The sequence below is a fragment of the Sesamum indicum genome, linkage group LG12, assembly GCF_026168435.1.
Source record: "Sesamum indicum cultivar Baizhima isolate 11 linkage group LG12, ASM2616843v1, whole genome shotgun sequence".
Classification (NCBI taxonomy): Eukaryota; Viridiplantae; Streptophyta; class Magnoliopsida; order Lamiales; family Pedaliaceae; genus Sesamum; species Sesamum indicum.
Genome location: NC_142668.1, coordinates 10053031 through 10170634, shown reverse-complemented (window position 1 = coordinate 10170634; position 117604 = coordinate 10053031). Strand labels below are relative to the sequence as shown.

Sequence of the window (117604 nt, the reverse complement as noted above, 5' to 3'; positions counted from 1 at the left end):
CACAATAAAAAAATTTAATTTTTTTCATGATAATGAATTTTATAATTATAATAATGATTATGTTCTTTTTTTTAATTTTTTATTAATAAGAATCAACGACAAAAGATTGCGTATAAAGTTGTCAATAAAAATAATTTGCTGACACATTATAGCGACGATCTAGTGATAACAACTAATTATTATCATTATATTTTATTGTCACAATATATGTGTGACAATTTTATGCTATATTTTGTCACTAATAATTATATAGTAACAAGATAAAAGTGATTAATTACTATGACCAAAAGTAAAATAGTATTGCAAATACTAATTAAGTATGATTGCATGCGCAATGACTATTAGCTAGCCATTTTTTTTACAAGCGAGATTAAAATATTAATCAAAATTAAATATAAACTCCTAAATCATATTAATTATAAGATGTAGGGGAATACGTTAGCTATTATTTTGAAAAGTTGGAATTAACAAAAATTAATAATAAGAAGTCATGCATAAAATTGTCACTAAGACAATTAGTGACACATATATACTGATAATTTCATGAATAATTTTTTGGTATTAATAATTATATAGTGATAAGATTAAACTTGTTGTCAATCAATACGTACTTTTTGGTAACAATTAATTTTAAAATTGTAACTAATATGATATTTTTAGGTTATGATAAAATATTATATAATCATGAGTGTGGACACGTGATATTTTTGCAGTTATATTTTTTTAAATAAGATTCGCGTCATTGTTATATCACCTAATACGTATAAATTTAAATATTAATTTAATATATTGATATTTTAAAATTAATAAATATATTGGAAGCAAACAAACATGGCATTACTTGATTAATAATTGAGTATTATTTTTAGAAAAACATAAATAAATAGTGGGTTAGCAATGATAACTATATATTGATTAAAAACTTGAGTTGATATACATATACAAATAAGTCAACTTCACTCATAAAATTGGCCTTCACACTGTGAGTGGATCCACCTCAATAATTGCACCAACTACAATTGAAGATGCAGTTAGGGCTTCTTTACTTAGAATGCCCCTCTAAATAGTTAGGGCTAATTGGGAATGATGTACTTTGCTCATATGTCATTTTCTCATAATTATTTCAATGTGATAAAGTTGTATGAATTTTCTTCATTTTTTTCTCCCCTTTTCTACATGGTGGGTGCCATCTTCAAACAGTTTGAAATGACCAAAATGCTCTCTAATATCATTTAAACGTCAAAATATTTCAAAAACTAACAAAATTGCACTCCAGTCGGTTAGTTCGAAATGCTACAATTGATGATGTCACTAGAAGATATATATAACATCTGATCATGGCTAATTGCTATAATTAAGATGAAATAGTGGTAGTAAATAGTTTTTTACTATGATCATACAATATTTATTGATTGTGATTTTTGTAAGGGTAGCTAAAATATTTTAAATAGTTAAACAGACTAATATTTTTTATCATGAGTAAAAAAAAAAAAAAAAGAGGGCGACGGTGATGGCGACGACCACTGCCCCCGCACAGGAGGGAGACAGTAACACCATTGCCCTCTTTTTTCTCTCTGGGGCGACGGCTGAATGCCGGCCGGTTGTCACCCTCTTTCTTTGCTGTCGCCCTCTCTCTTTCTACTGGCCGACGTTGCCGGATCGAGGATGGCCGATGCAAGGGGTGGGGATGGGGGTAGGCGGCGGGGGAAACAGTGAGGGTGGGATGGGGGTGGGAGCAGGCTTTATTTTTTTAATTTTATTTTTAATAATATATATTTAAAATTAATAAATCTAAATTCTTAATTTGTTTTATAAGTTTAAGATCTAGTGATACATATTAATTAATTAGATTGGTGACTCTCATTTAATCAATAATGATCCTAAAAACAAGAACAATATGTAATATATAAGGGTATAACAGTCAATTTATAGTAAAATTTAACGGCGTTAAGCTTTCGATCAAAATAGAGAGTGTGTGCTGAATAAAGAAAACACAAGGGATATTTTATCTATTTTCAAAATAGGGGAGATTTTTTGCTAAGTTTTTAAATCAGAATTTTTTTTTTATTTTTTTACAATTTTGCCTATATTAAATATAATAAGAGATAGCAAGTGTATTTAAATTGTAGTCCCATTCTTGAATATTTGAAACTTTTAACTCTTAACCAAAATTAGGCCCACATCTCCCACATTATGTGGCTTATGTTCAGACACTGACAAAGTGCCAATCAAAGCAACAAGAAAGAAAGAAAATTCAAAGCCTGCAGAGTAAAATATTACCATTACCATCGCAACAGGAAAAACACGTAGACTGCTAAGCAAAAAGATAACCGTGTGCACTAATCTTCATAATCTTCCACGTAATTATTCCAATATAGAAGTGCATTGTGAGGGTCAATAATGTAATGCCCCACCCCACCCCACCCCCCACAACCACCCCGCCAACCCCCACCACACTTCATATATTCATAAAAGTATATAATCTACTACACCTCACAATCACATGCTAAACAAATCTTGAACATTGCAACATTTCTCTCGTAGTCTCAGAACCAGTAACCACTGTGTGCAGTGTGAGACTTCTTGATCAGTTGCCGACAGAAGATGTCAGCTGAGGAAACAGTACTCCTAAACCTGTTTGATTCCTACTGGTTCGAATATGGAGTTTTCACAGCCAAACCCTCTTCGTCTAAGCTAAAAAACGCTCCAGTTCTTGGACAAAACCTGAATCGGGTCATAACCCTGATGAGAAAATCCCACAGCGACCAGTTCTTGAGCTCCAAAGACTGCAGCTCCGACTCTTCCCCGACATCAGTGTTGGGGCCTCAGCTTCAGACCATACTCTCAGGCAAAGAAGTTCGGAGTTCCCAAGATTCGTCATCACCACCACCACCAAGAAAGCAAGAACTCATGAGTAGCGATACTGCCAGCGTCGACAGCTCCCGCTCTCACACAGTACGACGTGTCTCCCGCACGAAACACGCGGGGTGTAGAAAGATCAGGAGAAGTGGTAGCAGAAGTCTGTCGGAGCTCGAATTTGAGGAATTAAAAGGGTTTATGGATCTAGGGTTTGTGTTCTCGGACGAAGACAGGGATTCAAGATTGGTGTCGATAATTCCAGGGCTGCAGAGACTGGGGAAGAACGTGCAGGAGGAATCGGGTAAGGAACGCGGGGAGGCGCCGTCGACGGCCGTCTCCAGGCCGTATCTGTCTGAGGCGTGGGAGTGTTTGGAAGACGAGAAGATAGTGAAGAATAATCCATTGATTGATTGGAGAATTCCAGCTTTTGGGAATGAAACGGAACTGAAAGATCATCTCAGGTTCTGGGCTCACACTGTTGCTTCCGCTGTCAGATGACAATTACAACAAGACTTGCAACATGATTTCTTGCTCATGATTTCTTCCTAATTTTGATTCTTTGCTTAGTAGATTAAAACTGATGCAATGTGTGGTGGAAATAACCAAAAATATTGTAAATGTGAAAGAAGAGTCAGAATTAATAATGTGGCAAACACTGGATATATATTAAATTATTAGTAGGGTTAATTGCGTTTTACATCGCATGAAAAAATATTGGACAAAAGTTTCTTTAAAAAAAAAAAAAAAAGACAATATATGTGACCCCTCAAATTTTAAAGTAGAGGGGTTCCCTGCTCCTGCATTAGGAGATTCCAAAAACTGTATTTTGCTTTTCATAAGTTAGCGTTTCTGTAGTTTTGGTTATATTTTTCCTTAACATATCGTATCCATAACTCCAAAAAAGATTATAACTTGGTCCCAAGCGTAAAATTTCTTACAAAAACATCATATACATGACATGAGTTCCATTACAAATGTTGAGGAGCGTTGTCTAATGTTTTCTGCATGAGGAGATTAAAAAAATTGCATTTTACTTCCCATAATAAATTAGTCTTTTTGTTATTTTGGTAATATTTGTTCTTTACTCATCACATTATATACGTACATTCTATAACTTCGTAACAGTTACAATTTGGTCCCAAGCCTTATTCCATAAAACTTCTGACAAAAATATTACGTGCATATTATGAACTCCATTAAGTACATATCAATATTAAGAACATCAAACACATTGCCAATGGATTATTACTTTATTCATTTAATTCAATTATGTATAAAAGAAATTGCTAAATTGATTACAAGAACGCCAAATTATTTGTCATTTTGGTCACCTGTTCTAACACCGATATATGTCCTACCTTCCAAGAATAACCCACCGTGGAGTGATACTTATTCAAACACGTACAATCCCGGATGAAGGGATCATCCCAACCGTAGTTATACGGTTTCTAGTCTCAACCCTTACAAAATTTTCAAAATAGACCATCGAAGTCGTCATCTCAACCCAACTCCAATTTAGGTACGTCTTTTGAAAATATGAAGAAAACACTTATTGATAGCACAAACAATTTTAACAGAAGACTCGCGTAAGCATTCAAATTTAGAGTCCCACGTGAGTCAATTGGCATTATTCGTTAGTCAGTTAGAAACCCAAAATAGGTTGCCCTCCAAAACTATTGTTAATTCTAAACAAAATATTAGTGTTATTGTCATGTGCAGTGAAAAAGAATTACAATCCAAGCACGAGATAAAACAAGAGATGGGCATGCTAAGGTGTTGGTGAAAACTATGATAAAATATTTTGACCATAACTAAAATCATGCCAAATATTAAATATCAATTGATCGAGGTCAAAATTTAAGTTTCTTATTAATTTTATTTGACCACGATAAATAGTAATGATTTACCATAATTTTTAGGTTGCAGGCATTTTTATAAGGGGTCTTTGCAACCAATAATAGTATATGGTGTATCACAAGCTTAGTTGTAAAATTACCTATCATAAGCATTAATCTATTTTCCAAAACACTCAAATTTCGACTTTTTTCCACGTTTTATTTTTATTTTCAAACGCTCTCAAATTTTTTATTATTTTTAACTTACAATTTATTTTTTTCACAAAAATTAAAAGAAATATTACAAAAGTATCAGGATAATACTTAAATCTGGACGGAGGCGAGTATCAAATGAATTCATTTCCAAGATGTAATGAGAATATATTAATAGAAACAACAATGTCGTACTAAAGTATGTAATAAATAACACTTTTCATCGACTGAAGTAAACAATAAAGTAAAATAATTATTATTCCACACATATTTGACAAGGAATAAAGTAGAAAAAGAAATGTTTGAAATCACATTATTCTTATCTTCGTAATTTCGTAAGCACTAAATTGAGCAATACATCGATTCAATCAATACATTAATATAATTAATAGTATTAAAAGATATAAATTACAATAAATTTATATAAAGTGAGATAAATACCCACACACATCTACTAGGACTAAGCCCGAAAAATAAATCAAACTACTCGATACTCGATTGATAAAAACTTATTTGAATTCGATTTGTTAAATTTAACAAACTAAATTTTATTATGACAATTATTAATATAAATTGGGAAAAAAATATCTACAAATTCAATAAAACTCGAGTCATAACCTCACACTTTATTGTGGAATTTTAATTTTAATCTCAACTATTAAACTAAGACATTGTTAGTGTTGTGACTTATGAGTAGTTGATCTGCAGTTTCCCACGTACGTGAGCTTCGGTCTCCCTCTTTCATACTCCGGAAGGTTATTGCCATTTGTACGTATTACTAAATTATAACAGGTGAAAAGGCAAATTAGTCCCTTGTGATATTGCAAATGTACAAATTATCTTTTTATAAGAAAAAAAATTAGTAATTTATCCTCTATATTTTAAAAAAAAATTAGCAATTTGCCCCATTGTATTTTTTAAAATTAAGCAATTTACCTCCCTAAATAGGAGGTAAATTGGTCCATTTTAAAAAATATAGGAGGACAAATTACTATTTTTTTTATAGAGAATAATTTGCTTAGTTATAATATCACAGGGATAAATTGCATTAAATCCAATTATAACATGCACGTGAGTCACGAGTATTCAAATTCTTTGAAATTTGACCATATTTCTATCTATTACAAAATATGAACATGACTTCTCATTTTTATAAATATTTTAACCGATATATATATATATATATGATTAAAAATAATCAATTGAGTTTTTACGCGCTAATTTAGTTCCGACGCTTTGTACTTAACAGTATCACGTGCATTTCATGCAGTTTTAACAGTATTAAGATATGAGTATATTAAATCGATACCCGTTTAAATTAAATTTAATTATATAAATATTTTTCATATTAATATAAAATTACAAAAATAAGGGATTATTTTTTTACAACAATTGGATGATATATGCGTATATCTCAATTAATTAACATCTTAAAAATAATTAACAAGAAACATTTCAGAAGATTTTCTATAATTACAAATAATTATAATGTATCATGGATCAATATAATACTATCTATTACGATCAGATCTATAGCGACGGTTAATCAATATTCGTCGTGATTTTATCTGTAGCCAAAATATTTGCCACAATTTTTAGCTGTAGTAAATATTTTACTGTCACTTACAGAAACAACGACTAAAATAGCTATTGTGCAGTTGTGGTTGATTAGTATCAGTTACGATTTTTTGTCTTTAACTATTGTAAGTAAGGTTTAAATACATTTTTGGTTCTGTAATTTTTGTACTTTGGCATTTTTATCTTTTATCTTTCTAGAGTTACAAAATAGTCCTCTAATTTTTTGACATTTCGCGATTTTGATCCTTTCAATATCGGGTTTTGCAAAAGTTTTCAAAAATAATCATGTGTCTCTCGTGATTTTGACATTTTTATCTTTTATCTTTTTGGAGGTTGCAAAATAGTTCTATAACTTTTTGACATTTACAATTTTGATCCTTTTGGAGCTAAATTTTGCAAAACTTTTTGGAATAAAATATGTGCCATGTCGTTTTTTTTAAAAAAAAAATCATCCATGTTGGAAAAAGTGAACCAATCAAAACAAAAGCACTAATTTTAAAGAAACCACGCGAGGCGCAAAAAATTTATTCCGACGATTTTTGTAAAATTCCAGCATTGGAAAGACCAAATAGCAAAATACCAAAAAGTTACACGACTCTTTTGCAATCCTAAAAAAGAAAAGGATAAAACTACTAAAGTGCCAAAATTACAGGACCAAAAATATATTTAAACTTATAAGTGACTAAAGGTAAAATGGCATATTTCTTCTAGCAACGATTCTTCTTACTAATAATTATACGATTACAAAATAAAACTTGTTATCGCTTAATAAATATTTGTAGCGACAATTAATTTTAAAGTTATCACTAATAATATTTTTCTTTTGAAATTATAAAATATTACCTAATTTAATTGTGTGTCATGTGACATTTTTCCTACTATGGTTGAGATATTATAAAATTCTTTAGCTTTCTTTTGTTCTTGATTAATAATTAAGTATTATTTTTTTTTTAAAAATATAATAATTAGTGGGTCATTATTTATTATATATTGATTAATTTGAGTTGATAGACATGCATGTCCAAATAAGTCAACTTCACTTATAAATTAAATTGGCCTCCACACTATGACTGGACCCATCTCAATTATTGCACCAACAATGTTGAAATTATATTTTTAGTTTCATATAATAAAAGGTTCAATTTTTTTTAGTCTTCTGGTTTACGAAAATTTTAAATTAGTCCTAAAATTAAAAAACAATTGATACATTTAGTCTATACTTTATGAAATTTTTAAAATTATCATAAAATTGGGAAAGTTCGACATATTTAATTCTATAAATCTCGTAAAGCAAATAACTAAATGCGCTGAATTTTCTTAATTATAAAACTATTTTTAAAAACTCTATAAAGCGGAGGACTAAATGTGTTGAATCCTATTTTATAAGACTAAAAATGTTAAACTCCCTGTTTTATGGGACTAAAACTATAATTTTCTCCCACCAAAAAAATAAATGTAGTGCTACATTACCAGAATGCCCCTCTAAATAGTTAGGCTTGGGAATGTACTTTGCGCATATGATTTCTCATAATTATTTCAATGTGATAAAGTTGTATGGATTTTCTTCATTTTTTTTTCTCTCCTTTTTGACATGGTGGGTCCTGCCTTCAAACAGTCTAGAATGACTAAAATGTCCCCGAACATCATTTAAACGTACATCAAAATATTTCAAAAACCCATAAAATTTTACTTGATATTTTCATAACGATTTGATTATGCCCGAATCAACAGTACACGTAAAAAAACACAGTCCCTAAATATTAAACATTTTACTGCATGTATTTAATATTTTCCAATTTTATCATGTATCAAATTCACTGATCAATATTTATTCAATATTGTTGTTAGCGACCATTATGAGCACACGTATACTTGAATTAGCCAGAATTTGAGATCGAGTAGTGGACTTTGAGGCGAAATTTGGACCTCAAAGAAGCATTTTTAATTTATAATCAATATTGCATAGTTTGAGAAATATTAAAAACTTAGAAAATTGCATGCTATCTTCATGCATATATATATATATATATATATATATATGCCTTCACTTTCCACACAGGCCTACAATATTTTTAAATTGCATTGAGGAAATCAAGCTTTTGTTCAAACTCTTACACATTTGTGTTTCTGCATTAATCTTTAATTTCAATTCTCACCTAACTAAATATTATTATAATCCTCTACTTGAAAATAGCCCTTCACCTGCTCCAAAGTATGGCAAACTTACATTTTTATTCCTATAAAATAGGGGTTTTAATATTTTTGTTTTTTGTTTTATGAAATTTTTAAAATGATCTCAAAATTTATGAACTTGACACGTTTAGTCATCTATTTTATTAAATTTTCAAACAATGATCCCAAAATTAAGAAAATCCAACACATTTAGTCCTCTTTTTTACGAAATTTCTGAAACTAGTTTGTGGAGTTTTTTACATTTTGAAAAATTCAGTAAAACAAGACTAAATATTCCGAGTTTCAAAATTTGAAATTATTTTTAAAAATCCCATAAAGTAAAGAACTAAATATGTTGAACCTCTTATTCTATAAGGCTAAAAGATAGAATCATCTTAAAAATTGATATTTTAAATATATTACATCTTTTATAGTATTTAACATATACACGTCACATATATTTATAAACTTCTTTTCTAAGAAAAATATACTACGCAATTTTTATATATATTAACATTTATGTTTACATGCAATAAAAAAAGTTCAAACTGTATTAAATTGTAGTCCCAATTCTTGAATATTTAAAACTTTTAACTCTTAACCAAAATAGCCCCACATCTCCCACATTATGTGGCTTATGTTCAAACACAAACAAAGTCCCAATCAAAACAAGAGAAAGAAAGAAAATTCAAAGCCTGTAAAGTAAAATATTGCCATTACCATCACAACAGGGAAAACACGTAGACTACTAAACATGAAGATATATAACCGTGTGCACTAATCTACATAATCTCCCACGTAATTATTTCCAATATAAAAAATGCATAGGGAGGGTCAATAATGCAATGCCCCACCCCGCACTCCTCACCCCCCCCCCCCCGGCGCTCCACCTCCACCCCACTTCATATATACACACAAGTATATAATCTACTACCCTCACAATCACATGCCAAACAAATCTTGAACATTGCGACTCTCTCTCGTAGTCTCAGAACCAATAACCACTGCGTGCAGTGTGTGAATTCGTGATCAGTTGCCGACAGAAGATGTCAGCTGAAGAAACAGTACTCCTAAACCTGTTTGATTCCTACTGGTTCGAATATGGAGTTTTCGCAGCCAAACCCTCTTCGTCTAAGCTAAAAAACGCTCCAGTTCTTGGACAAAACCTGAATCGGGTCATAACCCTGATGAGAAAATCCCACAGCGACCAGTTCTTAAGCTCCAAAGACTGCAGCTTCGACTCTTCCCCGACATCAGTGTTGGGGCCTCAGCTTCAGACCATACTCTCAGGCAAAGAAGTTCGGAGTTTCCATGATTCGTCATCACCACCACCACCAAGAAAGCAAGAACTCATGAGTACCGATACTGCCGGCGTCGACAGCTCCAGCTCTCACACAGTACGACGTGTCTCCCGCACGAAACACGCGGGGTGTAGAAAGATCAGGAGAAGTGGTAGCAGAAGTCTATCGGAGCTCGAATTTGAGGAATTAAAAGGGTTTATGGATCTAGGGTTTGTGTTCTCGGATGAAGACAGGGATTCAAGATTGGTGTCGATAATTCCAGGGCTGCAGAGACTGGGGAAGAACGTGCAGGAGGAATCGGGTAAGGAATGCAGGGAGGCGTCGTGGACGGCCGTCTCCAGGCCGTATCTGTCTGAGGCGTGGGAGTGTTTGGAAGACGAGAAGGAAGTGAAGAATAATCCATTGATTGATTGGAGAATTCCAGCGTTTGGGAATGAAACAGAACTGAAAGATCATCTCAGGTTCTGGGCTCACACTGTTGCTTCCACTGTCAGATGACAATTACAACAAGACTTGCAACATTTTCTTGCTCATGATTTCTTCCTAATTTTGATTTTTTGCTGGAGTAGATTACAACTGATGAAACGTGTGGTGGATGTTCAACAATATTGTAAATGTGGAAGAAGAGTAAGAATCATGTGGCAAACATTTGATATATTCCCTCTTTATAATTAATTTGATTCGATCAAATCAAACTGAGTTAGAATTTCTTTTACGATTAATAGCGTTTTACCAGTCATGAAAATACTGATGGACAAAAGATTCTTTAAACCCAAAAATACAATTTTCCCTCTTCTTACCCAAGCCATCTTTTATCTAATAATATTTTTACAGAAAGATTTTGTTGCATTTATCCCTATATATACGTACGGGTTAGGGACCACGTATTAATGTATCGTATTTTATTTCTCCTCTCTTATTCGGATACCTTTTGCCTTTTTCTTAGTCACTTCGATCGCATTCATGATATGTGGACATTCATACAATTAAGATGTACTAATTAAATATGTTATTAGTGTAATAGTTATATAATTAACAGTAAAAGAATTATAATATGTAAGTACGACTAATTGTCATAATTAATAACAAATAGCCGTAGCAAATAGTTATTAGCCAAGGTGACACAACCGTTGTTGGCCAAACATTGTCTGTTTTGACCATGGCTCTTAGCCGTGGCAAATAATATTTTCATGGTGGAAAGCTAGTCTTTTACATCGATTTTATTTAATTATAGTTAATAGTAGTTATTTACCATGATTTTTAGCTATACCTATTAATATTGTAGCCAATATATAGTAATTTTTTTTCAAGTATAATTTATCGAGAGTGATCGACCACGTAATAAGCATATTGATGATGAAATCTGTGAAGGTATCCATAGGAACAATCAATATGCAGATGAAATGCAGAGAAAGCAGAAAATATCTTGGCAGTAAATTTCTGGAAGAGAAAAATGAATTCATCTCTTCGAAGCTGCTTAATTACATCAGCAACTAATTAATACACCTAAGCAAGAAAAGAAAACACGATAAGGAACAAAAAACGTAAAGTACAAAAGCGCGACTTCAACGATCTACTGAAAGAGCTTCATCTTCATTGCTGCTAACCTATATTATTTAATATATATTTTAAATAATTTATTGCTAAATTCGTTAACAAGTAAATTTTTGTCGTTAAATTTATATATTAACAAGTAAATTTCTTATATTGAATAATGTAAATTAACAATGAGAATCTTACTTATTGATTAGTTTGATGCTGATTCTTTTTCGTAGCGATTGAGCTATTTTTTGTAGTATAAATAAGAAGTTTTTATTTAATGCATGTAAAATATTATATATTAAACTGAGAAAAGGAAATGGCGCGTTAGGATATGTAGGAATATATTAGGTAGTGCGAATTAAGAATAGTAGTTTGAAAATGTGGGAAGAAGTGAGTGAGATTGGTCACTTTTAGCAACGTTCGAAATTGAAAAGCATGTAATGATGATATGTATGCCAACTCACATAGATTCTTTTCTGTCTGTCTGTCTGTCCACTATGCCTATATATATATATAGATATAGATATATATATTAATAATCATATGTTGAGATTTGGGAATATTGATCCACTCATCTTAGCTAGAAAGAGCACTTTCATGCATGGAAGCATCTGCTCTTTGCATCCCAAATTAGGGGATAATACAACATATAGGGTACAATCCATACTACCCACGTGATATTCAAATTTCGAATAGGTCCTTGTAATAAATAATTTTGTATTATTAAAAATTTGCAAATTATCCTTTTTTTTCTAGAATTGTATCTCAAGCACGAAAATGCGGCTGATCAAGTATTTTTTGCCCTTCAATGACCAAACTATCCCTATCTTTAAATTGCATATATTATTAAGATATAATATAAAAAATATATATCTCAGTTATATATATATATATAAAGAAATCCAAGAAAATATAAATACAAATAACTCGCTGACAACCAGGAGGATGGCATGGATGGAGTGTTAAAATGCTCATCATCGAATGGGCTTTCGAACGGTGGTAGACTTGAGTTGAGAGGTGGTCAGACGGTAGAGAAAAAATTGGTTGAAGATGGGGCGCGATTACAATTTTTTGAATGAAAAAACGTTGATAATTTGTTGATGGATCGAAGATTGGCGGTGGGTGGGGTCTCAAAATGCTCTACATCGGATGGGCTTTCCAACGGTGGTAAGCTCGAGAAGAGAGATTGTCAAACGATGGAGAAAAAAGTGATAGAAAATGGGGGGCACGGATTAGGATTTTTGGAGCAAAAAAATGGAGATAAATCTCCAATGAATTGGAGATTTGCGGTGGGTGGAGTATCAAAATGCTCGTCGTTGGATGAGCTTTACAACGGTAGTGAAATCGCATCGAGAGGTGGTTGGATGGCGGAGATATGGGAGGAGAATTAAACTAGACGTATACATATGATACAAAATATATATAGTTATCTATATATTAAAAATATATAATTGCCTATATATTAAAATAATATATTTTTATTTTGTATAAGCATGATTAAATCTGAGCTACAAATTTAAATTCAATTGAATATAGGTCGTTGATCAAAAAGAGCATTTTTGTCATTACAATATAAAACTTATGTTTAAATGCATCAGGGGATAGTATGCACCTTTTTAAATAATATAAGGGATTATATGGTATTTTATTTATCACAGAGACCTATTTTAATATTTTAGATATCACATAGGATAATATGAATTTTACCCTCAATATATATAAAACGATGAGCAAAGTATGATAATAGGGAATGTCAAGTCGTAGGGCCAATGAGAGCTAAATTTGATGTTCAAATCGTTGAAAGTTTTCCAATAGACCAAAAAAAGAAAAATTAAAATTTTTGTACGGTGATTATAAAGATATAATATATTTAGTTTTGAAAAAATTACAATTTTAGTTCGCTGAGTATATGAGATTGACATTTTTAGTTCTATATAATATCTCATTTGTATTTCGATTTTGTAAGTTTGTAATTTTCACAATTTTGGTCCTATCCCAAAAAATTCCGAAAAACGCATGGCACCATTGCCATTTTGGTAACTTGGGTGTCCAACAAGCATTAATAAAAAAAGAAAACAAAATAAAAGAAAAGACAAATTTGGTTTAAAAGAAAAAAAAAATGTGATTTGTAAAGTGAAAATTCCCAACTCTTTTTCTTTATCCCTTTCTCCCGCGACCAAAAACTAAAAAGATCTTTCTTTCTTTCTTTAATTTTTTTGTTGGATCTATTGGAGAAAATAAGTTCAGAGTTGAGGAGAATAGACTATTTGAATATGGTGTTGGTTCGAAACGAGAGGCATGTCTGCTTGCTCCCTCCTCGACACCGTAAGTGATACTTCAAACTGTGTTTTTGTTTAAAAAATATGAGTAGGCCTATCTTTTACATTTCAATATAGTATTGTGTTTGAATTTTATTGTTTTATTGGATATTTTTGTAGTTTAGTAGACTGAAAACGCATGTGGTTCATATTGCTCCATATTTTTAATATTTTATTCTGTCTTGTCTTGTTGTGTATTTTTATGATTTTGAAATGTTTGTCAGTTGTTTTTTTTCTTTTTTTGTTCTTTACTTGGTTGCAGATCATACTTCTAATTCTATTACTGTATGATTATATTTTGGGGGTGATTTCGTACATATACCTGAGGCAGAATATAGGGGTGGGCAGGTAAAAAATTTTGATTACATAAATGCCATAATATTAAACAAGTTCAATCTAGACCATTATTGTGGAATGACAGGTATAAGAGAGGGGAAAAACTTCTACATAATAATGAATAAAGGTTCAAATTATTGATTGATGATAACGATGTAAACGCACGGGCTTTAAAAAATATTGGGGGTAAGTTGCAGGTGTTTGTTGAGGTTGAAACAGAAGTGGGGGTGAATAACTAAGTTGTATAGGATGATAAGGGCAAAAAAATTATGAGAATTGAATATGAGGATTGGGATAATGTTGAGGATGGTGATGAATTGGTGGGTTCTGATTCAATTCTAGATAGAGATTATGATATAAAAGATGAAACTATTGATGATGATAATATGTTTGAGCAATATGTAGATGATGATGGAAACATGCTAAGGGATGATACACTTTCTAAGGAAGGGGTGAGTCAGGACATTATTATGGTGAGGAGGTTGTTTTTTATAGTGGATATTGACTTCAATAAGAGAAAGTGTCGAATGGGGAAGGGGATGGGTTTTGCACATCTTATGTTTAACCCTATGGAGATATATGACCCAACATTTGAGGTAGGTATGATTTTCAGGCTAAAAATTGAGTTCAGGAAAGCAATGTAGTCACATGCTATAAAGATCAAAAGAATACTAAAGTTTATAAAGATTGACAAAGTGACGGTGTATGCCGTGTGCACATGGGATAATTGTAAATGGAAAATAACTACAAAAAAAGTAAAAGACGAAGCTACATTCTAAGTAAATGACTACAATCTTGAAGACATATGCCCACAACCATTCACGTTAAGAATGTCAAAACAAATTGGTTAAGTGAGAAATACACTCGATAGTTCAAGTTTGATCCAAATAGAAATGTGAAAGGGTTTAGAGTTGATGTGATTAATGAATTTAGACTGCATACATAAAAGATCAAGCTCACAGAGTTGAAAAAATAAGCACTAAAAAAGTTGGAGCGCAGTCCTAAGTATCAAACAGTAGATTGTGGGATTATACTGAAGATGCGAGAAAAATAAATTCTGGGTCCATAGTAATTTTGGAAAGTAAGATTCAGTAGACTTTATGTTTGCTTCAATGCAGGATTTTAGAGAGTTGTAGGCCCATAATTGGGATTGATGGTGCACGTTTGAAGAGGATTTGTGGTGTTGTATGGTTAGCAACTGTGGGAAGATTTGAGCAGACGGCAGTGAGGGTTGGGGACTAAGTAGGGAGGACCTAAAGGGGGTAATAGCAGGGGAGAGGGAGGGAACACGGAAATGTATAGGCAAAATCAAAACGGTCACTTTTAGCAGAGCTGTTGGAAAAATCTGTCTGAAAAATCATCACCAATTATGTCCTTAATTATTTTCAAAAAATAAAAAAATATGCAAAACAAATGTTGATAACAGAGAAAGAAATATGTATTTCAACAAAATTAAAAAAAATACGAAAAAGTTTAAGTATTTCTCTTTACACACCTTTACAGAAAATAAATACAATAATTGAATGTTGTTGTGATCATCTATTGTTACATTGCATATATGATCCGAGCTTAGATCCGATCATTAGATTTATGATCGTATTGACTTCATCTCACTTAAAGTTTCAGACAAATCCAATTACCAAATGTAGATATATCATATCTAATTAAAAAGATAGACTATCTTTGACTGACAAAATTTCCGACCAATTTTGACGTACCATCAGCATTGCAGTCAGAAATATCATTACAAAATATTAAAAGTTTGAAATTTTCCCTCCAAAATTTAAGGTATTCCTATGAATTTCAAACAATTTTCCCAACGAATTTTTGAATTTTAATGCTCACCATCTTTTTTGTTCCCAGCCCAGGTTAATTATTTTTGTTTGAAATTTTTAAAAGAATTTCGTTAGGAAATCCTTTAAGATAACTTTTCAGAGAAATATTTAAAATATTAAATTAGAATATCTAATAATAATTATTATATTAGTACTTATTTTGAAAGAGGTGATAAGCAAATTAGGAACTTGGAAAATCGAAGTGCCAAATTAGTGTTTCTTGAAAACACATATACTACTCCCCTTACAATTATACACACAAACGTAATAATAACAATCAATTCTAAATAGTTGTCTTCTTCTTCACCCTTCATCCATCTCAAAATCATCGAAGCTGACTTCATCCTCCTCGTCCTCGTACAAACCCCTCCCCCCTACAGTACAAACTCAAGTCGGCCTCAACGTCATCCGTAGAAAGGAGCTTGGACCCTCAAGCTTGGCTCAGGCTCGACACACGACAAAATACATTGCGGCCCAACTATATCATAAACCATTATGTGGTCTCATTCATCTATTGGTAAACATCCCAGAGCGTCGCCATGTCAGGTGCAACAAGAATTGGTGCAAGAACTGATACAAGCAAATCATCACAATACTCTATCACCATGCCTCTCCACGAATAGTCCGATTCCCTCTACAAACCCCTTCATACATAAGTTGAGCATAACTTAATTCGTCATTTTGAATCTACGTTTCTTGCATTTACGACACGGACACTTAATCTTCTTTCAGTTCGTATATGCATGTTGATTCTTATCCCCATTTGTAAAATCCGATCTCCATCCTTAAACTCTTGCTTAAGTCGTATATTCTCGAGTAGTTCTTCTATATCCACATCCTCAATCGTCATAACGTTTTTACCTGAATATTGATACGCATGCACATAAGAAAACATATATAATCCTAAAAAAACTCCGTCGAATATGATCATAATAATTAATCTCATGATCCCACCTCTATTCAGATATGACGATGATTGCAATTTTTTGACAGGGCAAATTCGATTTTGATGTACCTAATAATATATATAATTAATATAATATACCATCAATTTTTTAACGGAGGAAATAGACACATGAATGCCACTTGATTTTTCAGACGTTTACCAAAGATGAATCTTCTTTTTATTTTAAGGATCTAATGAGGTATAAATAAATATTTGTCCGGTCACATTACACTCTTACGTCTTGTTTCCAACAAGACATTTTAGCTAAAAAATATTAGAATGATCAAATTTATCAATCCGAAATCAAATGTGTTAATAGTAGAACCAAATAAATGTGTGAGGTCCAGAACTAAATATGTCAAAATTAAGACCTAACGTATGAAAGGTCTAACTTATGAACTAATGAACTGTATTTATAATTACTAAAAATGCATAACTAAACGTGACATCCCTTTTATTCATAATTACTGACGAAAAATGTCATTTTGCCTAATCAAAATTTATCATCACATATTCCTTAAGTCCAAAACTGAGAAAGGCTAATTAGGGGCACTTCATTAAAAATATAAATAAAGAATTCTTGATTTTTCTACCATATAAAATTGTGATTCTTCAATTTTTTTTCTTTGGAGGGGGGGGGGGGCTGTAAGTGCTGTTCTGAATATATATATATGTATATATATATATATATATAGAGAGAGAGAGAGAGAGAGAGAGAGAGTAAGCTCAGCAATTGAGATTTGGATATGGAAGACAATTTTGATTGATTAGGCACATTATTTAATTCTTAATTGGTAGTCGGAAATAGGAGTAAGCATTAAGTGGTGTACGCTGTGCCATCACCACTCAGCAATTATTAATAATTTAGCATTAATTAGTTTATTGATCATTATTGAATTCATTCTCAGCCATGTAAATCTGGTGTCATATGACCATTTTCCTTTTCCCCACACACATATATCCAGACACGTATACACCTAAATTTGAATTAAGAGATGTTCAGATTTTGAGGCTCAAGACCGTCCCTAGAAAATTAATCTCCCAGCATTGTAATGAAATGTTATTTCTAAATTATAATTATTGGATAAAAAGTAGTCATTTATTATAAAAAAAATATTTAGTTATTTATTTGTATTTTTTTACTACTTATATATCGAGTGAGATGAACACCATCATTACATATATTTCTTGAAGCACTAAATGAAGTTCTTGACGAACACATTTCAAGAAATGAACAAAACAATGATGTTAATCTCACTCGGTATATAGGTAGTAAAAAATGCGCACGAGATGACTAATTTTTTCAATCATCAATGCCACTTTCGGTCAGAATGACTATTACTTCCAAACAGATGTTGAATTAACTACTCATTAATCACGTCCCTTTACAAAATTGATTCTATGCAATTACTGTACTTACAAATTAAATTTACTGTATAATTATCTCTACTCCACTTAAAAGTTAGATGGATTACATGTATAAGCATCATGACTTGTTCTTCAATTACAGTATACAAATAATCAATTATAAGGAATAATTATACTGTCATTTCTTGAAATTTGGTGTTATTACACATAAATTTTGTCATTTCAAAAATGAAACCTAGTACTCCTATGTTTCCGTACAACTAATAATCTAACCGTTAGTAAAACTCAAGAAATTTATTGATATCGACAAAAAGTTGAATGAAAATTTATATGTACCCCTATTAACTTATTATAGGCATACTGCGGGTTAAACTATTCTTACAAGAATAAATACGTACCTCCTAATATACATTATTATGTTAAGATGTATAAGAATAGTTTAGTTAAAAAATTATTTAGCCAGTAAAAGGTTTATAATATGTCCTTGAAAGTAAATATGAATTTTTATTCTTTTTTTTTTTTCTAGCATTTTGCTAATGCCACCAAATCCCGTAGATTTTATTAATACATTAATCTATTTGTTGGACGGAAACAAACGTTGGAAGTACTAGATGTAATTTTCTAAACCATAAAGAGTTTACATGTAATTCCACCAAACCTCAAGAGATGGCGATGTAATTATCCATATTTTTAACTAATCAACAGCTATTACTAAGTACACCGATACCCCACACGTTGATGGAGTTTTGAACCATAAGTATACGATCATGGGCATCAGCTTTGCCGATAAACTAGGCCTCATTGACACATGTGCAGCACATTCAAAGCAAGAGCTAAGTATGGATATTATTGCAGGAATAATAGCAAGTTACCTTAAGATTTGTATTCTTGTAAAAGCAATAATCTGCTGTATTTCTACCTATCTTCATCACAAATTACAAGTTTATATACAGTTCTACATACGATACATGACTCCGATAATTAATCATGCATGCATGTCCGGAATTTACATATATACGCGCAGATATCTAAAGGGTGTCGAGATTATGCTCACTATTCCTTGTTAGAGACTGCTTCCGGAAGTTTGAAGGTCGGAGGTTTGTCAGCACCCCGTCTAGAGTACTCTCTCCACCTACGAGCAGCTGCAGCAGCTCTTGCCGCCCTCTCTTTCACTTTTTCCTCTGCAACGACAAATAGAAACTTCAGCATAACATATCCACCAGATTTCAAAGGGCTTAAACATTTTCGACTGCTTTCGTCTATAAAGTGTTTGTGATCATTCTCCAAAAGATCTTCCACTAGACTCTTGCAGTACTTCCAATGCAATCCAAAAGAGAGTAAATAAATTAAGCAAAGCTACCGTTAAGTGGTGCTCTGGCAATTTGATCTTTGTTTCTTACCTGCATTTTCATAATCTTTGGCATCGCCCCAGAGGTTGCTCCAATAATTTTGAGTTTTACTGGAATCTTTCTGCTTCACCATTCTCATTCTAGCCTTTTCCTGCATTAAAGAGAACATTTTCAGGCACGGGTAACGGATGATAAGTCGACTAACAAACATTTCTGAGATTTATCTGCTCAAGATCAAGAATTGCCAAGAAAATTGAATCCCAAGTTTAAAGGTAATAAGAGCAGTATAACGTTTTCAAGATTATATCCGAGTACAAAACTCTTTATCAGTATTTATTTAAGCCAAAAAGAGGAAAAAGGATTTTTATATCCATTTGAAGCTTGGATTTAGTCAAGCAATGTGTTTGCACGAAAACCTATTCGTCAAAGTTTTCAGCTCTTGCATTATCTTCAAAGCTGAGAGAAGATTATACGAGCACGTCTTCTCCTTGTGAGAAACTGACATTTGACCAGATACAAATTCAAATCTTAAAATACAAAGGAGAACAATGTTTTTCTAGTGAGAATTTAGCTACATCGGTTTCGTAAAAGCTTAAATATTTCCTCCCAAGGGATACAAGTTAAAAATTCTTTCACAGTACAGTATCATAATCTCGTCTGCTTTTTAGAGTAGAGAAATATTAATTTTCAGTTAGGGTTCTCACCAAGACTTTGGCTTGTCGCTTTTCCCATCTAACTGTCGCCTGCACCAGCAAGAGTAATTAGAGCGAAAAAATAAAGCCACAAAGAAAATTCATCAGAGAAAAAAGAAGCTGGAAGATGTTCTAATCTTTATGCTTCAGTGTAATTACAAGCATTAGTAAAGTAACATAAAAAGCTTTCGTTCAAGCATAAGAACAAATTTCCAGAATGGACTTCATCCATGATTCAAGATTCATGCTTCTCACATTCATTACAACACATTCTGAAAATAGCTCCTAGATGTTGGTTTATGCAGCCTACACAGTTTCCAACCACCTTCAGACTCAGGTGCACACTGAAAGCAATATGAAGAAATGGAGAAAGAGAGCACAAAGGAACTGAAATAAAGCAAATTTAGATATAGAAAAGTGAAATCGAAGTTGAAGAGCGCATTCAGCTGGAAAAATAAGCTCTAATTCTACCTAGGTATTCATGATATACTGCTCAGTCCAGCCTAGGTGTTTTCATAAACGACTATATTAGGGTTCTTCTCCCTTTTCTCCTTAAACCCTCGGCCATACTAAAGGCACACCTCTCAGGAACAAGGTATTGTCGTGCCACGCTTGGTCCTTAGTAAGGCCTGTGCCATTCTTGAAGAATGGCCTCTCGCTGTGGCAAATGCCATGGAGCCCCAACAGTATAAGAAAGACAAAAGAGCAACTTATTATGGCACTCATATTTATATCACCCGCTTATTCCAATTCAACAGACAATGCGAATTAATTTTTGTTTTTGACAAACAGATATTAACTAAAAGAAAAGACGCAACATTTCCTATCAATATAATTAGAAGCAATGGGAATATTACAGATCAATGAAAGGATAAAAGACGTCTTACCATCCGGAAGACATCTACAGATGCTGAACCCATCCCCGAGAGCATCAAGGCAACCTGATGAGCATTATCAAATTGGTAAATTAGGTATTCATCGATAGAAAATTTTGAGGGAAACAATTCTGAACTGGTACAATCGTTGTATGACAGTCACAGATGAATTTCTTTCTACATTTTTAGACATTCTGCTTTGCTCCAAGTCCATGAGCCAGATACTTGAAGAATGTGCAAACAAGGGCATCAGAAACTTGGTTTGTGACATAATTGTTCAACCAAATTCATGAACCACTGTAACGGGCCAGCATATAAGGGTGTCATTTCTTTCTCAAATTCTATCCTTTGACGTTCTTGTCTCTGCAAGTCCAAAATCATGCTGCATAATGTGATTGGTTCACATTCCAAAGCCACAGAGGTCTGGAGCGTGATAATTGTTCCGTAAAAGCATCTTTTATGGCATTGCAAGTAAAAAGAAATAGACCAGTTGATGGTTAAGTCAAAATATAGGTGAACAAGCAAAATAAAGGTCTTTCTTTCCGGCTCGTTTACAGGGTTAATTTCACAAAAACTTTACAGTACTCCTGCAGGCAAATAAGTTTCAGCAAAATCTTGTCTTAAACTGGTGTATGCTAAGTAGGATAGAAAAAAAGACCAGTCAGCAAAACTTTGAGAGATGACCACTACAGCACTACATGTACATGATAATCTAAGAAAGAAACAGATTAAGAGGGTGTCAGAATAAACTTATTTAAGAAATTTTTTAAGCTCATATATTTTATAAGTTGTTAGATTTTATTTTATTTTGGGTTAATTACACTTATACCCCCTCTGAAAATGCTAAATTATGCTTTCTCCCAAAGAAGTTTTGAAATTACACTTACACCCCCTCTGAAAATTCTCGATTTACACCCAACCCCCTTCCGTTAGGTTTGGACGAAAAATGCTGACGTAAGCAAAAAAACATTACATAAATTTTCAATTTGTCTTTCATTTAACACTCTCATGTATATTTTTGTACTTATAAAGGGATATATGTAATATATATTGAGTGAGGTTAAAATTATTACATTGTTTCCTTCGTAAGTATAAAATTATTACCTGATAATGTTACACGGGTTTAATTAGAAATTTATGCAATTTTTTGCTAAAGTAAGCACTTTTTGTCCAAATCTTAGAAAAAGAGAGGTCAAGTGTAAACAGTGAATTTTTGGAGGGGCTCTAAGTGTAATTTCGAAACTTCTTTGAGGGAAAGTGTAATTTTGCATTTTGAGAGGAGGTCTAAGTGTAATTAACCCTTTCATTTTTTATTTTTTTTTTAAAAAAGTTGTCATGTTTGGAATTTATATGATGTCAGTAAGAACAATTTTGTAACTAATATGTTCAAAATAGAAAGTGTTTCTGAAGATCTTTAAAGATAAATTGAAAAATCTTTACTTTTTCTTAAAGCGAATCATAAGTTCATAACATTTTATGTTTGGATCTTTGAACTTATTTTCTAAAATTTTACCAAACATTTTGCAATATTTATAAGCTGTCAAGTATGTTATAAGATGTTTTACAAACCTGATAGCTCAACCAAATACACTCTTAAGTCCAGAAAAGTGCAGGTGAAGAACAGAAATTGCGAATGATATGTATTCTTACGTTTACTCTTTCTACTCTTCGCATTTCATCTTCTAGCAGTGACAACTGAGCAGCAGAAGTCCAATGAATACAATCAACTGGGCTGAAACGAAGATGAAACCAATTATATAACAGCCGAAACTGGTCGCATGCAATGCAACTCCGAATATAAACTTCCTCTCTTTTAAACAAGTCCAATTCAGATGTTATATTACCAGTGTCTAAATAATACGATTAGTTGTTCATAAAAAAATTTATCTCCAGAATGAAAGTAAAAACTAAAAGTTGGAGGAGCCTTTCATGTGGGATAAGAAGGTTTCCATCCATAGAGGAGCTGATTTCAAATAAATATATAATAATTTGGCTGATTAAGACAGTTTCATCTGGTCTACTTTTTTTCTACCCACAGCTTCAGTTACCCACACTGAGTTGAAAATTTTCTGATATTCACATTAGTTATTTTCCAGTAAGGAAATTTCCCTGAAAACATATGCATAGTGGTTCGCACTCTCAACACTGGCATAATACTGTCTTTCCTCCGAGAAACTCCAAAACGCAATTCAAGGGCGGTTTACTTATTTTGAGGTTTCCATATACTGTTTTGATGTTAACCAGCATTAGTCAAAAGCCCAAGCATTAACATTTTATATTGCTGAAAAAAAAAAACTTTAGGTCCGGCATTCAGTCTCTACCGCATAATCTCCCCGACGTACGTCAATGCACATACTTTTGTTCTGGTATTGCAACCAAGAATTGGAAGTAGAGAGATGACATGTTTTAGACTCCAAGGAAGCTTCAGTATTCATGTATACATCAATTTCAAGGACATAATTGAAAGCTAAGATAAATAAGAAGTGATCTTAAAAGGTACTTTCATGAAAAATCAGTAAACTAGAGTGAGAAATAACAGGAGATTTTCACAACGAGAAGCTGCCAAGAATGCGAGTTGACTTCTCAGTGTTCTAAAGCAACTCTGAGAAGATAATTAATATCAGAGTGAGAAGCAGCAGAAAAAATGGTGTCTTTTTAGACCTTTTTCCCTTTTCAAGACAAAGTAGTAAGATGGTAATTAAACTAAATTGATCTTTCTCCTTCCAAATGCTACAAAAAGTTATTCAACATAGAGAAAGGAAAATTTATGCCAAAACTCTACCTCTGCAGCATGAACTTACCAGCTTTCAACTGCTTGTTGAACTGAGTCAGGCTGTCCAGACTGGCTATAAGCTCTAGCTCTTCCAAAGTCTTCCTCAATGGCAAATACATCTGGGCAGACATTGGCACAATTCTTGCAACCTAAGGAGGGAAAGGGAAAGAAAGAGGGACATTATCAATTTAAAGACATGATGCTGCAGACGTTGTCTAAATCAATGTAAGGTTCCTGTTCAACTATGGGAATCATGCTTGAACATAGAAAAATATGATAGAGGCATGTTCCTGCATTTCTTTCAGTCTCCCTGATTACCATTAGAACATTAATAGAAAGACAGAGTATACATATCCCATTTTGGTTCTCTTGTACAGCTTTTCAAATGAACTAATGAAACACTAGATATACACTGTGTTCCTACAAGATTTATACAATTTAACTAATAATTTGAGGCATACAATATATGACAATAATTGTACAAACATTTCGCTTCTGCTCAATATATCACTCCCCATTAATTTGATTCAAATTGACTTGCATTTCTTATAGAAAAACTTATCCAAGAAAACCTCAGGTTCATCAGTGCATTTTGAACTTAAGAGCACACAAATGAAAGGGAAATATCAGAATAACTAAAAATAAAAAATAAAAAAAATAAAAAAAAAAAAAAGAAAACTCTAAATATACCTATGCAGCTAAACTCATCAACAAATATATGATCCTTAGGGCAGGAATCATCCAAAAAGGGGTTGGTTGCAGTCAAAGCATATCCATGAATTTCATCATAAACCATTCTCTGCACTGGATCACTGAGAACCTAAACAGAAACAAAAAAAAGTCACTTTACACATGAAACACTCAACCAGAACTCAATGAATTCACTCGATACTTAAAAGGGATATACATGAACAGAACTTACATCATAAACCTCATTTATGAACATGCAGAAATTTGTTGTCTCAGGATCATCGCCACTCAAATCCGGATGGCAAGCTTTCATGCAACTGTAATAGGCTTTCTTTATCTGCTCTGGTGTAGCATCAGGAAGCTGGCAATATAGGCCAATGAAATGCAAAATTCAATATCAAATGCAAAATGAGAAAAATCTATTGTAATCTTTGATTAGGCATAATGCTGCCACTGAGCATATATAACTAAATCCAGACCACCCAGACTAACTATACAAGTTTAAACTACCATCAAACGTAAATCACATGAAAATTGAGCAAATACTTGAAATTCAATCAAGGCAGCAACAAGAATAACTACTACAGAAGATTAAACTCTAACAGATTTCTTTTTCTCATATTACCAGACCCAATACAGCATAATAATCATCTGCAATGTCTTCATAAGATACAGAGTCCTGAGAGGCAACCCTCATTCTCCCAAGACTCTTCCTTTTTCCACCATGATTGCTCCAACTCACACTGTTTTTACCCGCAATGGGACATCTGTTTCTTGGACAGAAACTCTGTAATGGGTTCTGGAATTTGAGTGCATCTGTGCAAACTGGTGAGAGCAACTGAGCCATTACAACCCAGCAAGCAGAATAAAGAATGACAAAGAAAAAGATCTCTCACTGTTTCAAGAAACTCAGTAAATGAATTGAAAGCCAATCAGAAAAAGGGAGAAATGGATTCAAGAATGGATATTTAGTGGATTTTAATGTAGAAAAAAGAGTATTATTTACAGAAATTTATGCGGATGTAGAAAATTAGAGAGCGGAAATGCTGAGATGGCAAGATGACCTCCAGTTGTTTGGGCAAGAATCAAGAGGGGTGTGAATCTTGACAAAATAGCACGTGTCCTTACGTGGGAATTTCTGCCTTCCACGCTTTCTGGATTTTGCTTCACGCTTCCTGCTGTTGGTTTTTGTGAAATTGTGGAAATAGATTATATACGTATTTGTTATTATACGTAGAAAGATATGAATGTGGGAGTATTGTTTGACAAAAATACGGCTTGTTGCAGTATGCGTTTAGTCGTTGTCATCATAGTATGTCTATTTGTAATTATGATAAAGAAAAAATTAGAGATAATTATTTATTAATAACTAATATCTTTCTAAATAATTAAATTATTTCATAATGTACCATATCTTATCAAACAATAAATAGTTTAATACAATTTTGGATCTGAAATAAATATAATAAGTATTTCTTAGAGTTATTACTATTTTGCAAGAACTGTATGTGAAACATATAACACGTGTATTAAATATATAAGTTTAAGATTATGAGTATTACTCATTAAATTTGAGAAGAGTGCAAAATATAAAAGTATTTTCGGTCACTTGTTGGTTTCAGACATGGATATTAGGTCGGCTTGTTTGTGTTTTTATTTTAAGGAAAAAATACGGATTTTTTATTTTACATAAATTTTTAATAAGATACTCACTAAAAGTTTGAGAAGAGCACGAAAAATGTTTCCAGTCATTCGTTGGTGTCAAACATGGATATTAGGTCGGCTTGTTTGTGTTTTTATTTTCAGTAAAAAATATGTACTTTTAATTTTGTATAAATTTGCAATGAGATAAGAATATATTTAAGTTAATTACTGAAATTATAATTTATGTTGAAATGAATGTCAAATCAATATATTTTTAATAATAATACATATAGATAAATATATTTCTATTTTGATTACCATTTCAAAAACTAAACACTAAAAACTAAAAACGAAAACGAATTCTGAGAGTTCCAACAGTCAGAAAATCAAACTCACTTATATCGACCTGGATAAGATCTAAACTGATGTAATTCTCCACATATGTTGCCAGAAAAACCTGTCTACCACTTTCACAAAACAAAGGAAAAATCTTACACAAGGATGGTTACAGGGATTATCAAGGATTTGCAACTTCAGACATGTAAACAATATAGAACCCTCTTTCCAGGCATCTTTAGCCCATGATAGATATCATGATTCAAACGCTATAATGAAATGAAATATTCTTTCTGGGGATTGAGAATCACCCACAATTGCCATCCAAATGTGATAATATATTAAAGACGAAATCAAATGTATAGTCAAATTGATCTAATGGAATGAGGACAATGTCATATGATGAACTTGTTCAGAGAGACAGATTTCTTTGAGGTCAGAAACTAACAAAATCTTGGTTGGAAAGAAAACATACAGCTAGTGTAAGCATTATGCAGTAAAATTCCAACTATAAGTAAAAGCTGCTCTGATTTTGAAGCCATTCTTGAGAAGGTCCAAGTACAAACTAAGATGCTCCAATGTTGGAGGCCTTGTTGAGGATAACACCTTCGTATTTTACTTGGAACCACTTCATCGCATCATCCTTTGTAACCCTGTGTTGGATCCCAACACGAGACTTGCACCTACGGCGGCGGCCGACCCGGTAGCCAGGTCGTTCCAAGACAACATAGAAGTCCATACCATAAATACCAGTTGACGGGTCATACCTGGTAGGATAGAAACATAAGAAAAATATATACATAATATTAGTGCAAGTGTGATAACCTTGTTCAGTGGTGATTCTCAGTATTGTTTAACGTGATCATCCTAGTGATAATGGGTTTTTCTGGAGCAAACAGTCATTAAAAAGATGTATTTATCTGTAAATTACATTTGCAACATATAGACGACTTAGCATAACAAAAATGCTGTATAACCAAAAAGGATGCTAAAACATTACACATAAGCAGTCCAATTAGACAAAACCATGTACAATTTCTCCAACCAAACTGTAGTATGCAATTCAGAAGGGTTCTTTTTCACTTTTCTTTTGACACCCTAGGAATTTGTTTTTCACTTTCCTTCAAGGGTTTCACTTTCCTTGGTATTTAACAGCATAATCTACAGTTCAGATATTCGCACAGCTTAATCCAAACAATGAAGCCTAGCCCATCCCATCATAGGTGTGGATTCCTCTAGGCCCCACATAGTGTAAACCAACCCAGCTAAGGCCATGACCCATCTCAATTGAGCCTGGATTCAGCCAAGGACCAACTGCGCTGCGCTGTAATTCATTTACTTGTGAAGCCCAACTATTGAAGCACTTCAACTGCTGGAAAAGCCAAGTCGAGCAAGCCTTGAGCGAGGCTGCTCCTTTAATTTTATTTTGATCATGACACCAGCATATGAGCATCTTAAACAAAATGAAGTGCAATTCGTCCATATTGACATGACAACCAGGCTCTAATAGAAATTAAGCACTTTTAATTGGCATTTTAGCAATATTTAAACATATGAGACGTATCACTAAACAAGAGAGATTTGCTTACTTAATTCCAAGATCAATATGCTCCTGAATACCAAAGCCAAAACAACCAGTTTCGCTGAAGTTCCTTCTCAGTAGTTCATACTCCTTGACCTTCAGGCCACTCTCAAGGAGCTGCATTGCCTTCTCACCCCTGACTGTGACATAGCACGCAATTTTTTCATTACGCCTAATCCCAAAGGAACGCACAGTGTACCTTGCTGTCAACCAAAAGAATTTAACAGTCAGTGATGAGCAATCTATTGTCCAGTCCTACTATTCTGTATTTTTTTCTTTTACGTGATTAACTTCAAATACAAAGTGATACATAAAATAACCACAACTACAAGACTTTCTGTAGCTAAACAACTCTTCTTCAATTGTTTTAATACAATTACAAATTGTTTCAAGGATGTTTAATATTATAAAAGAACATGAATATCATAGATCCCATGCACTATGAGTTTCCACATAGATATAGAGATGCCAGCAAATGAGGAATTCTTACATTAGATGAAGACCATAAAGCAACAACATAGCACATTCTCATTCCAAATGTCCACTTAAATGATAAAACAGTTTTAGAGAAAAGTTAGATCCACTGGTTATCCATGTTCCAATCATTTCATTTTGCCACATCAACAAAACAACCCACAGATAGCAAATACTCGTCTACGCCCACATCACATTTCTAGTACCCTTTGACATTATGATAAAATCTTATCGTCGTAACAAATTATACTTCCAAGTCAGTCAAAATGTAGATACTGTAATTTATATTGTTTTCACATCGTGTTGAGTTTCAACATAATTTAAGACCAATACTAGCACCACAAAATGTACAACACAAGAACAAAGGAATCCGATACCATATAAATAAAAACAAAATCAACTGCACATAAACACATGTGTTACCCGGTTTCCTAACCTCACTAATAACTTAATTACATTCTAATAAACTAAAATTAGCTCAAGAATAAAAAGTATCACCCTTCGAGAAAACAGGGGTTTGGCCACTGAGCTGCTCCAAGACCTATCAAGTGTTTAAGAAAAGCGAAAACATTAATTACCACTAATGTACTCAGAAGAACATGAAAAGATTGAAAGTGTGCAAGCACATGTAAAACACGGTGGGGGCAGTATAGTACCTTAGCTGCTCTGGTGAGACGATCTCCACTCTCTCCAACGGAGATGTTGAGTACAAGCTTTTGAACCTTGATTTCCCTCATTGGGTTCGACAGTTTCTTCTCTGATGCCTGCTTTCACGGATTTTCACAAACAATTGAAAGAAATCAGTCATGGATACATAGATACACATATGCATGAGGGGTGGAGGTGGAATGTTTACCATGGTGGTGGGGAGGCGGGAGGCGACGCCGCGCGGCTGCTGGAGGAGAGAAGGGTTTTGGAATATATGAGAAGGTAAAAGAAACCCTACCTAAATATGATATGGAGGTAGTGGGGAGTGCTGTGCAAATTTCACTAGTTCAGGGGTTTGTTTGCATATTATTATTATTATTATTATTTTGTCTATAAATTACTCTGAATTGAAATTTTGGAAAAATTACTAGAATCCCATTAAAATTAATTTTTATATTTAAAAATCCATCAAAATATATTTTGGCCCAAAAAATTCATTCCATCAATTTTTATTTCAAACAATACACTATTAATTTTTACGGTTTTTGTAAACAAAATTACCAATTGGTCTTTTTATATTATGAGTTCATTTATATGACGATATATTCAATTTTGATAGTTTCTATGTGAATGGGATCCAGTGTCACCATTATGGTTATAGAATTTTTAAAGAAAACTGCTAAAATCAAGAGAGCATTAACCTATAAAATAGGGGTTAGCACTCTTATATTTAAGTCAATAAATTAATTTACGGACAATGAGAAAAGGAATACTTGAAAATAATGTAAGTCATAGTGTAATAATTAAATTAGAGCGATAAAATATTGAAATATAAGATGAAGTATGTTTGAGAAGTGCAAAAAATGAATAAGGAGCTCGTAGTCTTGCTATTGACCGAAAGTAAAAAGCGTATGGATGTGAATAAATGAAGTTATCTTTTGTGATTGCATTATGACTTCTATTTATAGGCCGTTTGGGAGTAGAATTCAAATATTTGTTACTGAAGTCAAACAAAGTTTAAAAGTTGCGTGTATTAGCTGAAATAGGGTTTGGACTTATCTAGAAGGAGATATCGTCGTTTCAATGAATCGTGTCTAGTCAATTAGAAATTTAGGGAGTTTGTTTTGCCTGCTGTTGATAGATAGGGCATCGAGGATCTAAGAACAGTTTGTTGAATTTTTCAACATGATGTGTTCTGAGATGTTGGAAATATGTATAATGTTGAATTCTGTTGTTTGCTTAGTTATCTTGTTGTATTTGACTCGTTTTTATCCTTGCCACGCCAGTATAATTGTAGAAATTATGAGTTTGTAATTTTGCTCATGGGTCAGCGTGGTTAGGGTAGATAGACTTATCTGTGTGGGCCGATTTTCTTTGTTTTGAGCTTTAGGAAAAATGATTAATGGCGTATCATTAATTTAATTCGATTATATTTATTTATTAACTTTTTCAAAATTTAATTTTTTAACTGTAATATCTTTAGTCTTTTATTTAGTTTATTTCATTAAAAACATAAAATTACTTCTGCTAATATAATTTTTTTTTGTTAAGTTAAAAGCCATTACTTAAACAAAATTAAATCAATGTTAAAAATAAAAATCCTGAGAAAAATAATTTTTAAAATATTCTGACAATAAATTATATTAATGGAGATAATATAATTTCTTAATTGAATAAACTAAACAAAAAGTATGAAAAACCAAAATTCATAAGTTAAATTTTGTAAAAACTTTTATATAAATAATTAGAAAATTTACAGAAAACTAATTCTAAAATTACACATCAATAAATAAATAACTCATAATGTAAGAAGATCAAAGGTAACTTTGTCCAAAAGACGAGTAAAAAGTCTGATTGGAATGAAAAGTTGATCCACTGATTTTTATTTTTATTTTTTGGATTAAAATGTATGTATTAAGATCGAAATTTTGAAATAAATTATCATTTAAAAATTCAAAAAATTTGACTAATAATAGAATTTTTAATTAAAAATTTATAATAAAATTGAACTTTTCATATTTTTCAACCAATAAATATGTAAATCCATACCAAATTTGGGTCTTATGCATTTTTATGGATCAATCCAAGATCAATATAAATTTTTTTATTTTATTTTATATTAACTAAATTGGGCCAAAATTAGTTTTTAATATGACCTGTCAAGAGACTGATGCATATCAAAATTCATAATTTTTAAAATCAATAGCAAAACTAAGCTATCTAAGTAGTGCCATGCCTATAAAAAGGGATATTCACCATATAATATGTCATGGGCGATGGCATACGGACAACACGTCGAACAAGACACTAGTCACTACACAACACATAGCAAATCAAAAGGATTCAAATCGATCTCTCTATCACGACAAAGATCTACGTTGGAAGTTTTATATTTTCTTTGACATCAAATTTTCGAATCTTGATACCGTATTTCGAGATGATGCATAATTTGCTCAACAAAATCTAAGGATATTACGCATCCACATTCAATAATACGATTCAAACCCTTGGATCGAAATTCAAAGTGAAGAACTAGAGGATAATTTTCACTAAAAAGATTGTAACACTTTAATTATTTAAATTTATCAGATTTTATTTTGTCCATATTTTTCTTGTCTTGTAATATCTTTTTGCAAATTAAAAATTTGTGTGAACAGTATGTTTATGCCTTTTTTAGGTATAAAATTTTATTTTAAGGGGTTATTTTAACTGTATTTTAATATTTAATATAATATTATCTGAAGGTAATTATTTAGTAATGCACTTAAATAATTTGTTTTAAATATTTCGGCATGTTTTGTTTTAGAGAACGTTTTGAACAAACTTATTCAAAAGATCTAATAAATTCATAAAATATTTTCACAACTTATAAAATTTTAAATCTTATTTTATGATAAATTTTATTTAAATAAAATAAAATTATTGAATAAACAGTGAATTTTTGTAAAGGATGTAAGCGTAATTTCAAAACATATTTTCCGAGTCCATTAATCTTATATTAAATGGAGTAATGATGCAACAAGAATTGGAACAGAAAATTCCATTCTTGATCTTTATATCATTAGTTACATAATATTCCTTGACTATGTAATAGCTAGTCTAGGACAATCTTGATTGCATAGAGCCTTGAAAAAGTCTATATTCTTGCATCATGGATCAGAATATGGTGCCATGCTCACGCCCATTCATCACTGCTAATCATATGTTGATCCCCCGGAAGAACCAGAGCAGGAGGAAGGCCAGCACCAAGCACGCCAACAGCAAATTGCAGAAGGATTGCTTGCACCGCCGCGAGCTATCCCGGGAAGCGTCTAGGCTGGCCGCCACCGCTATCATCTCATTCCACTCCATCATGAATATCGACGTCTCCTCCCCATCATCCCTCACGTTTGCAGCCGTCTTCCCACATATTTCGCACTCTCTGCTACAATGACCAGAAACGTTGCTTCGTTTAGAGAGGACTAATACCTTGATTTTATTATTAGATATTTGAAATTATAAGTTTAGAATTTTTCAATTCAAATACAGCACGAAAATTATTCAAAAGAATAACTTATAAGGCAAGTTAGACGACTTTTGATTATTTCCTAGGATCAATCTTGATTGAATGACTACACCAATTTGAGACACTACAATGTTGGGATCGTATCTGGGTTCAAGTCGTATCAATGTGATTCTTTTTCTACTTTTAATTAATTTTCAACAATTACTAATAGCTCTGATATAACGATATACGTACCTATTTCATTCAAAACAGAACGAACCACACATACCTATCTCCCTTCTGGCTGAACCAGGCCTCAGCACAGCGCCGGTGCGTAAAACCTAGCTCCCCCTTGCAATCACAACCAAGTGCAACAAGCTCCAACCCCCTGAACAAACTAGCTTCTCTACCAAAATGACAAATCCTGCACACTCTTTCCGTATTGCAACCTCCACCATCTACCAATCCACCACCCTTAACATCAACCAAACGTTCACCTCCCGACGCTGTCTTTCCTTCCCTCTCCCCACCACCCCTCCCGGTCCTCGCATCACCGTCCTCTCCCCCTACCTCAGCACGCTCATCGCAAGAATCCTTACCGGTCTTGGTCCCTCCCATCTCCGTATTTCCTGAACTCCTCAGTACTTCTGCATCCATCTTCACTGCTGATGACAGAACAAGTGGTGCTCATCTACGCATCATCACATATATGTAATTCATTGAAAAAGCAAGAGATAGAGATAAAGGGATGAATTGAATCAGTTCCAATCTGCAAACTTTTGGAAGGTATAGATGTTGAAGCATTTATGAAAAATCCTTATCTTTGGCCTTAAAGTGCATCACATAGGGATATTCTGCCAGATATATGCTCCTCCTCAATAATTTTCATACTCAGTCAATCAGAAAAAAAATAGGAAAAATTTCAAACATCCCCCTTTCAATATTACAAAAAAATATATTACTCCCTTGTAGAAAAAATTAACAATTTATCTTCCTGTATTTTTAAAAATACAGCAATTTACCCCCTTGTATTTTTCAAAATGAAGCAATTTACTTCCTTAAACATAAAGGTTAATTGCTATTATGTCTTTAAAAGAGGTTATTTACTCATTTATAATATCAAGAAAATAAATTGCATTAAATCTGAAATATATATATATATATATATTGTAGAGGGAATCATAGTAAAATAATTACAAGAGTCATAAATATTAATGTCTCAAGAGTCATTAAATGAGACATTTGAATATCCGGTTGGCCACACCACATAGCCAAATTATTTAATTTTTGTAACTAAGTTAGTAATATAGTGCATTAATTAATCTTTTTTAATGTTCGAAGTTTCCCAGGAATGGATCATAATATTCATTGTCTTTGGGTAAATGTCGGGATACATTTTTAAACAGTAATTGATTTTTTAGAATATATAAATTAAATTATGTGTGTTGGAATTTTTTCAAAATGAATATCATGATGTTCCACGAACAATTTGAAGGCTGTGAATTTGAGTTTTATTATTTGTTTCGTGAGATTTATTCTATATTTTTTTTAGTTATATTAATGTATTAATTAAATTGATATATTGATTAATTTATTAAAATATCGATGTAACGTGTAATTAAAAAGAAAAAAAATATTGAACATGATGAGGTACCTTGAGGAATATAAATAATTTGCGGGGACAATGGCGTCATTCCTGGTTGGCCTTTGAATTTGTATGATAGAACCCACAAAAACAGGTCAGAATTCTTTGATTGGAAGAAAAGGTTCCAGACTTTTTATATTTGTTTCGTTTGGTCGTACGAGAAGAAATAAGAGACATGGAAGAGGTTTGACAAATTATATACGAATACCCTTTTTTGTTTTTAAATAAAGAATTATGCTTTTAGTCTGATAAATAGGGGAGAAAATATTTTTAATCATTTGCTTTTACCAGAGTTTTAATTTGATATTTCAAAATTAAAAAAATTCGACAGATTTGAACCCATATCGAGTTTTCCATCTAAAAGTAGATGGATTGTACGTGTTCGTTAGTCAACCGTTTTGGAGGAAAAATTTAACGGCAAAAGTACACTTTTAGTTTCATAAGATATGCAATAATATTTTTAATCATTTGCTTTAGAAGAGTTTTAATTTGATCCCAAAATTGAAAAAACTAAATACTTCAAGTAAAAGTGCAAAAACCAATGTCTAAATAGTGTGTTAATTGTCTAAACTGAATATATGATGTTTATGTGATGCATGCAGGAACATAAAACGCCGCAACAGTCCAAGGAACAATTAATACCTATGGGTGGAATTGGTACACTGTACTAAACGTGTCGAGGCTTTTTAATTTTGGGGCCAAACTCCCATTAAAAAATGATTAAAAATGTTGTTCCTTGTCATAGGGTAAATTATCACGATCTTTCCTAAGGTTTGACATATTACAAATACTCCCTCGTTATTTGAAAGATTATCAATACCTCCTTGATTTTAACGTTCATATAAGAATTAGCTCAATCTGTTAGGTTTCCATCTATTTTTTATGGTGAACTAACCAAAGTTCCCTTGTGAATTAAAAATTATAATTTTATTTATTTTTTAAATTTTTTTTATAGGCTAAAGTGGATAATTTTTTTTAGAATTTTTAAAATTTTTCCATCCATTCCATTCAATTTTTTATAAGTTTTTAATTTTATTTTAAAAAATAAAAAATTACAGTAAAAAGCAAAGTTGATAATTTCATACCTCCATTCAAAAATTACATAATTTTATCCAATATTAGGAGGATGTTTGAACCTCAGGAGAGGTCATTCTAATTTACCGCCAAATGCACTAAAAATTTAATTTAAACCCTTTTCTTCTTGAAAATTAAATATGAGTTAGACTATTCAAAATAAATAAATGTGCTTCCTCGAATAATATCCACATTTGTAAGCACCCAATAATTATGTACATTTCAAAAAATTCTCTTTAATTTTCCCCCCCTTGATAAAATTATCTTTAATTATAGATAATTTTAATTCTTTATTTAAAATTAATTTGCATCATCAATCCTTTTAATAAGCAATATTGTTTTTATTTTATTAACTTTTTTAACATTATAACTATATTGCTTTTGATGCGTCTAGTGTCCATCAACCACTATTTTATATATAAAATATATGAATTTGGGAACAAAAAAAATCCAATTATATAAAGACAAAATAATCTTAAAATATAAATTAATTGAATTTGATCAAATATGTCTGTATAATAATTATTTGAAATCAAGTAGATTTTTTCTTTTCTTTTTTTTTAATAATTTTTATTCCTTGTGTCTTGTTTTTATTGTCATTCTTCTTTTTTCCTTTATTCGAAAAAGATATTGCACAAAATTGAATCTCGAATATTAGAATTCAACTTTTATTTTAATTCATTGGCTTTTGTTGTGAAAGAATATATGAACGTATTATATGCCCACATATTATCATATTCAGCAAGAGTTCCCTAATTAATATGTTCCATTTATTAAAATTCTAGTTAAGATTGGGCTCGGTCGAACCTGAATCAATTATATGACAAGTACAATACACTTGCCGTGCGTTTTGTATACAGTTCAAGAGAATTGACCAATCACATAGCAAATGTGATACACTTACTCTGTGATTGATTTAGTTTGGCCAAACTTGATTCGAGTAATTTTTTTTCCTAAATATGGAATTAATTGATTAGACTAAAATAATTTAATAATATATAATAGTCAATAAGACTTAATTTAGTTGGCGAAATTAAAATTCTATAATCTTATAGTTATAAATTCGTATCTTTACCAATGTGTAGGTTATGATCTACTATCATATTAGTTATTGTTAATTATAAATATTTAATATTGATCGCTAATAATTGACATTTATAATAGACTTGTGACCAATAAAGACATAATAATTAATAATAAAGAAGTTTAATATAGATATATAATTGTTTGCTAGTCGAATATTAATATAGATATATAATTGATATTTTCTTTATCAATGACTATTTCTAGTATTAAAATTTATTATATCTTGAATAATATATTTTTTCAATATATATAATTTGAATAGAAATTTTTTTATGTTAACCATGTATAATATTTATTTTAAATAATGAAGCATTTTCTTTTTTTTTAAATATAAAAAAAATAAAGTTCTTTAATATCCTAGAGAGAGAGAGAGTGGTTGTGTGTGTAAGGATATTTTTGTCAAATTACATATTAATCTTATAGAGTTTAAAAGAATTTTTTGGAAAAAGTTGGAAATGTTAACTTTTTTTTAAAGAGCTTATAAGATCTAAAATATTTTATTTTGAAACCTTATAATCTCTTTATAAAAAATTGCCAAACACCCAAACACCCTCTAAGTCATATGTGACGATTTTTTTGTCTTTTTAATTTTTTTATTTGGTTGGATAAATTGACTGTGAAAGTGATAATTGTACGCGTAACCGCTAGAACTTGTTCTGGATTCGTGCCTAATGAGGCGAGTTCATGTCCAAAAAACTGAATACAGGACGGGTAGCAGATCCTAAGAATTAAGGCCCGATCGGGTCTAAGGCATATCCTGGGTCCTTAAGGACCTGCCTCTATAAAATAATTATATATATATATATATATATATTTACTCTTGATAGAAAAAATACTAACAAAATATTTTATACTTTTATTTATTTATTGCTAAGTACTTCTGAACAGTTGATGTATTGAAAATTTGTCCTACAATACTTGATGAGGAGTAAAGAAAATATATACATATATATAATTGTTATAAATTGTTTGGGTTATTTTATTATAAATAATTTTATTTATACTTGAAAATTTATTTTTGAACTTGAATATTTGAGTTATATAATGAATAATTTTATTGGTAATTGATATATTAATTTTTTTACATATATATATTTATAAAATAAATAAAAAAATAATAATAAATCGAATCTAAGAAATTAGACCCACCCCGATGAATTTTTATCGGAATAAAACAAATCCCGTGTCCTTCTCAAAATTGATGGGACAGGTCTTAAATCCATTCAAACTCGTCCCATTGCCACCCCTATTAACCAAGGTCCTCCAGCATATAGGAGAAAATATCCAGGAACTCCACGCGGATATTCAACTTAGAATGGTACAAGGTGAATTTTGCCAAACATTTTCAGGCCCAAAAATGTTGAAAATAGCTCAAGTTTGGACCTAAAGGCTTCAAATCGGTTTTAGGTGGATTTGAAAATGTAGACAACTTTTTTCTTCTTCTTGTTGTTGCTAATAGTGGAATACGCAGCTTTGTCTTATTGATGGGCAATTTTGGCATATTATAAGTTATCCCAAATATATAAATTTTTCTTGAATAAGTGTATAATTTAAAAGTTCATCCAACAAATAAATAAAATATCTTGATTTATAAGCCCTCGTAAGGGTAGATTGGACTTTCAATTCACCCTTATTCATATTTACATTTTTTACCAATAAAATGTGGGTTACCCATCAAGCCCGATCACTATTGGTGGATAAGCTTAATAAATTATTCTATCTATAAGGTGTAAATATTAATCTGATCGAACCCAATATTTATCTCAACTTGTGTTTTGTTCATTTGGTGATTAAATCCAGTAAAACTCTTGAGACATTTGAAACCAGAAGCCCTAACAGAAACCACGCACCATAATCATCATCATCATCGGCAAAGACGTTTTCCTTGAGTGTTGTAAGTCCATGCCGTGCAACAATTGTATTTGGGCGAGGGAAGGAGGAGGAGGGATGAGAAAATAGAAAATATTAAGACCCAAGATTCAATTATGTTGTAATTTGAATAGACTGGTCCAAAGAATCTCAAACAGCACAAAAAGAAGAAAAAAAATGCAAGGTCATGTTGTCCTCCCAAAGGACTCAATTCGGGAGAAGGCTTAAGAAGCCTAGGGGGACAGCTAAACACCCCCCAAAATATAGAGTCCAGCCTACTCAAATTTGAGAGAATCTTGATCTAAAAAGGCCTCATAGGCCCACAATGAGACTTAAGGACTTGAAGTTTCCCAACCAAACTCAAAGATCCTCCATATGGCACCCACAAGGTACATAAGTGGCGGCCAAGCAGGACCTTTGGAGGCCTCCTTCACATAATCGGATGAGGACAATCAACCTCTTCAAGGACACGTGGCGCTCTCAGAGAGAAATATTATAAACCCTAAAAAGATTGGACTCCAACTGGGAAATGTCTCCTCAACCACTTTCCTAAGAATATGAGAATGCAACATTCTTTTCCCCACAAATACACAACTGACACCAACAGTCCATGAATTTGGGGGATCCTCTAGCTACCTCTTAAATCAGAGGGGGATCAACCAACTGCTGAGGACTGCACCAAATCTGAGGGATATTCGCATGCTCCCCCAAATTCGTGACCTTCTCCAATAACCTTGTGGTTTAAATATAGAGCTCCCAAGCGGGAGAAAGACATTCACATATTCACACGATCAGAGGACACACCACAAACACAAACACAAACTTAATAAATTAAATTTGATCAAAATTTTTTGTTTGATAAGTTTTTAAACTCTACTCGAACTTGATTCTATTAGTATAAAAATAAAAAAAATATACTTAAAAATATTAAATTATTCAATTCAATTTATATTTAATTTGATTAAAGCTCATTTAAATTCTAATAATAGTTTTTCAAATTTAATATTATACAAATAAATTTAAATAATAATGTATTGGATTTAACCCAAGACATTTGCAGTCGAATGTTGGACCTAGAGGATAATGGGCCAGGTGTTGTTGAAGCCCACCAAACGAGACTTTGACAAACTCCATATGAGCCTCGAGAACAACAAAAACCAGTCAACCAGGTCACATCCATCAGTTAGTAAATTCACAGCGATTACACATCTCAAGGCAAATCCTAATTTCTTTATTATTATAATTATTCGAAAAACTCATTAATTATATATAGCCGCTCTCTCTCTATATATATATATAGAGAGAGAGAGAGAGAAGATCGCACATCTCAGACACCAAGCTCTCTCATACGAGCACCAGCGCCGTTTCCTTCTCGACTCTGTCCTCCATACACCTATCCAAATGGCGCAGCTGCTTCGGAGTGGATGTTCGGGTCGCGTTCTCTGCTCCGGCGCCGTTGGTGCAGCGCGATCAATGTCTACGGCGTGGTGGCGCCACGTGGAGCCTGCTGCCAAGGACCCGATCCTCGGTGTTACCGAAGCTTTCCTCGCTGATCCTAGTCCGAACAAAGTCAACGTCGGAGTCGTAAGTACTTCTTCTCCGGTGATGTGGAAATGTATTGAAAAGGATTTTATTTTTATTTTCTCGGAAAAAATCGGGAAGCGCGGGGATGTTGTTGTTCGTTCTACTGGAGTTCGTTGAAGTCTCGTATTCTTCTCTTTTTCCGGAGATCAAATGTGAAAATTCTAGGAAGATTTATTTCGTTGTCGCTTTAAATGCTGATAAATTTGTAAGTATTGTCTTCTTTCTTTTTTTGTTAAAACATCTTATGCTTATGTAACTATTTTTGTCGAGAAAGGGAGCATATCGTGATGACAATGGAAAGCCGGTGGTGCTGGAGTGCGTCAGAGAAGCGGAGCGGAGGATCGCTGGAAATTTGAACATGTGAGTAATACCTGCGATTTCAACTTAATAATTCTGTTCAATTTGGCTGTTTTGCTGAATTATAAATAATTGAGCCATTTTTTTGGTCAAGAACTAATTTGAATAGTACTATTCAAGGTCACAACAAATAATAAAACATGTGAATTTGGAACGGCGAAATTATAAAGAATAAATAATAAAAGAATTTGAATTATTTGACTTCATATGGTAGCAATTAAAAAAATTATTCGATATGGCCAAAAGGGGAAGAACAATTTTCTTTCGGTTAATTATATCTTTTAATTTTAATCTTGTGCGGTACCACGTTGGTAAAAATGTTATCTGTGAGCATCTTATTTTGTTTTATTTATTTTATTTATTTTATTTGTTTGGTAACTGAAAAGCATATCTATCATGTTGAGGGGTTGTATTTATTAGGTAGTTGGCTACTGGGGCAGGGCAAAAAGACAGTCATCGAAATACCCATTTATGCACATTTCGATGCCTTTCTGTTAAAGTTGCGGCCATCTGGTGGTCCCATCAAACTTTAGATACATGCTTATCTCCACCTCCTATTTTGATTCCGCCTATCGAGCAGCTTGGTGGAAATGGAATGCGACTGTTTTTCTGAAAGTTGGCTGTGTTTGTTAATTTTCTGTAATGCTTTATATTATACTTGAATAAAGCGAAAAAAGGAAGTTTCCAAAGTCACATATGTTTTCTTAGAGATAATTATAGCAAATCAAAGCATTTTTATGCTACCGATGCTTCGGTATGGAGTTGTGTTTGAGGAAAGGGGAGGGCGAGTGAAGTTTGTGTTACATATGAGAAGTACTGTTCATTTGCTTTTAGATTGCTTGATCCAAAAGTAAATTCTCAAATACTTGGTACAAAAAAAATGAAGTTGGTGTCAAAGTTTATTTTTGTAATTTTATTAGTTAGCTATTTCTCTTTATTATGTGCTGGAAAATGAATAAGTTACCGCTAAAATAATTCAAATTGCTCCTAATGAATTTTGTAGTTAAACCTGTAAAATTTTCCAGTAAAGTAAATAAAAATTAAAATGAAGAAAGTTGTGTATATGAATAGATATAATTATACTTCCCTCCCTTGAGGTTTTATGTAATTACACATAGACCTCCTTTAGTTTGAAAAATTACATCGAGTATCCATTTTGCTTCCATCTAATAAATAAGTTCCTTTGTTAGTTAAATTCACGAATTTATTGATTTTAATAAAAAAAATAAAAAAAAATCTATATTTACCTATGATTGATTTATTATTGGTTTATTGCAGATTATATATATTTTTTTATGACCAAATTACATTCATTCGTCTTCATGTGTTAATGCATGTGAGGAATATCTCCACCGTTTAGTCGAAAAAAATTGTTTGACCTACAATAAGTTTGTAATAAGTAAATTAAGGATAAATATCAATTTTCCTTCACTTTTTTTGTTAATATCAACATATTCAATGAATTTTGACTAATGAAGGGACTTATTTGTTAGGCGGAAGCAAGTCTAAGGGGTGCTAAATGTAACTTCCGAACCACATGAGTCATACAGTAAATAAAAGTTCTTCTAGCTAAAAAGCAATAAAAAAATTAAAATAACTTTTAGCGTGATAAAGGAGATATATTACCTGGAATAAGAATAGACTAATTGGAGGGAAATTGTTTGTCGATAATATGGTAAATATAAGGACTATGTTGGTTTTGAGCCATATTACTTTCATGTCCAATTTTGTATGGAAAAATTTGGATCCTGAAAAGGTTTCGTTTAAATTCTGTTTTTCTTTCTTTTAATTTATTCTTCCGATCATATACATTTCTTTATACTTTCAATTTGGCTTCCAATTTTCATTACAATTACATTTGACTCTAACTAAAAAAGCTCTTGGAAATTTTGGCGTGACACCTGGTTAAGCATCATTTTACCAAATTAACAATTAAGATTAAAAGTTGTTTTGGTGTTGCAATCAAGCATTAACAATAGGTAGAAGAGTAACACTGAAATTTGTGTTAATTTAAGCACATATCTTTATAAATGTTTCTGGATGCTCTCCATATCCAACATGTACTAGCAGACAGATTGGTTTCCAGTTTTAATCTTTAGAAAATATATTGTTTTTTAATATTTTCAAGTTGGCAAAAGATGATACTCGTGGTGCCTAGATAAGACATGAAGAGTTATACTTATGGTCTGTTGTAGGCTTATGCAGTTATGAACTTAAATATCTGGGTCTCAGCTGAATGAATTCCTTGATTCAGGGAATATCTTCCCATGGGGGGAAGTGTAAACATGGTTGAGGAGACTTTGAAGCTGGCTTATGGAGAGAATTCTGACTTGCTTAAAGATAAGCGAATCGCTGCGGTGCAGGCTCTCTCTGGGACTGGTGCATGCAGGCTCTTTGCTGACTTCCAAAAGCGTTTTTCCCCTGATTCACAAATCTATATTCCTGTTCCCACCTGGGCCAAGTTAGTATTTCTTTCTCATTCCCTATTTCCTTCTTATTCATTATATAAGCTTGTCATAGTCCTGTAGAACTTCCCTTTTGCTCTGCATTCATGACTTTAGAGTTGCTTTAGATTCTTCTCCATCTGTAATCTGTTCATGGTTTATTGTCTGATTTTTGCAGTCATCACAACATCTGGAGAGATGCTCATGTTCCTCAGAGGACATTCCATTACTATCATCCACAATCTAGGGGATTGGACTTTGCTTCAATGATGGATGACATAAAGGTGTATGAGTGACTTCCATAAACTGAAAAGATCGTTTACATCATTTATTTTTGGGGGAACAGATGTTTACTGTAAATATGTTTGATTGGCACAGAATGCACCAAATGGGTCATTCTTTCTGCTTCATGCTTGTGCTCATAACCCAACTGGAGTGGATCCTTCAGAAGAACAGTGGAGGGAGATCTCACACCAATTCAAGGTTGCATCTCCTTTCTTTTCCCTATCATTCATTGAGATTTTCTGTGGTTTATACTTTTTGTACTCTCTCTCATATATTATGGAATGTAGTGCAACACACATTTTATTAAAAGGATATATGTATTAACTTCAGGTTAAAGGACATTTTGCCTTCTTTGACATGGCATATCAAGGTTTTGCTAGTGGTGATCCAGAAAGGGATGCTAAGTCCATTCGGATTTTTCTTGAGGATGGCCATCTGATTGGGTGTGCCCAATCCTATGCAAAGAATATGGGACTTTATGGTCAGAGAGTTGGTTGCCTGAGGTAATTATGAAACTACCTGTTCTCTTTTGAAATAAAAGCTTTTAACAATTTCATCTCTATGTTGCATAGTACCATTTCTCCAACTGCATATTTCTATGATTTCCTTTGCATCTTAACTCTCAATTGGACTTCTTTTTGGCTACACCAAATGAAAGGCAGATACTTCATGGAAGATTAACCAATTCCAAGCCCCATAAGGGATATTTTATCAGATGTTTTAACTTGGAACTGTATGAGCTTTCTGAAACTCTGGTGTTATCCTTAAATCATAGTAGTATTATAATGAAAATTTTGAAATATTCAAAATCTTCAAATACTTCAGATGCATATACCTCAGATAATAAATGTAGTCACGAATTCTTTTAGTATGAAATTGACTCACGTTGTAATGGAGTTCTTTCCTATGGTTCTCGAGAAAGCCTCTCACACTGTGCTAGAGGTTTTCTACTGCTGCTCATTACTTAGTAATGCAATGCATAAATTTGATATTCTGATGCATACTGGATCTGAATGTCATCAGGACTTTATTTATCATAGGGTCCACATTTGACTGCAAGTGCATTCGATCACGTGAAAATTACGAAACAGAAAATTCAACTCAACTGATGCGCCTTGGAATATTTCTAAGTGATAACTGTTGTTAGTGTTACCCATGAGTGCAATAAGAGATGCATATGTGTATGTATGTGCATAAGCTATGTAAGGCATATTTGTTGCTTCTCCTCCTTCAACTCTTAGGATCTACTTCCCTAAAAGAAAACACAAACATGCTCTTGCTTTTATGCTTCCTAATCCTACATCAATTGCAGTGTGGTCTGTGAGGATGAGAAACAAGCCGTAGCAGTGAAAAGTCAGTTGCAGCAGCTTGCAAGACCCATGTACAGTAATCCACCAGTTCACGGTGCCCTCATTGTTTCCACAATTCTTGGTGATCCAGACTTGAAGAAGTTATGGCTGAAGGAAGTGAAAGTAAGACAACTGAACTTCTTCTGAAGCATTCTGTTTACTAATTCATGTGGTAATGGAACTAGATAAAATTAATATAACTCAATTTCTTGTGTTTCTTATGTAGCATTTAGTAGACTTGATTAAGTTGTGTAGAAATAGCAGCACACTTGGTCTTGCGGTTTTGCTTTGGTCAGGAAGCTCCTCCCAACTCTACTAACAAGTCTAGAACAAAAATTATTTCCAGACTGCTGCTTGGGGTTTGTCATTTCTTTTTTTTCTTTTTCTTTCCCTGAAATTAGTTAACGAAAGGAATATTGAAGTTTTAATGCATTTCTATGGTCCACAATCAATCTTTAATCACATTTGAGAAGCTCACTTCTGTGTTATACATGCTAGTTATAGGAATCAGATAGCTTAACAAGCACAACCACAAACTGCAGTTGATCACAACTAGGATCTTTATACCAATGAGTGCTTGGGAAGACCATGATACTCAAATGCAATTTATGAGGATAATGTCAGACAAAGAAAAGTTATATCTTACAGGAACATTTGTTCTTTACCGGTCTCATGTGCTACCTCAACTCATGGCTTGAAATTTTGTTCAAGATCCTCTAAATATCTATTATTTCTAGCCGTTGCATTTATAGAAAGTACTTCCTCCAGGGAATGGCTGATCGCATCATAGGAATGAGAACTGCACTACGAGAAAATCTTGAGAAGTTGGGCTCACCTCTTTCATGGGAGCACGTAACCAAGCAGGTCTTGCAATTTATCAGTTATTCGTTATCCTATCATATTTCTTCAATTCACATCCCGTTCTAAGGTGATGACACTGGGTTGTGCAAACAGATTGGCATGTTCTGCTACAGTGGGATGACGCCTGAACAAGTGGATCGCTTGACGAAGGAGTATCACATTTACATGACTCGTAATGGCCGTATCAGGTAACAATGATTTATTAAGAGTCTTTCCTGATTTATCAAGTATCCTGAACACATACCATCTTTCTTGAATTAGTCTGATTTATCAATATCTTTGTATAATATAGCATGGCTGGGGTCACTACGGGAAATGTTGGATACTTGGCAAATGCTATACACGAGGTCACCAAATCGGGCTAGGTAACTGCTGCTTGTCTCACCAAATCAGCTTAGAGAGGCCATATATATTGACTTCGAAGTCGTTACATCTATGCAGACATATCTGGTTTTGCTCATTCTTTAATCCACCTGAGAATAAAATGGGGCTTTTGTGGGGAACTTTCTCCCCATTATTCAAATTTCAAGAGAAGAAACTTACATCATATGAGGAGAGTTGTTAGAGCTTGAATAATGCAAAGATACATGAACCAAGAGATGTTGTACAACTAAAAGTAGGGGGAATTATATTCATTTTTCATGTTTCATAAATCTGTCAATCAAGTGAATTTTGCGAGTTGCATTGTATGTTTCTGGGAGACTTTATAACCTGATGGTGAAGTTCTAAGACTATGCTGCAATTTGTTCTAGAACTATAGGAAGAAGTACAAGTTGTTCCTATTTAAGTAGAAACGATTTGGTTTTATTCGACTTGACTGTTCTAGAGATTCTGAATTTGAATTTGGTAAAAAATATTGGTATTATCTGCTGTTACAATAGTTTTTATTAATATTGAATTATTGATGATATGTTCATGTGATGCATGAGAGTCTTGATGAGATTAGGCCATTAGGGAATTACTTAAAGAAGAGGAACAAGTAGTTCAAGTTTGTTGATGCTTGAGTTTGGTTAATTTTTGCTTCTATGAGAAATTTATTTCAATTTAATTTTATGTATGTTCACTCTAAATATAAAGTACTTATTATTTTAAATGTTTACTTATTATTTTATAGGATAGAGTGCGATTTACCACAGGATACGGGAAAAGAACAAAAAATTAGCAATATACTACTTTTGTTTTGAAAAACTAGACATCATGGCTCGCTGCTACGCCTATAATTTACCAATATTTTTATTTTATAAAGCTTATAATTAAAGTTATTGTCTTTAAACCACACATACAAAATTGTCTAATAATTTTTTCTAATGCATTCATAATCAATGTATATTTTACTTGAATTAAATTAAAGATTGAAACTTTGTACAAAATATATTATATTATAGTTACATGCAATAAAAATATTAATATGTTATTTTTAGTTTAATTAACAATAAAGTTAAACAAAAGGGTAAGTTTAAATTATGAGTGCAGGTAATTACATGGAATTAATTTCTAAAAGGATATAGTTGGGTAGTTAATTCAGTATTACTAGTTTGGAAGTTAAATAGATTGGATAATTACACTCTCCTCCGTGAGGTTTAGTGTAATTGGTGTAATTACACTAGACCCTTTGTGGTTGGAGAAACTACATGTAACACCCTTGAGGTTTGCTTTCATCTAACAAATAAGTCCCTCTAGTAGTTAAAATTTATCGAATCTGTCGATATTTAACAAAAAAGTCAGAAATTTTTTTTTTATATCAACCTCGATTAACGTATTACTAACTTACGGCAAGTTAAATAATTTTTTTATGACCAAATTACTCTTATACATCTTAACACATTAATGTATGTAAGGGGGTATATCTTCACCGTTCTAAGGATAGTTTAATTCGAAAAAAAATATTTGACCTGCAATAAGTCAGTTTTCAATCAATCAAGGGTAAGTATTAATTTTCATTCCACTTTTTATTAATATAAGCAAATTCAGTAAATTTTGATTAATGGAGGGGCGTATTTGTTAGATGAAAGCAAATCTCAAGGTGTTAGATATAACTTCCTGAATCACAGAGAAGCTACGTGTAACTAAACCAAACCCCAAGGAATGAGAGTGTAATTATCCCTAAATAGTATCTATCAATAGAAGGGTAACTTTTGATATTATAATAATTTGGTGTATGAGTATTAAAACTACTACTTTGAGCTAAAAATTCTTTTTTCTTTATAATAGTATAGATGAAGCAAAAAGGCTACTGTTTAAACCGTTGATAGGGTAATGTGCTTCAATCTCAAAACACAGGAGGTAATTTGTTAACTATTTTTCTACAAAAAAGTCTTTTGCTCATTTTTCTTATCATAAGAGGGTAAATCGCAATTAACACTTACTTTATGTTTATTTTCTAGAATTAATTACACTTAAACCCTCTTTAAAAATAAGAAATTACACTTTTTCAAAACAAAATTTTACACATTCATGTCATTTAAAAATTCCCCATTTATAGTTTATCTCCTTTTATTAAAGTTTGGACGGAAAATAAAAAAAAAATTGCATAAGCTTTTCATTTTATTCCTCATTCATCATTCTCTTAAGAATATTTTTTTATTCGTAAGGGATAAATGTAATATATATGAAGTTAAAAAAGTATAATTGTAATAAAATATTATTTTTAAACTATCAATTGGATAAAACATAGTGGCAATGAAAGAAAAAAATTACTCATCTTTTGATATTCTTTTTACTTCTTATATATAGGGTGAGATTAATATTATGGATAATTACACTCCTTTTTTCTTGAGGTTTGGTATAATTATATATACTTTTTGTGGTTTGAAAAATTTACATTTAACACCAATGAGGTTTGCTTCAGTCTAATAAATAAGTCCACACATTAGTAAAAATTACCGAATTTGCTAATATTAACAACAAAATAAAAACTTACATTTAACCCCGACTGATTTATTTTGGACTTATTGTAGGTCAAATAAATCTTTTTATAATCAAATTACCCTCATACGTCTTCACGCGTTAATGTATGTGAGGCGGTATATCTTCACCGTTATAAGGATAATTTAGTTCGAAAAAACTCATTTGTCCTGCAATAAGTCAATCAAGGGTAAATATCAATTTTTTTTTATTAATATTAACAAATTTAGTAAATTTTGACCAATAAGGACTTATTTGTTAGAAGCAGACATCAGGGGAACTAAATGTATCTATGTATAATTATATCAAATTTTAAAAAAAAAAATATAATTATCTCTTAATATTATTATTGCATCTATTTTCTAAAACATCTTGATCAAGTAATTCATCTAATGCTTCAAAACATTATGTGTTGTTAAAACTGTTGATTTGATTACAATATTGTGGTATTATATTCTTAAGCGCAATTCATACACTTATTAACTCTTGTTAAATAATTCTTGATTAACAATGTATTTAATATAAACATACTAAAGATTCAATTACTACACCAAATATTAGAATGTCATTTTCATCTAACGACTGTCAATTGAATGACAAGAGATAATATCTTATCTTAATTATATGTCAAGGCCTTGTTTGGTTTATCATACATAACCATACACTTGGTTCACTATATTAGAGTCCCATAGTAATATCAAATCTCATTTAAACAATTCTAATTCATGGGATACATTATCCAATCAATTAGCCTAAGATGGGATTAAAAAGTTTCTTCTTTATATATCCTTGCTTATATGCAAGTTTAGAGAAATATACTTTAAATTATAATAATTGATAATAAAATATATACTTCATTCTTGTTTGAAACTTCGAAAAATATTTGAATGTTAATTAGTTATTAAATTTCAAAAAATACATATATATTATTATAGAAGCAAATATCTTAAGAATATGTTACTTTGAGAAAGTGAATACATTCTTGCATAATAATCAAACTGCAAAATGAATCTAAATCGTTTCCAAGTTCAGAATATTTACATCAATCATTTTTTAAGTCGAAGCATTTCATTGTAAAATAATGTTTTTTTTTTAATTCTAAAATAATGTACGATATCAAGAGTCCGCCAAAAAAGAAAAAAGATAGTAATATCTACACTCCCTAATCTATAATCTGTTTACACAAACCACTCATGTCTTTTCAAAAGTTACAAATACACACCATGAAGCGTGGCATCATTTACACAAATCACTCTTGTTTTTGGAAAATTACACCCCCAAAAAATCAACATAAACTAAGCCTACTTTTTGATTGTCAGGAATGATTTTGTAATTACACAAAAAATAAGGGTAATTTCTGTAAATAGATCATAAGTTAGGGGTGTAAATATAATTATTCCATAAAACAAAATCATAATTTTATCTTCAGTAGCTAGGTTTATAAAATAATCTTCTTCCATCCTACAACTAGTAATATAATATCTTGAATTACCTGTTGTCCATGCAACAACTTAGACACTTGAAACCAAGTTTTCTCAGTAGTTTTACTAGCAGAACTCCGAAAGCAAATGAAATCTTGAAGAGGTCAGATGGTAGGTACGAACAGAGCGAAGTCTAATAGGGCTTTTAGCATGAGACAACTTAATGGTACCAGAAACAAACACAACCTCAGATGAAAATAAAATAGAAATACAATTGAAATCCTCGCACTATGCTGTTTCAAGGAAATCTGCATCGATTGACACCAACACCAACATCATATTTTCTACTACATTTCAGAATCTTTTGAGTTTTGACCTAGACAAATGTACAGAAGCAACGAAACTTGTTTAGCTAGGCGGAGTACTAGACCGGTACCACCAACTATGCTGTTAATCCGAGCAGACGCTATATGCATACATCATAAGGGGCGTCAAAGACCACTGACCTGGGTAGAAACGCCTGATAATACTAAACAGAGAGCTTTTGCTTTTGCTACTTATCCGCCAACTAAATGAAGAGGGCCGCAATTCTGATGTCAATCATCACGTCCCAGCAGGATGGGAAACAGGAAAATTCAGCCCAGCTTGTCGACGGATATGTTCGGGTATCAACTTGTTGATCAACTCAGGCGACGCTCCAGCTAGCTGCAATCAGGAGAATTTGATGTTAAATAGACAGGAACTCAATGCTAGTCAGTTGCAAGTAGCGAGTTAAAGATCTTATTGGGTGGTTGATAACAGAAAAAGATGAAGTGTAGTACTTCTTTGAAATGGGGATGATTTCTCTAATTACTAACTGTGCTTTTGTGCTCTACCCACGTGAAACATTTGTGGAACACATCAAGAAATTTGACCAAACAATTTTTAACACTAGAAGAGAAATGATCAAGGTTAACTTTTACTTTGGTAGCTGCAGAGTGCAAACTTGAAGTGGAAGATTTCAGAAGCATAATAAATAAACACAAATAGAGCATGGAAAGTGTTCAACATTCAGTCCAACTGTAGAAGACTTCATTCTACCAGTCAGTTGCAGTATTCATGCAAAACCACAAATATATCAAGTTTACCAATACTCCACCCAGGATCTATCGCTTACGCTGACAGCGCCTTTCTCTTTTTGTTCAATAAAAGTTGAACTCAATTTCCACTTGATTAGTTTAATAACCATAAGATAAAAAATATCAAATCCCTCGATTATGACTCCTGTTTCGGCTCAATTAAAGCAGATTCAAGCTTGATATGTTAACCATCAAACCCAGTTCGAAGACAAGTTCGAGTTCAAAGAAAATTCAAATGAAGCTTCAAGAAAAACTATCCAATTAATCTCAATCCACTTACACCACAGAATATATTACCATAGCAGTTTTTGCTTACAACTCCATATCATTTGTATAAAAAAGAACAGTTGTTTAAGCAACTTCAGAATCCACTAGCAGACAATTTATGCCTCTTCAAGCGAAGATGTCCAAATAGAAAACAGACAACTAAGGAACTTATGAGAAAACATGAATGCTGAGAAACACCACAAGTTGATGATAAAAGGATGAATAATGCACAAGAGTAGTATGATTGAAGTGTTACTCTCCCATGCTAAAACAGGATACTCAAATGTTATAAGTAGGGTTTATAAACCTTAAATGCAATATAAATGTTAATTAATAACTTGTTCCCTTTAGCATGTAAATTAGATAAGCAGCAGATCTTATTATGACAACAGAGGTAGATATAAGATCAGAAGCAAATGTTAAAGTTCACAAATAATCATGGACTAATTCAAGGGCTACTTTTCACCAATCAGACGGAAGTTTAATAACCAAAGTCAACATTTGCTCCTACCAAAATTAGAATGTTAACCCCCTCATTCAGCACTCTTTAGCCAGAAAACGGCCAAGGGGAAAACAAGAGAACAAACGAAAAAGAACAGAATGAGTAGAGTAAAAAGAATAATGGAGTAAGCTTGAAACATACTTCCTGTTTGAAGTTAAAAAGTGGGGGGAAAGGGCGACCATTTGGGAGGCGAGCATTTGGCTCACGAAGCTCATCAAAGAAAGGATGGGCACATGCTTCAAGCTGCAAAGAAAAGGTAATCAATTCCATTTGTACCATAAATAAATAATGTAGAATAACAGCAGTGAAAAGAAACCAAATTGCAGAAGATTGATGATTCTTCTGCATAGCTTGAATGCTTCACCAGGAATTCCAACAGAGCATAACACATATCAAGTATCATGTATGATTATAGGATAGGAATAAAATCAAACATACTGCTGTGCATCGAAGACTTGGTGAGTACTGAAGTAGCCGTGAAGCAAGATCAATGGCTTCAGGAGGCATTCGCTTATGGAAAACCTGAACAAAAAGCTTCATCATTAGTTATAACTGGAATTCTGTACACAAAAAGAAGAATATATGGCAAGTAGAGTAATACCTTGTGCCATGGATGGGCTTTAATCTGGGGAAACCTGAAGTCAGTGTAATTTGGATTCATACACCGAATTTCTTCTCGAGTTGGAGTACCAAGAACCTATTTGAGAAAGTTTTACAATTAAATAAAGGTACTAAAGCTAATCTCATTTGTGATCCAAAATATAATACACTGCGAGAGCACACCTTGATAATCTCTACAAGTTGATCAACAGCATTCTCTCCGGGGAAAAGAGGCTGTTAGAGAGGAAAAAATTAAGTTGCACCAAGAAGATATAAGAAGCTTGAGAAGTACATTTTGATGCTCAGGGCATACTGCAACATCAATGACACAAACCTGCCCCAAAAGTAGCTCAGCAAGGACACAACCAGCAGACCAGATATCAATAGAGGTGGTATATTCTGTTGCGCCGAAAATGAGTTCTGGAGCTCGATAATAACGAGAGCAAATGTAGGATATATTAGCTTCACCCTTCACCTGATAATTACAAGTTTTACATGGTAAGAAAGATGCACCAAGAATAAGTAAAGAAATCATGGGCATTTATGACATCAATATCCGATAATAAATTAATTGATAATGACAACAGGACTTAACCTAAAAGGAAAGAAGATAAAATATAATGTCATCCCTCACTCTGGTTGCAAAGAAATAAACAGCAAGTTATTCGACTGGGAATAAATGTTAACCTATCGCACTAATGCTTTTGAAAAACAAAGTGATCAGCCTAAGGCAGGTTCTCTTAGCAAAGAAAACAAAAGGGATTTTCTAAAATATAATTTCTCTCTGCTTTAAACATTGCTATCACCCCAGTAATTCTTGCTTTTCGGTGTTTTTAACCATAGTTACGGGTAATACTAAGATTTCTATTTTATACTTTGCATTAAATTGTCATCAAGCATAGTGTTCTCTGAATAAACTTTTCTGATAGGTTTGCTTAACCCAAATCATTTTGCATGTACAGACAAGACTTTGCAATGAACTTACAAGAACTTTAGCACTTCCAAAGTCACAAATCTTGACCTGGTGGGTAAGAGGATCAACCTGCAGACAGCACACAGTATCAGTTTATAAAGTCTATTAACCAGTCCAACTGAACCAGCAGTGCACATCCGCAGTGGGATTGATGGTGGCAAGGGAGAGAGACTTTGAGTTACTGACCAAAATATTTTGAGGTTTTATGTCCCTGTGGCATACCCCTGCAACTGTATGCATATATGCAAGGCCCCTAAACAACTGAAACAGATGAAAAAATGTTTTTGAATTAGAGAAGTTTTCAAATGATATCTCATATTTTAATTAGAGGTAACTGAATTATGCAGAAGTTTCCTGAGAAATAGACAAAATGAGATAAATCGAAACCTGATAGGTGTAGAGTTTGACATAGATGAGTGGCATCCGTTGACTTGAATTGGTATAATGTTTTAAGACCTTGTACATAGTCTCAGGCACATAATCCATGACCAAGTTAAGGAAAAGCTCATCTCTGGTGGTTGTTGAAAAGAAACAGTGCTTCAGCGAAATCACGTTAGAATGGTCCATCAACCTCATTAACTGAAGCTCCCGATTTTTATACCGCCTGTCTTGCAAGACTTTCTTTATGGCTACTGACTCTCCAGTTTCCAAGCATTTTGCCTACAGAAGAATGGCTCCAGCTCATTAGCCCTTAAAAACCAGGTTAAGACACAAATATCATCACCACATGGCAAACACACCTGAAAAACTATTCCAAATGATCCGGTGCCAACGACGCGCTCTGCCATGTAACTAATTGTCTGCAAAACAGCACCACAGCAGGATTTTAGTTTCCGTTAAGAAAATAATAAAGAGAAATAATTAATTATTCAACAAATTCCATGCAGCTTCACATAACCAGTCTCCAAAATAATTTTTAGGATTAGAAATTGAGTTGTGAGCTCTTCAGATCCATGAAAATAATGTTGATATTTATCAATTCTCTTAGCATTTAAAGCTGTAATCAATAGAAGCCAAATAGAACTTTGAGACCAACCCTTTTAGGCTCGCCATTTTTGCCTCCAATAGTAGTAGAAATAATGTGACCGGTAACTGGATCATTACCCTCAACCATAGACGATGGCATCTCCTGCAATACAAACCAAGCCAGGTTATCAATGCTTTAGCAGAGTTGATATCCACTTATAATAACCCGATGTTCATATTATCACCATATAGATCAGCAAAAGATCAAATGAAAAAGAAAAAATGATTAAGGAAATATGAAATTAAGTAAAGGCAAAAAGGACAGGGATCTATCTAGATATACTGAGTGTAGAACCAAGAAAAAGCAATGTCTTCCATAAACTATGACTTTGAAGAAAGCATCATATGCTAGATAACTTCAGAAGGAAACAAGCAGACTACTATAAACTTGAGGAGAATCAACCATCAGCCAGCTACACGAAACAAATCCCCATTCAATAGATTGAAGCATAATTCACCTAAAGTTAAAGAAAGGCAGCTAAAAGTTTACCTGAAGAAAGTAAGAAGTTTGCTAGAAGGAACTCCGATACCAGTTTTAAAAGAAAACTACATCTAAAAGACCCAAAGTTGAAGCAAAAATCAGTATGAATTTGCATTGCGTGAACATAGATGACAATGCAAACATAAAGAATCAAGAAATCAGAAAAATCCCAAAAAGAAAATAGAAGAAAAGAAGCAAAATCGACCTACAGTAAACCTTGAAGATAGTTGCTTTTATCATAAAACTTACAATTTTTCCTCTCAATCAGATGCATTAACCGAAAAATCCAGAAATTCCACAAGAGAAAAAAATTAGCAACAAAAGACAAGGGCACTCTTCCTAGCACAAAACCCAGCTGAAACACTCAAATCTGGAAGTAGAAAAACACCCATGAAAAGGGAGCAAACTCTCAGATCGCCGGAATATTCCCGGACATACTCTATCCGATCCTCTCCGGATTCAACGACAGGGATAAAAGTAAAGCTTCTAAGCTAAATCCGGTAAGAACAGAAGAAACGCAGCTAGGGTTTGGCGAATCAATGCAGGAACAAATCAAATGGACAGGAAAACGACGGCAGAGGAGGGTGGGTGAAGCGCAGTACCTTGTCGGCTTCCATATTGTGGGCAGCGGCGGAAGCGAACTTCACGGCGGCGGGGGGTGGTGGAGCTTGGTCAAGAAGAGCATTATGATGATATTGATGATGATGGTCGGGTGGTGGATTATGGTGATGCTGCTGAGGCCCCAGCGGCAACGAGGCCATGTGACTTTTCCCCTCTCTCTCTCTCTCTCTCTCTCTCCTTTTTCAAATAGTATATATTTTATATATCAAAGCATAAATTATATTTCATATACTACACACATATAATATAATATCATACATATAAATTGTATCTCTCTCTATATATATATACACACACATATTGTTGTGTGTGTTGTAATAAATTGCCCCAACCAATTCATTTATATTTTTACTTTTATTGATATAAATTGTATCCATTTTACTAAATCTGTGCATATATATATATATATACACACTCAATATATTATTTTTATTATTTTTACATAAACCAAAAAATTGCCATACCTACCAATTTATTTGTAAGCTTGAAAATTTAATCAAACCACTCGATATTCAATTTGATATAAAACGGTAAATGTTCGTTTATGTTCCTGTAACTAAATTCAAACATAATTTATCCTTAGATAAGTTTTTAAATTTGACTCATTCTTGATTAGATTACTGATAAAATAATAAAATATATTTAAAAAAGTCAAACAGCTCGATTTCGAGTTTGATTCAACTAATCTCGTTTTAACTCAATTTAATTATTACAATCAAACCAAATTCAAATATAAATTTCCGAACTTGATTGTATTTCAAACATGTTCGGCCAGTAAGGCTTCAGCTCAATTCAATTTATTTACTAGTCCAATTTACAAATGACTTATTTTCATAATAAATACAAAGAACTTTTATGATAAATTTAATAGTTATGCATAAAATTTTCCGCATACCGTTGATTTAATTGATTATTTATGAACATAATTTATTTGGTTATATTAAGGCTAAGCCCTCTAAATAACTAATTTGGTGTCCGAAATATGAAATGTCTAAAATATCCTTACACTCTTAAAAAATTACCAATAGCAATTTGGCGTGTCAAATATGAATTTCTAAAATATCCTATTTTTTCTATTGTATCTCTCTATTATCATCCACCGATGATTTTACAAACTTTTGTCGTGCTCTGTTCATTCATCGAGTGTGTCTTATTTACTATTATAAATAAATAGATAAATTACATTAATATTTTTAAAATTAGATCCAAATACACAAAATTCAGTTGATTTTGCAAAATCCTATAGGAATGTTACTGTAATATATTTCAGGAAGTGTTTGTGTAAATTTTTGCCACTAAAAAAGATGTCTACTAATAATTATAGCTCTAATCTCAAAGGGGTGTACTTGTAATATTGTAGCATGAGTGTTCGAATATTTGGGCTTAACTTTAAGGGGTGTCAATGTAATTTACTCAAATAAAAATGACGCGGTATAAAATGTACAATCACCCAAATTTGTTTTTAAAAAAAACATATTTCATTAAATAAAATTAAATAAGAAGAAAAAAAAACAAGTAATACAAAGTTGAAATGCTCTTTCTTTTTGACTTTTCTTCTCCTACTTTATGGGTTCTTTTTTTTTTAAGTAATTATTTCGGTACTATATTTTCAAATATACGACCAGTGTAGATATAATTGTAATGTACGGAGAGGAATATTATTTTATTTAAATAAAAGACTTATTAAAGTTTTTAATTTATTGAATTTTTATTTAAATGTTTTTAAATTAATACTAATTTTTATTTATTAATAATTGGATTTATTGTATAGTTGGGAGAGAGAAAAAAGACAAAGGGGGTGGGGGCAGGTGAGACCCACGCGACCAAGTGGAGCGTACGGCTACGCTCCAGTCCATGTGACTGCTTGTGGGACTACACTAATTTTGGCTTCTTATTATGAGGCCATTACACATGGCAAACCATTTGGATGTGGATGCTCCCTTTTTCTTTTTCTTTTTTCTTTTTTTTAAAAAAAATAATAAATATACTAGTTGTCGTCATACGTAATTTATGTATATACATAATAAATATTTTTTTATATTTTAAAATATATTATAAATATAAATAGAATATATATCCAATAAATTATATTTCAAAAAAAAAAAAGAGAGAAAGAAACAAAAGAAAATTAACTTAAAGTATTATCAACACAACAACGGAATTGATGTGGTGAATTAAATGACATGAAGTCATTTTATGTTAAAAAAAAAGGAAAGTAATTGTAACTAATTATTAAAATTATCTAATTAGGAGTATAATTATCATATTTAAATATTGTTGAGATGGTGTCATTAATCGCTGTTTGTGAATGTAGAGAGTCTTTTATTTTTATATTAGTTTAGACATAAAAAGATTTGAGAGATTTTGACTTTAATTACGATTAGTACTAGATTTTGATTTTATATTATTATTACGCCGTTTGTGAAGTTTAGAGGGTCTTTTAGGACTATGAATCACTTATAAAAGTACTTATAAATTACTCATCAACTCAAACCTTACATTGTAGAGGGAATCGAAACTACCACTATTTGAATGAAAGTGGCTGGTCGATATATATAAATATATATTTATATATAATGGGTATTTCGATTTTGATTATCACTACAATTAATAGAGCATACACTTAAGACTGTGAGTTGCTTACAAGATTTTGTACAAATTACCTATCTATTCAACCTTATATTTATAGAGGGAATCAAATACATGACAACTTAGAAGAAGATAATTCGTCTTTATTAGTTGAACCAACAAGTGTTAATAATAATTTTTCTGTATTTAACCAAAGACCCTTCTCTGAATAATTTGTCCTGAAAAATATTGTATTTTTAAATAGGGTAAAATATAGACATCTTCCAACGTATGGGTCATTTGCATTTTGTCTCTCAACTTTTTTTTTTTCTATATTTTTTCACCCAACTTTTTGATTTTATTGCCCTTCGTATTTTTAAGAAAATAAAGATGGAATATTCCGTTTGCGTGTGTATACGAGCCTAAAGGCGATTTTGGGTTCGGTAAATTATAAAGGTTAAATGCAAACAACCTCCCAACGTATGGGATCATTTGCACTTTGCCCCCCAACCTTTTCACAAAAAAAAAAAAAAAATATTAGAGAAAAGTTATGAAAAATGGAGAAAAAAAGAGAAAATTTTCAGAAAATTTAATACTTGATTTGCAGATAAACCACTTTATATTACAAGCCAAATAATATTGGCACAGATTGAAATACATACATATGCTTGATGGTAGCGCCGATAGAGCACGTTCTTTTTTTTTTGTTTGAGTTGTTCTTTTTTTTTTTTTTATACAACGTAGTGTATTTGATTTTGTTGTGAAGTTACACTCTTTTGTGATTTTTTCCTTTGAGTTGTTGAAGTTTAATCTCTTCATTTGAGTCGGTGAATTTTTCTTATTTTCTCATTTGAATTTTTTCCAATCTTTGTAATGTTTTGCTAATCTTGTGTTTATGTTGAAATTTTTTGTTTGTGAATTGAAGTTTAAAGTTTTCTTGTTCATTTAGGGGTTTCACGCACATGATATTGCAGAAAGTTCATGATTTTTCTGTTTGATTTTATCTTGTAATGTGAAATTATTTATCCTCAAATTGTGTATTGAATTTTTTCTCCATTTTTTGGATTTTTTTTCATTTTTCCAATTTTATATTTATTTTAATTTTTATCAAAAGGTCGGGGGCAAAGTGAAAATGATTCCATACGTAGGGGTTTCTGCATTTAATCTTTACAATTTCATCGAACCCAAAATCACCCTCAGGCACGTGTACACACTCGGACGGAATATTTCATTATTATCCCTCCAAAAATATAAAATGCAACAAAATTAAAAAATTAAGTGAAAAAATATTAAAAAAAAGAAGTTGAGAAACAAAATGCAAATGACCCCATACATTGGGTGTCTGCATTTTACCCTTTTAAATATTTTCAAAGTGAATGATGCCATGACAAAAGGAAAGGATAAAGTGATTAATAATCATTAGGAGATGCAATTAAAGTTTTTTTTTTCCCACTATTGTAAAGTTACAAGGAATCACAGTCCTAAGTCAAATCTTTTAAATATAAGTTGTATTTAAAATATTCCCTTTCTTTCATAAATTATGGTGTATTTGATTTTCGCTACAAAATATATAAAAAAGAGTTACATATTGGCCAATTAATTTAAAAAACGAAAAATTTTCATTTAAAAAAATAATAGATATTAATTAAATAAAGAGTGGATTTTTAATGACCATCTAATTGGTGTATTTCGACACACGTATTATAAAATGAAGTTTTTTTTGGATTAAATTTAAATAGTATGGCAAAAATTTCGTCTATATAAAAAAAATATTAATTACACTTTGTATCTATATGTCTATACCTGCACTCGCCTACGAGAAGTTCCCTTAACAAAATGATGTAGCATTGGTTATTATTTTTTTGAACAAAAATGTCCTTTTCACTTACCTCCTATTATCTTTTAATTTACGTCCTAAAATATGCTCTGTAAAATAATTCTCCATACGCTACTTTTAATAATTTTGAATTTTACATAAACTTTTATTTTAAAATAACATTTGAATTTTATATTTCTTTTATAATCTATATAATATAGAAACATTAATTATAATTATTTTATATATTAATGTATATATGTATGAATAAATGTATATGCACGTATACGTCAACAATTATTCTCTTCAAGCTCGAATTAGGTGATATGGATTTGCAATCGCAATCACACCTCGTTCCCGATCTTAGAAAATTCTTATGGATCAGAAAATACGTCAAGCTAGTCGGGTCGGTCCCCAACAAAAATGTTTCGATGCTCAAGTTAAATTGTCGGTCGAAAATATGTAGTGAACAGAAGCTAGATTGTTATAAAAATATAATTACCTCAATTGGTCTGATTTCCGCATATTTATATAGCTTGAACTTACTATGTTGGGCTGCAACGTGTCAAGATCATGGGCCTTGAGCCTTCAATCAAACAGCTCATCACTAATCATGTGCCTGGATCGCGATAGAGCCAAAGATCCGCAATCTTGCAACCGGATTTCCTCCTTGCCTTTCATAGAGCTAAGTTTGACTTAATAGCGCAGAATATCGATTTTACCCTTCATTAAGGGTATATCGGTCTTTTTGTAATTCTTCCCTCATCATGCATATTTCAGAAATTAATAATAGAACTAAGAATTCTTTTTGCCAAATATCAACGATATTTTATAAAAAAGATATACAAATATAAATATTGATATATATATATATAATAATAGGACAAATGTGTTTTTTGGTCTTCAAATATAGTCACTAATGCGATTTTCGTTTTTCTCAAACAATTTAAGGTTACAATTTTGTTCCTTAAACTTTTATTTTTTTGGCACTTTTGGCCTTTTCGTTAACTTTTCCGTTAAATTTAATCGAATTTCATTTAAGGTGGAAAAACATGCTATTTTTCTTCTATTTTGTGGTATTTTTCAAGTTGTAATCCAACGCATCTATTTTTTTTCAAATTTTAAAAAGAGAAGGTTGAAAGTTATTTTTTAAATAAAAATAAGTAACATAACTTTTATACATACGAAATGTATAACACAACAAAAAATACAAGAATTTGCAATGAAAAAAATACATGTTGATTTCGTCCACTGCAAAAAGGATTATTCGGATTCTATTGTAAATCCTATTATATCTTCGGCTATATTTAACATATTAATGTACTATGTGTACAAAAAATAAACCAAAATAACTAACTTATTTTGTTCAAATAATATGTTTTATATTAAAGGGTGAATAATAATTTACCCTTCTATGATATTAATAATGAGCAAAATTATCCTCTATGAAAAATAAATAGCAATTTATTCCCCATCTGTTTTAAAAAAATGAAGCAATTTACTTCTTTAGGTAGGGAGGTAAATTGCTTTATTTTTTAAAACACATGGGGATAAATTGCTATATTTTAAAAAATATAGAAAGATAAATTATTATTTTATTTTTCAAAGGGAGTTATTTGCATATTTTCTATACAGATAGGTAGATTGCAGTTTATCTCTTATATTAAATGCAATTTGATGCATGCAAACAACGCAAGGATAAAATAGTTTGAGGAATGAGCACCTTGATAGACCAAATCCTTCGCAAGCCTAAAGATGGGGCCTGCAGAAAATATTAACACTTTGATGTTTAAGTCAATATGTAATTTTGAACTAATAATATTAAAAAGAAGATATATGAAAATAAGATAGCAAGCTATATTGAAACAATGAGTTAAATAATTGAATATGACAGAAATTATTTGTGTATGCTTGAAAAAAAATCCCCCTTCTTAAGGGGGCCAAACCTGTTTTTATACTCGCAATCCCCCAGCGAAGGAGGAGTCTCGCTTCCCAAGGGATCGAGAGGTAGTTGCTAATAGATAGGTCTCTTCAGCATCCTAGTGTTGGTTGGAGAGGTTCAAGGGAGTCCACCTTGGCTGAGGAATTCTGACTGAGTAGGAGTCTCGTGTTTCCAAAGGTCCGACCACATGGACATCTTTATCACTTTTTGAACGAGTAGTTTTTAATCATCTGTACAAATGGCCTGTTGGCGGACAGAGTGACCTTGGGCTCTAAACTCTCGGGTCAATAGTTTTCTTCCTGAGCCTCGTCTCCCTTGGAGTTGGGGGAAGGCTCCTAAGGGCCTTCTAAGGCCTCTTGATTAAAAAAAAAAAGGCCTCTTGATCCAACCTCCTAAAATTATTGTTGGATTGGTGTGTGGATCGTAAATTAATCTACTCATATATAATCATATCAAATTAAAAATAGGGTAAATTACAATCACCTTCTGATATTTGACATAATTATAAATATCTCATTATTTGAAAAATTACAAGTATCCCTTTGATTTTAACGTTCGTCTAACAACGAACCAATTCCGCTAGGTTTCGTCCAGTTGTTGTGATGAACTGACAAAAATGCCTTTTTGAATTATAAATTATAATTTTATATATATTTTATAAAAAAAATTATGAACTAATATTCCCTCTAAATTATTTATTTTATTCACCCTCAATTTTTTTAATATTTTTTATACTTATTTTATTTTTTAAAAAAAGTTAACAAGGGTAAAAATAGTAATGTTCACTTCACCGTCTATGGACTACATAATTATTTTTCAATTGATGAAAAAACTTATAATTTTTTAAATAATAAGAAAGTATTTATAATTATGTAAAATTCTAAGGAAGACCGTTGTAATTTTTCCTTAAAAATATAATTAAATTAACAATAAAAATCACATCTGACTTAGTCTGGAGACAGTACGGTAACTTGGGCCCCTTTATAATCAAATAGCTCTTTCGGGGGCCGGGGTGGGGGGTGGCTAAAAGAAAGACTTTGTCATTGATGAACAGAAATCGATTTCACTGCCATTCTTATTTTATTTTATTTTTTAAATTAGCGATTGAAGTACAATTAATATATATAATTTAATTCTTTTAATATTTGTTAAATTAAATAAAAAAAGAACTGACCAAATCTAATAAAGGGCCAATCTGATAAACAAATAATATTGTAAGTACATGAATAAAAAATCATTGATACAATTAACTAACTAAAAGAATAGTTATTTGGGAAAGAATAAATGTAAGTATGGGCATATTAGGTAATTCACATTTTATCTACCAAAAATATTTTTTTTAAGGTCTTAAGCCTTAATATATAGTACTAGCAGTCTATCACGCTCGATGCATGTGCGGAATTTTAATAAGTAATATTTATTTATTTCTTGAAAAAATTAAGCACCATTTTCTTTGGTCACAATAGCATAAAAAAATAAATTTATATACAAATATTTAAAAGGAACAATTGAAATTAGATGTAGCAGTTACAATCTTTTGAGTGAATTACATTTATAGACTTATAAGATATATTTGAATAGAAATTTACATAATACATAAAAAATTAATTTTTTTGACATTTATATAAATAATTAACTCATCTATACGTACTTAACAAACTCAAGTTCAAATAATACTCTTTTAGCATGTGCCTATAAAATTATTAATTAGCTCATATATATATATATATTTTATTTAATGGGACCTTACAAATATTTAATTCCTAATAAATTCATCTGGTTTTGACTATAACTTTCTGGACGAAAAAGCCCTTATCATTTAACACCCCCCTCCCCCCTCCTCCTTATGTGTTTACAACAATTATTTTCATTGAAGATAATTTGAGTTATTATAAATTTATTTCCAATAAATGGTATTAAAAAATTTATAATTTAGTATTGATGCTCATAAAAATGGCTGATCCGAAGAAACTCAAATGGTTCGAAGTAAAAGAAAAAAAAAAATTGCAAGAGCCTATAAAGATGCATGCAAGACCTAAAAGACTTCAGAGAGGCGGGGAAGCCCGGTCTAAATAAGGGCCCTGGACAAAGTGTGTCCTCAGGTAATCCAAGAGGCGAATCCACCTAGAACTACCTGCTCCATATTACTGAGAGATCTGCTAACACGAATAAGTTTTAGCCACCAAATTTAGGACATGTGGCAATAGGATGAGGTAAATTGGAAGCGCCCTTATCTCATAAGGTATAACTGTCTGCGACAGTGGAGCACTCCCCTCAAAGGGTTACTACATACTGTATCCCAAAAAGTATAAGATTCTTTCACCTCACTCGAAGACTTAAGATATAGATAAAAATTAGCCACCTAAGCCAGTACACATAGCAAGAGGCTAGTTGTTAAGGTATTAGCCCGCAAATAAAAGAGCCTTCCCACTATATGGATACTTCCAACTGAATTTCAAAAAGTGTAGGTTCTTGCCGCCTTACCTAAAGGCTGAAGATACGGGTAAGTTAAATTTTATGACAAAGCCAAGACACGTGGCAATATCAGTGGACTGACTTTACTATAAAAAAATCTGTTGCATTTTCTATTTCAATTAATATATACATGTTATGTTTATAAAAATTACATAACTTATTTTATTTTTTAAAAAATTATTGTAGACCTATACGTATTGAATGAAAATAGAAAATGTAGCAGTATTTAAAAAAGAAAACTCAATTTGAATTACTACATGAAGATAATATGCAATTTACCCATTCTAAATTTATTGAATATTTCTGAAATTTTTATAAGTTCTTAATGAAATATTCTAAAAAATTTATCCCAACAGTTCATAAAAAAAAGAGAAATTTCAGGTCGAATTTAATTGATAAACTAATCAATCACATAACATATTCACAAACAGAAATCCATTTAGCTAATGATTAATTTAGGTTCGAAATTTGAACTGAAATTTCGAGTTACTATATAATATTCTCATGTAATATTTCGTATATATATATATACACATTTATGTATATAAGATTTATTGTTTATACATTTAAAAAATATATAAAACATGTACACATACGCAATATAGAATATAAAATACAATAAAAGTTTACAACAAAAATCTAAATTACTATCATTAATTACAAATTAATAAGAGCTCAATACTAGATTCTTTTAACATAAATAAGAAAGTAGGGATGACATACCACATACCGACTATTATGGAGGATTGCGCGATGTGTGTCCGTTAGAATTTCTATAGCTGATTTACTATTGTCAAAAATCAAAAGTTGAACTACCAACATACAAGTTTGGTCCTTAAATGAGAAAGAAGAGGTGACACATCACGACCTCACTGTTAAGGAGGATTGCGTTTTATGTGCTGGTTAGAATCCCTAAAGCTGACGTACTATTGTCAAAAATTAAAGTCTAACCACATGTGAATCAACAAACAGGTGATCAAGACGTACTTTTAACCCATCAATAAGAAAAATTCATATTGTGGGCGTGACGACAATTCTACGTTAACCATTAGGCCACGATGATAGTTGGCAAGAAATTTATTAATACTATATAATAAAGATTTCTTAATTAATTAATTAGGATAAATTTCAATAATCTCCTCTAAAATTTGTAATTATTACGAATATCTTCTCGTTATTTTAAAAATTATAATACTGCCTAAAAATTAATAGTTATCTAACAAATACCCCTTGTGATAATTCATGACTATTAGACAACTGTTAATTATGAGAGAATATTTGTAATTTTCAAATAACAAATGAGTATGTAAAGAGTTATTTGTAATTTACCCAATTAATTAACAAGCCTGCAGTTCTTTCTAATCTCTCCATCAGTCCCCACAAGGGGGTTTATATTCCCCATCTTCACCATTGCAGCAGCAAAATCTCTCCTGAAAGAAGCAGCGCGGCTACTGTAAACCTTAACCAACCAGTCCAACCGCCCATTGTTGAACAGCTCCTGGTCCGAATAAAGCAGCCCGCCCCGGGTCAACAGGTTCGTATAATAATTGTTGTCGAACCGGTTCGGAGTCTGCAGGTCCATGGCGGCCAGATTGGTGTCGCCGCCGGAGGGGGGGCAGGCGCCGCGGCGGTTGGCGGCGAAGATGGGGTTGATGTTGGTTTCGTTGTAGATGCGGGCGCGGAAGTTGGAGCACTGTGCGAAGCCGATGGTGTGGGCGCCGGAGAGGGCCACCATGTCACGGGAGGAGAGGCCTTTGGCGGCGAACATGGAGATGAGAGTGGGAAGTGTGGCTGTTGGGGACGGCAACTGTGCGTTGGCGGCACAATCGCTTGCGGTTCTCGCGTCCCTTCTGCCTAGTGGAACTGCCCATGTTGGCCCTCCCATCTGCGTGCAGCTCTCATGCTTAATTATCATCATGTTTGAAAGTAAAAAAATATGAGGAATTAATTGTTTTTATATTTTTAATGGGAAAAATACAAACAACATATTGTGATATCGCAAATGAGCAAATTACCCTCTTATGAAAAAATAAATTGCAATTTACCTCCCTGTATTTTTTAAAATACAACAATTTACCTTTTTATATTTTTTAAAATGAAGCAATTTACCTCCCTGTATAAGGAGGTAAATTGCTTTATTTTAAAAAGTATAGGGGGTAAATTGCTATTCACCCCTTTTTTAATATTTTATATATCTAATTAATATATTTTTAAACAATAATTTTTTTAAAAAATTTTAAATTAGTTATGCATACATATTTGAGTGCGCCACATAAAATTTAAGGATAATTTTTTTTTATACCACAATTATGGCAAATGCCATTTTAGTCCCATAAAACTCATAATCACGTATTTTTAGTTCCAAAAGTCATGTGCATCGTTTTGAGACTAAAAAGGCGTTAGTGACTTAAAATTCATTGTATGGAAATAAAAATGCATAATTTTGAGTTTTATGGGGACTAAAAGCCACACATGCTATAATTGTGATACCAAAAAAAATTATGCCCTTCTTTTATAGGACTAAAAAGTTTTTTTTGCCCTAAAAAAGACTCTACACTTACAAACGATGGTTAGTGATACTGACACATAAAGTTTTAAATACTAACTGTTGTGGCACGTCATTCCTACGTGCATATAATAAATAATTTTTCACGCTTTAAAATATATTATAAATAAGACTAAAATATGTAAACCAGTACATTAATAAAAGAAAGAACAAAAAATTAATTATCAATTAATGTATTTAAAAGTTGAATAAGTTATTTTTTTTATCATGAAGGGTATTTTTTACTTCACAAAAAAAAAAAAAAATAGTGCAGTGGTATCATTAACAATCATTTGTGAATGTAGAGGGACTTTTCTTTTTATATTAGTATAGATGACAATTATATTCATAATCAGATAATTTTAAAAATTAATTATAGTTACTTTTTTGTTTTGGGACTAAATTTCCAAAATCACACTTTTTGAGACTAAAATGCGTGATTTTGAGTTTTATGAGACTAAAAAAGCTTCGTCTGCATAATTTTGGTACCAAAAGAATTCTATCCTTATTTTATAGGACTATAAAAATATTTTGCCCTAAAAAATGACTCTCTACACTTACAAATAATTGTTAGTGACACATTCGCATAAATTTTTAAATATAACAATTATATTCCTAATCAGATAATTTTACAAATTAATTATAATTATTTTTTTATTTTCTTACAAAAGTGACTCGACGTTATTTTAACACCACCACACCAATTCTTTCGTTGTGTCGATAACACTTTAAGTTGATTTTTTTTCTATTTTTTAAGAAATAATTAATTTATTAATTTACATATTTTATTTTTATTTATAATATATTTTAAAATATAAAAAATATTTATTATATACCCACATGGACGATGTCCTGTAACAACCGGTGAATTATATATAATTAGTACTAACCAAGGCTACTCCATCTCGTGCAGCCAGGGCCAAGATATCTGCACAAGAAACTGTACCATTGCACTCACATTCAACACGACTTTTGATTCTGTCGATCACTTCAAAACCTCTCACTGAATTCCGGTTTGGAAACGCGCTTTTTTCCCCAGTGAATGTGGCTGTGTCATCTAGCAACAATGATCCATCACACCCCTAATTTTCAGCATAAAAATCACAATATTAAATATCGACCCAAATAAAAATTAGATTATTATCTTAAAACTTAGTTCAATATATGTTTTCCGTATAAAATAATAATTCTTTTCTAAATCAAATATAGCCGAATTGAATCGGACTAAAATCACATAGCAAATACAGATAACTGCTATACGTCAATTGGTCGAAATCTGATCAGGCTTTGTTGGGACTAAAATGTCCTACCACATGTGGTTGCGACATTTTTATAGTTTACGGCATACCAACTGTCTTGTGATAGGTGCAAGGACAAGGGATTTACATACCTACAATGCCCTTCACATTGCATACAGTGGGAAATACACACTCGATGCATGCGCAGATATACAATGTATATACTTAAGGGGCATGCGGCGACGTGCATAGTTAAATGTAAATGAGGCCTTACATTAACGAAGCAATCGTGGAAGAACAAACGAAGGACGGATGCAGCAACTCTAAGTTCTTGATCAATGGCTTCTCTCATAGCGTCGCTCACAATCCTTTGCAGATTAGGGCATGTGGAAGCATAGAAGTCGGGCGAGAGCTGCGCATTGCCACCGCAAGCAAGAATCGCAACGACGGATAGCATGAGGGAAAAAATTCTAAGGAAAGCCATGAAACACATATATGAGGATTTTGCATGGATTTGTTCTCTTTTATAGGCCAAGAATTATAAAATTTTCAAAACCTTTTGTGCTGCAGATCAAAGGGTCCCTACAGGGAATGGAGATGATTGGTAAGACAGCAGCAGAAGAGAGGATGAGCAGAAGATATGATCATAAATTAAAGAAGTGATATGCAGTAGATAAGGCCCCATACAAGTATGTCAGCTGACTTTATTACCTCATCTCAATCAATCATTGATGCATGCAAAAGAGCAAAGGGAAAAGTTGTAACTCTTAGTTTCTTAATGTGCTCTCCCATTAAAGCTTTCTACATTCTTCTCCTCTACACAAAAGATGGATGAAACTACTACTCCTTCATTTTTGAATATTTTGCTTTTTTATTTTTCAAGGAATATCTCACAATTTTTCTTATCTTTTTAGTAATATAAGTCGTCCTGTCAACGTAGGACCACGCTAGGAGTGGAGTGTACTAGCTCCATGTAAACTTTTTTTATGTTAATTTTCAAAGATATAATACTTATTTTTGGTGTGTTCATGAATGAAAGAGTTTCGAAGAAATTAAAGAAGGTAATTTTTATGCAAAAAAGAGGGTTGGAGGACATGCAGTCACAGAATCACAACTAGCTCAACTTGACCACACACCTGGTCTACAGAAGCCAACATGACTTAACCGATGCCCACAGGTTATCAGACGAGCGAGCTGGTGAGAATTTAGGAGAGATCAAATAAATTATTGAACGTTGGATGCGATTTTATCTTATATTAAATTAGAATATTCGGAAGAAAATGAATTTGGAGGGAAAAGGAAGAGTTTGAGCTTAATTAGAATTAGTTTCATTTCCAGGAGGAAAAGAGAAAGGAAAGCACAGGAAGATGGGCTTTTTGAAGAGGAAAAAACACAACCATCAAGAGAAAAAAGATAGAGTATGTTTGAAGCAGACAGGCCGACATTGGAAGTGACACCTGCCCCAGCCAGACTTATCTACACCATGAGTTTCTTACTTTTTCTTCAATTCATTTGGATTTTTACATCATCAACTATTTTTTTCTTTTACTAAGGTTTCTGAAAAAACCTAATAAACTAAACATTTTTCTTTACTAATCTACAATTTTATTTTCATCTTATATTCATGAATTATTGTGCCTTTTCTTATTATTTTTGAGGGTTTAATCACCTCTGAAGTTATTTAAATTATATTGATGAGTTGAGAAGGGATTTTGCATGGTGGATAAAGTCATTTATGGCGTGAATTGAATGATATGTAAAGATTCATAAACCTGATAATATCAAGCTAGTTTCACACATTTTAGTGCACTATTGTCTCGAGAATTAGAAGAGAGATATGTTGATCCTTAGATAATAATAGATTTGGTATAACTCGAGAAATTATATCAGATTTACTTGTGAAAAATCTCGACTTACGAAAGTTTAGATAAATTAATATCCGTTAATATGACATTTATTGAATCAATTAAATGAGCCTACCACCTTTAAATCTCATACATTCCTAACTTTCCCAAACTTTATTTTTTTTTTGTATTTTGGTTAATTTCTCTTTGTAGTAGTCAATCACCTCTCAAGTCTTGGGCGTCTTTATTTTATTAAATTCTCTACTCAACTTGCTTGTTGCTTATACTACTAAACATGATACTATTATAATCAAATTATTTGTTTTTTTAATATATTTTGTTTTAAAAAATTTTAAAATGCTTTATAAATAGTACACATTAGTTTAATCCAAATAAAAAATCAATAGATAATTTTTTTTATAAATAAAAAAAATGACGAATAATTACCTAAATTTTTGAATAAAAATAATATATATGTAAATTCATGCTAGTTGAATATTAATATATATATATAATTTAGATTTTCTCTGTTAATGCAATGGTTATTTCTAGTCGTATAATTTATAATATTTTGAATTTATATTTTTCAATAAATATAATATCAATATCAATATTATTTTTATTTAACTATAATAATTTATTATTAAATAATTGACTATTTTCTTTTTTTTGAATGCTAGAAAAATGAAATAGTAAAAAATATTTTTTTAATTCTAGAGGGAGAAAGAGGGTGCGTGTGTGTGTGTGTGTGTGTGTGTGTGTGTGAGAGAGAGAGAGAGAGAGAGAGAGAGAGAGAGAGGGATAATGGCCACAAACTGAATCCATGCATCAATATTTACTTACGCACAGTGGTATTACAATAGGGATCCAAGATCCTATACATACCTCAAAACACATGCACGCTCCTCCCGTTTTACACACAGCCACTTATTGTCTGTGCTCCACCGGCTCAACCCCCTCATCCCCCGTATAGAAAGTTATTACTGCTTGTTACAGGCACGTCCAAGGAGGAGGAGGAGATGTTCTACTCGCATACGCTCTTGGGAAGGAAAGTTATTTGGTGTGCCGCACAAGCTCAACAGTCTGATTACGTTTCAATCAACGTGCCCTCCGTACTCGATAAGCATACGATGTTTTTCACGTTGTTTTTGGTTTGGTTTTATTTCGTGTTGTAGAGAATTGAGTAAATCAAGATAAAGGGGTGGTGCATGATTATGTGTTTTCCTTAGTAATTTAGTGTCAAGAAAGAATCTTGATTGGTTGGTTTTGATAGGTTGACGGTAGACGAGAAGCTGATTCTTGATTTGTGGGTTTATGTTTCATCCTCGGGCGTGTTTATGTTTCCACACACTCTGCTTGTTGTTCTTTTTTCTTATAGTCTTTACCTGATGAAATGAAAGTTCTTAACAGCATGATACTGTTATCTAGTTGCAATTCCTACTTCTTGGTCGGATGGTGCTACTCATTTGGCTTTGTTCTTAATTTCCATGAGCTATCTTTCAAACTTTATGTTACTAGCCTTTTTGGATGATTTCTTGAAACTTGATTATTATTTTGGAACTTGATTTACAGAACATCCTGACGTGCCTATTTGGCTGAGAACGTCGGCAGACCTTCTGCTTGGAGTTGTGCGGATGTGCTTGAAACAAGTTGACTATGTTTTAGAAGATGCACAGAATGCAATAAAATGTATAAACGCCAACCTTCCTGACGATGCAACTCATGCCCCATTTCATGCCATCACTTTGCTGGGAAAGTTTGAGCTTGGATTCCTTGGAATCGGATGATTATGATAAGGACTGATAAGTTCTTGCTGAAGATCTTTAACTCTTTCTTTACTAGCTATAGAGGGTAGATAAATTGAGGGGTTCAAATTTTCAGGTGTGAGGATTCTCATCTCAAGCGCAAGGATGACATTACTTTGTCTGGTTATTGATATTGCATATGAAAATTTAAGTTGTGATCATGCTGCTTCCTGGTTCCTAATTTTCCCCCTTGATCCCCAATAACATTTACTATCGGCCTCGGATATTCTGTCACACAGAGCAAATTCCAACTGGGAAAGATGAATTATATTGTCATCAGAGTTGATGAGGTGCGCCCTGTTTTACGTCCTATTGTGAGAGAATTGTTGCATTTAAAGGTTATGCTAATCTATGGATCTTTTTTCTCCACTGCAGCATGATTTTACGGCTTCGTCATTCATAGAAGATAATTCAGGATCAGGGCCAATGCCTGCCAAAGTTCAACTATACATCATCACTCTTGAGTTAGGCTGTTCATTGCCTGCCAAAGTTCAACTATACATCATCACTCTTGAGTAAGTTATGAATTTGATGTTTACGCTTGCAGCATTCCTCCTCCCATTGAAGTGGATGCGGCTGCTGGTTCTGAGTATCCTCCTCCTCCTAATCAGTTAAGAGCTAATGATGGAAATATCAGAAATAGCAGTCCTCAAGATTCGCCAAGTATTGAAATCATGGGCCATGCTAGACATGGTTTTGATTTCAATAGTTCACCAATATTGCCTGATCGTTCTGACCCCGACAAATTCCTGGAAGAGCAAATCAACACGGATAAGGCGACCTGCTCTACAGTTACAGGAGTATTGTTGCCTGATGACTGCTTTTCTTCACCCCGGAATCATGAAGAACAGCATTCTCTGAAGCACTTGGATTCTCCAATGGTTTTGAGATTTGCGTAAAATTGCACAGAATTACAACCACTTGTATATGTTCTATGAGCTCACATGTTTTATGAGACGTCGGAAAGTGCTAAAGTCTATGCGGCTCCCTTCTGCAACTGCCTTCTAAATCGACAGTGTCCAAAGAAATTAGACTAATAATATTCTTTTTTCTTGCAGGTTGTGAAGAGTAATGGACTTGTAGATGTACATCAACAGAATCCATACGATGATATCAGTATCAAGCTTATTCCTAAGCTCTCCAAGGGACAGTTCTCTGGCTGAAAACATGCAGTAGTTATCCATGTAAGTTAGAGACTTTCTGTTCATACTTGACATAAAAACAGGCCGATGATGGGATAATAATTTTGTTTTCATATTCAAGAATTTAGTACTACCAAAATTCATGTCTACTTGGAAACATAATGACATTCTTGTTTTTGATTTTGCATATGTATACTGAAAATGCTCTGGTTGTGCTACTAAAGAAATGTTTCGCGGTCATCTTCTACTAAAAACTTGTACACTCCATAACTCCATTCTTATATTTTTTTTATTATTTTTATATTTTTTATTTTTTTATAATTACTTATTAATTAATTAATAAGTTTGAAATTTAATTTATAATTTATATAATACCAAAAAGAATACAATAATTATAATTGCTAAAAGTGACATGCCTGTCCCACAAGTGCGATAGTGCCGTTGGCGTAGAGGTCTTCTTATTTTCTGACTCACATTCTGTATTGGCTTTTTTGTTCATTAGCATCATTACCAACATTAATATGCAATCGAATTTCTTTTAAAAATATTCTATTTTTCTTATTATTTTTTTTGGGGTTAGTATTTAAATAATTAAGCCTTCGTAGCGACATAGTCTTTTTTATTTTCTTTTAAAAATTCCTATCTTCTAAGAACATCTTCTGACCACACTATCTCATTTTGGCGTTAATCTCTTAGATCTTCAAGTGATTTGTTCAGTGCATTTACCATGTGGCAAATCTTATCGCACTCAGTCATTCCCCAATCCTTGGAGTCTTCGAGATTTTAGTGTTAGAACAGAAATAGTAGTAGAACCGTTAATTTAAATTGCGTAGAAAAGTGAAAAATTTACATTTTTCTAGACTGAACACTCAGTATTTAATATTTTCTCCATCGAGCAATTTCTCCCTACATCTTCTTCCTTATTTGGTGATTTTCTGAAACTTTACTCCACTTTAGATAGTCCCTACGGCAACAGCTTATTGGCTAGAAATCAGGATCTTCAGTGTTGCTTTCTATTGAAAAATCACATTTCAACAATTCCGCTGCAAATTTTCTTTCGAATGGATCTTTTTTAAGGCACAGATCAATCATTAAAGTAAAACTCTCGCTGAATTCTTGTTTCAATGCTGTGCAAATCAGGAAAAAAAAAAAATTAAACCCGCCTCATTTTCTTGATCAGACATTTCGATTTGGGTAGACAGGGAGGCCTCCCATGGGCTAATATGCAGTGATCCTAAACAACCTTATATCAGCCTTGGCTGATTTCGTCTTCTAGGGCATCATCCAATATGCTGCTCCAATATTAGTAGATCAAAATTGACGGCTTGCTCTCATAAAATGAGGCCATACGCAAAATCGGTCAAGAAGATGCCATCATTCTGGTCTAAAAGAACATTGTCGGGCTTGATGTTCCTGTTAGTATTTTATTTTAGAAAAAAAGAATTGGTGAAGAAAGAATATTAGTTCGAGTACTTTGAAATTTGGAGAACAATGCTAGACTGGAAGGTGTTGGTTAAATCAGTAAAAGAAGAGCAAGAAGGCTAAGATAGCTAGGAGAAGGATATCTAGTAGTTTATTGTATAGTTTTTCTCTACACATTTCATCTTCTTTTAAGGCCTATTTATACTACATAGTGGAAGGTTCTTGATCATACATTTGTAGTTGCAAATAATGAATTGCTCAACAAACCATGAACTATTTTTAGAAAATTTTTCAAAATTATCTAGGATATATTTCTAGGTTTCTTTTAATATCTAGAAGTTATGAACTATCTTGAATTGTAACATAAATTTATCACAATAAATAAGTAAGGGCAAAAGACAATTTTCGTCCCACAGCTATAGGCCATTTTCGTTTTAGTCCCGTAAATTTCTAGGGTTTCAATTTGGTCCCGTAAAACTGAAAAATTCGTAATTTCAGTCCAAATTTGGCCGGAAAATTTTGTGGGTCGCCGGAAAAAGTCACATGCGATGCATGTGACTTTTAAAATTGGGGGCTCGATTTTGATTGGCTGGAGAAGCTGATGTGGTGCATATGTGGCACATACGTGGAAATTTAAAAAAAAAAAAAACGATCTCAAAAGAATGGCAAAGGCGGAGGACGGCTTTTGTCGGATCTTTGCACAGAGGTGACCAAAATTGATGGGACTGGTCTCAAAAGATTCGCCAGAACGAGAGGCGTTCAACGATGGTCTTCCGAGCCGGTGGTTCGTTCAGATGAAAGAGAAAACGCTGGCGGAAGGTGCAGTCACGGCGGACGACGACTGAGATCTTCAAAACGATGGATCTTTGCACCTAGTTGATGAAAATGGATGAGACTAGTCCCATTAGAACCGCAGTGAGGAGACGAATCCAATGGTACCAATCCGCGATCGTGGGTCGTCCTGTCGCTGGCGAATCGACGGGAATTGTCCGCGGCGGTCAATTTCAAAGTCCAGTCGTTGTCGTGGTCGGATCGCAAAATTGGTTGAGGGGTTTTGTTCTCCTTATTATGGGTAATCGAATGGTATATGTGGTGGCTAGAAATTCCAAGTAACGGCGGCGGAATTGAAGAGAGAAGGTGGCGGCGAATGGTGGGGATTTCAAGACTTTGATTTTCCGTCGATTTTTTTTTTTTAATTTCCACGTATGCGCCACGTCAACTTCTCCAGCCAATCAGGATCGAGCCCCCAATTTTAAAAGTCACATGCATCGCATGTGACTTTTTCCGGCGATCCACAAAATTTTCCGGCCAAATTTGGGCTGAAATTGCGAATTTTTCAGTTTTACGGGACCAAATTGAAACCCTAGAAACTTACGGGACTAAAACGAAAATGGCCTATAGTTGTGGGACGAAAATTGTCTTTTGCCCAATAAGTAATGACACATCTATAATGACAATTTAGTGAGTATAAGTGACTACTGTCGCTATACATGTATCGGTAATTGCTTTAGATCAAACTTTATGCATAATATTTTATCACTACTTCTTCTTAATTATAATTTTTACAAAATAATTACTGCTACTGAAACTTTGAAATTCATTATTGTGATAAAATAATTGTTTTCTAGTGTTTATAAATTAATAATTGATATAAATAATAAAAAGAATTTACGGGTCATATTACTCATCCCCACATACGTTACTTTAACACCCTTTCTATTTTTTGGTAATTACAGAGACACCCCTGAAGGCATTTTTATCCTTAAAAAATTATATCAAAGTTTGACCAAGTCAACAAGGGCATTTTGAGTTCTAAAGACTGTTAGGAGTAGTTTCTGTATTTTTTCAAAAAGCAAAAATAATTTGTGTGAAAAAACGATAAGTGAAGAATTGTAAATGTAATTATCCCATTTTATAATACCTTGCAAGTAGTGGAAAGACAAATCAGCAACGACAAATAGGAGAAGAGGAGAACCAATTAGGAAAAATTGATTTTTGTTATATTTTTCTCCTCCACTTTATTAGTCTTTATATATAGGGGAGAGTCAAGAAAGATATTATTAAGGGATAATTACACTTTTCTCTTTTGAAATATGGTATAATTACATATAAACTCTTTTTTAGCACAAATAAGTTTATTTATTAGATAAAATTTATCAAATTTGTTGATATTAAAAAATAATTATATTAACTCCGATTGACTAATTACTGGCTTATTGCAAGTCAAATAATTTTTCTAGAACTAAATTATGCGTATAACGAGGAAGATATACCCCTCACATATTAACGAGTGAAGACGTATGAGATATTTTCATTTTTACAAAACGGGAACTTATTTGTTAAATAAAAACAAACTTCATGAGTGTTAGATATAATTTTTCAAATAACAAAAAAACTACGTGCAATTACACCAACTTTTAGGAGATGAAGGTGTAATTGTCCCTATTATTAATGGTAATAATCAGACATAAAGCAATGTCTAGCAGCTGAGGAAGGTTGGAGGTGCCTTCGTCCAAACTTTGCTAGCACACACTGATTAGTTTAAGTTTGAAATTTATGAAAATTGGTGTCGATTTAACTTAATCTTGTACTTGATAATATTTTGAGAATCATTCAACCACGATTCAAATTTTCCCTAGAATTTTCTAAAATTCACATTGGTTAAGTACCCTTGTTAATTGATTTATAATTTAACGATAAATTCAAAAAAGTACATACAAAATTATATAAAATATAATAATCCTATATTTATGGAATAATCAAACAGGTCATATCTTTTTTTGGTCTACAGATAGGCTTCTTCAATAATTATGACTACAAAAATAAGTAAATAAATAGTTGACTGTCGTGAAAAAAAAAAAAGGATTCATCTAAGTAATAATATTTTTCACCTTTTCTTTTGTCAAATATGTGAAATGTTAACCAAACTATGATTTTTTTTTTTGCAACTATAAATATGCAATATGTATGTATGTATATATATATATATATTTGAAGTATAATTATAATTATGCAAAAAAATAATTAAAATCAAGAATGTCCAGTTTATTCATATAGGGTTTAATTCTTTAAATATTAAAAAATATATATATAATATTTTAAAAATATATAACACAAATATTAATATGCAACTAAATTTCTTGCAATATTTGTGTTATACATTTTAAAAATATTTTACTTTTGTTATTATTATTTTTAAGTAATATTTAAATAATTAAGCCTTCATAGCGACATATATTTTTCGTTTTCTTTTAAAAATTCCTATCTTCAAAGAACATCTTTTGACTGAACTAGATTTTCGAGTGATCGGTTTACTAAATTACAGGGTGACGAACCTCAACGCACTCAATCACCGCCCAATGCTCGGAGTCTCCCAAGAGTTTTTCGAGGCGGATTTCAATGTTAGAACAAAAATAGTAGACAGTTAGTCTGAATTGCATAGAAAAGGGAAAAGTTCACATTTTTCTGGACTGAATTTTGACTAACACATAGATTAGTCTGAATTGCGTAAATATATATTTTTTTGTTAATATTAGCAAATTTAGCTAATTTTGACTAACGAAGGGACTTATTTGTTAGAATGAAGCAAATTTTAGAGGTGTTAGATGTAATTTTTTAAGTCACAAAGAGTTTAAGTGTAATTATCCAAACCTTAGGGAAGGAGAATATAATTATCCCTTTAAAAGAATATTAATTTTGAGTAGTTTGAAATTTGGAAAACAAGGTCGATTGGAAGGTGACTAGATAAATAGAAGAGGAGCAAGAAAGCTAAGAGAACTAGGACAAGGATATCTAGTAGTTTATTGCATAGTTTTTTCTATACACATTGAGTATTGCAAGCAAAAGGATGGTCCGATAATTACTTCGGCTCATAAGACCAACGCTCTAACCAACTGAACTACGGAACCGATAATTAATGGTACTAGCATTCATCACTGACTCCGTCGCCCGCATGGGACAAGCCCTTCATATAAAAATAGCCCTTCTCTACACATTTCATCTCCCACTAATGCCTATTTATAGTACTTGGTGGAAGGTTATTACTCATACATCTGTAGTCGTAATCAATAAACTACTCATCAAGCCATGAACTATTTAGAAGATTTCTCAAATTTATCTAGGATATTTCGAGATTTCTTTAAAAATCTATAAGTCATGAACTATCTGAAAAATATCACTCAACAGTCCATGAACTATTTAGAAGATTTTTCAAAATTATCTAGGATATTTCTAGCTTTCTTTAAGTATCTAGAAGCCATGAAGTATCTAGAAAATATGAATTTTGACTAATAAAGGGATTTATTTATTAGACGGAAGCAAATTTTAGGGGTGCTAAATGTAATTTTTCAAGCCACAGAGGGTTTAGGTGTAATTACACCAAATCTCAGGAGAGAAAATATAATTATCCCTTTAAAAGAATATTAACTTGAGTAGTTTGAAATTTGGAAAACAAGGGTAGATTGAAAGGCGACTTAAATAGAAGAGATGCAAGAAGGCTAAGAGAACAAGGAGAAGGTTATCTAGCAGTTTATTGCATAGTTTTTTCTCTACACATTTCGTCTTCCACCAAGGCCTATTTATACTACTTGGTGAAAGGTTATCAATCATACATCTATGGTCGTAATTAATGAATTACTCAACAAGTCATGAACTATCTAGAAACTATTACTCAACAGGCCATAAACTATCTAGAAGATTTCTTGAAAAATTATCTAGGATATTTCTAGGTTTCTTTAAATATCTAAAAGCCATGAATTATCTAGAAAATATTACTCAACAAGCTATGAACTATCTAAAAGACTTCTCAAAATTATCTGTGATATTTCTAAAAATCTTCAAATGTACTATAAGGTGAAGGAACAGTCGGGTTTGAAGATATTTGGATGGCTTATATGTTTGGTTTTGGCTTCGCTCTTCAAAGGATCAAAATGTGCATTTGTCTTCTCAAAGATTGATTGCTACCATAACAGAGTTGCAGATAGCTTTGGACGCAGTGGATTCCAAGAAGCTGAAAACAAAACTGCATCGTAAAATTCCAAACATATTTCTAATGCCAATTTGATTGATTGTATCGGTATAAGCTAACAACATTGTACTAGAATCGAATGTTAATGCTAGGCGTCATTTTCTTGTAGTATAAAAGCGAGAATTTTGTAACTTATTTGAGCATTAATGAAAATTCCGCAATCAATGGAATAAAAGTGTACTGATTCTAAAATATAGGACGAAAAATGCAATTTCCCTTGAAGTAGACAAAAACTTATTAACAACAACTCCCACATGATTGATGGATTTAAACCCATAAATTTATAGTTACGGGACCTCAATTTTGTCAATTGAGTTAGGTTCCATTACGAATATAAGTTTCTTTTTAGTAACCGGACATTGTTTAACTATACTTTCAGCTGTCAAAGTGAACATGCACAATAATATTGTCAACATTTTTCAATGTAAGTATGAACAATTCTAGATCATAGCAAAGGGAAACATATGAATAATGCAATTACATAATATAGAATCATGTGAAATTATTAATATTGTATGGTGATTATGATCCGATCGACTTATGTAAAATAAATTCGTTTTGAGTGCATTTATATTCGGTAAAAAGCTTAAGGAATTCTCCGTTCCAAAATATGGCTACTTTGACAATTTTAAAAACTTAAGAAATTAAAGTGAAAAAAATAAATTTAAATATGCCCTTTAATTCCAAAAAGTCAAAAGCCACAAATTTTCATTAAAAAATGGTTAGATGGATGAACAAAAGACGAATTTGAGAAAGTAAGTGATTCTAATCGCAAATTTAAGCATTAACTATAGTATTCACCCTATATTATTTCTCCCAACCCCTTCTCGCAATTTGGCACAACCAATGATTTTTATGGAGACGAGAAGATGGTCGTGATTAGGTTCTTGTTGTCATATTTGAGTATGGCATAGCCATAGCCCTCTGGGTAGGACGATCGTATCATTCAGACTCCTCTTGCAAATGGACCCCACGACATGCGCAACCAAATGTCAATCACCGCAAGATCTCTACCCATGTGAAGAGGATTACCTGTACGAGGAAGAGGTTCTCCGCCACCCCAACAGCCTTAAGCTATGGTGGCGATACGATACTTATCGCCCGCAGCAAAGCTCACTTCAAGAAATGCACAATTATTCTACAAGTCATGGCGTGCTTATCTCAGCACACGATTGTTAGGAACTTGCCCACTAGACGCTCAGTCAAACCTAAACAACACGTTGGAATGAGCTCTCGCCACGATGCACAAAATGCTGCGTATTTGGATCATGAACCTACAGTCATTGACAACTTCTGGTTGAAGAATGGAAAGGATGTGGATTTGAGGTTGGCAAGATTGGAGTATCTGATGGATAGGAGGCCAGAGTTGGCTAACAGTGTGCTCTTGTCTTGAGAAAGATCCTCACAAATGTAGAACAATGGCATGGGAGGGTTGAGCAGACTATGAAGGACATCCCACAAAGCAAATTTTGACTTGTAGGCAGCGAGGACAGTGGACCCAAAGAAGGCTGTCGGAATACCACATACTCTGTTGTGGGTTGCATTTGCTAAGTTATACGAGACTCTTTCCACAATTCATGTGAAATAAGAATATGTTTGGATTAGTTAACGAGATTGGGCTTTATATTGAATGGTGGTATCAAATTAATATATTTTTAATGAGAATACGTACAAACAAACATATCTTTATTTTAATTATTGTTTTAAAAGCTGAAAACTGAAAATGAAAACACAAACAATCAGACATTGTTCATAACATGAAATTATCCAAACAAGCTCATAGATTGTTATTGTGAACGTGAAATCCATTGCTATAAATCCATCAATCCAAACACGAAACAAGAATTAATGTCTGAAAGGGAGCAAAGCCATTCGTAATTTCAGCACATTTGCAAGGATGGAACTATGAAATTAAACTACATTTGATCAACATTGCACAGAAACAAGTTAGTACCAGTACATATACTTCTTAATCACATGTGAATTATGAGTTTTAGTAAAATCCCAATCTTAATCACTAGTTAATAAGCTCCAATCCTAAATAAAAGTTCTACAGAGTAAAGGAGTCTTCCTCCCCTGAAAGTCTACTGATCTATGTAGTTTCTACCTTCAATGACCAACTGCTAAAATCAAGACAAGCCCCAAGAGTCGCAAGGAATGTTTATCATGTTAGATTAGAGAAATATGGGAGGAATACTATCTGAAACTAGCAGTTTCCACCCGAATTTCTTAACTGCCTATGCATCAGGAGACTGCATGGCGTGAAAACTGGGAAAGTTACCTGCCTTTGTAGGTCTATGATGCTTGACTAAAGGGACGAGTGACTGCACAACGTCAGCCATCAGTGGCCTATAATCAGCCTCTGGTTGCACACACATAGCAGCAATTGCGGCAACTTGGACGACCTCCTTCATTGAATACTGACCCTCTAAAGCCGGATCCATAATCTCACCAACCTTGTCTCTATCTGTAAGCTGGGGCAAAGCCTGACAGAGAGAGAGGGAGAGAGAGTCCAATCAATTAAGATGGTTTTAAGGCCGACTAGTAAATGTATTAAGGTTATTGAAGGTAATGCTAACTATTTTCGTCAAAGTAACAGGTCTACTAATAAATTGTGGTATTTAAAACTGGAAATGAATGAGAAACATACCCAAGACACAAGAACACCTTCACCAGGAGGCCTTTTCATATCAACTGGAACTCTGCCAGTCAGCAGCTCCAGAAGGACTACTCCATAGCTATACACATCTGATTTTGTGGTCAGATGCCCAGTTAAAGCATATCTGCAGGAACAAAGAATCAGAAGCTGTCAACTCGAGATCGATAGAAATTGCTTTAGAAGGTGAAAAAATGTATGATTTGTGGAGGTATATAGAGAATTGAGAAGAGTGCCAGTCTTACTCAGGTGCAACATATCCCTGGGTGCCCAAGACTCGTGTTGAAACATGCCCACCGGCTTTCTCAGACCCAAGCTTGGCCAGTCCAAAGTCAGAAACTTTGGCATGAAAGTTTTTGTCGAGAAGGATGTTGCTGCTTTTGAAATCTCTATGAATTACTGGTGGACTAATATGTTCGTGGAGGTACTCCAAACCTTTGGCTGCCTCTAAAGCTATCCTCAACCGAGTTTCCCAGTTTAAATTTGAAGAAACAGTTTTATTACCTGAATGTTCAAAGCAGAAAATCAGAAATAGAAGTTGTAATGAAGTAAGTTCTAAATGATTGTTGAGAAGTATAATTCAAAAGATTCAATTAGCTGCTCGTCTTCTTGCATAAGCTAGAGCATCTCTGTCCAATAAAATCAAATCAAGCAGATGATGCATTTACTTATTAATCATGATACAAGATCAAAGCACCACACACAATTCAATTGACTAAAGACAAGGAAATGAATCAATTCCAACAAACAGATAAGGAGTGCCTACTGTTTGGTTCCAGCACTTGCAAAAGATAGTGAATTTTCAGACTTTTCCTGATGGAAATGGTTTTGGAAATGGCAACAAGATATGATATAAAAAGGGGTTACCTACAGGGTGTGATATATGAAATTAGAGAAGCGAACAACTTCAGACAGGTAACTGAAAAAAATAATTACCACTGATGGGATACAAATGTTCCTGCAGTCCTCCATTGGCCATGAACTCGTAAACCAGCAATTTACGGTTGCTCTCTGAACAGTAGCCGATCAACAACAGCAAGTACGGTGAACATAGCCGGCCTAACAACTCCACCTATCATTTCAATTAGGAAGCCAATAAGAAGAAAACAATGCATACACACAGATATGCATGCAAGATTAGTCGACCTTCAAGTTCCACCAAATTGTACTAGGGAAATCCAGCATAAAAATCAGACCTCTGCTGTAAACTCATCCTCTCCCTGTTTTCCAGCTTGATCCATCAACTTAACTGCAACTTTCCTCCCATTTTGGAGAACTCCCCTATATACCATTCCGAAAGCACCATGTCCAATGACATTAGACTTTCCAAATCCACCGGTGGCCGAATGCAGCTGTTTGAAAGTAAAGACTTGAAGCCCTCTTTCAGCCGCAACTTGGATGTTGCCAAAATTGCTAGCTTTCTCCTCATAGTGAACTCCTTCCAAGATATAATAACAGAGACACAACAACAAAATGCAAATCAGAAAACAGAAAATTGATCCACCGACCAATTCTCTAGGACAAGGAATAAGCTCAACTACTTGTAAGTAAACCTGACAGTTAGTGCAACCATTTCAACATATATGGTACCTCATTAGCAAAGGAGAAAATTCAGGGGAGTTCAAATTGTGACCATCAACTTCTTTTCCCTGGTTCAACCGTTCCTTGGCCTAATTAATTATTACATTGTCACATATAGTAATTTCCATTTTGCCCCATTTCAACTACTACATTTTTCTGCAGTTAAATAGTAAGATAGTAATGACAGAAAAAGGACCACAATAAAAAAAAAGCAAGATTCAAGAATACACCACTACTCTCATTTCTCAACTGGGCTTTCATCTCAGCTTTACCCACTCAGAGAGCACATCATTTTCCCACATTACACGAACAGCCCAGACACAACATATACTCCAGAAAATTCCTCATCAAGAGAGTACACAGTCCACAGTTGCTAGAGCTGCAATATATGCAAAGAGTAAAAAGAAAAAAACTTTAAAGATACTGACTTTTCTGTTGGGTCTTGAATCGCTTAGAGAGCTTGTATCTTAAGTAGCAGTAGTAGCTGAATGCGACCAGCAAAGAAGCAACGGCGAGAGAAGCACAAACTAGGACTGTAGCCAATACGATGCGCTCCGTCTTCTTGTAATCACCGTTTTCTGCTCCCATTGCCACAGAATATGACAATGAAAAATGGTGAATTTTTTGTTATGGATTTCAACAGGAAAGTGGAAGAAGCTGTGGGGGAGAGAGAGAGCATTAAGTTTGAAGTGACAAATGGGGGTCAGTCCCAGTGGAGGAACAGTGTCTCTCTCTTCACTTTCTCTCTCATGTCTGATTCTTTCCCTTTCTCAGGTTTGTGTTTGTCTTCTTTTGTGGCGCGGAGACCAACTCCTGACAATTTTCATCTTATTTACGTTGGCACCCCCTATACTTTGTGAAAATTTTATATCAACCCCCAAGAGACTTCCTCCTCTTTCTTATTAGCACTTTTCTTTTTCTAATCTAACTCGTAATCAATCTTTTACAAGAATAAAATATGTTTTTAAATTTTTTTGTAAAAAATATGAATGAGAAAAAAAATACTAAAATATAAAGACAAATAGAGAGATAAACAAAAAATATGAAATAAATAGAATATTTATAGTTAAATAAAATAGGTAGAGAATAATGAATATTATCAATAAGAATTTTGATACTTAGCGTTTATTTGATCTTATAATTGAGCAAGTTAAATTTGCGCTCCGAATGCTAAACTCATACACTTGTCATTTTGTTTCTTTTTCTAATAGTTATTTTGGGATTAAATTCCATCAAAATCAAATTTTAATAAAAGTTATAATTTATAGTATTTAATTCCATCTCAATTACTTTTTAATCTGATTATCCATTATTAAATACTTTTTTTTTATTTTCGTATGTATAATATTATTATTATTGATATATTGTTTTTAAGTGATTGCCTAACCTACCAATAATCTCTTAACTTAATAATTAAAGCTAAGATTAAAGTCCCATAAATAAGTATTACATCATGCACTCGAATCCCATCGAACGTATAGATGTTAATATCACTTTACGTAAATTATTATAATTATACTGATATATTAATTAATTTATTTATTTATAAAAATAAAAAGCGATTGCCGTGCCTAATAAACAACTTGACGTAGCAGTGTCAGTTAGGAATGGTCAAATCAAACGTTGTTTTGTAACATTTCTCTTTCAAATAAATTAAATTATTGCTACAAATTATTTTTTATTTGTGCAAGATACACAAACACTATGTTTGTTTTTGTTTTTGGCCCATCTTTGAGATGGGCCAAAAATTTTACATGTTTGGATTTTTTTGTCTTGTTGTTTTCTGCCATATTTTAGACTGTTTTACTTTATTTTGCAAATGTGGCCCACTCTAACTCTGCAACTAAATTACAGAACATTCAGGCAAAACAACGACTTCCTACGGCAAAAGAACATCTTCTCTCCACCTTTGATTTCGACTCCATCGTCGCCGTTCCGATGGCCCACCAACCGAGATGTATACCCATCAACTCCCCTTCTCAAGGTGAACATTCCGGTATGTTTCGATTGAATTTTCATCCATCTTTTCAATGTGTAATATATTGAACCACTTTGTACATTCAAGCGTCGATTTGCAGCCGCTTGAACGCCTTACACCCGTGAACCACCACCATTCGTCTGCCCATCGTCCGTCGAGGCCAACAGACCCTCACCCATCGAGTTTCGACAACTGTACAGCGAGATTGAGCTTCTTCACCGAAATGCCGATCATTTCACCGACAGATTTCTTCGCAGTTGATGGTGATGTCACAAGGTTGGGTGATTTTCTATGTATTTTCGAGTGAATACGATTTTAATTTTTTTTTTCTGTAATTTATTGAAATGGCTTCAATTGAATTATTGAATCAACTGTATCACCATTATTATTGCTGCAACCGAGCATGTGCTCTTTTGGTTCATTTCTGACTTTTTACCGACATATTATCAGCTTTTCTTTTATTAATTTTTACTATACTGTCAGATACAACAGTGCTTGTATACTGTATTCATACATGAATACATCGATACTTTCAAAATATTTCACTGTTTCGCCCGTGAAACAATAATGGTGGAGAGTGTACTCCTTCCGCTATATATTTATGTAACTTTAGATGCATTTTGCACTTTCATTCTGTCCTCTCATTCGCAAACATTGTATGAAAAATGAAGGATGCATTGGAGGGTTGATTTACATGTTAAAGGTTTGTATTTGATTTTTAAATATAAATATATTCATTTTAACCATTTAATATTTTGTATGTAATATTTTTCTACATCATTAGAATAATTAGAAAATTTAAAAAATCCAAAATAATATGTCAATTCTACGCGGTTAATTCATATAATACATTATTTCAATAATATATTTAAATTTATCACCTTGCATAGAACGGCTAACAAAAATATTGTTAATGGATGACTAGAGTGCATTTAATTATTTATAAAAGTGTATTTATATAAATTATATTTTTTCATTTCTATACAAAAATAATTAGAAAATACTATTTATTTTAATCCACTCACTACTAAATAAATTATATACATATATTCATACATATATATAAATACATATAAAAGAGACATGATTTGACAATGAACAGTATTTTTTGTCTCCCACTAACCAATATCAAACATAATATATTTATTTTATATTATCTCCAAAAACAAATCTAAACATATACACTATCTCTAACTAACACCTATTTATCTTTGTTTTTCTCTCTCTATTTCCATAAACCACACAAAATAAGTTAAAAACAAAACCAAACATAATGAAAGATTTTCATAATATTTGGTTTTGTTTTTTAACTTATTTTTTATTATTTTATGGAGATAGAGAGAGAAAAATAAAGATAAATAAAAATAAGTTAGAGATAGTGTGTATGTTTGGATTTGTTTTTGGAGATAATATAAAATAAGTATGGTATGTTTGATGTTGGGAGTGGGGAGATAAAAAAATATTGTTCATTATCAAATCATGTCTCTTTTATATATATGTATAAAAATTTATATAATTTATTTAGTTGTGAGTTGATTAAAATAAATATTATTTTCTAATTATATATGTACGGAAATAAAAAAAAATAATTTATGTAAATACACTTTTATAAATAATTAAATGCACTCTAGTAATAGATTAATAATATTTTTTGTTAGACGTTCTATTTGAGGTGATAAATTTAAATACATTATTCAAATAATGTAATATATGAATTAACCGCGTAGAATTGTTATATTATTTTGTATTTTTTGAAATTTTTAATTATTTCAATGATGTAGAAAATATTACGTACAAAATATTAAGTGATTAAAATAAAATGTATTTTTATTTAAATCGGTGGGTCATGGAATTTTGTTAGAAGAGAAGAAAAATTTGTGAAGAAGATGATGTGAAGAGCGGTGAAGAAGACACACAATATGTTTGTTTTCATTTTCAAGTTATCTTCGGGACGAGTCAAAACATACCCAATGTTTGTCATCATTCAAAATACCTTATCTATGTATTTTAAACTGTTTTAGCATAAATACATACATATATATACATACACATACATATACATAAATATATATAAAAAAGACATGATTTGACAATGAATAGTAATTTTTGTATCCCGAAACACAACATTAAACATACAATACTTATTTTAAATTATCTCCAAAAATAAATCCTAACATACATACTATCTCTAATACACACTTATTTATCTTTGTTTTTCTCTCTCTATCTTCACAAAATACAACAAAACACTCAAAAAACAAATCCAAATATTATGACAAATTTTCTGCCATTTTCTGGACAAAAAGTAATTAAAATATTTGAAAATAATCAAAAACACATTTGAAACCTACAAAACCAACCAACCCAAACATACTAGTTATTTTGGCCCATCTCAAAGATGGGCCAAAATCAAAACCAAGCATTTTAAATAGGTTTCTTAGAAATTTGATATAATTATGAATATCTTTTTGTTGTTTGAAAAATTATCAATATTTCATTGATTTTAACAGTCATTTAACAATTAATCCATTCCGTTAGTCTCCATTAGAATTACATTTTGTGGTAAATTGATCAAAATGCCTTTGTAGATTAAAATTTATTATTTTATTTATTTTTTATTTTTTTTTATTAACTAAGTGCATATTTTTTTTATAATTCTTTAAATTTTTTCATCCACTCCGTCTGATATTTTTATAAATTTTTTTTTAAAAAAAAAGAAAAAAATATAGTAATATCATAATTGATAATTTTATACCTCCATTCAAGAAGAATATAATTTCATCAAATATCAGACATATTTTTAATTTTTCAAATAACGTGGAGTTATTAGTATTACGGCAAATCTAAAAAAAAGTGGTTGTAATTTACCCTATAAAATATTAATTATGACATTAATTTTAAAAAAAGTTACTCATAATTAATATTTTATTGAATATTATTGATGGATTTTAAATTACATTAATATGAAACTATTTGAAATCATTTATTCAAATGCTTTTCTCAAATTCAAATATAGCTCAAATAATTTTAAAAAAAATATGTCTAGAAATATGAAACTCATAATTTCGATTATTTCAGTAGTCTTTGATTTTTACATAAATTCATAATTTTAAATTTATCGATCTTACTTTGATTGTTTCATTTATGCAGGACAACAAACTGCAATTAATTTCTATAGTCTTACTGTAATTTCTAAATAAGTTCATAATTCAAATTTATCAACCAAATATTTTACGAGTTAAATTTATTTTGACCCCCTATGATATGTAAAAATATAAAAAACTTTTCTATGAAATTTTTAATATAAAAAATCACCCCTACGTTATGAATAAAATTAACGTCGTTCTCTGATCAACTTAGCCTATTTTTTACAAACAATGACTAAAATACCCCTCATAAATCAAACTAAGCCTATTAATGTATACTTATTTTAATTTATAATATATAATTTATAACTATTAAAATATACTTATAATATATATAATTATAATTTATAAAGAAATATCATCTATTTGAATATATTCAATATTTATTTTGTATTTATCCGAAATCTTATCTTCAATGTTATATTTTGAATTATTTAATTGTCGAAAAAAAAAATTTTTGGTTAAATACATCATCTATTTTAAAATATATTAACTATTTATTTATATTTATTCAAAATCTTATCTTCAACATTATAACAAATTTTATTTGTATTTATTTTAAATAATTACCTAATAATAGTTTAAATATATTAAATATTTACTTCGTATATATCCAAAATCTTATACCAAAATAATAACTAATTTAGTTTATATTTATCCTACCTAATGATCATGAGCTCTAGAAACATGATCTATTTTAACAATATTATACATTTCTTTTGTATTTATCGATTTTTTTTCAAGATTATAATTAAATTGTTTAATTATAAAAGATTAGAACATCACTTATTTTAAATATATTAAATATGTATTCTCATTTATAAATCTTATCTCCAAGATTTCGATACTAATTTAATCTGAATTTATCTTAAATAATTACCTATAATGATCATGATTTTTATCATATTTGTATTTAAATATAACCAAATTTATTATGCGTCTCTCCATTTTTCAAATATGTTCAATTTTGTCAGATTTATATTCTCCATTGAACAATTTTGAAATTTAATACTCTATATGTTTATTTTCATAACTTTTCTATATGTTACATTTTTTCATGATTATTGAAGTCATCTAATTAGAGATTTATATTTTATATTCATATCGGGTGTGGCTACACTATTGAGTTAGTAATGTCTACCATTTTCTTATGTTTTCTTTACAAAATTATTTACTTCTCTTACGTTGTTAGTTTTTTTAGATTTCTATGATAATTGTTTGATTTAATTTTTGCACAAGACGAAATAAATTTATTTGGTATTAATAGATTACATTTTCTATGAACATTTATTTGTTTAATTCTACTTAATATTTCATATAGTATCTACTTTTGTCTAAAAAGTATTTATTCTTTTGTATCTTTATACACTATTTTATTTTTTTTATATATTATAGTTTCATCTATCAATATTTTTTTATAGTTCAATTTATTGGTCTTTTTTATTTTTTATTATGTTTTATTTTTCTACAAAAGGAACATATTTGTTTAGTTTGTTAATATATTTAATTAATATTAATAGTTACATATCCTGTTTAACATTTATTTGTATAATTATTTCTTCATTAAATAATTCCAAAGCTAACACTCCGTATGCTTATTTTCATTACTTTTCTATGTTGCAGTAGATATTTTATACTTTTTTATGATACTTCTTTCATTGTTATTGACCATTATCCTTATTAAATGTTAATATTTATTTATGTTTTACACTCATCTCTGATATATTGCAAAATATTCAAACAAATATCATTTTTAAAGTTTTTAATGTTGTAAATGAAAATTTACCAAAATTAACTAGCAATTTTTTTTGGGAGAAAAATATTTTTTTCGAATTTTAGAAAATAAATTATATTATTGTAAACACTTTTTCTTTTCTAAATAGTCATGCTAAACAAAATAAATAAATAAATAAAAGCATTAAAGTTCAAGAAAATTATAAAAGATTTGCTATTTTAAAAATTAATAAATAAGACAATTTTTAATTAAAAAAGACCAAAGTTTTTTTGTCCTAAAATAGGGCAAAATTAATAATTGTCCTAAAAAATATATATCACTACGCTCCCCCCCCCCCCCCTTTATATATAAAATTAAAGCCTAACAGTTATTGCCTACTTATACATTTCAGTATATTTTGTAATTAAGACTTTTGTATACTTTCTCTTTTATGTTGTTTTATTTTTTGTTTTCGTGTGTCTTATTTTCTCTTGCTAATCATTTTTATTAATGCATTTGGAGTTTTAAAGAAATGCATGATAAAAATTTGTTCTTTACCTTTCACTGCTGATGATAATGTTACAGTATTTATGATTGAACTTAACTTAGTTATTTTATTTGTATTTGTTCTTATTTAATTTTTCATTCATGATAATCTTTACTCCTTATCCTTTTTTTGTTCAAATTGACGAAATGATATTGGGATTTAAAAATTATTTTAAATTTTATTTTATTGTATATCTTTTTTTCTCCACCCGCCCCATCCTTTTGTTTGTCTTTCCTGTAACTCATTAATAGAAGTTTCTAGTCTTGCTTTATATTATATTTTTTATAAGATCATTTTAGATTATGTACTAATATAATTTATGAGGAAAATAAATTTTATAAACAAATAATATATTTATTTTTTTTTTATTTTTTTATGTAGGGCTACGTATATGTAAAAGCTGATCTATTTATTAAAAATTATTATGTTTTAAATATTAAAAATAAAAATTCTATTTTGCATAAAAAAATCATTAATAACACCATATATTATAAAACTATTTATTTAATTTAATAATATATATAACCGTGCCTAGAATCGAGTCCTATGCTAGTTAAATATATATGTCAAAATCATTCCAATTCTCTTCTCTTTAATTAATAGAATGGATTAACAAAATAAAAAAAAATGAAAATCAAAGTCTAATCCCCCATAAAGTGCCACGTGTAGACCGCAGACAACTACAATATACCCACCTCCACCTGATTGCAGTACTGTAACAAAACCATGGACTTAGAGAGCCAATCACTTGCCTCCACGTGCCCGTTAGTTTCTCTTGCAACTCGTTGCCACCTTACGGTTATTTGGTCGGTGACTATATTTACAACATAGAGACGTTGGGAATTGATGAAGTTCATTTCTGAGTCTCCATAAGTATGGAAACCCTTTTCTTTTCTTTTCCTTCCTTTTGTTTTGTTAAATCTTAGTTTTTGGGAGTTCTTTGTGTGTGTAAAACTTTTAATTGTTTGCAATGAACTTGTATTTTCAAGAAGCATGTATTAGTTTTCATATTCTGTATGTGTGTGTGTGTAAAACTTAGTACATATGTCTTATAGGATAAGGTTGAATCTTGTTATTTCGGCCCCATTTACTAGTTGGGATTGGGTTGGATAAGAGGCACAAACCCATGTAGTCCCTTATTTATTATCATTAATGAGGTTTGTTCATGGGTGGGACAAGTTATTTGCCCTTGGTAGAATAAGAGGTTAATTTACATTTATCCTTGACATGTGACATAAAACACAAAATTATACTAAAAGATATGTATTTATCTATCATGGTTTGAGGTTGAATTGGAGTACAAAATAATGAGATAAATTCATAGAAATTAAGGAGTACAAATGAGTAAAATTGAGAGTGAAGTTCCTCGTTTAAAGTGTGAAATTCCAAGTCAAAAATTATAGTTGTAGTTGGTCTTTTTTGCAGGGGTGCCTCGGGTGCCCTAGAGAGTGGGGAGGTGCCCTTGGGAAGTAAATCGACCTAAGAAGGCCTAAGTGGCCTAGAGTTGAGAAGAAACACAGCCCATACCACAGGTCTATGGTTGGCCCAAGTGGTATGCACGTACAATCACCTCAACCACCTCTAGAGAATCCAGGAATCATTCGTGTTAAAATTACCAAGAAAAACAAAAGGGAGCAACACACATAACTCTAGACTAATGTCAGAGATACGACCATACAAGATATAGAGAAAACATGGTACGGTGTAACATTTCTTGAAAAATTCCACGTAACCTAGACCAATGTCAGAGGCACGACCAAACGAAGATACAGAGAAAGCATGGTACGGTGTAATATTTCTTGAAAAAATACCATGTTGCCTGAAAAAGCCCACAGTTCTTGAAAAATCACACGTTTCGTGAAAAAGCCCACAGTTCTTGAAAATCTCACAGTTTTTAAAAAATCCCAAGTTCCTTGAGTAACCCCCACAGTTGGTTCTTGAAAAAAAGAAACCCACAGTTCTTGAAAAAACCCATTCTTTTCCCCTCTGAATTCATTGAGAAAAATCAAAGAATGAACCATAAAGAAATGACTAAATGAGAGTGCAAACGATGTGCAAAATCACTGAAAAAAAGGATTCTTGAAATCACGGCCATTGAAAAGTTACTTTTCAAGAAAATGTTAGCCCAAGAAAACAGAATATGAAAACTAACACCTGCTTCTTGAAAATACAAGTTCATTGCAAACAATCAAAAGTTTTACACACACAAAGAACTCCCAAAAACTTTAAAGATTTAACAAAATAAAAGGAAGGAAAAGAAAAGAAAAGGGTTTTCATACCTATGGAGACTCAGAAATGAACTTCATCAATTTCCAACGTCTCTATGTTGTAAATATAGTCACCGACCAAATAACGGTAAGGTGGCAACGAGTTGCAAGAGAAACTAATGGACACGTGGAGGCAAGTGATTGGCTCTCTAAGTCCATGGTTTTGTTACAGTACTGCAATCAGGTGGAGGTGGGTATATTATAGTTGTCTGCGGTCTACACGTGGCACTTTATGGGGGATTAGACTTTGATTTTCATTTTTTTTTTATTTTGTTAATCCATTCTATTAATTAAAGAGAAGAGAATTGGAATGATTTTGACATATATATTTAACTAGCATAGGACTCGATTCTAGGCACGGTTATATATATTATTAAATTAAATAAATAGTTTTATAATATATGGTGTTATTAATGATTTTTTTATGCAAAATAGAATTTTTATTTTTAATATTTAAAACATAATAATTTTTAATAAATAGATCAGCTTTTACATATACGTAGCCCTACATAAAAAAATAAAAAAAAATAAATATATTATTTATTTATAAAATTTATTTTCCTCATAAATTATATTAGTACATAATCTAAAATGATCTTATAAAAGATATATTAGTAGAATTAAACAAATAAATGTTCAAAGAAAATGTAATCTATTAATACCAAATAAATTTATTTCATCTTGTGCAAAAATTAAATCAAACAATCATGAAAAGTTGTAACATATAAAATAAAATAAAATAAAACAACAAAAAAAAAATAGTGTAGCCACACCCGATATGAGTATAAAATATAAATCTCTAATTAGATAACTTCAATAATCATGAAAAAATGTAACATATAGAAAAGTTATGAAAATAAACATATAGAGTATTAAATTTCAAAATTGTTCAATGGAGAATATAAATCTGACAAAATTGAACATATTTGAAAAATGGAGAGATGCATAATAAATTTGGTTATATTTAAATACAAATATGATAAAAAAATCATGATCATTATAGGTAATTATTTAAGATAAATTCAAATTAAATTAGTATCATAATCTTGGAGATAAGATTTCGGATAAATGAGGAATACATATTTAATATATTTAAATATAAATTAAATTAGTTATTATGTTTGGATATATACGAAGTAAATATTTAATATATTTAAACTATTATTAGGTAATTATTTAAAATAAATTACAAATAAAATTTGTTATAGTGTCGAAGATAAGATTTTGGATAAATATAAATAAATAGTTAATCTATATAAATAAATTTAACCAAAAAAAAAATTGTCAACAATTAAATAATTCAAAATATAATATTGAAGATAAGATTTCGAATAAATATAAATAAATATTGAATATATTCAAATAGATTATATTTCTTTATAAATTATAATTATATATATGATGAGTATATTTTAATAGTTATAAATTATATATTATAAATTAAAATAATTATGCATCAATAGGCCTAATTTGATTTAGGAGGAGTGTTTTAGTCATTGTATCTAAAAAAATAGGTTCAAGTTAATCAGGGAGCTACATTATTATTTATTCATAACATAGGGGTGATTTTTTATATTAAAAATTTCATAGGAAAGTTTAATCCGTAAAATATTTGGTTGATGAATTTGAATTATGAATTTATTTAGAAATTACTGTAAGACTATAGAAATTAATTGCAATTCGTATCCCTGCATAAATGAATCAACCAAAGTAAGATCGATAAATTTAAAATTATGAATTTATTTAAAATCAAAGTAAGACTACTGAAATACTCAAAATTATGAATTTCATATTTCTACACATAATTTTTTAAAATTATTTAAGCTACATTTGAATTCGAGAAAAGCATTTGAATAAATGATTTCAAATAGTTTCATATTAAAGTAATTTAAAATCCATCAATAATATTCAAAAAAATATTAATTGTGAGTAACTTTTTTTAAAATCAATTATTTTAAAATTAATGTCATAATTAATATTTTATAGGGTAAATTACAACAATTTTTTTTAGATTTGCCATAACTACTAATAACTTCTTATTATTTGAAAAATTACAAATACGTCTTATGTTTGATGAAATTATGTCCTTGGATGGAGGTATAAAATTGTCAACTATGTCATTACCATATATATTTTTTTTTAAAAAAAAATATCAAAAAATCAAACGAAGTGGATGAAAAATTTTAAAGAATTATAAAAAAAAATGCACTTAGTTAATAAAAAATTAAAAAAATAAATAAAATTATAATTTTTAATCTACAAATATATTTTGATCAATTTACCACAAAATGTAAATATTAACGGAGACTAACGAAACAGGTTAATTGTTAAACCACCGTTAAAATCAATGAAGTATTAATAATTTTTTAAACAACAAAAAAATATTCATAATTATATCAAATTTCATGAAACTATTATAATTTACTGCATGTTATAGTAAATTATTCAACCGTCCCACCTACACTTGAGAGTTCCGCTTGAATTGGTATAACTATTAACTATTTACTATAAATTATTCAAATTGATATAAGTTCCAAGTAATTTGCGAAATTTTACTCAACTTTCACATTGGTTTGTAATGTAATTCTGAGAGTAATATTTCTCATGGATGTATAAGTTCAACCACATTCTACTCACTTTTAGGGGCTTAGAATTTCTTATTTCTCATCTGAAAGTCTAATCATCTAATCTCTAATTCTTAAAGCAAACAGCAAACAGAAATCAAGTTACACTTCTGCAACTATTTATACAAGTTTGTTATTTTTGACTCATCTTTGTCAAGCACCAAAAAAGGCAAATCCAACAAGATGAAAATGAACATAACTTCGCTTAATTCGTTAGAGGAAAGAAAGGTTAAATTACAACTTACATCTTTTAAAATTTGGCATAATTATAAATACTCCTAAAATATTTGCATAATCCACATGACATATTAGTCTGCGAAAATATTCTAAAAAATATTTAAAATTATAATTCATAATCCACAAAGGTACTTTGGTCAGTTCACCACAAAATTAAATAGATTACCTAACTCAAACTGACGGAACGAACTCGTTGTTAGACGGACGTTAAAAAAAATCAAGGGAGCATTTGCAGATCTCAAACAACGAATAAGTATTTGTAATTAGGAAGGCTACAACATCTAAGACTGCAATTCCCATATATCTCCTACCAACTCCCAACACTGCTAAGTAAAATTGATATACAGGTTTCTTTACATATGACAATAGTCACCTAGAAGCAAGTCGCGCATGTCGTCTGGGGTAAGAAAAGTTGTTCCACCAAGTATTACTTCAACGTCAGGCCTACTGCTTCCACTTAATGCTTCTTGCACTTCCCGCACCTTGCAATGCAACAAGAAAATAAGTTTCACTCTGCTAGTGGGATACTGGAGAAACAAAATTTTGATCTATTGTTGCAGAAAGACGGTAAACACCAGTTATGCTTAGTTGAAAGTATAGCATCAGTTGATAGACAGGTGCTATCCCTTTAACTTAGGAAGAGAGCAGGCATAAAAACAAGGATAATTTACAGAGGCTCGAAGTATGCATATGATCAGGCTTGACATCAGAAGAAACATAGAAGGACTAGAGTAAAAGCTTACCTCCACTCCAGCGATGCCCCCGATTACGAAAATAAGGATAACATTCTGCTCCGTAAGACTAGGTTTAGTCTGCGGGATGGCAAAAGAAAATCTTATTAATCTAAGAATCCTTATAAGAAATAAATATGTTCATGTTCAACTAAATGGTACCTGTCCAAGGCCAAATCTTCCAAACCCACTTTTGAAAAGGCGTCCTACAGTAGAGGAATGATACTCCAGCCCAGGTATGTCATGCTTGTCTAAAATACTTGTTAGAAGTTTATAGAGCAACCCTTTACTGGAATAAGGATCATCATCAGATCTACTTTCCAAGGCCAACATCCCCTCTCTCAGCGCTGCATTTCTTTTAGTGCTGGATAGTTTATGAAGGAACTTGAAAAGATTGTCCACCCTGTCTCGTAGCTCAAGCTTTAGCTGCATGTCACCATAGACTTCCTCTTTACTCGTATCTTTATCAGCATCTTCATCACCCCAATTACCCCATTGATCATCATCAAAATCCACACAGTCAGAAGGATTTTCCTTTTTTTCGTCAGATTTTGTTTTCTTTAAGTTGCTCTCAAGCTCTTCAGAAAAACCTTGGAGAAACTTTAGTTTCGAGACAGCTGGATTCTCAAGAATTGCATCCACAATAGCCTCTTTCATGAAATGCTCCTCTTGCCATGAAAATGGTCCAGCAGAACCAGATGTTGGGAAATTTTCACCAGCCAATACATACCCAATAATTGTTAGGAGCAGAGCATCTTGAAGAGTGAATAGCCCCGGTGTTTTCTCATTATTGTGCTTTTGCACTTGTGAAGCCACTAAAGCAGTCTTGTTTATGAGGTCACTAATTTGAGCAGCAAGGCTTTGGCTCGTGTCTGCAGCATTTACATGTAGAATTTTCTCAGCACTAGTAAATGCATCCCAACTAGCAGAATATAAATCGTCTAAAGCATGTAATGTGGCTGCTGCCAACTGAATTATTCCTTTGTTTCTGACTAAAGAGGACTGCCTCTTCGCCAGTGCCTTAACCAAAGACTGTAACTCCGACTTAGAAGCAAAACCAGGACGAATTCTTACTTCAGGAGATATATTCTCTCGACGTAAACTTTCTTGAAGCCATTTCTTGATAAGTATTACCCCATCTTTTGTCCTTCGGTCAAGTAGTGCTTCCAGGTAAGGTGCTCCAAGGAAATTATCTGTAGAAACAAAGGACCCATGCAGAAGTTCACCCACATTATGTTGAAAGCAACCTTCATCATTCAGTTTCTTACTGAATTTCATCAACTCATCATTTTGAGCATCTGAATTGAGAGTACTCCACCCATGCAAGAATGCTTCTATACTTTCCAAAAGCTGAAAATTACTTTTTGAATTTTCTCCAGTGATGAACTTTTCAAGTGGAATCTGTACAGAGAGAGAAGCACGTCCAAGTTTAACATGGAGCTTTTCTTGTTGGCTCTGGGAGCCTTTCATCTGGCTTAAGGATGTTATGCGTTTCCTACGAGGCAAAGATGAAAACATCCGATCCACAAGTGAGTCCCCATGACAGCATGGAGTAAGCAGATCAAGTGTACGGTCAATCAGAAGTAACCCTGCAGATCTTTTACGCCGACCAACATCATAAAGACTGGACATATCTGTCAAAAGCTTTCCTACATTTTTCGACAAATCACCCAGAGAAAATATTTCAAGTTTCAGATCCATCTGCAAGTTTTAAAGCAAACAATATAGCATCATGAAAGAGACAAATTTTAACTATTCAGCAAAGCAAGTTCCAAAAACATTGAGATTGCACCATCTCTATAATACAGACATAGATTATCTGTAATAATGAAAACATACTATAATTTACAAAACATATATAGCCAAAAAAAAATGATGGAAAAGAAAGCAAGTTTTTTTCACCGATAGAGAAAACATTTCTATGGCACAGTGGATCAGATATCCTTAGAATATTCCAAAGGTGAAGAATGAGATTATCCCATGAAATCCACATAGGCTGGTGCATATACTTTCTGGATTTCCCATCATCTGATTTTGTACATTTTCCAAGAGGCACCCTGAGTGATGAATGGTTTTTCCTGCTAAGTTAAGATTTCTTATGATTTCTTATCCTCTAGGCTTCATTTAATAGTAGGGTTTTTCTTTTACATAAGTAAAATAGAGTTCAAGCAACCACATTTCCCAGAGTCAAAAAGGTAAAATGTAAATAGTACGTACAGCAAAGTCAATCTGTAAAGACCAAATATGTCTTCGTAGAAGTGGGTTTCACACAACAAGTATCCACAGAAGACGAAGTTTTATCACCTTTAAGGCCAAATGATAGAGAAACTGAGCTGTAAGAGTTGCCCCAGGACTGAAGTCCTCAGTGTCAGCAATCTTCCCAGTACTTAATGGAGGCAAACCAGAGCTTATAGAATTCTCATGCTCAACAGATAAGCTTGCTTCAGCAACAGATCCTTCTGAAGGTAAGACGAAGACCCTGGGTGAAAAAGGGCATAAAATCAAAGGGAAGTGGTGCACTGAAACCATCAATTTTTGTCCTGCATCTTCAGAGCTGCTGATCGAGTAATCTTCCTGTGGAACTTTTGCACTTGGGATGTCATTGAATCTGGAAATATCATCTTCAATGGATGTTAGGTCTGCCCATCCTTCATCTTCCGAGGCAGTACTTTCCTTGAGCCCGTTGTTGCCAGACACATCTGTCTCACGTTTCTTAACAAGCTCTTCATAATCTTGATTGAGCAAACACTCATACTCATGAAAAGCATCTGGGCCCAAAGGAGAATCAGGATACGCTGAGTGAGCCACCTACATTAGGTGCAGTATATTTGAGTAAAGCGATTCCTTGAATATGCTATCCTAACATTTTATTTCTATATTAGCTGCAGCAGCCAGGAAAAGACAAGCAATAGCATGTGCAACGCTTATGCTGGTATCTGGGAAATTTATACAAACTTGGTAAAGGTTAGTAGATACATGTTTGGCACATAGTATGGTGGTGATTAGCAATCAGGTCTTTCTATCTATTCAAGCCATAACCACTGACCACACCTTTTCCATGTTCTGAATGTTAAAATAATCTCAATAACATGCTTGAGGTTTGCCATGACATTAATTATTAGAAGTCTTACTCTACCATTTGCATCAGCAGGCAACTACCTATCTCATTAATCAGTTCAATTAATCATCTCTAGTAATCTTACTTACAGAAAATAGGGATGAGTTCCCCGTTAAAAAATGAAAGTCAGTCGCTTCACATAGTTGACCTTTAAAAGCATATATGATACTAATAAAAGATGCTACAAATGAAATCCTATACTAACAGAAATTATTAGATAAAACCGTTTCCATTGATTGCACTGACACACAAGGATGGCAAGGAAACAGATAGTTTGCCTAGGTTCAGACACCCAACGAACTTCAAAAGAACTCTAGAATAAGACAACCTGACAACACGAGAATTGAGGACTTTTATCAGCAACTTTTACCTTTCAGGAGAAGATGCTATATGGAAGCCTCAAACAAGTAAGAGATCAAATATACAATAGTTTTAAGCTGTAGACTTAATTTTAGAGAAGTTAGTTTCTGCACTGCTGCTACATGCATCATAAGATCTCCGTCAGCTTAAAAAATTCCAGACAGTAATAGGCAGCATCATAAATCCTGGTCCTTCCGAGTAGGACAGAAAGCATCTTAACTATTCGAGATCTACCCCAAGTAATACCATGTATATCTCATAGTCAGAGGTCATGGAGGCATGTCCTAGCCCCAGTTCCTCTATAAAGGTCAAGCATCAAATCAATGGAAAGCTACAACCTTCCTCCTTGCAAACCCCCCAAAAACCCACTGGTCCCCAACTCAGCATAACCCAAACAAAAATTGAAAGAATCAATAATGTACCAGCAAACTCTTCATAAAAATACAAGTTCAAGGGAAAGAATGTCACAGAAGACATTCACCTCTAGGACAGGCATGTAAACAATAATCGATTATAACACATCAAACTCTACCGAAAGTTGCAAATTTACATGAGAAGTTTCAACAGCCCCTAACAGGCTTTTTGTTTGTTTAGGTTTGCTGCTGAATTCTTTGTAGTATATATGGTTCAACTCTAATGGTCTCATAATATAGACGGAATATTCTTCCTACTATCGTATAAGAGACCTGTGTCCAATTAATTACCATGATGAGCCTACTCTAACGGACTTCCCTCCCTTTGCTGGATTCTGGTATAACCTAACCCTCGAGTGCTTGAGAGATTCTTTAGTAGCTTCTTTCTGAAAATCAACCCCCAGCCTAATTGGAATTTGATTGTTAATTTCTACAAGTAACTTAGCTGCAAATCCAAGATACTTGAGGAAAGGAATAAGTACAGAAACAAACTTCGAGGATTACATCTATTAGCGAATCAAACAACATAAAGAATAACCAACAATTTCTCAGGATAGACTCATGCTCCAGTGAGTGCAACTTGAGGATGTATATCACATATCTGTATTCGTCAAAACATTTTAATGGGTTCAATTCAAAGAGTTAATTCTTGTTAATCTCATAACTCATTAGACAGTAATTTGATCAGCTACTTCATCCTCAGCTTCTTTTTGTTGTACGCGTTTTCCTATAATTTCACAATTCTAGTTCATCACATGCTTGTATTACTTAGGCCTTAATGTTAAAAATGAAGACGTAATAACCAAATCAGGGGAAGCAAACCATGTAACACCTAATCAGAAATTAACATCTATGCTCACATCAAAATGTTGAAACAGTGCAAGATTCAAACAGCAAAGGGAAACACACTTAATATCATCAACTATAAAGACCTTCATCCAATTAGGAGGAATATTAGCATATGAAATCTGGTGAATATAGGCATTCAAAGACTATTGATATAAAACCAAAAGATTAAAATCTCCAACAACTAAAAAAAGTTCTTACCTCTGAAATGGACGTATATATAGCACAAAGGTGAACATTTTGAAGCGTGCTCAGGCAACGTAAAATATATCGATGAGCGTCACTCAAAAGGCGTGCTGTAATGACCACAATCTTCGTCGCAGGATCAGAATTGGTATTCCAGTCAACAACCTAGAGAATTAGGGAAATTAGAAAAAAACTACAAATGATACTGGTCAAAACTATAACAAGTATAACAAGACATCAATATTACACAAGTACTTTGGCAAGTGACTAAAACCCCACCTTCCAGCTGTGTTTTGATGCGATTCTACTTATGTGATATCCTTCTATTTGCAGTCCATTATTTCAACCTATTAAGTTAGCCTTCACAGAGCTGCACCTCACTCAATGTGGATACAGCAAGTATTGGTGAATAGATAACACTATAAACTCAGAGAGACAGAGTGGTGGACTGACAGATTCATCCAAGGAAATTTAAAGGTATTCTTGCGTCATACTGCTAATAGAAACCGATCATTTGCTGATTATAACATCCCAACAGCACTGTAAGATAGGTCACTCCTTACTATCAACAGATGTTATTCCTATGTAGGTCGGCCCGAATTCCAAAAATGAAATATTATGCATCCATAAACTTCGACTCAGAACTGCAACTCCTTAAGAACAAAAATTCAAGACTATGCACAGAAGAGAACAGAACATGAACGGGTGACATGATGTCTCACCTTATCAAGGGCCGACATGTTCTCCAAGCTACAAACAGCTCGGGCCCCAAGCTCTAGAAACAAAGGGAAGGCCCCAAGAAACTGGAAACTCTCTGTACTTCCAGCATCCAAATATACAATTGCATCTTTAATGTTCTCTGATATCTGAAAGAACCAAAGAAAATGGGAAAATAGATAGTGGACACTCGGAAACCCCATAGATTTCTCTTAAAACAATTCAAAACAATCAACGGAATCCCCAAACAAACTTTTCTCCATGAATTTCAGGAAAATGTAAATAAACAACAAACGCATCAAATTTCTCACAAACTGTAGTGAAAATTCAAAAACTAAAAAGCAAGGTAGAACTTACTTGTCTGACCGAATCCAAGCAAGACTTGATCACATTAACAGTGGCCATTGTTTCCCCTCTTTTCCCTTCACTGGATCAGCGCAATGCATAATCCGTAAGTTCATGAGATTCATCCAGAACCAACGAAATCGACAAAATGAATAACCAGCACATAATTAACACAATATACCGCAGTTCAGGGGGTAAAGAAAAAAAAATTACCTGAATCAAATGGGATTACCTTGAAAGCTAGGGTTACTCTATGAATCACATCACCTTGATCGAAGTTCTCAGAGACCGGGAAATCGAATTGCAGAACCAAGAGTAGAGCAACAGCTCAGACTCGCAAAGAAGTACTGCACCGGAGCAAGAACAAGTGATTGAATATACAAACCCCTCCGATGGACTGAAGAAGCAACTTATGTTTCTTAATTTATGATTCAACCTAAGTATCATTTACTATTTGTTGATAAATCGCAGCTCAGCCGGTGAAATTTAGGCCTCATATGGATTTGTTCGTGTAGAATATTATTCTAACTTAATAGTATTTATTATTTTATTTTAATAATAATTATTGATTAAATATAATATGTGGTATTAATAATTAATATATAATTGTCAACTATTGTTATCAATAATTATAATTTATTTTATTTAATAAATAATAATTAATTATTTTTTATCTAAAAAAGCATTATAATTTATTATTTAACTAACTTGAGAATGATGATGAATGTTATTTAATTATTTAACTTTAACTGATAATACCATATTAAGGATTGTGATGTTGATAACGATAATAATATTTATAGGAATCATTTATTTTTGTAGCTGGAAAAATGTAATATTAAGTTCGCTCAAATAATACAAATAGTACATTCATCGATTTTTATTTTTTTTTGGTATTTCATATATAGAGTTGAATATATATAGAATTATTTTAAAATTTACTTCTAATATCATATTTTTTATTAATAATGTATTATATATGAATAAATAAATAATAAAAAATAGATGAGGGGATTCGTTACAAAATGTGCAATCCATCCGAACCTGAGCAGATCCAATATTTTAAACTCCAGACCGAATAATATGAGTACCACCCACCCATCCGGATTGGATTGTTGATTCGATTGTCATTCCTACCGCACACCACGGGGTAGAGTTTTTAAAAATAAAAATGTTATTTTTGTACAATATATATAATTTATATAATATTTAATATTTTTTTAAATATATACTTTTATTAATTTTAAAAAAAAAACCCAAACCCCCACCCCACTAGCTCCGGCACCGCACGCCACCACTTCCTCTGTCGACTGCGCCACCATTCTGTTCTCTTAAACATTTATTTTTACTTCCACTCATCTTATACTCCTAGTTTTCGTCCCAACCAAACATACGCTAAATTAGAACTCAGAAATAAGACATAAATCAAAATTTTAATATCTTCAACATTATAGAAAATAAAAAATATTGAATTTTAATAAAATAATATATTAACGAATTTTACCCAATTTAATTGGAATAATACTTCACTTGTGGTTCACTCGACTATATTTTTCTAATTTCTTTTTCATAATACTCGAATTACGAATCATTCCTGATATAGAATAATACTCTGTTACATTGTTTGTCAATTTGCCTATGAAAACCAACCAAAAACTATTACAAACTCGTACGATTCAATCAAATAATATTTTGCACCACAGATCATCTATCGCATCATCACAGAGAATAAGATGGTGATGTATAATTAAATATATTAACTTTTAAGGAAAATAATAATAACTATTAATTCGATCTCTTTACAAAATTAATTTATGACAAAATTATTGTATTTAAGACATGGGATGGGATTGCTTTTGGCACAACCTCACCTCACCCCACAAAATAACAAAATTAAATAAATAAAACAAAACTAAACATAACTTCAAACAAACAGACCACAGTATCATCTGATTTTCTTTGAGTTAAATACAATTTATCCCCTTATGTTAATTAAAACGTGTAAAAAGATTTCTATAAAAAAATAAAGTGCAATTTACCCTCTTCCGAAGGGAGGTAAATAACACTTTATCTTTTTAAAGGGTTTTTTTTTGCAGTTTATTATTAATATAGGGAGTAAATTGTATTTTTAACACAATTTTCTTCGGACAAAACAACAATTAATAAATGTATCTGATCCGACTTGAATTCAGCGATTCCGAGACACGATCTCGTCACAGATAGCTAACTCCTCCAAGATCAGATTTTGGGTTCCCTAAGAATAAGACAAGAACTGTGAGCTCGTCGGGCACGTCCCCGACAATGATCCTCCTTCGCCCAAGTTAGGTTGATCGAGAGAAAAGTGTGCGATCTCAAAGTTCGATCTCAATAAATGCAAAACAATTACCTTTAATGACGGCGTTTTGGGTCTATATATAGGGCTCAGCAGGGTAGCGCTGACCAGCCACGTGGTCTCATCCTACTGGCCTACGTCCATGATCAGATGGCTATAATTGTTCGGGTCTTCGAGGGCAGACGGATCCGGGTCGGGTCCTTGTGATCCAACTGATGGAAGAGGCGCGGATCCTTGCTTAAATGACTACAATGCCCTTAATGAAGGACATTTTTGGCATTTTCCTTGTATCTTCTCTTAATCACACATCAATATCCAAACAATAAGTACAAAAATTTGATAAATGCACAAACAATTCGAATCACGACGCACCTTTTAAACGTGTCCGATAACTACATAGTGTTGTTCTTGTCCGATTCATGTGGAGACAACAAGATTTTTAAACATATGTAAAGACAAGAAGATTTTAACCATTGTGGTCGGAAGAGGGCATATGAACCACTCTTTTCTTCTGTGGCAGTGCTCGTCTTCCAAATTTATTGAAATAGCCTAATTTTACACTAATAAGTGTGGTATATTTTATATATATGCACAATTTTTAAGAATAAATTAAAACAAAATATTTAAATATAAATTATATTATTTGTTTTTGTAGTTCAAAAAAGTATCTAAAAATATATATTAAGATAATAAATAAATTAAATATTTTGATTTTTTTAAAGAATACTAAAAAAATAGATGAAAGAAATTAAATAACCACAAAGATAGTTATGAAAAATCATAATAAATGGAGAAATTTTAAGATACTAATGAATAATTAATTAATTTAAAATTTTAAAAATAAATGACATACTAAAATTAAGTGACACACTGAAAAGGTACTCTCAGTTAATATATAGTATAGATTCTATTAAAACTATAAGATAGCTAATGAAAATGTATATATTTATAACTATAAATATATGTATTATGAATTTATATAAAAATTATATAAAAACCTTTCAAAATAAACTCTATATATAAATCCACCAAAGAATTTATTTATAAAGTACCACTCCAAAATTTTTTTTCGAAACCCCAACTGTTAAAATTTAATAAATAATATTAAGGTTTAACCTTCTTAAGTTATCTTAGATTTTTTTTATTATATTTCCAAAATAGATAAGTTTCAAAAAATTTAGTCATAACTTATGATTTTTTGGTAATTCTGAAAATGTATAAAAAAAAAAGAGAGACTATTTATTTTAAATTAAGCAATATGTTATATTATGTTTACAAAATTCAAAATTTTCATTATTCACACATAAGATAATTAAATTGTATTTCAATATATCAAAAATATAAAAAGTTCTTTTTCCACCTAAAAAGATGAGTTATTTGATAATTTTTACAAACTTAAGGAATTATAAAAAAAAAAAAAAAAACAAACTTAAATTTGAGACAAAAAAATTCGGCCATATTTTACTATGGATAAATTTGAGACAAAAACAAAAATTTAGAAACGCTAAAATCAATAAATATTGTAAGTAATTAAAGTGATTTCTAAATACTAACTTAAGGGACTAATTATATTATTTATCCTATTATTTAATTTTAAAATGGTCTTTAACTGCTATTTCAATTGTATTCTTTTTATTTAATTTTGTATTACATCTCATTATATACTTTACTTATAAACAACCACCCCGGTATGTAAAGAATATTATATTCACGTAAAGTCATATATTCGAATATATTTTATAAAATAAACTATAAATTTGCAATAAAACACTGATATTCGTGGAGCTAAAAGTGAATATCTCGTAACTAATAGAACTAAAAGTAAAAAAAAAATTTAAATTATTGAAAAATATTATATATATATATATATATTATAACACCATTTTATCACTGTATATATACACCACCATTCCCCCTCCCATAATCATTCTCTCAATATCCATAATTGTATGGTTCCCACTTCCCACAAAAGCACAATCATTCCCATCTTTCTTCCTCATTCTCTGCTAACTTATCGTTTTCAACAGGATTTTGATATTACACCACCCAATAACCATTTTACAGCTTGAAAAACCTCCGCAATTAACCAAGAATTAGCCATGGCGACGACAGTAGCGGAACCCACATGGGGTGAATTGCTGGGCAGCAAGAACTGGGAAGGCCTGCTTGACCCGTTAGACCTCAGTCTCCGCCGCCTCATCCTCCGCTGCGGCGACTTCTGTCAGGCCACCTATGACGCCTTCAACAACGACGAGAACTCCAAGTACGCAGGCAGCAGCCGCTACGGCAAGAAGTCCTTCTTCAGCAAAGTTATGCTCGAGTCGGCGTCCGATTACCAGGTCCAATGCTTCCTCTATGCCACCGCCAAAGTCGGCATCATCGAAGCCATCTTCTTGCACTCGCGGTCGCGCGAGGCCTGGGACAGGGAATCCAATTGGATTGGCTACATTGCTACCACCACCGACGAAGTCAGCCGGACCCTGGGCCGCCGTGAAATCTACGTCGCGTGGCGTGGGACGACGAGGGACTACGAGTGGATCGACGTGTTCGGTGCCAAGCCTGATTCTGCTAAAGAGCTGCTGCAGCCCGGCGGCGAGGACGACGACGAAGACGAGGAGAAAGTGCCCAAAGTTATGGATGGTTGGCTCAAACTCTACGTTTCCTCCGATCCCAATTCTCCTTTTACCAAATTTAGCGCGAGAAATCAGCTCCAGAAGAAGATTAAAGAACTGCTAAAACTGTACGAAAACGAAAGCCTGAGCATTACCCTGACGGGGCACAGTCTTGGCGGCTGTCTGGCAACATTATCAGCATTCGATCTCGTCGAAAACGGGGTCAATAATATCCCAGTTTCGGCTATCGTCTTCGGCAGCCCACAGGTGGGAGACAAAGTTTTCAACGAGAGAATGCGTCAGTATCCGAACCTTAAAGTTCTGCACGTGAGGAACAGAATCGATCTGATTCCACTCTACCCCAGCGAATTCTTGGGGTACAAAAACACTGGGATTCAGCTGGAGATTGATAACAGGAAATCCCCAAGTCTGAAAGACTCCAAGAATCCAAGCGACTGGCATAATCTGCAGGCGATGCTGCACGTCGTTGCCGGCTGGAACGGGCCTCACGAGGAGTTTGAGTTGAAGGTGAAAAGGAGCCTGGCCCTGGTGAACAAGTCCAGTTCAATTCTGAAAGATGAGTATCTGATTCCAGGTTCGTGGTGGGTTGAGAAGAACAAAGGGTTGGTGCGTGATGAGAACGGTGAGTGGACCTGGCCGGCGCCTGATGAGGATCAGCCTGTGCCTGAATTCTGAATTGTAGATGACGTTGTTGTGGTTAACTGCTCAGGCTTGTAAAATGGGCGTATAATATTTTATCCAAACTCATATCTAATAAATATCTGTCTGTACTTGTAATTTAGGGATAATTATATTTTCTTTCTTGAGGTTTGGCTTGAAATCATATGAAAACGTCATGTCGTTTGAAAAATTATATTTAGTACTATTAAAATTTATTTTTGAGTAATAAATAAGTCTCCCCACAAGTCAAAATATACTGAACTTGTTGATATTAACAAAAAAATTGAATGAAAATCAATATTTACCTTGAATTGATTTGTTAATAACGTTGAAGATATACGTCCTCATATGCATTAACATGTGGATATGTATAAGAGTAATTTAGTCATGAAAATATTTATTTGTAATAAATCAGAAATAAGTCAATTGGGGGTAAATATGAATTTTATCTGATTTTTTTGTTAATATCATCAAATTTGACGAATTTTGACTAACGAAACTTATTTGTTATACAAAAGGAGACCGCAGTTCTAGATACAATTTTACAAACCACAGAGTATCTACGTATATTACACCAAACCTCATGAAAAGGGAGTGTAATTATCTCTAGAATTGTAAGGTGTAAAAATAAGTTTTTATATAGAACCCTAACTCAATTATTACAAGAATAATAGGTTACGAAAATTCTTAAAGAATACGAGCCAATATTCAGTAAAATATAAACAAATTTTAAACAATATAAGAATAGTATTCTTGTAATAATTGTTAAACAATATAAAAATAACACAAGTCGGATACCTCAAAATTCTCTCAGGATCCAAACGATATCCAAAAGACAGTTCAATGCATTTGGATTGATTGATTGATTGGGACTTTAAGAAAGGATTTAGAAAAATAATTTCAGATGATCAAAAGAACTTAAAATCCATCAATACTCAACAAAACGTAGTTTAAAATTGGAATTGAAAGATTTGAAATCTTTTAAATTTAAAATTACCCCTACAAATTCAATATATTTGTTATAAAGCATTCGAAATCTATAATTTCAAAATTTTTTCAATCCAAATAATTTAGTATGTTTTGATAATTTTTTTATAAATAAATATTTAAAATAATGCATATGTTACAATTTCAGTCCATCACAACAAAAAGCATTTATATTCACTATATATTAGAATTATTAATCCATATCTCATATTTTAATTTTAGATGATATCAAAATACGGTACTTTAGTTTATATTATCTAAAAATAAGCTCAATCAACAATGGAGTATATTTTGGTATTTTTTTTTATAAATAAATATTTAATATAATGCATACGAATTTTATCGTTATAATTTCAATATCCACTAAAATAAAACTTGTGTTTAAAATTCACAATAAATTAGAATTATTAGTTATATATATTTTAGTTTTAGATGATTTTAAAATATGGTATTTTGGTTTGTATATTTAAAAAAACAAGTTTAATTGATAATTTAGTACGTTTTGATATTTTATTTTGTAAATAAATATTTGATATAATATATATAAAATTTACTATTATATCTAATATATATCCACTACACAAAAATACATTTATTATTAGTTATTTTAATCCTATATTTATTAAATAAATAAATCAATCAAATAATTCATTAAAAATAAGAACTAGAAATAAGAAAGAAAAGCTAAAAAGGTAGTAAATATGTAACGTGAGAAATTGAGAATTGCCTATTCACTATTGAGAAGTGAGAACTCTTTTTCTATCTCTGACTCTTTTCTGTGGCGCGAAGAAAAAATTGGAGGACTCCATCGGCACACCTTCGCTCGACTCCACCATTAACAGGCGATTTTGGTTTTTGGTAAATTTTTTGCACTGTAGAAGAAATTTTCTGACCAAGTTTTGTTTTCAGAGTGTTTGATGAAATGTCTGATTGAGGAGAGTATTCCTCTGATTATAGAAACCAATGGATCCTTCTGGGCAAGCGAGCCGAGCTCGGCCGAAAATCTGAGCTCCAGCTCGAGCTCCCTTATTCGAACAGCTCGAGCTCGGCGACCTCCAAAAATAGGCTCGAGCTAGCAAGCTGGAGCTCGCGAACTAGTGGAAGCCGTCCTATAGCCTTCCAAATTCCCTTATTCGCACGCCCCCACCCCCATCCTCACTCCGGCTCCGTTGAACCAAAGCCCATATATACATACACCTCTCTGTCTATACAATGCCGATCGGTCTTTCTTCAATCCCTCAACGGCCCGCTTTGATTTTTTTTATCGGTAAGACCCTCTCTGCTGCTTCAGAAAGCATACCAATAAACTATTGTTTTTCTTTGTGTTTGTGTTTGTCTGGAGTGTGTGATTCTGTGGTACTGTAGTTTGAATTGTCTGGGATAGTTTCTTTTTGCTTCTGGTTTGGATTTTTTCCGCTATTGTTTGTCAATACGTGTCTTTTTTGTGTACTGTTAATTTCAATTTTTATCAAATTGAGTTAATCTAAGGACCCCGGTTCTCCCTTTTTAACCACATTCCTTTTATCGAAGTCACACCGGAATGGTTTATACTCATATTTTGTCTGTTTTTCTTCTTTTTGGGTTTTTTCGAATTAGCAGTTTTCATGGGGCTGCATGATTATGTGTGGAATTTTATTCTTTTTTGGTATATTCTTTCTGCAATTTAACCGTGAGTCGTGTTTTATCATTTTCAACTGTTTAATAGGTCTTGCCTGTGATAGAGAAGAATTATGTAAAGTGCCAGTGTTGATACACTGATGATCAGTTTTTGTTCAACTGTGATTGTTGATTATTGCACCAGGTTTGAAGCAATTAAGCCAAAGGGCCTTCAAGAAATAGAGGACCCTTGATTGAATTCCGAATCCTAGCATTTTAGATTAATAGTTTCTTAGAGTTTATTGGTTGAGTTATCCATACCATGGCAGCTGTGCAGAAGCTTTACAACACGTGTAAAGCATCGCTTACGCCTAATGGACCCATTTCGGAAGAAGGTCTAGAAAAAGTTCGCAATCTTTTAGGTAAGAAAGGCAAAATGTTTCTTGTCCTTCTCTTTTTCTGCAGTTTTAATTATGTCTATTCTTGAAATTTATAACGAGACAAGATCTTATTTGTTTATTTGGTGATCATGTGTAGAATCTTAACAACTTGGTTTCTGTTGATAAAGTGGATATAAGTTCCTTCCTAAATAATACTTTTAAAGAGCTATGTGTTCGAATGTGAGCAATATGGTATGTTATCATTTACTGGATGAACACTTTTAAGAAACTACATGGGTAATATAAACATTTATCTCCTTTGTTTCGGATTGCTGGTTTTAGTATATGTTTAGTGAATGTAATCTATTAATTTTGGCAACGACAAATAATATTTGCCTTAAGTCATAAAGCAGCTGGTTGATTCCATGGCAACCTCATAGATCATCGTCCTTCATTCATATTTCGTAGGAAATTTTAAAGATGCCAAATTATGCATTATTAATTAGTCATTTTAAGATTGGCCCTTTATCTCTTTGTTTTACCCATATTCCCTAGCATTACTGTGTGCTCGTCGTGTAATGATATATCTACTCACCTGTTACTTTATTTTAGACAAACTATGATGATATTATGGAGGTAGAATCTAATATATGGTCTTGCCACATTGAAGATAAAACTTAAAACATGAACGAAAAATACCAAGGCATAAAAAACTAGCTAAAGCATACAATCTTATTGGATTGGGGATGACGCTTCGAGTATATACGGCTTGAGATTACTATTCGTGCCTGAATTTCAGCTTATGTTGGAGAGAATTTTCGTAAAGGCTACTCATGCTCAAGTCTTTCATGTTCAGCTTACTGCAAGGATTTCTAAGATTTCCAAATGTGAAACTATGAATATTAGAAGTTATTCGCTATTAAAAAGCAAGTGATGCGATAGGGAGTACCTGGCTAGAGAAAAATCAAGCACTTAAGAAACATATAACTTAAAATATGAGTCTTATATTAACAAAGTTATTTGGTTGGAGAATAGGTGACCCTGATATATTATGTTCATGGGTGATGCCTGATTTAATATCATAGCCCGCTTTCACATTCTATTAGTGTTTTACTCGATCATAGGTATGCTGCAGTTTGGTGTTTTTATGTATTTCTGGAAACATGGTCACAGTTGGGCTTCAATATCTTGTCATTTCTAATTGGCCGCTAGGTTTTATTGGAGCTTATATTTTGCTGATATCAGCCAGATTTAAAGGCTGAAACTTGGATTTCCAATCTGCTTGTTCCAGAAGTGCCATCCATCATCTTGTACATGCTGTAGGAGCTTGTCCTTCTCTTTAAACTGTTTTCCATCCTATTTCCATCTTATACATGTAGAATGTAATAGATGGACGTGACACATTGAAGGTAAAACATGAATGGGAAACAACAAGGCCATAAGTTAGGTAATGATCCAATCCAATGTTAATGAATTGGTGATGACTTCTTGAGTATATACTACTTTTTTGGATTAATACTTGTGCCTCAATGTCAGCTTGTGTTGGCTCAAATGTCCGTAAAGCTACTAATGCATTTTGGTTCAGCTTAGAGCAAGAGGATGTCTAAGATTTGAAATGTGAAGCACTAAATTGTAGAACTTATTGACTATCATAAAGCAAGATATGCAATTGCCAATACATGGTTACCAAAAAATCAACCACTTAAGAAACCTATATAATTTTGAATATGAACCTTATGTTAATAAAGTTGTTGTAGACAATAAGGAAGTTACTCATGTACATTAATGTTCATTAATGATGCATGATTTTTATAATGTTCAATTTCTCGCTTCTATGTTCAGACCCACTTCTCCTCTCTGATCTCCTCAAAGCATGCGTTGAACACCGGTCCCCCTCATTGGCCCAACAGCTCCATTCCATCATCATTACAAGGGATTGGTTAAAATTGAAGTTTGTATCCAACCACCTGGTTAACACTTATGCTAAATTGGGCCATGTGGAGGCCGCTCTGAAGGTGTTCGATAAAATGCCAGAAAGAAATGTCATGTCCTATAACATCTTAATTGGAGGATACATACAGAATGGCGAATTGGGTGCTGCAATCGAGGTTTTTAAGGAAATGGGTCGGAGGAATTCAGCCACATGGAATGCGGTCATCATGGGACTGATCAAGTCTGAATTTAATGAGGAGGCATTGAGATTGTTCACTAAAATGCATGTGAATGGGTTTTTACCTGATGCGTACACACTGGGGAGTGTGTTGAGAGGATGTGCAGGATTGAGGGATTTGATTAAGGGAAAACAGGTTCATGGTTATGCCATAAGATCAGGTTTGGAGATGGATTTGGTTGTTGGCAGTTCCATGGCACATATGTATATGAGGTGTGGTATTTTGCGCGAGGGTCAGAGAGTGATTCAGTCTATGCCAGTTCATAATGTTGTTGCTTGTAACACACTTATTGCTGGGCTAGTGCAGAACGGGTGCGCCATGGGTGCGTTGGATCAGTACTACATAATGAAAATTGCTGGTTTCCAGCCTGATAAAATCACTTTTGTAAGCGTTATCAGTTCGTGTTCTGAGCTATCAACTCTTGGGCAAGGCCAGCAGATTCATGCTGAGGTGATAAAAGCTGGGGCAATGTCAGTTGCTGCAGTTATTAGTTCACTAATTAGTATGTATTCACGATGTGGCTGCTTAGATGATGCTGTGAGAGTCTTTGGGGAGAGAGGAAGAGCTGAGGATGATCTTGTTTTATGGAGTTCTATGATTGCCGCGTATGGTTTTCATGGAAAAGGAGAGGAAGCAATTGAGTTATTTAACAGGATGAAGTGTGACGGACTAGAAGCCAATGAAGTCACTTTCTTAAGCTTACTCTACTCTTGCAGCCACTGTGGATTGAAAGATAAGGGGCTTGAATTTTTTGATATGATGGTAAAAAAGTATGGCTTTGAACCTCATGTCAAACACTGTACCTGCGTGGTTGATCTCCTTGGAAGAGCAGGCTGTCTGCACGAAGCAGAAGCCTTTATCAGATCCATGCCTGTCGAGCCCGATGCCATTACATGGAAAACTTTGCTATCGGCTTGTAAAATTCATAAAAATGCAGACATGGCTAAAAGAATAGTTGAGGAGATTTTAAAAATCGATCCTCAGGATTCGGCTTCTTATGTGCTCCTCTCAAATACCCAAGCCTGTGCTGAAAGATGGCAGGACGTTTCAGATGTTAGAAGAAAAATGAGGGAGAGGATGGTCAAGAAAGAACCCGGGATAAGCTGGTTTGAATTAAAAAATCAAGTTTACCATTTCGTAATGGGTGATAAATCTCATCCAAATTCGGAAGACATTGACTCATACTTGCAAGAGCTGATGGCTGAACTGAAGTCACTTGGATATGCACCTGATATAGGTGCCGTTCTGCATGATATGGATGTAGAGGAAAAGGAATACAACTTGGTACACCACAGTGAAAAATTGGCTGTTGCCTTTGCTCTGATGAACACACCAGATGGTGTTCCAATTAGGATAATGAAGAATTTGCGTGTCTGTGACGATTGTCATGTTGCTATGAAGTATATATCTGTGGTTAAAAATCGAGAAATCATCGTACGAGATTCTAGTAGGTTTCATCATTTCAAAAATGGATATTGTTCTTGTGGGGATTATTGGTGAGGTCATTAACTACTGGAGTTACTCAAGCAGTTGCCTCTAGTACTTGCCGTGTGTCCTGATTAAATCCTCTGTTCCTTCTCTTGTAACATTACGCTATAGCTAAATTCTATCACACATGGTAAGTTACACAATTTTTTTATGTTACAGCATGGTTCCAAACATTACTGACGATTTTATCATGTGATTTTTTATGTTAATTCTAGTGAAAGCTCCAAAAATTAATATTCATGGAAATTGTTTGCTTCATTTACTGTCTTTACCTTTGCCCACAGATTGCGTGAATTGAACTGGTAAGCAATGCAGATTGATCACATGGTATTTATCTGAAAGAGACGCAGAGCTCATGGCAAGGGTAGGACATACGCATGTAAAAGTTTGAAGATTAATTCTCAAGGTTAGTTATGCGTGGACCCCTTTGAAATAGCATAAAATACTTTATTTTCTCGACACTTTGAAAATTAATCTACACCTCTGAACGTGCTTAGTTTGGAAATCCAAATAGAAGTAGTAAAATTCTTATTTTTATCCTAGATATAAAAATATGAAGATACTTATATGTTTGTATTTTATGTTTTGAGATAATATTTGGAAATTTTGATCAGGAAAATCTCTATATTTAATATGGATAGAAGAAATGTATATATTGTAGGCTTTATTTCTTTCATTAGGTTCATGATTATCAAGTGTACACACAATTTGTATGTTCTTGTTAGTATATGTTGAACAGATCATGATGTAATTTCTGTATGTAACGATAGGGGGTATAAAGCTAATAGGGGTGTCTTTTTAAGGTTTTTATTATTCTTAGAGGATGTCTATAGCATTCTTACTAAGGGTGTGTTGTGATGTTTAGGAATTGTGATAAGATGAACATGTAATGTTTACAATTTTGATAAGGCGTACTTGTAAGAAAACAATATATATCCTGAATATAACGGGGAAGTGGGTCTTGGAAAATAGTATTCTGTGTTTTATCTCAGAGTAGTACATGAAATAGCTGATCTTTTGGTAAATGAAACAGTGTGATCTTCATGAGGAGCCGAATCTAACTTGTTGCCGAGAGAGCTCCAAGGATGTATTGGAGGATAATCTTTAGACGAGTAGACTAAAAATACCAAATTTTGGATTTCTTTTGATAGGAAAATATGTGGATTTTAGACTTTATTTTCATGTCTTATGTGAGGTGGTAAGATTTCAGGTCTCCTCCATCATGTCCACATAAACTGCAACCCATATTTGACCTCCTAAGCATGATCATCCATTTATACATCAAACAAAAAGATTGCTCCTTCACTTGAATTCTGTGTTCCGCTCTTATGTTGTTCATCTGTAGAAGAAATAAGACGTTCTATATCACATGTATCATTACAACAAGATTAAACCTTAATATATAGTATCCTTTATATCTTGAGCCTCAGATGTCCGCATGTGCACAGATACATCACAGCCGTAATTAAGTTTCTTTGACAAACTTCCTCCCAAGTATTTATTACTTGCCTCTTTAGCCCACTGGATAAAACTGGTGTTCATAGACTAATTGATGCTTGCCTCTATTGCTTGCAGGAGCTGAAGCCGTACCCTTCCCTCAGGGGTGGAGGTTGGGAATGCTGTTTATGAATAAGAAAGTAGTAGATCTCTACAGCTAGCGGATTGGGTCGGGTCCAAATGAGTCGAGTTCAAAATGGGTTGCGTCTGGTTAGTATAAATTATTTTATTAATTTGAATTTAAAGATTTCAAAATTTTCCACAAGTTGAAAGAAAAAAAGACAATGTTTTAAAATTATTGAAAAAGATAATTACTACTTGTGATGTAATACGACTAAATTTGTATCACATCATTTCTGTCTAATGATCATATACATAAAATTTCATTTGTTAAATCATAAAGTAATAAAATCTACTAAATATCTAACAAAATGCTACATTTTTTAAAATAATTCATAACATTTTCAATCCTTATTTTAAAGGAGCACCTAGTCGTACAACCAAATCTCTATATTTGTTGAGAAACAATTTTCTTCATCATCATCAACCAAATTCTCTATGTTGTGTGTGTACGTGGAGAAGAAGGTTGTATGTGAGAAAGAGATGTGAGATGGTGTGTAAATGAGAAAAGAGTTTGTGAGCGTGTTTGTGTGTGTGAGAGAGAGAGAGAAAGAGGGATGTGTGTAAGATAGAGATGTGAGAGTGTGTTATGCGTGTTCAATAATTGGGTTAATTGAATCAAACCAAAAGTTTATTTGATTTGAAATTTTGGTACGCCATTTTGCGTACCGAATACCGAATCGAATGTTTGGTTTGGGTTTGGTTCGGTAATAATTGAATTTATTTTGGTTCGGTTTGATTTTTTATTGAACTAACCAAAAATTAGAAAAAAATGTAATTTTAATTTATTTATTAATAATTAAATATGTATTAACTATAAAATTATTATTTTTTATTATAAATACATATATTAAGATAATTTAATATGTATATATTATTTTTTATTATATTTATATTTATTCATAATATTATATATTTACGAATACATATGTATTTTAAAATTCGATATTCAGTTCCGTTCAATTAATCGGTATAAAAAAACGAACTGAATAACTAATTTTTTTTAAAAAGAAAATAATTGAAAACCAAACTGAATTTTGGATTGGGCCGATTCCCGGTGAGTTTTGTTTCTCTGATTAAAGATTTGGTAATATGATAACTAGCAGTAAAGCAGAAAATGATGGTGTTGCCTGC

The 117604-nt window shown here is 32.3% G+C and overlaps 12 protein-coding genes across 16 annotated transcripts; 5 read left to right on the top strand and 7 right to left on the bottom strand.

The window, feature by feature from the left end:
* Positions 1 to 2500: 2500 nt before the first annotated feature.
* LOC105165845 (uncharacterized) lies at positions 2501 to 3546 on the top strand. Its single transcript, XM_011085008.2, has one exon. It carries the CDS (start codon positions 2605 to 2607, stop codon positions 3355 to 3357), a length of 753 nt encoding a protein of 250 aa, XP_011083310.1. The 5' UTR covers positions 2501 to 2604; the 3' UTR covers positions 3358 to 3546.
* Positions 3547 to 9581: 6035 nt separating this feature from the next.
* LOC105165613 (DUF1685 family protein) lies at positions 9582 to 10615 on the top strand. The gene has a single exon (XM_011084680.3). It carries the CDS (start codon positions 9704 to 9706, stop codon positions 10454 to 10456), a length of 753 nt encoding a protein of 250 aa, XP_011082982.1. The 5' UTR covers positions 9582 to 9703; the 3' UTR covers positions 10457 to 10615.
* Positions 10616 to 19123: 8508 nt separating this feature from the next.
* On the bottom strand, positions 19124 to 25732 carry LOC105165614 (DNAJ heat shock N-terminal domain-containing protein). The gene is made up of 9 exons (XM_011084681.3): positions 25308 to 25732; positions 24915 to 25043; positions 24683 to 24812; positions 24021 to 24141; positions 22870 to 22951; positions 21232 to 21285; positions 20357 to 20395; positions 19704 to 19803; positions 19124 to 19484 (listed from the first exon to the last, which is right to left on the bottom strand). Exons 1-9 carry the CDS (start codon positions 25527 to 25529, stop codon positions 19357 to 19359), a joined length of 1005 nt encoding a protein of 334 aa, XP_011082983.1. The 5' UTR covers positions 25530 to 25732; the 3' UTR covers positions 19124 to 19356.
* A 1247-nt stretch (positions 25733 to 26979) lies between these two features.
* Positions 26980 to 29704, bottom strand: RPL16A (ribosomal protein large subunit 16A). The gene is made up of 5 exons (XM_011084682.3): positions 29575 to 29704; positions 29375 to 29482; positions 29217 to 29259; positions 28252 to 28447; positions 26980 to 27429 (listed from the first exon to the last, which is right to left on the bottom strand). The coding sequence occupies exons 1-5, from the start codon at positions 29575 to 29577 to the stop codon at positions 27228 to 27230; spliced, it is 552 nt and encodes a 183-aa protein (XP_011082984.1). The 5' UTR covers positions 29578 to 29704; the 3' UTR covers positions 26980 to 27227.
* A 2655-nt stretch (positions 29705 to 32359) lies between these two features.
* LOC105165616 (uncharacterized) lies at positions 32360 to 33707 on the bottom strand. 2 transcript variants are annotated; one of them, XM_011084683.3, is made up of 2 exons: positions 33140 to 33707; positions 32360 to 32790 (listed from the first exon to the last, which is right to left on the bottom strand). In XM_011084683.3, exons 1-2 carry the CDS (start codon positions 33505 to 33507, stop codon positions 32565 to 32567), a joined length of 594 nt encoding a protein of 197 aa, XP_011082985.1. In that variant the 5' UTR covers positions 33508 to 33707; the 3' UTR covers positions 32360 to 32564. The 2 variants fall into 2 exon arrangements, with proteins under 2 accessions (XP_011082985.1, XP_088732730.1); XM_088876604.1 differs by having other exon boundaries at positions 32360 to 32787; positions 33140 to 33701.
* A 6095-nt stretch (positions 33708 to 39802) lies between these two features.
* Positions 39803 to 46269, top strand: ASP1 (aspartate aminotransferase 1). Of its 2 annotated transcripts, XM_011084684.3 has the most exons (11): positions 39804 to 40108; positions 40383 to 40468; positions 42720 to 42926; positions 43088 to 43193; positions 43288 to 43392; positions 43525 to 43697; positions 44507 to 44666; positions 45312 to 45407; positions 45498 to 45592; positions 45697 to 45769; positions 45846 to 46269. In XM_011084684.3, exons 1-10 carry the CDS (start codon positions 39926 to 39928, stop codon positions 45767 to 45769), a joined length of 1284 nt encoding a protein of 427 aa, XP_011082986.1. In that variant the 5' UTR covers positions 39804 to 39925; the 3' UTR covers positions 45846 to 46269. The 2 variants fall into 2 exon arrangements, with proteins under 2 accessions (XP_088732605.1, XP_011082986.1); XM_088876479.1 differs by lacking the exons at positions 45312 to 45407; positions 45498 to 45592; positions 45697 to 45769; positions 45846 to 46269 and adding an exon at positions 44770 to 45263 and having other exon boundaries at positions 39803 to 40108.
* Positions 46270 to 49953: 3684 nt separating this feature from the next.
* LOC105165619 (shaggy-related protein kinase eta) lies at positions 49954 to 55527 on the bottom strand. The gene is made up of 12 exons (XM_011084686.3): positions 55299 to 55527; positions 54226 to 54318; positions 53930 to 53989; positions 53577 to 53849; positions 53376 to 53450; positions 53202 to 53258; positions 52551 to 52691; positions 52400 to 52450; positions 52218 to 52313; positions 52055 to 52138; positions 51758 to 51859; positions 49954 to 50434 (listed from the first exon to the last, which is right to left on the bottom strand). The coding sequence occupies exons 1-12, from the start codon at positions 55455 to 55457 to the stop codon at positions 50333 to 50335; spliced, it is 1293 nt and encodes a 430-aa protein (XP_011082988.1). The 5' UTR covers positions 55458 to 55527; the 3' UTR covers positions 49954 to 50332.
* Positions 55528 to 65335: 9808 nt separating this feature from the next.
* LOC105165620 (peroxidase P7) lies at positions 65336 to 68458 on the bottom strand. The gene is made up of 3 exons (XM_011084687.3): positions 68176 to 68458; positions 67554 to 67745; positions 65336 to 66003 (listed from the first exon to the last, which is right to left on the bottom strand). The coding sequence occupies exons 1-3, from the start codon at positions 68392 to 68394 to the stop codon at positions 65452 to 65454; spliced, it is 963 nt and encodes a 320-aa protein (XP_011082989.2). The 5' UTR covers positions 68395 to 68458; the 3' UTR covers positions 65336 to 65451.
* Positions 68459 to 81044: 12586 nt separating this feature from the next.
* LOC105165621 (Protein kinase superfamily protein) lies at positions 81045 to 84143 on the bottom strand. Its single transcript, XM_011084688.3, has 6 exons — positions 83806 to 84143; positions 82993 to 83234; positions 82733 to 82868; positions 82042 to 82300; positions 81791 to 81923; positions 81045 to 81626 (listed from the first exon to the last, which is right to left on the bottom strand). Exons 1-6 carry the CDS (start codon positions 83963 to 83965, stop codon positions 81378 to 81380), a joined length of 1179 nt encoding a protein of 392 aa, XP_011082990.1. The 5' UTR covers positions 83966 to 84143; the 3' UTR covers positions 81045 to 81377.
* An 11832-nt stretch (positions 84144 to 95975) lies between these two features.
* LOC105165622 (vesicle docking protein) lies at positions 95976 to 103096 on the bottom strand. 2 transcript variants are annotated; one of them, XM_011084691.3, is made up of 8 exons: positions 102820 to 103096; positions 102619 to 102688; positions 102267 to 102410; positions 101560 to 101709; positions 98926 to 99429; positions 96784 to 98322; positions 96634 to 96702; positions 95976 to 96372 (listed from the first exon to the last, which is right to left on the bottom strand). In XM_011084691.3, exons 2-8 carry the CDS (start codon positions 102664 to 102666, stop codon positions 96244 to 96246), a joined length of 2583 nt encoding a protein of 860 aa, XP_011082993.1. In that variant the 5' UTR covers positions 102667 to 102688; positions 102820 to 103096; the 3' UTR covers positions 95976 to 96243. The 2 variants fall into 2 exon arrangements, with proteins under 2 accessions (XP_011082993.1, XP_011082994.1); XM_011084692.3 differs by having other exon boundaries at positions 102839 to 103096.
* Positions 103097 to 106829: 3733 nt separating this feature from the next.
* LOC105165623 (alpha/beta-Hydrolases superfamily protein) lies at positions 106830 to 108421 on the top strand. Its single transcript, XM_011084693.3, has one exon. It carries the CDS (start codon positions 107038 to 107040, stop codon positions 108244 to 108246), a length of 1209 nt encoding a protein of 402 aa, XP_011082995.2. The 5' UTR covers positions 106830 to 107037; the 3' UTR covers positions 108247 to 108421.
* A 1488-nt stretch (positions 108422 to 109909) lies between these two features.
* LOC105165624 (pentatricopeptide (PPR) repeat protein) lies at positions 109910 to 117150 on the top strand. 2 transcript variants are annotated; one of them, XM_088876695.1, is made up of 6 exons: positions 109911 to 110076; positions 110176 to 110485; positions 111020 to 111236; positions 113037 to 114983; positions 115138 to 115259; positions 116429 to 117150. In XM_088876695.1, the coding sequence occupies exons 3-4, from the start codon at positions 111137 to 111139 to the stop codon at positions 114863 to 114865; spliced, it is 1929 nt and encodes a 642-aa protein (XP_088732821.1). In that variant the 5' UTR covers positions 109911 to 110076; positions 110176 to 110485; positions 111020 to 111136; the 3' UTR covers positions 114866 to 114983; positions 115138 to 115259; positions 116429 to 117150. The 2 variants fall into 2 exon arrangements, with proteins under 2 accessions (XP_011082996.1, XP_088732821.1); XM_011084694.3 differs by having other exon boundaries at positions 109910 to 110485.
* Positions 117151 to 117604: the final 454 nt, after the last annotated feature.

Bases quoted from the DNA above. Each gene is read 5' to 3' on its own strand.
- LOC105165624 (XM_011084694.3), top strand. From the start codon at position 111,137: ATGGCAGCTGTGCAGAAGCTTTACAACACGTGTAAAGCATCGCTTACG. The intron at 111,237-113,036 runs GTAAGAAAGGCA...TTCTATGTTCAG, and splicing joins AAAAGTTCGCAATCTTTTAG to ACCCACTTCTCCTCTCTGAT.
- LOC105165616 (XM_011084683.3), bottom strand. From the start codon at position 33,507: ATGGATGCAGAAGTACTGAGGAGTTCAGGAAATACGGAGATGGGAGGG. The intron at 32,791-33,139 runs GTATGTGTGGTT...TGGTCATTGTAG, and splicing joins TTCAGCCAGAAGGGAGATAG to CAGAGAGTGCGAAATATGTG.
- LOC105165623 (XM_011084693.3), top strand. From the start codon at position 107,038: ATGGCGACGACAGTAGCGGAACCCACATGGGGTGAATTGCTGGGCAGC.
- LOC105165613 (XM_011084680.3), top strand. From the start codon at position 9,704: ATGTCAGCTGAAGAAACAGTACTCCTAAACCTGTTTGATTCCTACTGG.
- LOC105165845 (XM_011085008.2), top strand. From the start codon at position 2,605: ATGTCAGCTGAGGAAACAGTACTCCTAAACCTGTTTGATTCCTACTGG.
- LOC105165621 (XM_011084688.3), bottom strand. From the start codon at position 83,965: ATGGGAGCAGAAAACGGTGATTACAAGAAGACGGAGCGCATCGTATTG. The intron at 82,301-82,732 runs GTAATTATTTTT...TTGAACATTCAG, and splicing joins ACATTTGTATCCCATCAGTG to GTAATAAAACTGTTTCTTCA. The intron at 81,924-82,041 runs GTAAGACTGGCA...TTGTTCCTGCAG, and splicing joins CAGGGATATGTTGCACCTGA to ATATGCTTTAACTGGGCATC.
- LOC105165620 (XM_011084687.3), bottom strand. From the start codon at position 68,394: ATGTGTTTCATGGCTTTCCTTAGAATTTTTTCCCTCATGCTATCCGTC. The intron at 67,746-68,175 runs GTAAGGCCTCAT...GCTGAAAATTAG, and splicing joins TCCACGATTGCTTCGTTAAT to GGGTGTGATGGATCATTGTT. The intron at 66,004-67,553 runs GTTAGTACTAAT...AGCTGCACGCAG, and splicing joins CACGAGATGGAGTAGCCTTG to ATGGGAGGGCCAACATGGGC.
- LOC105165619 (XM_011084686.3), bottom strand. From the start codon at position 55,457: ATGGCCTCGTTGCCGCTGGGGCCTCAGCAGCATCACCATAATCCACCA. The intron at 53,990-54,225 runs GTTGGTCTCAAA...GCTGTTTTGCAG, and splicing joins AAAATGGCGAGCCTAAAAGG to ACAATTAGTTACATGGCAGA. The intron at 53,451-53,576 runs GTTTCGATTTAT...CATCTGTTTCAG, and splicing joins TCAAACTCTACACCTATCAG to TTGTTTAGGGGCCTTGCATA.
- LOC105165622 (XM_011084691.3), bottom strand. From the start codon at position 102,666: ATGGCCACTGTTAATGTGATCAAGTCTTGCTTGGATTCGGTCAGACAA. The intron at 101,710-102,266 runs GTGAGACATCAT...CTAATTCTCTAG, and splicing joins ACATGTCGGCCCTTGATAAG to GTTGTTGACTGGAATACCAA. The intron at 98,323-98,925 runs GTGATAAAACTT...TAAAACTTGCAG, and splicing joins TCTATCATTTGGCCTTAAAG to ATGGATCTGAAACTTGAAAT.
- RPL16A (XM_011084682.3), bottom strand. The intron at 29,260-29,374 runs GTACTATACTGC...AACACTTGATAG, and splicing joins GTCTCACCAGAGCAGCTAAG to GTCTTGGAGCAGCTCAGTGG. The intron at 27,430-28,251 runs GTAAGCAAATCT...CTATCCTACCAG, and splicing joins CATATTGATCTTGGAATTAA to GTATGACCCGTCAACTGGTA.
- LOC105165614 (XM_011084681.3), bottom strand. From the start codon at position 25,529: ATGGCTCAGTTGCTCTCACCAGTTTGCACAGATGCACTCAAATTCCAG. The intron at 24,142-24,682 runs GTATATTTAGAG...TTCCCTCCTTAG, and splicing joins TGATGAGTTTAGCTGCATAG to GTTGCAAGAATTGTGCCAAT. The intron at 22,952-24,020 runs GTAAGTTCATGC...TCTTCGTTTCAG, and splicing joins CAACAAGCAGTTGAAAGCTG to CCCAGTTGATTGTATTCATT.
- ASP1 (XM_011084684.3), top strand. From the start codon at position 39,926: ATGGCGCAGCTGCTTCGGAGTGGATGTTCGGGTCGCGTTCTCTGCTCC. The intron at 43,194-43,287 runs GTGTATGAGTGA...TGATTGGCACAG, and splicing joins CAATGATGGATGACATAAAG to AATGCACCAAATGGGTCATT. The intron at 44,667-45,311 runs GTAAGACAACTG...TACTTCCTCCAG, and splicing joins TATGGCTGAAGGAAGTGAAA to GGAATGGCTGATCGCATCAT.